This window comes from Mustela erminea, chromosome 10 (assembly GCF_009829155.1).
Source record: "Mustela erminea isolate mMusErm1 chromosome 10, mMusErm1.Pri, whole genome shotgun sequence".
Taxonomy (NCBI): Eukaryota; Metazoa; Chordata; class Mammalia; order Carnivora; family Mustelidae; genus Mustela; species Mustela erminea.
Window position 1 is genome coordinate 25,199,322 of NC_045623.1, and position 144,179 is coordinate 25,343,500.

At 37.9% G+C, this 144,179-nt stretch overlaps 3 long non-coding RNA genes across 3 annotated transcripts; 1 reads left to right on the forward strand and 2 right to left on the reverse strand.

Annotated features, from left to right (window-relative positions):
- Positions 1-8,330: 8,330 nt before the first annotated feature.
- LOC116567829 lies at positions 8,331-13,959 on the reverse strand. The gene is made up of 3 exons (XR_004276368.1): positions 13,777-13,959; positions 12,416-12,554; positions 8,331-8,412 (listed from the first exon to the last, which is right to left on the reverse strand). It is a non-coding gene; the product is annotated as an uncharacterized LOC116567829 (long non-coding RNA).
- A 19,208-nt stretch (positions 13,960-33,167) lies between these two features.
- On the reverse strand, positions 33,168-51,358 carry LOC116567827. The gene is made up of 4 exons (XR_004276366.1): positions 51,221-51,358; positions 41,659-41,841; positions 38,171-38,240; positions 33,168-33,463 (listed from the first exon to the last, which is right to left on the reverse strand). It is a non-coding gene; the product is annotated as an uncharacterized LOC116567827 (long non-coding RNA).
- Positions 51,359-51,463: 105 nt separating this feature from the next.
- Positions 51,464-108,195, forward strand: LOC116568154. The gene is made up of 4 exons (XR_004276523.1): positions 51,464-51,541; positions 67,545-67,643; positions 78,005-78,086; positions 107,683-108,195. It is a non-coding gene; the product is annotated as an uncharacterized LOC116568154 (long non-coding RNA).
- The last annotated feature ends 35,984 nt before the right edge of the window (positions 108,196-144,179 follow it).

A 144,179-nucleotide genomic window follows, 5' to 3' on the forward strand; every position in this document is an offset into this window, starting at 1 on the left:
TAATTTCTGGGCCTCCATATATTATCCCATGAAACAGGGTCACAAGAAGCATCAGCTAATAGTAGCTTAAACAATAGAAGCATTTTTTTTTCTTTCTTGTCTTTGAGAAGTTTGAAGGAGACAGCATAAAGCTAAAATGGTATTTTATAGTATCAGGGAAAAATCTAGGCTTCTGTCTCCTTTGCTACGCATAGTCACTATTCCTATGTTTACTGGATATCCGGTCCAATAAGGCTCCATTCCAGTCAGAAAATAAAAAGGGATGAATCAGGGCAAGCATCCTCTCCTCAAGAATGCTTACTGGAAGATGCCTTATATTACTTTCATATTCACATAGGCCTGCTCCCAGTCACACAGCCACACTTAGGAGCAAACAGAGTTGGAGAATGTCTACATTCTGAGCTGCTGTATGCCTAGCTAAAATTTGGGGCTTTTGGCACTGAAGGAAAAAGGGAGGACAATTTTGGCAAACAACCATTGGTGTCTGGCACATACCACATTGATAAACACATTTCTAAGAAATAACACCGAAGTCAGTCAAATTTGAAACTGAGGATCCCATTTATTTGTACCAGGATAATTCACAAATTCAGTTGCATCCCATTCATGTGTTGGGATGACCAGTGCACCACAATGGTTTTGAATGTAATTCTATTTTAACAGCTCAATATAATTAAAATAAATTCATGACCAGTTTTGATAGAAGCCCAGAATAATTTACTTATAAAAGTGAACATGAAAAATATGCAAGTTCCTGACTAGCAATACATTAATATGTCTCAATGAATTCTTTAACAGTTTCAGTACATGTGTTCATAACTGTTAGATGTATTAACCTTTCATCCCTGCTTGACTTCTTAGTTTTAGGTTCAGTGCTGTTTTTAATCCACTCTAGTACTGAGAGTTAAAAAAAAATTCAGTAATCTGTAAGAGTCAAAAACATCAATAAGAATTTTTTCTTACACAAATTTGGGGCAGCTGGCTGGCTCAGTCATTAAGCGTCTGCCTTCAGGTCAGGTCATGATCTCAGGGTCCTGGGATTGAGCCCTATGTTTGGCTCCCTGTTTGGGGGTGGAGGGGAAGCCTGCTTCTCCTTCTCTCACTCCCTCTTGTTGTGTTCCCCCTCTCTGTCAAATTAAGTAAATAAAATTAAAAAAAGAATTTTTTTCATACACAAATTAAAATATTGAAGGAAATGGTTAATTGAAAATTGTGTGTAATTAGAATTATTAACATGACTCTCTATCCCCAAGGTGAATTGTATGATTCCACAACTTTGTCTTCTTGTTAACAAAATACATGCCAGTTTTAAATATAGCTTTATTCAAGATGAATCCGATAAAAATGAACCCTACATTTTGAAGGAGAATTTTAATTTCTATATAAATTTCGTGCAATTCCTTATGCCAATATACTTGCAGTTAGTTTCTTAGTTTATTAAAAACCTTTCTCCTCACCCTCTTTGCTCTCAAACTACTGACTCTTTTCTTTTTTTTCTCCTTGTAGGGAAAGATGATCTGAACTAGTATTCTGTATTTTATGTCTTCAATTACTCTCCTCCCACTCTCTCTTGAGTCCAATTCCATTAGGTTTCCTCCAGTATTCTACTCAAACTCAATCAATGGTTTCTAGTTTTTTAAAACCAATGGTCACTTTATAGCACTCATCTGACTAAAGCATCTGCAACAGTGGTATGGTTGATCACTCCCTCCTTCCAGAACTTCTTTCTCCTGGCCTCCAGGATGCTGTACTTTTCTGATTTTCCTCTTTTTTTTAAGATAATTTTTTTTAGACTTCATTTATTTATTTGACAGAGATCACAAGTAGGCAGAGAGGCAGGCAGAGAGAGAGGGGGAAGCAAGCTCCCTGCTGAGCAAAGAGCCCCATGCGGGACTCGATCCCAGGACTTTGAAATCATGACCTGGGCCGAAGGCAGAAGCTTAACCGACAGAGCTACCCAGACACCCCTCTGATTTTCCTCTTATCTCAGTTCCTTTTGCTGGTTTTCCCTCATCTTCCAAGAGTAGTAATCTAGAGATTACATGTGAACTTTCCTGTCTTTCTGCACTCTGCCCTGGTTGTCACAAGTCCCATGGTTTTAAGGAACATCTGTGTACTCATGACTAAACAATTTAGAACTATATCCTGGACATTCATTCTAAATCCAGGCTCATATTTCTAACTACCTACTTGAACTTTCACCTTAAAAAAATCTAATAATCAATTTAAATGCAACATATCCTAAGCTGAACACTTGAACTTTGCTCCAAAGCTTCCATAGTTTTCTTGACCTTGATCAATGTATCTCCATTCTTGCTATTGTTATAGCCCAAAGCCTTGGGGCCTTTCTTGAAATTATTTATATAATCATTCAGCATTTCCCCTTAGCGTTACCTCCAAAGAATATCCACACTTTGGCCATTTCTCACCATCTCCGCTGCCATCATATAAACCATGTTACCAGCAGTCTGAGATGATCACAATAGTTTCTGAATTGTCCTCTACTCTTGTTTCCTTTCTACTCTTTGTTTGCTCTTAACAGTTATGCCATTCCTATGCTCAGAACCTGCCAGTAGCTTCCCATTTTTACTCTAAGTGATAGCTGAAGTCACTTTGAGATTCCCATCTCCTAGACTCTTTTTGCCCCTAGTCATGGGGCTCCTGATTTAGTTCTGCAGATGGGGCGAGAGAGAAATGAGCTCCGTTTGCAACTTCCTGCACTGCTGGGGAAGTTGGATTCTCACTTACACATTCTCCATCTCTCTTGCAAGATAAATCACATGCTGAGGAAGATCTTTCTTGGCCCTAAGCCGTACCACCTTGGGAGATGGGTGACACAACTAAAGTAAAACTGTTCTTAACCACTCTAATGCATCCAAATTTGCATTTTGTTTTTGTTTTTGTTTTTGCTTTTTGCTGTGACTGAGTGCTGGAACTTTTCCTCTGGAAATCTGGACCTCCACAGATGCTCTTTTATCCATGAGTAATTGGCTAAGTCACTGTTCTCCAGGGGATCCCAGACTGTGGGCCAAGAGAGACTGGAGCAAGTTCATTGCTGCTGCTGAGTCCACATATGGGACCGAGTTCAATTTGCCCATTGCCTGATACCAGGATAGGCAAGACTCCTCCCGAGTTCCATGGTATATAATGCTGGATCCCACAGCACCCTCAAAGGCACTTTTGTCTGTTGATGGATGCCAGATTTTTGCTGTTGGGAGTGAGGGCAAAAAATGCGGGACATCTTATGTCTCCATGATGTTGACATCACTTCTAACTATAATCTTATAGATTAGAAAACCTACTTCTGTGGTTTTCTTCTTGTCTCCAGTGGTTTTCTTCAAAACCAAATGGATGTAGAAATATTTCCCCTACATCTGAGTTAGAACAGGACACAGCCATAAAAGGGTAATAAAGAAAAGAAAGATTAGCCCCTCCAACTTGAGTTAAAAATAAACAAAACACTGACTCACTAGAAATTATTGGTAAGAGACTTGTGCTTCAAAATGTCTGCTTTAATGAGTCAGAGGGAATTAAAACTGACTGGATGAATTATCTATTACAGAGAAGATGTTTCACTTGACCCAGTTTAGAGTGAATGACCCTAATAGCCTGTTTGAAGGTGGGAAGGGCCCATTGCCAGATAGTGGCTCTTAGTTGTAAATGGATAAATTTTCAATGAGGGAATTGTTAGTTAAGGAAGTCTCCATAATGAGGAAAGATTGAGCTCCAAGTAAGACATGTTCTGACAAAGAATTATATGGGAAAGCGTTCTGAATAGAAGTAAATGGGGTGTGTGTAATTTGGAGGTGAGGCCACAAAGACCATGCATAGGAGGTAGAAGTTACTTTTGTGTGACTACACCAGCATGGCTGAGTGCAAAACCTGTAATGCAAAAAGATAGCAATTGTCTGAAATACTATGACTCAATCAGCAGTTTTATCTTAATCCTGTAAGAATTTCTGAGAAGGTAAGTAAGTTATTATATTGCTAGAGTGAGGAAGGATTGGATGAGTCCTTAGTCCTAGCTCTCCCACTAACTGGCTGGGTTCTTGGGTCATTCAGTTTCCTCATCCATAAAATATAAGAATAATTTTGGAAGTCCCTTTCAGCTTAAAAATATCCTACAAATCAGCAATGAATAGAGTGAGAGTTGCTGCAAAACCTGAGATGTAAGAAATACAATAGAGCCTTTCTTTATGAATAAAAATAAAATCTGATTTATTTATTTTACAAATAATCATTACATGACTATTATAAGCCAGGTATGTGCTCCATTCTGGGGATATTCTTGGAAAAGAAGGTAGACAAGGTCTTGCCCTCTGAGAATTTTTCTTGCTCACATTTTCTAAGGATGAATTCCAATATCACTCCTTTTTCACAGGTCTTGCCCTCTCTCTTGGGTTATTCCAAACCTTGTGATTTGCACAATCCAGGGAAAATAAGAACAATCCCTCGCTTGCTTTCTGATCTACAGCCATCATGATTGCTATTGCTTTTTGTCTGATTCCATAAGATATTTTTCAAAGTGTCTGGCTCTGTGGGTAGCATCTCTTCTCAAGAACTAACTGTTGTTCCAGGAGCTTTTGCCCAGGCTCTATTTGCCTCCATTTCCATAGGAATGCATGTAGCTCTCAACGACTTAGATCCCCGTCCTTTTTATGGTGCTATGAGTAAATAGCCCAGTGCATGCCACTCCACAGAACTCTACCTTCACCTATTCCCCAGTCCTCTGGGAACCAAACCACCATGAGACTTTGAACTAACACCCTACTCAATGCTCAAGGCCACGGCTTCCACTGTGTCCTACTTTGAGCAATGAAGTCCTTATCTTCTTCAAGCGTAAGGCTGAGTACCAGTAAGACAAGGATTGAATCTGACTCAAAGTTGGGCTTGCTTTCTAATTAGCTAAAGTCTCCCTGACTCCCTTTTGTTCCCAACAATAAAACTGAGCATCTGTTTCCTCATTCTTTCCCTGTTGCTTCTCTTACATCTGTGGTTAAGTGCACAACCCCCGGAACCAGATTGTCCAAGTTTGAATCTAAGCTCCACCACTCAATTCTGGATGGCTTGGTCTTGTTCTGTAACCTTTCTGCATTTCAGGCTTTCATCTTTAAATTGCTCCTAAATAAAAGACACCTATCTCATAAGTGTATGTGTTGTACTTAGAACCATAAGTTGTACAGGGTAAGTGCTTTGTAGGTGCTATTATTTTACTTGTCATTACTTATTTTTTTATTATTATAATTTTATTATTACTGGCCTGGCTTTTGAGTAAGATCAGTGGATTAGGTCTTGTTATATAAAAGCCATAGGAGAAGATTTCTTCAAAGTAGTTCTGTACTCAACCATGGCCTATCAACATTTTTGGCCTTTAACAAAACAAAAAATATTTATCTCCTTGACAGTGAACAAAAAGGTCTAATGGACTTTTATTTTTAGGGGGAAGGGCTATATGGAGAATTATCTTTCATTCCTTTGATATTAAATTATTAATATTTTAAAATCACCCTCTCACATTTTAAACAGGACAAAAAACATTTGCCCAATTTATAACTCAGAAGCCTGTACAGATTTTCTCACTCTGTTCCATACTTAAGCATCACCAGGAAGATGTTTCTACTGCATTGAGAAATTGGCTCCATTTTTCCCCCATCTGCTTTCTAGCACTTGTGGCTTTTTATTTCATATCACTTACAACTCAAGGTAATTTGAGTTGCTTCTGAAAGTCTCAGACTTAACTTGTTAGCTTGTCAGTCATCCCTTTATTGTGGTGAATCAAAATATTTTTTACTTGGTGAATATAATATGGATATTTCATTTCATTGAACCATTTCAAGTTTCTAACATTGAATTGTTGATATCTTGAGATTCTTTGCACCTGCTTAATTTTGATACATGACCTTTACATTGCTGTGGAAAGTCAAACTTCTAATGAGGAAAAATGTATAAAATAATGTACATCATTTTAATGTACATATTGGCATGTTTCTTAGGTTCAAAATGCTTTATTTTATGTACAGGCAGTGAAAATAAATGATCTTCTGACAGCCTGTCAGCCAGAGTTTTATCAGCTATGCCTGACCATGTCCCTTGGGTGGAGATGGCAGCCAAGAGCAGCTGGGGTTTTATTTATTGTTAGGGCATTTTGTACATGTTTAAAAGGAACTGTGGTTGTGGATCTGGACAAAGAGTACATGTAGAGGCCAGGAGGCCTAATTTCAGAAACTGCCTCAAGGATCCTGTGATGAAATGTACAGACTATAATCTTGCTGCTTGTTGCTTTATGTACTGGGTAAATAAACCACTGCCTCTACCTGGGGATGAAGAAGAGCCTTTCTCTAAGACTTTGAACTTCACACTCACACCTTTCCTCATATGCTGGTCCTGCAACTCACTTTAGAAATGTGGAGACCTGGGGTGGGGGCGGGGGGTGGCATTGAAGAATTCAGGGAAAGAGGACAATTTTTTTTTAATGTTTCAGATTGTGAACTTCAGTGAAATATATTTGTTATTGTGGTGGTTGTAACTGTTAAGGAGCCAGGCATAGAGACTGAGAAGAACAAAAGAAAAGGAAGGAAAATACTATGTTCTAAGAATTGTATTCAATGCTTTGCAGGTATTGTCTCTTTTTATCCCCCAATAATTCTATGAAATAAGAACACATTTTATGCCCATTTATGGTGAGAACGTTGGTGATCGGACAGGCAAAGTAACTTGTCCAAGGTAACATGTCTAGTAAGAACAGAAACAGAATTAAACAGGTTTGTTTATTACAGAACACATAGCAAGATAACTAAACACCCACTTGTTCTGAGACTTTACTATATTATGGAAAATTTTATTTCATTAATCATTTATGATAGATTTATAGGCCATATAAAGTTGCTGAACTATTTAAAGAGAGATGTTTTGTTTTTTGTTTTGTTTGTTTGTTTGATTTTGGTTAGGGCTGGCTGGATTTCTTATTTTTTATCAGAAAGTTCAAGAAATTCTCTTTTTGTTTTGTTTTATTGAAGTATAACTGACAGGCAACATTATATTAGTTTCAGGTGTACAGCAGGGTGATTCAACATTTACATACATTTACCTTACAAAATGATCACCTGGAAAAGTCTAGTTACCTGCCATCTGTCACCATACAAAGCTATTGTAATGTTATTTACTATACTCCTTATGCTGCACTTTGTATCCCCATGATTTATGTATTTTATAACTTGAAGTCTTCTCTGTTTAATCTCCTCTATTTTTTTTCAATTTATTAATTTTTTTTGAGAGAGAGAGAGAAAGGAAGAGAGTGGGAGGAGGGGTAGAGGGAGAGGGAGAGAATCCTCAAGCAGACTCCCCACTGAACACAGAGACCAATGTGGGGCTTGATCCCACAACCCTGAAAATGAGCCAAACCAAGACTCAAATGCTTAATCGACTGAGCCACCCAAGCTCTCCTCCCCTTTTTTGTCCATCTTCCCACTCCCTTCTTCTCTGACAAACACCAGTTTGTACTTTATATTTATGAACCTCTTTCTGTTTTATTAGTTTTGTTTTTTAGATTACTCATATAAGTAGAATCATATGATATTTATCTTTATTTATTTCACTTAGTATAATACTCTTTGGGTCCATCCTTGTTGTTGTGATTGGCAAGATTTCATTCTTTTATGACATAGTAATATTCTGTTGTGTGTGTGTGTGTGTGTGTGTGTGTGTGTATCTCATCTTTATCCACTCTTCTATTGATGGACACTTAGGTTACTTGCATATCTTGGTTATTGTAAATAATGCTGCATGAACATATAGATGCATATATCTTTTTGAATTAGTGTTATCATTTTTTGGATAAATATTCAGTGGAATTGCTGGGTTGTATGGTCGTTCTACATTAGTTTTTTGAGGACCCTCTATACTGTTTTCTACAGTGGCTGCACCAATTTGTATTCGCAGGGACTGCATAAGGTTTCTTTTTTCCACCTCCTCACCAGCATTTGTTTGATAATAGTCAGTCTGACAGGTGTGAGGTGATATTTCACCGTGGTTTTAATTTCCATTTTTTTGATGGTTAGTGATGTTGAGCATCTTTTTATGTCTGCCATGTATTTAGTGCAAAGAAAAAAGTTCTCCATATTTGTGGTTGAAAATTATGGTAACATTGATGAATGTATTGTTAGGCTCCAGTAAATTGTCTTCTTCAGGTAGTTGAGATTTACTTTAAGAAGTCATGGAGAAAGGAGGAAGCAAAGAAAATGGCTTTCCAAATTTCACAATGCAGTTAGGTCTATGGAACATTGGAACATTTTCCAAGATTCAACAACTATTCCAGGACCCACGTATTAATTCTTGTGATCTGACTATTTTGTCATCTGCTCAGAAGTGGGCATCTGTGAATTCTTGCTGTGGGCATCCTGGTTCAGTTCTGACCTGTAGAGAGAGGTCACATGATAAAAACATGAACAGGCTAATAGAAGACATTACCTGCGATTGTTTCCTTCACAGGGCAGTAGTGGGGGTAGGACATGCTATGTTCTTAGATATTCCCCAATACAGCTCAAATTTACAACACAAATTTACAGCTGTATGTATAACTATATTTACTGTAATAGCTGTAAAATATAGAAATGGCATACAATTTTGCACTAAAATCTTTACAATTTGGATGGTCAAGAAATGATACAGTTTCAACTTCGAGTTGAAAATAGTGATTGAGGTTATTCAAAGGCTTAGGGATTTTTTTTAAACTTAGATCATTTCCAGGTGTACCCACTACTTTTTAAGAATCAAGTGAACCTTCACCTCTGGCTTTAGGATCAAGTATCTATTTAATCTTTAGGTGTTGCCTATAATGGACTAAATGTTTATGTTCTCCCAAATCCGTACAATTAAATCTCAACCCCTAAGATATTAAGGTATTAAGAGGTGGGGACTTTAGGAGGTATTATGTTATGAGAGCAGAACTCGAATGAAATGAGTGCCTGTATAAAAGAGATGAGATCCCTCTTCTCCCTTCCAAGGGAGTTCAAAGTTGGACACTGTTACAAACCAGAAATGAACCAGGAATTGGGTTCTCATCAGACATCAAATCTGCTGGCACCTTTATCTTGGACTGCCTAACCTCCAGAACTGTAAGTAATAAATTCCTATCATTTGTAAACCACTTGGTCTGTGGTATTTTATTAGCCGCCAAATGGACTAAGATATTGCCCTAGCACCAGGCTTTCCCCCAGTACGATGTCTTTACAGTAATAAGAATAGTGGCTTCAGAATGATTTTGTATTACTAGCGTCTTAATAGCATGTAAGTTTACTTAAATTTTCTGAGCCTCAGGTTTCTTACTGTATTTAAAACGAGGTTCGTATTTTTTTTTTTACTTGGTTATAAAGCAATTTTTGGTAAACCTTAATGAAAGAAGCTTGCAAAATCTATTGTATTTGAATCATTTTTCAAGCAGGGTCTTGAACAGAGAAGGCGTTGGTTGAATTATAGTGCAACGACTTTAACTTAAATTACGGTGATTAGAGAATGATTTTTCTTCTTTAATCCTCATATTTTGAGATCTTTAGTCATCAGAGACTCCCCAAAAACTTCATTTTGATGAGACTTAGTTAGGCATGAGGGAGAAGAATTCTCACAAGGAGTGACATATGCCATCCCCCTTTTCTTACCTGATTTATTCAGGTTCTCTTGAGATGGAACTTGTGGCTCTCAATAGATTTCTTGAGTTACCCAGAGTCAACTCTTACTAACAGCTGTGCACAAGGGGATTTGCCATTAGTGACGATGACATTGGCCCTTGAGTCAAAGGAAACCAAAGCAAGCGTGTGGAGGCACATGTTATCTTTTCATTTTGAGCAGTGCCCCCTTCTGATTGAGACAACTTTGCATATATATTGGTTTCTTCTAGAATAAAAAAAAAAAAAAATTTTAAGACCAAAGATATTTTTACACATGAGGGTGGAAATGGAGTGGTACACAGTGTTCTCGGGGTGAGCGCCATACCTCATCTTATTTGATTATTATTTGGGCTGAAGCATGTTAAGGACATAGGATATGCTTCAACATGGGTGTCTCGGGCTGGTAGTCAAACAGGAGTAAATCAACAGCCTGTTGCTAACATATTATTTAAAAATAAATATCTCATGATGTACTGGAAGAAATATAAAACCTAATCTCATAATAAGAGCATGGAATTGGGGCCTTCTTCACTCTCTTAAAGATTTTAATCAACATAGGATTATCTTTCCTTTGTTTCCAGCAGTGGTGGTTCTGCAGCGGCCCAAGCTCCCTGCAGGGGAGATGGTCGAGATGGAGAGAGAGTTGGAAAGGAGAAGCACTTTGAGCTGGAAGGTGTTATTGAACAGATTTAAACGTATTTTAATCATAGGCCTTTCATGCTATTTTAGATCATGTGTGTGACTCCCTAGTTTATCTCCTCCCTTCTACTCCAGCTGCTGGGGAAATAGGCAAATTGCTCTGGGAAAGATGAATACAGTATATCTGTGGGCTCTGAGATTTTGGTTCCAAGTGTTACAAACAAGCAAGTTTACATAAATGTGTGCCTAGCGCAGCACCTCTGTGATTAGAGAGCTCTGTCTCTAGGAGCATTCCTCCCCCTCTTCACATGGACTTAGCTCCAGAAGCCCATGACAAGTACCTACCTATGCAGTTTCCGCTCACTGATTTGTGGCTGCCTTTATTCTCCTGAAATATGGCTTTCTAGTCATGCTCTCCTGGTTTCCCTTCTACCCTGTAATTTGTGCAAAAAGCAAGGTATCTGACATGCCTGCTTAACAGTCTATTGACATTTCACAGAACAGAACAGATTGGAACTCTTTTTTTCTGCAATCAGTTTAAAGTATTTGAACCTTTCTAACAGCTGTGAGACAATATTTATTCTTAGTCAGCAACCGATCTCATGAGTCTGACACCATGTACTGTATGTAGCTGCCTGAGCCATGAGGCAGAACTTCAACGGGTGATCAACTATGCTCTCTGAGGGACGATCTGGGACGGTGGGATGGGTCAGACTCCACTCTAGAAATATCACAGAATGGTTCCAGAGGAGGCCAAGGATTTCCACGTCCAGGGAGGCCAGTCAGACTCACAGGCCAGAGGAGCATTTGTAGACTTTTACCTTGTGGTGGTGTGGTGGTGGGGGCAGAGTTAGTACAATGGGAGAGTTAGTACAACTAGTGGGAACTGATTAGGAAGAGTCATTTGTGTGTGAATTTCACAGGATATTGGATACATTTCCACCAATTCAGCTTGTTTTAAAATTATTAATAAGGAGCCACAGGGAAGGGTTGGTTTGGAAACCTTTGGAGTGTGTGTATAGAATCACTCTGGGAGCTTATTAAAAATGTAGATTTCTGTTTGCCTCTTCTAGACTTTTGGTTCAGAAGGTCAAGGGTGGAGATAAGGAATTTGTATTTTAAATAATCATCGCAGGTAATTTTGACCCATGTAACTTGAGAAAGATCGTTAAAGATTTCAAAAGGAGAATGAAGAATCTAGGACCCTTATTGTCCATGATTAAAACTCATCACTAATCCACAAATATTTAAGAGCAAAAAACGGGGCAAAACTCACTCTAATACATTGCTCTGTAGTTCGATTGTAAGTGATGGGGAAGATAATCAACATTTTTTATTTCTTCATATGTGTCAGATGATTGAAATGAAATAAATTTTATTTAATCTTTATTACAGTCCAGTCTGTCAGTTCACATTACATCATTTTATGGGCAGTAAAACAGGCTTAGAAATGTTGAGTAACTTGCCCAAAATGACATGTATAGTGATTACCAGAGCCCCTTAGGCTTCTCACTCTCCTCATTATGCTCAGGAAAGTTTATCATGACTTCCCTCACAATGTCCACACCAACAAATCCTAAATTCATGTTTGCAGCCTGGATCTCTTTTGGGTGTTCTCTAGTCATCCCTCCGTTGGTTTGTTTGACATCTTTGCCTTGATGTTTCCCAGCCACTGGAGGTTCTATATACTCTCAATTGTACTAGTCATCTTACTCTGTATATTTTTTTCTCCTTTACTATCCTTCAGGTCAGCTAGTAGGACCCACCATCTACCTATTGGTCGAAGCCAAAAATCATGGAGTTCTTTTGACCAAAACACCTACATATCTCCAGGTCCTATACTCTACAGATTGTCACTGCTAGCCTTTCTAGTTAGGCCGGTATCATCTCTTGTCAAGAGTTTCCGTCAGTGTTTGCTACACAACACAAATTTTTCCGTAACCTAGTGGCTTAGAATAGAAATCATTTTACCGAACTCAGAATTATGTTGTCAGCTGGGTAGATTTTGGGTCTGGGCCAGTTTGGCGAAGCTCTGCTAGGCGTTTTCTTGGGTGTGTGATCTGTTGATGAGACAGCTCATGGCTTAATGACCTACCGTGATCTCACTTACATACCAAGTGGTGGGCAGGGATGGCTGTATGGCTTTTGACTAAGAAAAGGTTCTTTGCTTTTTGCTGGGGTTCTTTTCCATGTGTGTTCTCTCATTCTTCAGCAGGTTAGCGTGGGCCCAGCCACATGTCATTGTCCGTATTCCTAGCGCAGTAAAAGAGGACAAGAAGCCCCCATGTACAAGTACTTTGCAGGCCTTTGCACTATTTTTGTTAATGCTATTCAGAGCCTCTGACTTCCTGTGGCAAGACACTACCAAAGATTGTAGATAGAAGGAAAGGAATATTTTATAGCCATTTTTGCAATCTATTACACTGGGACTCTGTAATAGCCTTTTACTGGTTTCCTTAACACCCTTCTTGCTTCCTCCAATCCCCTTTTCATCCAGCAGTCGATGAATTATCTTTCGTGCCTCTCCTCCCCTTAAAACTTCGCTGCCATTCTTTTGTTTTGAATATTCTGAAGTCCTAGCTCCTTAATATGACTTAATGAGGTTCCCTGGAATGTATGTTCTATCTACCTTGTCAGGCTTTGACTTTTTCCCTCTGTTCTTAATTTGTCATGGTTACTCAGACAGCCAGATTTAGTTCTTTCTTAATCAGAAGTAACATGTGACAGTAAGCTTCCATTAGTCTTCTTACCTTTCTCTACCTGAAAAGCTCTTTCTCATTTCCTCATCTTTTTTCCCCTCCCTTGTCTAACAGACATATTTATTTACAAGTCTGAGCTTAAATATTCCTTCCTCAGGCTTCCCTGGACTTTTTTTGAATATTAGCATTTATACTTGATTTCAATTAAATGTCAAAGTCTGGCTTTCCTGTGAGAGTGTAAGCATCATGAGGTCAGGGACCATGTCTATTTTACATAGTGCCGACTCTCTAACATGTATCACAGTGCCTGGTACATAGCAGGTGCTCAATAAATACTGGCTGAAAGAAAAAACACCCCTGTCTTTTCTTACTTCAGAACTCTCCTTACTATGGCACACCTCAACTTAGGCTCAGTTTGCTGACCCTGTTTCTTTTGCTTATATACTTAATTTATTTTGTGTTTATGGACTAGAAACAATTTTAGTAATGTAGGCAGAAGGAAAAACATATCTAAAACATATCTAAAAAATATCTATCTATCAATATATATCTATATATAACAACACACATATATTTAATGTTACATATATTTTATAAGTTTAGTGATTAAATTTATTGTTTCTTGTTCAGAGGTAAGTGTCAATTTATATCAATGTATTTTTCTTGAATCCCAGCATCTTCAGAGAGAAAAATCAGGGAGTGATTTAAGGAGAGGAGGATGAGACAGCTCCAAAGGGAGATTTGACAACATTTCAGTGGTCTGAGAGCAGTCTTACCTGTACTGTCTCAGCTGTGGTCTCTTGCTGCATGGATATTTTCACAGTGGGCTGGCATCACGCACGTTGGCAAGGTCTGCTCTGTGGAAGCCAGTCAACTCTGGAGGCCATTCTCACAATCATGGAAACCCTCTTGGAAAATATAACTTCAAGGCCTGTCTTCCTTGACTTGTGTATCCGTTGTGTCCTGTATAGTCTGTGACAAGTGAAACTGCCAGAGGGAGGCTGGTAGCAAATCTGATAGCTCAGTTACTATAAACCCAAAACAGAAAAAAATTTTTCAGAATTGTTCTCGGGACACTAGAAAAAGTTTCCACATCAAATAGTTCTTCTTAAATCAACATGTTTGTTGCCCTGAAAAACTAAGTCGTGTCTAATTTGTATAAATCTAGTTAGTTAGAAACCTATAGGCTGATTTACAGCCTCTCTCCATACGCTTTATCTTCTGGGATTTCTCAGTTTTTCCATGTATGAAATGGAGACATCCATAACCTTATGCTACATAATATTGCTGTAGAATTAAGATGAGAGAATATATTTGAAATAACTTTGTGTACTATAAAGTATTAATCACTCATCAAGCATTTTTCGAGTATGTATATTCCAGACCTTGTGCTAAGCCCAAGGGAGGAATATAAAAATGAATAAGATACAGTCCTTGCTCTGATTGAGGTCGCAACTGATGGAAGTGACAGATGAGGGTAAAACCATAACACAGAATGAACAAAACTGTGATATCACCAAGGGGGGAGCAGTTCATTCTGGCTAGAGAGTTCACAGAGGAGAAGCTATTTAATGTGGGCTTAGAAGAATAGGTAAGATTTTACCAGAGGGAGAAGACAAAAGGGCGTTCTAGTCAGATATCTACTTATAACCTGTAACAGGAGACTCACTCTGTCTTTAAAACAATGATAAGTGGTGGGAAGATACCCAGAAGGCACATAAAAGAGGTATAATTGTGAATTATATTTATTTATTTTTAGATTAAGAGAAGACAAGCAGAAGTCATAAAACAAAGTAGCTTCAAGGACAATGAAACCAGAACAAGAAGCAGTGAAAAGTCACTGGGGGAAACAAAACCCATTACTTGTTACTTTATATGTAACCTCAAAATGCATGAAAGCTTTGAGGCCACTGGTGCCCCAAAACTTCAGGAATTAGAAGAGGATTCTTTTCTCTTACTTAATAATCAGATGAGTGGGTATGAAAGATGAAAAAACAAATACAAAGTGATTAACAGTGTTTGGTCAAGGATACATTCATATACTTTTACAAAAGTAACTTCAACAATTCATGAACTAAGCGGAAAAATGTGAAAGTCACCAAAATCTAATTAGAATTACTGTCAACACTTTGTATCATGGGTGTAAAGGCCCATTATCCTTTATACTCCCTTACCGTTACTGCCAGGGAACAACTAAGATGGATGATTAATTTTAAAAGTAGAGATCTAAAAAACAAATTCAAGAAAAAAGCAAAAATTTTAAAGGTAAAGAATTCAAAATCTCAGGGGAAACACACCTACGCATGCACACAGATTTACTTTCCACTTTCAGACTTAACTTGTAGATCAGGCATATAATTTAAATTACTCAGAAGGACGTCACTGAAAGTGAAAGGGAGTGCTGTTTATTTTTGTGATTGGGCAACAGGTGCAAACCTGGACCGTCCTGGGCAAGCTAGATGTATGGTAACTTAGTCGTAGAAACTGCACAGTTAAAATTCCATGGAACAGGACAAAACAAATGCTTTTGCTTTCCTCTAAGGAGCTCCTGGGGCTTTTGGTTTTGAAACACTGTAAGTTTTGGTTTAGGCAAAATTTATTATCGAGGTAGGAGTGGAGCAGGATAAGGACCAGTATATTGTCGTCCTTGAGCGCATTGACTGGTTTCAAATCCTGGGTATCTGTGTGACCATGGATAAATGGCTTAACTTCTCTGTGCCCCAACTTCCTCATCTGCAAATTTGGGGTAATAACTGTTATTGTGAGAATTAAATGTTAATTAGAAAGTGCTCACAAGAGTGTTTGGCTCAGCAGCTCTTTCTGCCCATGGGTCCTGTCTCCATGTTTTAATAAAACCACCATTTGCACTGAAAAAAAAAAAAAAAAAAAAAGGAGTGTTTGGCTCTTTGGCTCAAAGGATTATATAAATGTTCGTTATTTTTATAATTATCCTCGCTTTGTCGATTGCTCCCCAAAACAAAACAAAACAAAAGCAAAACCCAAAAGGAATAGATCAACAAATTATGTTCAGGGTTAGCCTGATATTGGGGTTCACTTGAAGATGGAAAGTGATCCAGGACAGATTAAACCAGAAATCTGGGCCTCCTCCAGAAAGAAATATTTCTAAGTTTTCTCTGGAAAGAAGTGAAGGGGAGGAAGAGGTCAGACAAGACCTTATTTTAGTGGTTTGGTTTAAAGTCTCGGAGATGTCCAATGCTGGGTCAACTCTGTACTAGATTTGTTACCCATGTAGTGGTGTTGTCAAAGCAAATGAGGTTTGAAAAAACACTAGAAGCAGCCAGAACTAATAATCATTAGTTCTTATAATAATGAAGAGGAATCAGCTTAATGGGCAAGATTTAACTGGAAACATATAAATATGGACCCACAGGGGGGTTATTTTTATAATTATCCTTGCTTTGCTTGTTTATATTTATAAACATATAAATATCGACCCACAGTGGGGTCCATATTTATATGTTTACAGTTAAATCTTGCCCATTAAGCTGATTCCTCTTCATTATTACAAGAACTAATAATTATAATTTATGACATCATAATTATAATTATAATTAATACAATAATATAAAATAATTATAGCTGTCATTCTTGAGCATTTACGAGATGCCAGGCCCTGCCTTGAGTTCTTCATATATATTAACTCATATAATATGACAAATATTTGATAAGTACTATTGTTATTAACATTTTGCAGGTGAAGATACTGAGGAATAAATAAGTTACAGGTTTACTCAGTTTTGCATTCATCAGTGTCAGATACATACTGGGCACCTAATAAGTATTTATTGAATCAGTCTGCTGGGAGGTGTATTAATATTTTCTAGCAGAACCTATGTATATGGTTGATTCTATTCAGTATGAAGAAATTTCAAGAATCTACTTAGAGGAAAAACATTTACAACCAACTTCTTACCCTTGCATAAATTTGTTCTTGGTATTTTGATTTCTGTAAGACCATAAGAATTCACAGTTATGAACAACATTCCAAATAATCTTTTAAATGCCATCATAGGTAAGAGTAGAAGTGTTAAATGAGATTTTGAATTCTGGAAAATAGCCTGACAAATGAGTATGGGCAATTTTTAATAAATCACCTATGTTTGGCTTTGGAAAGCCTTATTGTGGATACTTTTGCCTTCAGCGATTTGATTTCCTAATTATGTTTCTACCTCAAGACAGTATTATAATTGCTTGCATTTTCCGAGCACATACTGGCTGATAAGGGGAGAGGCGCACTTTTGGGCAGTTCTGTAAATGTCAGGAGGCCAGTCTGGGGTTAATGATGCGCTCTGAATCTTCCACACAATGGAAACCCCACACAGGAAAATTCTCCAGTGGAGAGTATGCTTGTGGTAAAATGTATGAGGCACAGAGCAGAAAAAGAGGCAGCAGGAAAGACATCAACAGGGAGATAGCACAGAGTAGCCATTAGAGGCAATTGATCAGGGAAAGGAATAGAAGATGGTAGTAAATGTTTATTCTCCTCAATGGGCTATTTTGTAATGGTACTTTGTATCCTACGTGATTGGCCACAAAAGCAGGCACCGCATTTTAATGTTCTGGGTCAGTTACGAAAACAATAACAGGGGAGAAATAGTATTCCCAAGGATGTGATGATATCAAAGTGGGTTTATTTGCTACATTTAAAATTTAAAGGGCCAGGCTCATGAAATGAATTCTAATTAGATTAAAAGCTTTCCTAAACTCCAAAGGGATGCAGTGGCTCATCCCTGTTCCTCCCTCATCATGCCTCTGTTTCGGAACTGCCATCTAAGCACTGCCATCATCTTGTCAGCCTTGCTTTCTTTGGTGAAAGCTACTACTCTCAATGATTCATCTGATCAACATTCATGCAACAATAACCAGAGGTGGGCAAATAGTCCAGTAGGGAAGAAAAACACTAAAACGCAATTACAGATCACCCTATAGTTACGATTAATGTTAAATGCCATGAAGAAAAAATTTATGTTTCTTAGTACATTGTATAGAGGGACCTATCCCAGATTAGTGTGTGTGTTGGAGATGGAGGAGGGTTGGGAGAAGGTGTTGCTGCATAAGTTAGCCTTTAGACTTGAAGAATAAACAGGAACTGGCCAGGAAGTGGTGGCAAGAGTCTAGTGGTGGCAAGTCAGGTACATATGACTGATCTTACTCCGTTCTTTATATTAAAAGGGTTTTGTGACTTTGAAGTTAGTCAGTGGACTATCTCTGGGGTAGGCTGATTGGAGGGAACATGATGGAAATTGAAAACATCACATAATAACAGTAGAACACTGGATTGGCACATCTTTCTTCTAAGATGCTTGTCCCCATCTTGAAAAGTAGAGATGTGCAGAAGAATTATGGACATGTAGGTGAACCAGTTACTTTCTGTCTGGTTTTGGAGGTGCTGGAAGAGGGAAAGAAGAGTGTGCGTGGACTCAGCAGAGGTGGAAGGTAGCAGCCAGAAACTGTGAGATTGTTCTCCTCACTATAGTGCAATTAGTGTGGGCTTATAGGGACCTCTGTCTGGACAGACAAGGATTATGGAAAATGCCTCCTAAGAGGCATTAAAAAGATATAAAAAGCCCAGATGGTAGATATAAAAAAAAATCTATCTCCAAAAGCATTCTGAGGGGAATTCAGTGCTGTTCTCCAAGCAAGAATTTGAAATCTATACAACTTAAGACCATTATGTTGCTGATAATTTCAGGTATTTATTTCTGCCGCAACATGGGGGACGGGGGACTTAAACAACTTTTATTGTGCTTCATGCTGGATTCTATAAATCACCTCAGAATCAGGCTGACATTAAAAGCAAAAATGAGTTAAAAATCCCGTGTTTAAAGAGAAAAAAAGCTGTGTGGGAGGCAGGGCTCAGTCTGGGAGATTTGAGAGGAAAGTTCTCACGATGTTCACAGCCCACACGATCACAGGGTGTAAATTCTCAGGGAGGGGATTCTTTGGCAGCAGCGACATAGATAATCACATTTTCCTCAGAGCAGATTTTATGTTCAAGTTTTTAATTCATGTTAAGATTTAAGGAAGTGTCTTTAATTACAAAAATGGCTAAACACTTCTATAGTATCCTTTCAGAAAACAGATTCCTTGAGGAATGATTTAATCCAATGATTAGGCTGATGACAGAAAAGCACAGACTTGTTATGTACTCAGTGAGGAATGTGTGTGTGTGTGTGTGTGTGTGTGTGTTTAAGTGTGAGCCCAAGATAGGAATATGCTTTAAATTATTCCATTTCCCTGCTATCAGGTGGATGATGAGCAAATCGCACAAACATGGTTCTCCTGCAAGGATCATGGTTATTGTTTATTCATTCTCAAGTACAGATTTCTCCACATGAAATCGAAGTAACCAAACATAATTGTTCCTCTGTCAACTCTTGATTATTAGCGTGTAAATTATGCCTGAATGATTTACAGGGTCATTAACATCACTTCATCAAGGAGCCCAGATTATTTGAGTTTTGCTTTATGCCAGCTTAATGCTGAAGGAGCTATGAAAAGTTTCATAGTAATGGTAATGATACACATCACTATTTATTGAGCATTGTCTATGGGTTTAGTGTTTTCCATGTTTTATCTCATATAATCTTCCCTGTAGAATAGATATTATTCTTTTTTTTTACTCTTTTCTTTTAGTTAGTTTAATATTTTTGAGGTTCACCCATATTATAACATGCATTCACACGTCATTCCTTTTTATTGCTGAAAAATATTCTTTTGAATGGATATTTTATTGATCCATTCATCATTGATAAAAGTTTGGGTTGCTTCTACTTTTTTGGCTGTTATGCATAAAGCTATGATTATTTGTGAACATTTGTGTATAACTTCTTTTGCACAGATATACTTTCAATTCTCCTGGTTTATATCTAGGATAGAAATTGCTAGGTCATACAGGAAGTCTAGGTTTAACCTTTTGAGGAACCACCAAACTATTTTCCAAAGCAGCCACACCATTTTTTTCCCGCAACAGTGTGTCAGGGTTCTGACTTCTCTACTTCACCAACACTTGTTATTATCAGTCATTTTTCTTATAGCCATTCTAATGGTGTGAAGTGGTACCATTGTGATTTTGAGTTGGTCACTGATGACCAATGATGTTGAGCATCTTTTCATGTGCTTGTTGGCCATTTGTATATCTTCTTCGGAGGAATACATATTCAGATCCTTTGCTTACTTTTTAACTGGGTTATATATCATTATTGAGCTGTGATAAGGTCTTTTTTTCCATTTTATTTTATTTTATTCTTTTCAGTGTTCCAAAATTCATTGTTTATGCGCCACACCCAGTGTTCCATGCAATACGTGCCCTCCATAATAACCACCACGGGCTCACCCAATCCCCCACTCCCCTCCCCTCCAAAATCCTCAGTTTCTTTCTTAGATATTATCCTTATTTCTGTTTTATAGATCAGAGAGAGGGAAATTGTGAAAATTGGCCAAAATCAGACATCTCATCATGGTGATCAGTCTGGCAATCTGACTTCTCTACAAATTTGTTACAACAAAAGTGAAACATATTTTATTGCTTCTTTTTTTCCTCCAAATATACGGAATAAAAAATTTATCAGAGGGTCACCTGGGTGACTTGGTCAGTTAAAAGTCTGCCTTTGGCTCAGGTCATGATCCCAAGGCCTGAGATCCTCTCCTGGGACGGGGCTCCTTATGCCCCTCCCTGCCATCCTGTTCCTTCTCTGTTCTCTCTCTCTCAAATAAATAAATAAAATCCTAAAAAAAAAAAAGTTATCTGAATTATTCCTTAGCCACATGTTTTATTTTGCTTAATAACACAAATTTAGTGACAGTAGGAGTTAAATATTATTGATCAACACTTGTGGACTAGTTTAAAGTTGCTATTTTTGCTTTCTTGCTTTGGTATTATCAGTTTGTAAGTAAATGATACCTTTCCCCCCTCTTTTCTTATCTCTCAACATGAGAGAATCTTGAATAGATCTTTAAGAAGTTTCCATACAGGTATAAAGTATGTAGCATGTCCACAATGTGTTTGGCTTTGAATCCTTTCCTCTTTTGGGGGAGCATTTGCACAGCAAATATTACCCAACTGTCATAAATGCTCTTCTAATACTTACATATTTTACCTCCTTTTCATCTCTCAAATCACTATGATCTGGATTTTGTCTTCAAGACTTCTATCATTTCAAATCCCATGGCCTCTTCTCAGATCACATCTCATGATTTCCCAGGAAGTGACTTTATAGACAGTTTCTGACTTGTCTTGGAATGTTATCCTTTCTGGGTTTCAGTTCACCATTTCCTTTTGGTGTCCTCTCTTCTCAGTTTTCTTTATTAACTTGCCTTTATCTAATTATTAAGTGTTAGTGTTCCCTAAGGTCCCATCTTCAACTGTCATCTCTTCTGTCTCAATGTTATATTTCCAGTTTCTTCATTTTGACTGACACACGCATTCCTACTTTCTGAATCTTCCCTGAGTTCTTTTATTTTTAATTTATTTTTATTTTTTAGAAGTGTGGGGAGAGAGAGGGAGAGAAAAGGGGCAGAGGAAGAGGGAGAGAGAGAATCTTAGGCAGGCTCTCGGCCCAGTGTGGAGCCTGACGCAGTGCCCCATCCCATGACCCTGAGATCATGACCTGAGCTGAAATCAAGAGTCTGATGCTTAACTGAGGCAACCAGTGCCCCATGAATCTTCCCTGACTTCTTTAGAAACAGTGAATTCCTCTTCCCTTTCCCAGCCAAGAGTACTTTATTTATGCCATAGTACACACTTTCATCATGTCTGCCCTCTGACTAGTCTCTTTTGAGGAAATGATAGGCTCTGTTGTGGTCATCTCAGTAGATTATCAGAACGGAAGTCTATGTCTCACTCACGCGAGAGTCTGCTGCAGATCGCAGATAGGGCAGCGCTCAAGGGCAGTGGGTTGCCACTCCGTTCAGGGACTCAGGGATCCAGGACACTTCAAACCTGAGGCTCTATCTTCTAAGTAAAATGGATATTTTTCTGAATTCCATGGCAGAAAAGAAAGATTAGAAATTTGATTGGGCGTAGCGGCTCATCCTGCTCTGTGCCATTCAGGTTTCATTGGCCATAGCCAATCATGGGTTCTGGACAGCAAGACTGGGAAGCTTAGTCTTCCATGTGCCTGGGAAGAACAGGGGAAGGACCGGTAACCAGCTTAGCACAGGGATTGTATCATAATCATTTTTTCTATGCCCCATACTTGACACAGAATTTGACAATAAACACCAATACATGTTTCTTAAACCGAATCTTATCTAGTTCAAACTTGCATCAAAAGGTGAAGCTTTCCTAAAGGAAAGGGAGCTTCTGCAAATTACTCCAGGAGATATTTCCAGAATTAGGACAAGAATCTAAGTCCATTGCTCCTTTCACTACACTTGCTGTTCCTGAGGGAATTTGTTATAGAAGAATTGTATGATTTTGCTGGGCTGCGCATTAATTTCACTAAGGTGGTGACGTTTGTTTTTGTTCGTTTTCTTGCTTGCTTTAAATCCTGACTTACACAGTTAATAGAGATATGGCATAAAATATATCAGGAAAATGAATCAAAGGCAACAGAATCAACTTAAAATAGATTATCAGTTAGTTGCCAGGCAACATCAATAACTATTTCCAGTTCCTAAATAGCCCATGTCTCTTTTTCTACCCAGTCTTTAGTTGCATAGCACATTCTTCTATTGATAGGGAAAAAGAGAAGTGTGAAAAGTGAACCATAGTATTATAATTACCACCTACCCTTACTTTTTTTTTTTTAAACCATAGTTTCTCAAATAGTAATTCTATGTGTTTGCTTAGCAATTTAGGACCTTCCCCTCAACCCCCATTTTATGTTTACTAACTTTTAAATTAGTACATAGGGATTCTCTAAGTGCTATTTTTTCTATGAAAATATTAAATCTGATGACTACTGTAATATCTTTTTTGGGTGATCTTATTTCTTTCAAAGCTTGGTGATCTCATTTACTTTATATCTCAGGGTTCTCCTCCAAACTCCACCGAGATCCTCTCTTAAGCTTTGCTTTTGCCTATGAAACTCCATTTGAACATATAAACTGATCTTAAATGCAGTGTTTCTAAAATAAACTCATGATCTTCTTCCTTTCTCCCAAACCTCCTCAAACAAACAATCGCAGAGATTGCTGGCTGTGGCATGGGGCTGGTTTCTAGTCAGTGGAATCTGAACAGAAGTTATGGGCACCCCTTCCAAGTCTGGCCCATACCATCTTCCTCACAAACCAACAAACCACGGTCACCAAACACCACCACCAAAACAGGTGAAAGCTCCTCCTTCCTAGTTTTTACTTGGCTGGAGATGGGTATGCCGAAATTGGAAATCATACTGTTAAAAGTGGTGAAGCTCTTATCAACCTGAATTCTCAAATGGTTACAGCAAAGAAGCCCTATCACTTTCCTGGACTGTTCTCATAGCAAGAAATAGACTTTTTTGAATCATTGGTTGAGATTATTGTTACCAGAGAAATAATACAGAACCTTGGTTTGTTTATCTAGGAAATAGGAAAAGTAACTGTTTTGAGGACCAAATGAAATAATATAAAGAAAGCATTTATTTTAATGCCTGATTATTAGAAGATAAGTTTTAGTTTCTTTACTTCCTTCTATCTTCCATTAGATACAAGGAATACAGTCCTTTCTTCTTTCCTTCCTTAACTTTCTTCCTTCCGTCTTTCTTCCTTTTCTTTTCTTTTCTTTCATTCTTTCTTTTTTTTCTTTACTTCTTTCTTTTAGAGAGAGAGAGAGAGAGAGAGAATTGGGAGGAGAAGGAGGAGAGAGAGAGAGAGAGAGAGTCATAAGCAGGTCCCATGCTCAGTTCAGAGCCTGACATGGGGCTCCATCTCATGACCAACCCTGAGATCATGGCGCTGAAATTAAGAGTCGGTGGTCCAACCACTTGAGCCATCTAGGTGCCCCCCTCCCTTTTCTCACTTCTTATATGTCTGATTCCTCTACCATTTTTTCCTGCTTTGTGCTTGGCAAAGAAAATAGTGGTTATGAGACTCAACCTCTTAATTTCCTGTTGCCAAATCTACAAACAGTCATGGATCCAAACCCCCATTTTGCCCTTTCCTCCTGTCCCAATTGCACTCCTTCTGCCATTTAACATTAACCAGTGTTTATTAAGTGACTAGTACATGCCAGGTAATATGGGAAGCTCTGCATGGAATATATCATTAGAGCTCATGAAGAAAGTACTATTTTATATCCTCATATTGCAGATGAAAGAATGGGATCAGAAAAATGTTTGATCACAAAGCAAGTGTGATTGGGACGCCTGGGTGGCTCAGTTGGTTAAGCAGCTGCCTTCGGCTCAGGTCATGATCCCAGGGTCCTGGGATCGAGTCCCACATAGGGCTCCTTGCTCGGCAGGGAGCCTTCTTCTCCCTCTGCCTCTGCCTGCCTCTTTGTCTGCCTGTGCTTGCTCGCTCTCTCTCTCTCTGTCTCTTACAAATAAATAAATAAAATCTTTAAAAACAAAAACAAAAACAAAGCAAGTGTGATTGAACCACTATATATTTTTAGATTCTTTCATTCTATTTTCGCTTTCTAGGTGTATTTGAACATGCTCAAATGTCTACAACCTCCGGAAAACCATTCCCTGAAGCTACTGCTCCCTTCTTCATTATCTTCATCTACTGTCTACCTCCTCACCTCCACTCTGCAAGCTTAGCTCCTCGCGTCTACTCTCTGGCTTGTGTCCTCACCACACAGGTAAAGTGCTTCCTCTGTTTGAGGAACTCACCCAATGGAAACTGCCTAGTTTTTAAACCACTCAACCTTCCTGAATTATGCAGTTCCATTGACTACTCTCTTTCTTTTCTTTTTCCTTCTTTCCATGCTCCCCCCACCCTTTTTTAAACATCCTTTTCACTCCACATTACTTGCCTAGCCACTGTTTCTCAGTTTCATTTTGGGTACTCTTTTCCTTTTTATATGTTGGTGCTCCTTGGGGTTCTATCCAGCTCCCTCCATTTTTTAAACTCTAAATATTCTGCTGATATCATTCACTCCTGTGGTTTCAAGTATCAACTAGATGCCACCCCTCCCCATGTCTTTTATTCACATGCTATGAACATTGCTCTTGAATTCTATAACCATTTAAGTAATTTCTGTGTGACATTCTCAATTTAGATGCCACACGAGCATCTAACTCATTTCTAACTCATTTCTCAAACTCATTTCTAACACTGATTTCATAATCTCTCTCCAAATATCTTTCCTTGTAACAGTTCCTCTGAACTTCCCTGTCTCAGCAATTTGTCCATTTAAGTTGGAAACTGCATATGATTTTTGGATCTGGTCCTTCATTAGTCCCCACACCCAATCAAGTTCTAAGTCTTGTTAATTAACCAGAAACTCTGTTTCTAAAATATAATTCAACCTAAGAGGGTTTTTGTTTTTTGGGTTTTGTTGTTGTTGTTGTTTGTTTGTTTGTTTTCCCTCCATTTCCCGTTTCGTACCAATTTACCCCTAGCCATGCCTCTGGAGCATTGAATGCTGAAGATACATTACTTGCCATTTTGAGAAAATAGCAGGCCCTTCCATACTTCGAAAAAAGCTTACTTATCTTTTTCTCCTTTTTGTGCTTGGAAAAATATTTCAATAATCAGCTATCCTGTCATTGCCCTTGTGAACCTTGTGAAGTTTTCCTTGAGGCAAAGTTGGGTGCTGCCCTCCCGTCCTCCTGTGCTACCGTAGAACTTTGCACCCACCTCCTTTCTAAGTATTTATCAGAAAGTTTACATTATTTGAGTATTTATCTCTCCTGCTAGATTGTGAGACTGAATTGGACACTTCCTAGTTTTTGGTTGTTTTTTTTTTTTTTTTTGACACTTCCTAGTTTTAAAACACCTTTGCTAAAGGACCAGTTCACGGAACGGCCATTTGCCAAATGATTGGATTCATCAACTTTATCAATTTATTCCAAACAGTTGTAGTAGTTAAAGCTCTTTGGATGTTTAAGTTTGCTTCCCAACGAGGACATATGATTTTCTGGATATTAACATTTTATGGTGGATCTATCTTCTGAGAATCTGACAAAAGGGTGAGGTTAACAAAATAGAATCAGTACTAATTTTAAAAAATTTTTTTCAAAGGAAAACCTGTTTTCCAAATCCTCCTTTTTTGTCCATTTTATATGTAATGGGACCACTTGTCTACCTCTGAAATATTTTCAGTTATCTTTGAATGTCATTTTCTATTTTAGTAAATTTTAAGCATTTTCTTAATTCTTTTGCCAATTCCTCAAATGGCATCCCAGCTTTCCTTTTTTATATCTAGCATTTAAAGTTTAAGATTAAATTAAACTTTAATGAAGATTAAACTTTAAATTTAACTCACAGGCACTAAAATAAATCAGAATTTTAAACAAGATTAAAATTTAATGAAATAAAATGTTTAAATTAAGTTAAATTTAGAATTACAATTTAAATTCATCCAAAAGGATCAGAATTAGTTAAAAACATTACATCTCCATGAAACTAAGAATGTGATTCTGTCAAAGAACAATTAGGGTATCTTGACTTGGGTGACTAGCAATTTGCAAAATGATCTAACGCAAAATGCAATGCAAATTGCAAAATGCAAAATTTGATTTGCAAAATCAAAAAAAAATGAAAAAAAAATGACCACAATGGACCAAATCAAAAAGATGTCAAAGAAAAGTAAAAAACAAATTGATTAAAAATATTATAAATGGCAATTGATGAATGCTGAAAGGCTGGCTCATACACAATACACAACGACATTGTTTTTTTTTTTTCAAGATTATTTATTTATTTGACAGAGAGAGATCACAAGTAGGCAGAGAGGCAGTCAGAGAGAGAGAGAGGAGAAAGCAGGCTCCCTGCTGAGCAGAGACCCCAATGCGGGACTAGATCCCAGGACCCTGAGATCATGACCTGAGCTGAAGGCAGCGGCTTAACCCACTGAGCCACCCAGGCACCCACACAACAACATTTTAAAAAGGAGTAAAAACCAGTGTAAACTGAGAGTCCCCATGTGAAAAGTAAAATTCTACTGATGCATGTGAACTATTTCACATTCAGTCATCAAGTCAAATATTCTTCTTAAAATCTATAAGATTATCTTTTGTCAAATCAACATATTTGATGGGTGGGTTGTCAGTGAATCAGACATTTGGTGAATTGAGTTCTAGTGAATTTGCATGTTTGCCATCAGCAAACTTGCCTACACTCTCAACCCCTTCTCCAATTTCCACAACCCTCTTGTAAGTATGGCATCCTTAAGTGATGTCTGTTATTTCTTTTACAATCAACTTACTTATCTGGTCAGAGGTTTCTAATTTCCCCCCTCTTTCTGAGGCCTCTTGCCTCTTATTTGGTTGATAGATTCTGGATTTCCTCAAGGACACTACTATATGCTACTATAAAAGCAGTGTATTACTTTGTTCCCTTAAGCCCTCTTTTCTTAATGTTTATTTTTCAATGTTTATTTATTTGTTTGTTTGTTTTTTAAGAGTTTATTTATTTATTTGACAGACACAGATCACAAGTAGGTAGAGACGCAGGCAGAGAGAGGAAGGGAAAAAGGCACCCCGCCGAGGAGAGAGCCCGATGCGGGTCTCGATCCTAGGACTCTGGGATCATGACCTGAGACAAAGGCAGAGGCTTTAACCCACTGAGCCACTCAGATGCCCCTATTTTTCAATATTTAACATATTTGTAAAATACAAATCAAAATGTGTCATTCCCTGTCTAAAAACTTTTTAACAGCTCTCTGTTATTCTTAAAGATCCAAGTTCAGACTATGGTCCAGAATACAGCCCAGAAAATGTTCCTGCACATTTTGGCCCCTGGATGCCTTTTTTGTGTTTCTTGGAGGACTTGCTCCTTTTTGGGCTCCAGACATTGACTTTTCAGACCTGGGGATGTGCCACACCACTGTCCTGCCTGGAGCCTTTGTCCGTGTATTTTCCTGCGCACGCCTCTTGCTACCTACCTCTGTGCCCTTTGTTATGAAATGCCTCTCTCTCTCTCTCTCTCTCTCTCTCTTTAAACTAGGTTTTATTTTGGAGGGCAGTTTCAGGTTCACAGTAAAACAGAGTATGAAGAACTCAGAGAGTTCTTACATGCTCAGTGCCCCCACGTTCATGGCTCCAGGATGCTCTTCCATTTTTTAGCCTCTCCTCTGCTAGATACATTTCTATTACTGTTGGTTCTCATAGAATCATATTGTTTTTTCAAACATCACTTTGAGACCTTAACTTTTTAGTATGATTCTTTGTTCCTTGTCTTTTTTTTTCCACAAGCATAAACTCCATGAGGGCAAATACTGTTTATTATTGCTTATCATTTGCTTCCCAAAATATAATCCTATGCCTGGCGTACTGTAGATTGTCAAAAAACATCCAACATCGTGGGTGAATGACATAGATCATATAACCCTTTAGAGTCCAGGGGTAAAACACAGCTCTATGTAATTACCAATATGGACTTTGAAAACCTCAAAAAAAATTAACCACAAGTTTGCTATTTCTTTCTAACTCAGACAAATTCAGATTTTGCATTTATAATTATTCTTGTCCAGCAGCTCTTAAAATTAACCACAGATGTTATACTAACAGACATGTTAAGGGAAATAAAATTAGATTGTTATACATTAAATATAACAATTCCTTTCTTCTTTGATTCTTTTCTGTTTTCAAACCTGAAGTTTTTGGTTTCAAACCTGTAAAAATTTGCTTGCTTTACCTAAGAAGCACAGATCACCACAAGGGGGCAGGGGTAGACAAATATTCAGGGTTTTTTTTTGTTTTTTTTTTTGTTTTTTTTTTTACTGTGTTCTGTATCAACAGAGTATTATTCTTTGACAGAGTAAATTTGGGCCATTATTTTTTGTATGAGTTTTTTTTTTTTTTTCCATTTGCCATTCAGTTTAAAATCTATAAGTACTATTACCCTTTCCATACAGTGTATGTCTTTTCAAAAATGAACAGACCTCCACTACACAAATTGTAGGCATGAAATAACTTGTCTTTTCAGTACATTAAGTCATTTTAAAGAATTATGAGAATGATATGCTAGGCATGGTAGTAAATTGTTCATTGGTAATTTTATAGCTAGTTTCTATTCCTTTTTTTCACCTTTAGCACCCCTCCCCCTCCCACCCCTACCTCCCCCTATTCTTTCCCCCATACACACATAGAGTCTGGAAGGGGGAAAAGGGGATTTTGTAGTTTTCTTTTCCAGGGTGGGGGGAGGACAATAATTTAGGGAATATTTGAGTATTTATTACATAGAACAAAGAAACTGAATATTTTCTGGGAATAGGATTTCATAGTATAATTCACCTTATTTTTCTATATTTTGTTCACTAAATACATATCTATCTTCTTCACTTTGGTTAAGAAAAACACAACCTGAGCTCTATGTGGCTAGCTTGACATAGTTCTCAAAACAGTTTGGGTTGAACTTTATGTAGTTATCTAATTACATGACTAACTTTATTTTATTGCTTATTCTGAAATCTAATTCCCTATAAATGAAGAGCTCATCAAATTTAGAGTTGAATTTTAAGAATGTTAAGTTTAATGATAATGAAAACAAGATAATTTGCATGTGAACAGCCTTGGTTAGGAGAAAGTTTAGAAGAGAAAGAGGGCTTTTTAAGTCAAACTAATAGAAAGAAGGAGACTTTGATTCAGACTGGAAACCACCAAAAAGCACACAGGCTGTTTGGAGACAAGTCACTTAACCTGGATACTTTTCTATGCCTCTTTGCCTTCCCTTCCTTGCCTTCTGACTCTGGAACACCTCCTCCAACCACGCCCCTCATTTTTACTCCAGGTAGTACAAGTAACTAGGCATATCTATTATACTATAATCTCTAGCCCATGGAAGATACTGCTAATGTATCACCATACTCCCTCACCCCCACCAATCTAGCCTCAGTATCCTTCTCAATCCAGCTCCTCAAAATAGACTGAATACCAACACCAATTAATTACAGCTGTCCTACGAGGCAAAACACATTTGCTGTCTTGGTGAGTTAGCCCAAACTGGTTACTGGTTGTCACACCAACATTGGATAGCTTTGGAGAAATGTAATTTTGACTTGACTATGATATAAAGATGTTGGGGAACAGAATGTCCTTTCTCCCATTACACATGGTGACAGAATAATACCATTCAGTCTGAGGTGAGAAAATAAAGCAACTAAATAAACTCTTCTAACATTTAATCTTGGTCAGGCTGAATTAGAACATTGATCAATAAACCCCATAAGGGGCGCCTGGGTGGCTCAGTGGGTTAAGCCGCTGCCTTCGGCTCAGGTCATGATCTCAGGGTCCTGGGATCGAGCCCCGTATCAGGCTCTCTGCTCAGTGGGGAGCCTGCTTCCTTCTCTCTCTCTGCCTGCCTCTCTGCCTGCTTGTGATCTCTGTCTGTCAAATAAATAAATAAAATCTTTAAAAAAAAAAAAACCATGAAAGAAGAGACATACCTATTTTGTTCGTCACTGTATCTCCAGCAGTTAGCCAACAGTCTGACACACACCAGATACTCAGTAATATTTGCTGATTGAATGAATGAATAGTGAATAATGGCAGATACCATGTTTTATGGCACATGATTTTCTCCATTAAATGAGGTAGTTTTTCACTCTAAGCTAGTAACTTCCAGAGAAGTAAAAGGGAGAGGTTTTTTCCAGAGGGTAATCCAGAGCTTTTCGGAAGGTAGCAATGGAAAGACATGAGCAGTAAAAGTTGGGAAACCTTCTGTGAGGGCCATGTCTGGTCCATTTCACTTTCAATCACCCAAGAATCATATAATTTAAAGAGTTTAGAACTGGAGATTTCTCATGAGTCAATATGATACTATTAAATTAAACATGAAATACTAAACATTGGTACACTTCTGAGACCCATCTTTGGGAATATTTAATTTAACTCTTACATTTTTGTGGAGAAGTATTATAAAACCTTTCAAGGATATTTAATGTGATCTTTATTTCTAAAGGTCAGTTAAGTCTGAGGTTAATTCCTTGTATTCTAAACCAGTATCCTAAACTAAGAATAGAAGGATCAAAACTGAGAATCTTATTATTCATATGACCACAGTAAGTGTGAACAATTTTCAAGTTTTAAACTTGTGTTGTAGAAGCAGAGGGCCTCCGGGGCATCTGTCATTTGTTGACATGTTGAGGAAAATGTTGCAAAATACTTCAGAGCTCATCAGTGGAATACATTAGCAAGGTCCTTAGGTATTATCTGGGCAGGTACTGCCCAATAGAACTTTTTGCCCCAATGGCGATATTATTTCGATTTTCCAATGGAGTAGCTACTATTTATATGTGGCCATTGTGTTCTCGAAATGTGGTTAGTGCAACTGAGGAATTGAATATTTAATTTTTTTAAAAATTAGTAATTAAAATTTATACTTGAATGCTACATGTGACTAGTGTTCGTTTATTGGGACAGTGAAGCTCTAGAAGGATAAATGCTTAATTCGAGTGCTGTAAGTTTTGAGATGAGATATTAAACATTTTAGCAAATAAGATATCAGACTAAAACTAATGGAAAACTCAAGAACGGTAGTATGGGAATTTTAAAATGCAACAAGTTAAGCATCTACCATGTACTTGATTCTTTGCCAGACAGTTTTATATTTATTATCTTAGTGAATGCTTGTAAAACTCTGGGAACAAAGATTTTATCTTTATTTTATAGGCAAGGGGCCAGATATTAAAACTTCCTTAGTGGAAATAGGATTAGAACTTACACCCATTTGGTTTCAAAAGCCATGCTTTTGTACAATTTGAGTGAGCAGAAGAAAACTACCCAGATGCAGCTGTGAATGTGTGTCCTAGGAGGCAAATCAGGGCTTGAGTGAGTGTCACATCCAAATATTAGCATAGAATTTCTTAAAATCCATGGGAAGGCTAGGATTGGCTTCTGATGATGTCACAGGGCTGAAGATAAGGATGGGTCAGATGGTCTGGGTTGGGAAGAAGAAGGATGTTTAGGTACATAAGCAACAATTGTTGGACTTAATATTCCCATTAGCTCACGCTAACTATCGTAGCATCCTTGGCTCCATTTTGTGGTTGGATACTACTCTGATGTTATTTTTCTCTCTGGTAATGCTCTGTGACTTGATTTTATCCCCATACATCATAGGACTCATGCAATGTGTTATTCACCTGATAAGTGTGAGGGCATTTCCTTATTGTAACCGTGTTGAGAAAGAGCTTCCTTTTGGTGCAGGGGATGCTTTACATCACTAAACCTAATGTCTCTGGGTGCCTATGTCTTCCTTAACACCTAAATCATCCTGTGTCCTGTATTCTCAGAATAAAAGGATAATAGCATTTTTCCTGACTTGTCTCTAGAGTGTGTGTGCCACAAAATAATGATGATAATAATAATAATAATAATAATAATAATAATAATAATTCTGCACTAGCTTACATATTAAATGAAAGTGTCTACTTAAAGAAAGCTTAATATCAATTCCCAGGGAAGGATTGATCTTTATTTGACATTATTAAGTTGGCTTTCCCAGTGATTGAAATAAACTAGATATGAATGATGGCCAGGGTGTGTGTGTGTGTGTGTGTGTGTGTGTGTGTGTGTGTGTAGGCTAGCCCTATACCTTGCAATTCTGGGATTCTTTTAAAACTAGAAGTCCAATATTAGAATTCTTTGATAAAGATTGGGATTATGAGTAAGGTTCACCATATTTCCTTTGAATGGAAACAAGGGCAATTTTGTGATTCCCCTGGGAATTGAACCTAGGATCTTCTGCATTTAAAACAAATGTGCTAACTGCTATACTGTGGAACCTGAAGATGAGCATGGGATTCAGAGACAGGGTGATGTAGGATTGGGGCTGGGGCTCATCAAGTGGGACTCTAAATGACCATGTATATCTTTGAGGTCCAAATATGAATCTGGTGCAAGATGGGGGACTCTTTACAAGGTTATCAGTCCACTGAAATAGTGGGCTTTGGAGGTAGTATGTGAGCCCAGAAATGGGATGTGAAAAGGAGACTAAATTTCTGAAAAAGCAGATGAAATGGTGCATCAGTCTTTGGGGCCAAAGCTGGAGGGGAGCTGGAGGAACAGCACAGGAACAGAAACAAGATTGTCACAAGGCAGTTAGGGAGCAAATTACTTGAATTGCATCCCACTTACATTAGAGCTAATGTGCTTCTGGGACCTTGGGGCTTGTTCTTAAAAGAAAACAGTCCTGTAGGATAGTGCCTTGCCAAAGTCCAGATTGGCTTCAGTGCTGGAGAAACAGACACATTTTGCAAAATCCTAATGTTCATTGCTGAAGGAGAGCTCAATTCCCAGGAAAGGATTGTTCTTTATTTGACATTCTTAAGCATCAGCCATGTATTAGACAATCTGTAGCCAGAGAGTTGAAAGAAATTTCTGCTGGCATAGTCTAGTTGCTGGATGTCTTCTGGAAAAATAAGAAATCCTGTTGAAGAACTATGTCAGAATCCACTCCAATCTCTCCCTCACCCACACCCCCACCCATGTCTGGCCTTTATAAAGAAGGGTAATAAATCTCCTTTCCAAACTTATCTCGGTTATGGCAGAGGGAAGTGGAAATATGTTGTCCACTTGAGGGGGAGATTATTGAAGTACCATGGTACATGATTTATTAGAGCCTGTTTGATTTAAACTCTGATTATACCCCAAACACTCAGTTCTGCTTCACACGCAGAAAAGATCTCCTACAGCCCATGCTACCTAACAATCCTTCTCACTCCTTATCCACTTTGTAGGGGAAGGCAGACTGTTATTAGCCTATGAAAAACACACCCTGGGTTGCATGTATTATGGAGAACTCTCCTATAATACCTCTTCATTTTCCTCTTATTTTACCTGTGGTGATGTCTGCAAGTGCCTAAAGCTGGAGCTGGATGTGGTACTATGATGGGTAGTACAGGGAACAGAAAGGCTACCTCCTTGTTGTCCATAAAAATCGGCTTCCAGGGGCGGCTGGGTGGCTCAGTGGGTTAAGCCGCTGCCTTCGGCTCAGGTCATGATCTCAGGGTCCTGGGATCGAGTCCCGCATCGGGCTCTCTGCTCAGCAGGGAGCCTGCTTCCTTCTCTCTCTCTCTCTCTGCCTGCCTCTCAGTGTACTTGTAATTTCTCTCTGTCAAATAAATAAATAAAATCTTTAAAAAAAAAAATCGGCTTCCATTTCTCTCTCTCTCCCTCTGTACATGTAAACATGTCTGTCGCCACACTCAGACACATACAAAACATATGATAGGATTATGTGATAATTCAAATCCTTTCATTCTTTTAATAAATATATATGTTGAACATCCTGTAGGGACAGGAAGAGTTGCCCTAACGAAATGTCTGTAGACATTATTTTGTGTGTTCTTTCCTTCTTCATTATTCTCTTCAAATCAGATGATTTATGTTTCTTGCTTCAAGCTTTCTTTTAAAGAGCAAGAAATAGAAATTCCTTGAAAGCAACCCTCTTTCGGAAAGACTGTGCTTATAAGAGGGGAGAAATGGGGAGAGAGGAACACTTTCAGTGAAACTGACTGGGAAGGGTGAGAGCAAGGCTGCTGGGTCTCTGAGTAGAATGGTTCTACCCCTTTTCCTTGGCAGCATCCTTGGGCAATGGCAGGACTCAAAGTATATCCAGAGACTCAAGCCTTGACCACAGAATTCCCATTCCCCATAAAGAGTCCTGGATCTCAAGAGAGGCACAAGGCAATCAGGGGCCATGTGCGACAATATCTGAAGGGAAACTAAGCTTTTCCACAGTAATCAGTAACAGGACAGGCCTCTGCAAAGACTTGGGACAGAATAGGAGAACTCAGCTGAATTTTTATAAGACACTAAGGACACGAGGACAAAATGCTATAATAATTATTAGGATTAAAATCTCTCCAGATTGGTGGGATTTGGAATTAAGCTGATTAAGCAGTATTGGGTTTAAGTTAATTTAAAGAAAATAAAGCAATGCTTTATTGCTTGCACATCTGGATTTGTGGATTAAGTCCCTACCTGCTATCACTTAGCAGGGAACACAATTGTAAACAAGTGATTACTGTTGTGAATTGACTGATCTATGAAGGAAGAAGTCAGGGCATTTTGGAAACAACCTGAAGCTTAGTTGGGAGTGTGTTTGTGGGATATGATGGATGAAGGAAGTAATTATTCCTTGAGTGAACATTTTAGCTGTTATTTACAGGATAAATGAGTTACCTTGGTTAAGGGGACATAGGAAGGTTGAAGAATGTTCCAGGAAGTGAACAATATTTGAAAATATCCTGAGGTGAAAAAGAGCGTGGAACAGCCAAATGTGCCCAAGACATGCACGCAAGGCGGGGAAAGGTCAGACACAGAGAACAAAGAGGGGTCAGGTTGCTTGAGGCCTACTAGATTATTAAACACAGATAATATGAGATATGGAAAGTCACTGAAGGATTTTAAGTAGGGGAGTGAAATAAAAGATTCGAGATTTTTCTAAGATTAACTTTGGTTGCAGTTTGGAAAATAAAGGGACAAGAAAGATTTAAAGGGCCAATGAGTAGGCCTTGTGATTATAGTTGGTTGGCCTAGCTTACAAAGGAAGATGCTGAGAAGTCAAAAATAAAGAGAGTTTTGAGAAACTGAATCACTAGATCCTGATGACTAATGTTGAGGTAGGGGCATGAGGTGGAGGGGTAAAGAGTGAGAAAGCTTTCTACATTTCTAGCTTGAGTAATAAAATAGAGGAGGGGAAATAATGGAATTAAGAAACACTGGTTGAAAAACACAATTTAAATTCAGTTTTGAGAAAATGAGTTTGATCTGCTTTGGAGATATCTAAGCTTTCATATACATGTTATAATGACCATAATTACTGAATGTCATAGTAATTTATTATTGGACTAAAGGAGATCATAATGAGTACTATGATAATAAATTAAAAGTAGGTGATTCTATGTTGTTAGATACATTAAAAATATTTTAAAAGGAATTAAAATGGATATGTACAATTACTGACAAAAGTTAACAACCTTGACCAAGAGACCTGCCAAAGACAGATAGTGGACCAAATAAACTTTCCTCAGATTTTTCAGATGACAGGAAGAAGCTGGTGGAAGAAATAGTCGGAAGTGGCTAACAACACACCTTGAAACCCAGGAGATATTAAGTTCTTCAATTTCAGATTGTCAGGCAATGTAATTCATTACTATAAACAACAGACATTCCATCAAGCCACCATGAAGAGCGTTTAGTCTGCACAACCTTTCAAGTGCTGACCCCTCCAAGTGCATTGCCTCTGAGAAACCATGAACCAAATGGAAAAATGTGTGGTTGTTGGTCAGAAAAGTCTCTACATCTTGAAATTATAATGGTAGCGATTGGTTGCTAAGTTTGCTACCCCTCCGCCCATCTGTTAAGAGCTATCATTATGAAACTAGACATTTGGCTTCTGGTGTAAACTTTATCACAAAGCTTGCCACAGATGGAAGAATCCAGGGAGTTTCTAGCCAGTCCTTGCTTTCCTTCCTGCGGGGGATCATGGTAGAGACTGCACGTTCACAGAGCTCTTTTCCTCAAAGAGAATGGAAATGGAAATAGAATTATTGCCTCAGGAAGCAAAAGCAGGAAGATAACCCTTAGATTATTGGGGTTATCAAGGCCTCCTTGCTTAAACTCCTTAAGTGGTTAGTGGAAGACACGGTGAGGAGCCAGGCGTGGGTATCTTGAGGTTCTGAGACGTCTGTTTCCTGAAGCATCCTGTACTTTTCTTAAAGACATTTAACAGATTCTACCTTCTAGTATAGTTAAATGGCAAGTTTTCTTCTTTTTAGATAAGTATAAACTGCAAATAGCAGATAAGAAAACATTAAAGGGTTTCTATGTGCTTATTGGAATAAGCAGCACTTTGGCACAATTTGACTACAAGGCTGGTTGTAACAGTTGGGAAGTATGGCCAGGGCCAGAGGTGGTCGTGGGGGTGGGGTTGAAAAGGGAATAGGAAAAGGAAGTGAAGAAGGAAGACTATTGTTCCCAGCAATATGGTCCTCCTTGTGGCCTGGTGCCTGGAAACTCATAACACTTGTGTAGTCAAAGGCCCCAAATAAGGGATAATGCATAGTAAGGCACAGTCAGAGAAGGCAGTGTGGATCTGTCTGACTGCAAATACGCAACGGCCAGCCAGGAAATGACTGGGTGGGTAGACCACGCATAGGTAGTAGTAGGAACACATGGAAGAACAGTGCTCTAGCCTCGGTGGGAACCAAGAGCTAAGAGTAATTGGTCAACAATATCTACTCCATGGGTGGTTGTGGAGATGAACTGAGACAGCTGGCTCATCGTGACTCAATGACTGGGCTGTGGGCATTGGAAATCAGGCTGGTTAACAGGCCCTGACATGAGATATGACCAACAGGGTCACTGCAACTGTGGCCATCAGAGAATTCATATTTATTACATGGAGCTACTCTGCTGGGCACCTTCCATAAGTTACCCCCTTCACCCCGACATCAAATATATGCACACGTATGAACATCTCTATGTTATAGAGGGAGAAATTCAGACTCAGAGAGGTTAAAACAATTTTCACAAAGACACTCAGATGATCAAGGATGGAGCCAGATTTAAAGTCTACCTGATTTTGTGCTTCGTTGGTGTGTGTCTTCAGAGCACTGGGAGAGATGGGTTAGAGGAAGGTGGGTTCACAAGGAAGAGGTTTGAAATTTGGAAACTAGACAGAGAGGAACTTAAAAATATAAGCATAGGAGTTCTGTATTTAGTGTGCCCAGAACCCACTTGGTGTCCCCTGTGGTCCATTGCATACTGCATTATACTTAGTTCCGTTTGGGTAGCCTGGTCTGCTAGACTGGATGTACCCCATGAATAGGGAGATAACTTTCTTTCTCTCCTCAGTGCCATGCACAATGTTCAGAGAATAGTTGGTGCTTACACATTTATTGAATAAATGAATTCATTAAGTCAAGGCCAGAACTGCAAGTTACAGCACCCAAATGTACAGAAATCGGTAGCAAAACCCAAGCAGAATAATGACATCTATAAACAGAAATCTTTTTTGAAGGAAAGTAAGGTGTACTATAATATATTTGGGTTAACCTGTTAAGCAGAGTGTTACAAGCGTGAACTTGAGGGCAGGTCCCTTGACACTTACCGCGTCTCTCAAAGTCCTCCCAGGCCAATGTCTTTCACACAGGAGACATTCAGTGATATGTTACTGAATTCTAAAAAGAAGATAACGGTTCAAAATCATGTATGATCTTCATATCTTTGGGTAGCTTGTTGGGGCATTCGTGTTTTAAATCTTCATACATGAAACGCATATGCAATTTGTAGTTTTAAGATTTAAGGTCACAACTAAACCATAAAAAGCCTCTGGATAAAAAGTGAAAAGTGGATCGGGGTGCCTGGGTGGCTCAGTGGGTTAAGCCGCTGCCTTCGGCTCGGGTCATGATCTCGGGGTCCTGGGATCGAGCCCCGCATCGGACTCTCTGCTCAGCGGGGAGCCTCTTTCCTCCTCTCTCTCTCTGCCTGCCTCTCTGCCTACTTGTGATCTCTCTCTGTCAAATAAATAAATAAAATCTTTAAAAAAAAAAAAGTGAAAAGTGGAAGTATTTTGTGCTATATAGCGACAGTCTAAAATGTAATACTTCACTTTTGGACCCCAAGTTCAAACCTCCTATCAAGATTACCTCTACCTTAAAAACTGGGCAAAGTCACGCCCCCAACATTCTTCTGATAACCTCAATTAGTTTAGATGTGAGAATACAAATTGAAACGAGAAAGGAAATGCTTGAGCTGCTGGGAAGTGGTATTGACATTACTGAGGCTCTTTGGTCCTTTAATTGTGCTGGTAAAAAATACTGATGGGGTCAAACAATTGAAAACTCAATGAGATGAAAACAACCGGGAACAAGAAGGGAAAGACAGGGGTGTGGGAGGCTGAGAGGTTAATATCAACTTCTGTCTAATTTAGGATTTGGATTAAAGAACAGAGAAGCTCAAACCTGCTCAAATCATGCTGCCATCTGTGACTCCGATGTGGCATTTGGAAGAGTAAAAACACATGCTGGAAAATTACCAAGACAAAGAAAAATTCTGGAATCTCGGCACAGGATTTTCCTTTGTGGCTAAAAGGCTGAGCTACTTTGGAAACATTTGGATTCCTTCTCTGCTTTATCTGAGCCGCCAAGCATCTCTTTTAAAGCATAGACATTGCATTCTCTATAAGGAGGAACCTTTGTGAGTTAATCAGTCATCATTTTCCAGGCTCGTCTAGGAGTCACATCATTAAGAAGTATGTGTTGGTCGTTATTGATTATCTAACAAAAGGGAGAACAAGAGAAATTAAAAATCTTGTTTAACTGGCATGATACTTAATGAGCTCTAAGATGTTCTCTGTAGCCCCAATTCCCATGGAAATTATTTAATGCTAAGAGGGAGTTCAAACTCCTGAAGGAAGCTGCATATTTTCAGAGAACCTAAGCTGAGATGCAAAGCAAGAAAGGTCTGCATTTTCGAATAGAACATTTTGTATTACATGCACATCTGCATTCACTATTTTTTTTAAATAATTTTATTTATTTTAGAGAGAGAGCTCAAGCAGGGTAGGGGCAGAGAGAGAGAGAGAGAGATTCTCAAGCTGACTCCCACGGGGGCTCTACCCAGAGTCTTAAGATCATGACCTGAGCTGAAACCAAGAGTTGGACGTTTCACACTGACTGAGCCACCCACATGCCGCATTTGCTCTTCTTACAAAGGCTTCCAGGAAGCTGGCTGAGGGCAGAAGACAACATCATTGTACTTCCAATTTCAAATTGTCACTCTACTTTGTATCCTTCACGTACTTGAGTCTAACATGAGTTGATATGGACAGAAATCCTTTTTTTTTTTTAATCTGAAAGGGAAATTATGTGATATGAAGTATCCTAACCTCATACCCTTTCTGTGAATTCCCTGGATTATAAAAGGGGCTTCCATTCAATTCAGTGTAAGGGAATTTTTTTAAATTTGAAATTTTGGGACCAGGCTCCTGTGTGCAGGCATGGTCTAGAGTGTGACAGACGTCAAGGACAGCACAGCTGGCCCCTTCTCACAAGCAGCTGTTTTTTTTTTTTTTTTTTAAAGATTTTATTTATTTATTTGAGAGAGAGAGAATGAGAGAGAGAGAGAGAGAGAGAGAGCATGAGAAGTGGGAGGGTCAGAAGGAGAAGCAGACTCCCTGTGGAGCAGGGAACCCAATGCAGAACTCGATCCCGGGACTCCAGGATCATGACCTGAGCTGAAGGCAGTCGCTTAACCAACTGAGCCACCCAGGCGTCCTCACAAGCAGCTTTCTACCTTGGCTGCGTCACCGGCATTCAGTGTGGACAGATCCAATGTTACTGTCATCCAGTTACCTTCCTTCAGTGACAGGACTGTGGGGCCTCACGGTGAGGGATAATAAGGACCTCAGAGCTCAAAGCTCTGGTTCCAGGGCCAGACTTCTCTCTAAACACTTACAGGGTTGTTGGCAAGCGACTAACCATCTCTACACCTCGCTTTTCTCCACTGAAGAACAAGACCAGCATCAGCTAAGACAGAGATTGTGAAAAATTAAATAAGATATCCAATAATGCTAACTCCTCTTAGCCTTTCCCATCAGTTTCTAAACAGGCTGTCCTCTACAAAATACCCCACTCACAATAGAAAGGGTTCTTTAGAGTTGGTGCCCAAATGACGTTGACGTCTACATTCCCCCTTCTGTATGTCTCTGTCTTTTTTAGTAGCAGAACGCTACTCCTGTTGTCGTTTGCCGTCGCAGTTACTGTTGTTTCCTTTGAGGAGATGACCTGTACCTATTGTCATCACGTGGGATGCCTCTAGGCCTACGAACATCACATACGCGGCTCCTGTGGCCACAGTGGTTCAGGTGACCTGGTTGGGTCTTTCAGCCAAAGCTGCAGGCATACTAGATGGTGTAGGCCCAAAGAGCCTCTCTTTTCTGAGGAGTGTGACCATGAAGTCTGTGGAGGAGAGCAGAGCCAAGTGACTTGGCGGGGCTCAGTGACTTTATTTGATTTCCTAAACACAGAGAGCCCAGAGTGAAATCCTGCGTGCCCTGGGTTTTTCATCAAAGGAGCCAAGAAATTATCTTTTTTTCTCTCTCTTTTTTTTCTTTAGCAAGTTTGGATTAGTTTCTCACCTTTTCAGTTGAAAGGGCTTTGTTGTTGTTGTTGTTTTAATTAATTAATTAACTAATTAATTAATTTGCTGGAGAGAGCGAAAGCACTCAGCTGGGAGATAGGCAGGCAGAGGGTGAGGGAGAAGCAGACTTTCTGCTGAGCAGCGAGCCTGATGCGGGACTTGATCCTGGGACCTGAGGATCATGACCTTAGCTAAAGGCAGATGCTTAACTGACTGAGCCACCCAGGGCCCCCTTATTGAACGGGTTTCGATGAACACTTCCAAGGGTGGAAATTGATGGAGGGCAGGGGGAAGTAAAATTTAAATTCGAAGTAAGATTATCTTTTACTTGCAAACTGTTTTATTTAGAGGGTCCATATACTGCCTCAATTCTTTAATGTATTTAAAGCAAAATAATCAAGATGATCGCTCTAAAAATTTCTTGCTTGGAGTTATGTCATAGGAGCCCAAAAACACCTTGCATCATGAGAAGAGCAGCACAGAGATTATCATCTGAAACATGTAGAGAATAATGATGCGTCTCCACCAGAAGAGAGCACTGTAACTGTCTGCATGCGGCATCCACAGGAAGAAGCCAGCATTTTTGGAATCTCAGAAACACCTTTTTTAAAAAATTTCCCTCCACCCCAGCATCTCAACCTTAAGAGACAGACAAAAGAAAGTCCCGTTAAAAGCTGTTTGCAGAAGGAAATGGTTAACAGAAATGAAAATTAAAGTAAGAGTAAGACCATAGAATTCCCACATGGTCTTGTGAAACAATCCAGGCGGTCCTCGCTGCAGAGAACCCTAGCAGCGGGGAAGCGGCAGGCAGAGGTAAAAAGGACATATTGCTGTGCAAAGTGGACAGCCAATTAATGGAATGTGTTATCCCAGGAGTGTTGTAAGCCACATTAGTAAGGTGGAGAGTCTTAGATAAATGTATTCTTATGAGATAAATGGGGGAGCTTTTGAAGGACCGAGGACAACTTGGGGAATGCCCTCTCTTATTTAACGAGCACAGAGTGCTGGGGGTTGGGGGGGTAGTGGAAAAGCCCTCGTGACTCATGGAGTTACAAGTGTGGTTTAGCCTTTTCAAAACCGTGTGATCTTGAGTCCACTTGTCATTATGGGGTCATAATACAGCTATCTGACATCACTGTGGGAAGCTCAAAACAGATCGTTATTTCAGTGCCTTTGAAAGACAACAGATGAAGTTGAAAACAAAGTTCTAACACAAGTAAAGGACTGCTTATATCATGATCACCAGTAACCCCTGGCCAGGCCCCACGGTCCTTCCATCCCTTCATCTCTATCTGGTGTGATGGATCAGCACTGTTTGGCAAGTTACCACTCTCTCCTTGAAACTTCTCATGTCCCCACCACGATGCTGCCTTCACCAGCTTTTTCTCCTTTACTCTTTCTCCTTCTTAGTCTCTTTGCTGTCCCCTTTTATCTCTTCAATCATTAAATGTTGGAGGTGACTCAGAGCTGAGCCCTCTTTTCTTTTCAATCTACTCTCTCCTCCTGGGGGCAATTTCATCCAGACCAGTGGCTTTAAATTCTGTCTATACCCTTCATGACACCCAGTTTATATCTCTAAGTGAGATTTTTTCCCCCCCTGAAACTGGGAATCTCTATTACCAGCTTCCTACCTAGCCTCTTCACTTGGATGCCTAATAGTTGCCTGACATTTACCAAGTCCAAAGTAGGGCTCTTGGAATTTCCCTGCATACTTGTTGCTTCTAAAACTTCCTCATCGGGTCAATGTCTTCTTCTACCTTTTAGCTGCTCAGTCCAAGATCTTGGTGTCATGGTTGACTCATCTCTTTCTCTCCTCTCTCATATCTGGTCTATCCTGTCAACTCTTCAAACTGTATCTGGAATCTGACCACTCTTCTCCACCTTCACTGCCTCCACCTTGGTCCACACCGTCATCATCACTCACAGAGGCTGGATTACTAGAACAGCTTCCTAACCAGTTTCCTAACAGTCTCTGCCCTTGTCATTTAGCAGTCACAACATGTAGCCCAAGTAACCTCATAGAAATCAGCTCCTTCCCCTCCTCTTCTCAGAATTCTTCATGGTTTCCATCTCAGAGTAAAAGATGGTATTCCTGACATTTTATGACCAAACCCCGTTACCTCTAAAAAATAATTTTCATCTACTTATTGTTGTTCACTTTACTCTAGCCATACCAGATTTCTTGTTATCACTCTACTACCATAGACCTATTTTCACCTCAGGATATTTGTATTTCCTGTTTCTGCTGCTTGGAATGCTCTTCCCCCAGATATCTGCATGGTGAGCCCCTTCACTAACCTTAAGTTTTTATAGGAAAGTGGCCCCAGTGAGGTCTTCCCTGGCCTAGCTAACATTCTACCACCCCACATGATACTTCTTATTCCCTTTTCCTTATTTATGTTTTCATTTTTTATTATTTTTGAGGATAAAAACTTTTTTTCCCAAAGAATTCCAGGCTCCAGGACAGTGAAGAAATCAGGTCTCTGGTAACAAGATTTCCAAATGGAGGAGTCACCTGTGTGAACATGAGCATCTGCTTAATTATGCACTGAACAACGCTGTTGTTCGGGGGTCTTGGCTTCTGTCTTTACATCTGCACAGGGCTGTCTGAGGAAAGAAGAGTGTGGCCCTAATGGGGACAAACCAGAACCAGTGGGAGGAAATATAGGAGGCCTAGAGGCTGACTTAGCATATGCAAGAACCTATATATTGACTCCCTTGATAGGAAGACCACACTTCTTCACAGCAAGTCAGTAGAGACTAGATGACCATCTGGCAGGAATTTTATATCACTGATTTGTGCCACTGACTGCTGAAGTCCCTTTTACCCTTGGAAGCTGAAGTGACACCAGCTAGCAAGGATGCCTGGGTTTATCTGAGAGGCAGGCTGGTCAATGGAGTCTTGGCTCAGGACTTCTGGGCTCACAGCATCATTCCACTGGCTCAGCTGCTCTTTGTGTCATTGGCCTTGATACCTTTGATCTTCTAGGTGGACCTGTCCCTCCCGAAGAGCTGAGGAGTTCTTAGAAGCTGTGTGCTCCTGCACATTTTACCAATTGGATCAGGCTCAGGATTTTAAACTGTGGGAATGGTGCCAAGAAGCAGTCAGAGACTGCTCTCATGGATTCCTAACTTTGGAGGGAGTGGCTGCTACCTGAATTTACCTTCCTGGACCAGTGCGGCACTGGTCCAGGGCTTTGGTGGGCCTTAGGAGGCTGTGACAGTGGTCAGCATGTAGACCGTGAGTGCTTGGTGCCCCTGCCAGGAGACAGACAAGAGGGGACCAGCCTCAGTGGGCTCTGTTGTTTGGGGGTACTTTGTTCTCAGCTCTTAGGAACAAGCACGCAAGAAGAGGGCTTGACCCTTTAACAGAGAGCAACCTCATAGAGTCCCCCAGATTCCTGAGCAGCCTCCTCATGATTTTTCCAGTCCTTCCATGGATTAATGTCACTGAAGATTGTCCTTGGCTCCAACAGCCTTGACAGCAAACCTGGCTTCACCACACACATGTGCGCATGTGTGTGTAAACAGTAATTCAGTTGATAGGTATATTGTTTGTATATATGTAATATAATGTATATATGTATGTATAAAAATATTTTTGAGTTTTGATAACTTTATCAAAATTTACCTGTGGTAAACTCTGGCAAGGGCAGAGAAAGAACGAAGGACTGTCATCAATTAATATAATTTACTCCAAAAGGGGTAATATATTCATTAAGGAAGTCAATATTCATTCAGCAGCTAATTAATTCAATTGTTCATGAACTTATTCATCAAACAAGTATTTTTCAAGTGTTTGGAAGGTTCTAGACTGTATGTATTCTAGTCCTGATGGGTTCCTCTTTAACCATTCAACAGGGGAAAAAAAAAAAAAAAGGAAGAAGCGAAATAGAAGCCCCTAACTCATACTGCCTTCTTATTTTTCATGGTGAAGACTAGGTCCTCTCTATTATATCTGCTCTGTGGAACCGGAGAGTTGTTGGAGAGAAAAAGTCAGAATATCTATGAAGGACCATCTTTTTCTCATGCTATTTGGAAAGAATAAGACCTGGCCAAGAATTAACTCATCTCTCTATATTAGGTCTTAGTGTTTCATTCGTTATTCACTTATACATATCTTAGTCCACAGTGATTTGAAACAACTTAAGGAAACACATGAAATACTACAATGATGTAGGATTAAAAGGCAAAAATAGCATAAGGAGACAGACTGAATGGAATGTCAAGATTAGAAAAAAATTAATAAGAAATTCAGGACCTTGGGGTGCCTGGGTGGCTCAGTGGGTTAAGCCTCTGCCTTCAGCTCAGGTCATGATCCCAGGGTCCTGGGATTGAGCCCCGCATCGGGCTCTCTGCTCCGCTGGGAGCCTGTTTCCCCCTCTCTTTCTGCTTGCCTCTCTGCCTACTTGTGATCTCTGTCAAATAAATATATAAAATCTTAAAAAAAAAAAGAAATTCAGGACCTTATAATGAACACAATTATTATAATTGAACAATAACTTTGGCAGTGAGTTGCCTAGTAGCCTAAGTGAAAAGATAATCCATTATAATTTCATATCTTTAGGAATTTAATGATATGTGAGGGAAGCTCAGTGAAAATAAGTTTCCCACAAAGTAGTTCATCTTTTTTTCCCACTTGTATATAGTATAATAATATAAATAAACAAATAAATATCGTGTGTGTGTGTGTGTGTGTGTGTGTGTGTGTGTAACTTTTAGGGAGTCTATCTTGGCTATTGTATATATGAAAAATATGATCTGGAATGATCTGGAAATAAAATTTTAGCCATTATTTTTAACTAAAAACAAAAGCATAAGAAGAAGAGGATGAGAGATATTATGTGGGGTAATGGAATTTTAGGTAGGCCAGCAAAGGCCTCACTGAGGCCATTTTTTTTTTTTTTCTAATTTCTTTTTAGCTTAACAGTATTCATTGTTTTTGCACCACACCCAGTTCTCCATGAAATACCTGCCCTCCCTAATACCCACCACCTGGTACCCCAACCTCCCCACTCCACCCCTTCAAGACCCTCAGGTTGTTTTTCAGAGTCCATAGTCTCTCATGGTTCACCTCCCCTTCCAATTTCCCCCAACTCCCTTCTTCTCTCCATCTCCCTTTGTCCTCCATGTTATTTGTTACGCTCCACAAATAAGTGAAACCATATGATAATTGACTCTCTCTGCTTGACTGAGGCCACTTTTGAGTAAAAACCAAATGTTAGTGAAAGAGCTCACCATGTGGATGTCTGGGGCAGAGCATTCCAGGCAGCAGAAACTGAAAAAGCAAATGTTTTGAGGCAGAAGTATGTCTGTGATAGTGGAGAAAAAACAAGGAGCTATTGTGGCTAGAGTAGAGAGAACAACACAGTAAGAAGAAGATGATTTTTTAGAGGTAACAGATCATAAAATATCAAGGACACTTAAGCTATTTGAATTAAACTATTTAACTATTTACCTTGAAGACACACAGTAATATTAGTTTTTGAATGATTTCAATAATGTATAAATATTTATGCAACACATTTTATTGGTTATTATTTGTAGTAGAGAGAAACATTTTAGTAATCAAATACATGGTCTCTTATTATTTTATTTTATTAAGTCACATTTACACAGTTTTGATATTAGACAAAAATAATTTTATATAAACACAGGCAGTTGGGACTTTTCTCCTTTCTATAAACAATCTTCAATAGTACAATACACCAAAGGGGGGAAAAAAAAAAGAACAAAAAACAGAAAAGAGAAAAAGATACAAGACAGAAATTACTCATCAATAGTTTTTTTCCCCTTAAATTACTCTGTCACTATAACATACATTTTCCCCCCATGAGATGTTTTTTTCTTCAACAGCCTTAATTATTTTGATTTTTATCAGACATGATTTTTATTTTCTGTAGTCTTTATATGTGAGCCATGTCCAGATGGAGAATAGTATAGAATAGTCCCCCTCTATATTTTTTAAAATCAGCCTTTTGGGTAGAAAAAAATGTTTTAGAACGGTACTTTAAAATGACAATGTAAATAAGATGATAAGAAAGAGTTTGCTTTAGCACTATCACAGAAATTGTAGAAACTGAAAAACATTTTAGTGGAAAATATAGACATTTTCAGCTGTTAAGCTAGTTTTTAGAGCTACCTTCAGAACTGTATGTTTCTGCAACTTTGTCACTCTCAACAGCTACCATTTATTCTTTTTTTTTGAACACGTATTTTCAAAATAAACAGAGCTCTGCTATTAGTGCCAGCACTTAGTGAGAGAGGGGAGCGAAAGAAGTGAGAGGAGAGACTTTGTGTCAACTTTTGTTGACTATACCAATTCTTAGTCTGTGGCTAGATCTTTTGTCTGATAGTATCTATTATGGGTTGTGTTGTGTTCCTCTAAAACTTAAGTCAAGTCCTAACTCCTGGTACCTGTGAATGTGGTCTTATTTAGAAATAGGGACTTGGCAGGGATAATCGGGTAGGGAGGTGCAATGGTGTAAGTCCTGTTTGGCATCTGAAAGCCTGAGAACTGAAAGCGCCAAGGTCCCAGGGCAGTAGAAGATGGATGTCTCAGCCCATGCAGAAAGGAGTTTGCCCTTCCTTCACCTTTTTCTATTCAAGACCTGAACCGATTGAATGATTCCCACCTCATTGGTGAGAGCAACTGTTGCTCAGTCTACTGACTTAAATTCTAATTTCTTCCAGAGACACTCTCATAGACATACCCAGAAGTAATGTTTTGCCAGCTATCTGGACACCTAGCCTGGTCAAGCTCATACACAGAAAATTAACTATCATATAAGACATGGGAGAAGGGAAGGATTTTATAATTTTATGATTAAATATCAGTCTTCTAGTGAGCCTGAGTTCCTGGCTATGACTTTATTAAGTGTTTCTCTGCCTTTTTACCACTTACCCCCTTTAGTATGATGGGTAGAGTAGAGGTGTCTGGGGTAGGAGGAATGCCTTGCTCTAGGAAAGCAAATATATTTTTAAGTCAATACTTATTATTTGAATACATATTAAATTCATACTAAAAGTGAATACATTTCCTGATACATACTGAAATGTTTGAAGCTACTCATCTGTATCTGGAATCCATTTTGCAACCTTCTGTCTGTGGTTCTTAACAAAGGGCAGAAGGGAGAGGGGAAATCTTGACACTACTTGGGGTTTGTATTGGTGTTGATGCCTATCCTTGGTTGAGAACCTCAGATATAATAAAAAGATTGAGGGATTGATTTGTGTGGGTCTTAATATTGCCTTACCTTATATTTTAGGATAGGATATGTCAACTGATATGCCCCAAACTATATATTTAATCTGTGGTACAGCAAGACTCCAATCCAGGGTTTTGAATTCCCACTAGAGTGACCAAGCATCCCAGTTTGCATGGGACTGAAAGGTTCTCCAGGATGTGGGGCTTTCAGTGCTCCAACCTGAAGGCCCCAGGCAAATTGGAAGTGTTACTCACTGTCACAGAGAATTTAAAACCCAGAAAAAAAAAGAGAATATAAGATGAGGAAATTTTCCCCTTGACATTTACTATCTGTGTGCTGATTACTTAGAGGATGCTTATGTATGTAACGTGGCAGATTACAGGACGATCAATTTGCTGGCAAACAGTTTATAAATTACTTCATTACTCATATCAGTGTTATCTGAGATTTCTATCTGTCTGACACAAGCAAACAATAAAACAGACTGAAGCTTCTCTTTTCATGGGAACTGTATAAGTGCTAAGTCTATCTGCCTGCTGGCAGCCTACGCTTGGGTGGGAGTTTGATGGCAGCACTCAGTAAATCTTTCTATGCTTTAGATGTTACCATCAGAATCAGGAGTGGGAGGAAACAGGATGGGGCTGGAGGGAAAGCATCTTGGCACAGCCAGACGTGGAAACATCTCATCCTGTCTCTATTTTCACCTCCACAGCTACTGGATTGCTCTTTCTTTAATGTAATCATGGACCATGGTCGCTGACTTATTCTAGCTCCAAACGACCCTGGAGCTATGTGCCTCAATTCTCATTAAAGCCTCAATCCCAGTGCTCTAGTTAGTTGTTATAATCATCTTGCCTCTTACTTCCCTCCAATCTAGGGCTGAGGCTCACTGTTTTTCTAGGTAGTTCTTTCTCCAAAAAGACTGAAGTCTTGTCCCTGACCCTCATCAAATTGCTTGGTATCCTCTGCACAAAGACTAACCCTACCTATCACTTGTGAACAGCAGTTTAAAGACCAACATCTCCTAAGGCCCTGAAGGATGCAGATAATTTGCCTGAAATCTGGCTGAAGGTGGGTCTATTGCTCAGGCACTATATCCGGCCTGCTGTAATTCCAGCATTTGTTTGAAACTCCCCTCTCACTTTCCTAGCCAGAAGGTTAGGCTCATGTTAGGCTTGACCTGAGAGGGTACTGGCTGGGTATGCTGTTGTGGGAAGCTGGAGCCCAGAAGCAGGAAGTGGCATCCTGGAAGTTGGCTGAAGGTCTGTAACTGGGGCATCAATCCAAGGGGCTTAATGGAGAATCAGATCCAATGTAGGGAGGCCAAATGGGATTAGGGGATCAGGAAAGTGGTAGAATTAGGATAGGAGACAGTGGAGGTGCTGTGGAGGATTGGTGGGCAGACACACATAGTAACTCTTATCCTGGGATGTCCCTGACTCTTGAGGCATATTGCATTTGAAGAAGATGTAATGAAATGACTACTGACTTGCCCTAATAGGCCGGTCAGTTGCCCTATCATGTACTTCCTGACAAGTAGTCTTGCTCTGAGGAAACAGCAAAGTCTCCCTAACAATCATAAGCCTATTTCAAATACTTTCTTTTCAACCAGCCAGTATTCTGGCTCCTGTCTCACCTTCATTGAATTCTGTTATTGGCCTTCATCTAGGTTGTGTTTGAATCCTTAAAGAATATCTGTTTAGATGAGTTTTTCCTCTAAAACTAGATCCTGTCTAATTATTTAATGATTGTGCAACTAACAGAGAAATATTCTGAGATGATAATTTCCATGTTAGGGAAAGAAAAATTGAGGCTGATTTAGACCAGACAAAGCAATATTTCATTTTTTTACTTTTTGATGTTGTAAATGACCATGGGAAATTTGCTTGAATATTTTCTATCATTGGAACAGGGGCTTCTAACTTGTTCAGGGGTAATGTAAGACCTCTGCCTCATGGCCATTGGGGTTTAGAGGATATTTGCTGATAGGAAAATTATTTTACCGAAATACCCTATCTTTAGCCACCCCTTTACTTAGCTGCAGTAGCACAGGACTTTGTCCTTAAGGTGAGTGCCAGTCTGGGGAGAATGGTTTTCCCCAGTGAACAGCTGTTCTAGGGACCTCTAGCTCTGCCACTTTAGGGAAAATATTCAGCTTGCACACTCTTTGTTTTTTTGAAAAAATGCCTCCGGAAGTTTCTATTATACAAGAGGATTTGTCCTCTGGTAGAACACCATAGTTCATTGTTCAGAACTTTCTGGAAAGTTCAAAAGCACAGCTTTTCAAGACTCTCTTTTCCAGAAAGCATTTTATCCAAATTAAAAATTAAATTCTGAGACACAGTTAATATGTGTTAGCCTTTGTAGGAGCAGCACAGATCTAAGACTTTTATGTGAAGAGACCTATAGGTCTTAACAATTGACATGTGGAATATGGCAAATATGATTGTGTGTGTTGAAATGCTTTTTATTTGGTGACTTAGGAGTGACAACCATACCTGGCCACTGCTGGAGAATGTTATGATGGCTTAGTACTTAGTACTTTGGCTCTTCTCTCATTTTTACTAATTTTTGTAAATAGGTAAGATAGTTACTAAGAAAAGAACATTTTGAAATAATTTAAATCTTTCATCTTTATATGTATTATGTCAAAACAAAGAGTTAATAGAATGGTTCTAATCAGTGTGTTTAAAAGGAAAATGGTGCCACCTGCAAAGATTAGCTGACATTTGGATGCTGTTTAGTTTGTACCTGCATTGGTATAAGCACGTTACATGTACTTACTCATCTAATTTTTATAAATTAGGTACCTTTATTATTCCAATTTTTATAGATGAAGGAACTAAAGCTTGGAGAAGTTAAGCAAGGTCCAAGGTCATACACACAATGTTGGAGCTGAGACGTCAACCCAACAATCTTTCTCTAGGGCCTACTTAGACAGTGGTAGGAGGCCCAAACTGTCATTTTATCATGATAGGTTCAGAACTTGATGCAGTTCCCTAGGTTACATGAACCAACAATAGGTTTTCTAAGCACATTCCAAGCTATTCTGTCAACCTTGGACATACTGTCCTTGATGGAATCCATACCAATCATTAAGCAAATGACATGACGAGGACTATATTTATTGAGTAGGTGTGCTTGGGGCTTTACTATCTCTAATTTTATTTGGTTCCAGCTGATTACTTGATCATATGGATGTGATTTTACTTACTATTTTTGCAATTATTTCCTCAATAACTCTGATTACCTCTTTTCTTTGTTAATCACCTTCTCTAATTTGGGTGATTTTATCAAAGTGCTGATAGTTGTAGCTCAAAGAACAGAATGCCCCACCTGCTCTTCTGCATTATAACTCTCCCAACATCGAAAGTGTCCAACTACTCTCTTTTTTCTGTCAATTGTTTTGTCTCTTCTGTAGAGGCCCTGATGGTTATTCTTCACTGGCGGATACTCTCCACAACCTGAGCTGTATTTCCTAACTTTCTCCTTCTAACTTTAAAATCTAATTCGTCCTTTTTGTCTGTCCTTTGTGTTGCTCATCCCATGTCTTCCAGTCGCCTTCACGTTTCCTCTGTGAGTCTTGTTCCCCGTCTCTAGGCATCTCAAACTGTGACCTTGCTTCTCTGTGTATTATACCTAAGGATGACGCTTCACTTTTTCTTTTGTAGCAGTAATCCTTAACTTTCTTCATCCCATTCACTAAAAGAAGCTCATGAACATAAATGTTCCAAATGCTTTTCTGGACTTCTCCTTCTCTCCCATTTCTCAGAATATCCAGTCCATTATATTAGAGGCCCCAGCTAACTTTGTCTGTGTCAGACACATTGAGTGGTGATAGTCCTTACAACAGTTCTGTGAAGTGAGCACTATTATCACTCTCAAGTTTGTGGGTGAGGAACTTGAAGAATAGATAGGCAACGTAACTTGCTCAAGACTATACTGATAATGAGTCGTAGAGCTAAGTTCTGAATATGGATAAGGTAATTTCAAAATCTGTGAGTTTTTTTTTAAAGCCATATTTATTTATTTTTAGAGAGAGAGAGTGGATGTAAACAAGGGAGGGGCAGAGGGAGAGAAAGAGAATCTTGGGGAGACTCCCCAGTGATCCTGGAGCCGGACATGGGGCTTGATCTCACAACCCTGAGATCATGACCTGAGCTGAAACAAAGAGTTGGATGATCAATGACTGAGCCACCCAGGTGCCTCTCAAAATCTGTTTTTAACCTGTAGAGATAGGTTGCAGTCCTACTTCCTTTCTAAAGGCAATGATCTGGCTACTTAGCCTCTGTCATCTCATTGCAATAAATATGGTCTCCTTGTCACTTAATAAACAGACTGATCAGTATTGTCAAATACAGAATCTGCTCCTTCCAAAACAGGAAGAGAACTTCTCACACACTGAGTTTTCTATTGATGATGAGAGATACAATAACTTGTTCTTTATTTTGAAGGAGATCCTCTGGCATGCCTCAGGTGCATGGACCCCAAAGAATTTTATGGGTTTAAGAGGCTCCCATATCCTTGTATGGTTTGTCTCCCTCTCTCAGGTCGGAGGGGGAGGGGAGGCATGTTTCTTATTGAGGCTTGGAGAGTTGCTTGCTACTTTTTACTTATCAGGTCTGATTACACTGATTTCATCAACAGAGTGTATTAATGTGATGCGCTGCAGTGTTCAGAAGGTTCAAGTCCCTTCAGATTATATTGTGACAAGGGCAGCAGTAGAGTTAACATAGCCCTGCAGCAAGATTGCTAATGTTTAATTGTTCATATTACGTGAATTTAAAGTCCTTCTCATCTCCTTTCCTGATGGATGTTGAATAGAACATATTCACCAAATCAAAGACACATATGATATACCTAGGGCCATATTAATATGCTCTAGTAAAGATATCAGGGCTGGAAGAGTAGCTGTAACTGGGGCTAATGCTGGTTAATTTGTGTTATTTTGTGTTACTCCACTGTCATCCATCAGGATCCATATGGTCTATGCACAGGCCAGACGAATGAATTAAGTAGGGATAAAGAAATGGGGACCACCATTCTTACATCCTTCAAGTCCGGACTGTGGCAATAGTCCATTCTCCTTCACAAAAAGTCGGATGATTTTTTTTGATTTACTACCTCAACTGGAGTGGGTTCTGATGCCAAACACTTAAAGTCTCTGTATTTTAATAGGAAGTTGCTTAAATCTTAAATTAAGATTTATAGATTGAGGAAGAGATGTTAAGATGATGAAATAACCTTAACACACACACACACATACACAGACATACATATGTATAAAGGAGATATCCATAGAAGTTAGACAAATGGTGAAGATATGGTGAAGAGTCCGTGGGAAGACTCTGAGAAGCATCCAGAAGTTGCTGGAGGTACTTATTAAGGAAATAGAATACTACTAATGAGTATTACTATAGTAAATTGATATTAATGAGCATTTACTGTGTACCAGGCACTTTATTTATATTTCTTCAATTAATTTTTTTGATAAGCCAATGAGTCAAGGGCCATATGGTTCCCATGTTACAACCAAGAACACTGAAGTTTGGAAAAGTGAAGTAACTTGTTTCAATTCTAGTCCCAAGCTGGTAAGTGGTGGAAATGGAATTCAAACGCTCTAGACTGGGGGCTGTAAGCCATGCCTCCTGCATGTCTGTTGGCAGAACATATCCTGTTGGAGGCTGCAGTCTTTGATGACTAGAGTAGAAGTAAAAACTCTTCACCTGCGGAAGAGAGATGCAGAAATGACTCTGAATGTCTGAATGCTTCTGCCTGAATATTGTTAGTGAAGGGAACATCATTAGGTGTTAAACTTGCTGAACATGATGGATACCTAAAGGGAATTTGGTTACTAGAATTCCTTCTCTTACAAATGGTTGTCAACGTAATTAGTGCTCTGTAGATTCTGTAGATCTGGTACAAAGAAATAGAAGAGTTTTATGAAGATGACCTCTTGAGAAGGTAGGGAAGGCTTTATTAGCTTCTTTTGTCTGCCTTAGGATTTTATAATCCCTCTGCCTCCCCAAAACTATGCATTAACCATCTGCTAGCATTTTAACTTACTTCTTACTCATTCAATGCTAACATCACATTCATTTGAAATGGGAATGGTTGGGGTGGTGTTTAAAGGCAAATTCACTGGTTAAAAGCAGTTTTCACCTAACACAAGCTTAACCTATGTTAATGTTTTTCTTCTTTTTTAAAGTACTTTTTAGAAGGCTATATTAAATAATAATAATGAAAATTAAATACATTATCCCCAACCACCATAAAATAGATGGCTTAATATTTTACTTCCTTACAGTTTTTATTAATATGCATGCATCATTTTTACATAATTGTAATCAAAGCAGAGATACACTTTTGTTTTCTTTTTCCCCATTAATGTATGAGCGTTTTCCCATGTAGCTAGTTAGTGTTTTTAAATTAACATGTTAATGGATGTATATTACTGCATGGAGTTACTGTAGCAAAATGCATTTAACCATTTCTACACCATTGAACAGTTAGATTGTTTTTAACCTTTTTACTGGCATAATAAAGAGCAATAAGGAACATAATAAAGAGAAATGAGGGACACCGGGCTGGCTCTTGATCTCAGGGTCATGAATTTGAGCCTCATGCTGGGTGTAGAGCTTACTTAAAAAAACAAAGAGCAATAAGGAAATGGAATATGGGGTCTGGGTGATCTAATTTTGAATCCTGACTTTGCTGTATAAGAAGTATGGAGCCCTGGGCTCCATTCACCCTGGTCTGGGTGAATACTCCTCGTACTCCATAATATGCTGTACTCAGAAATATCTGTTGTTAGAAACTGTGCTTGGTTCTGGGCACACAGAGGAAAACAAGAAAGATGTGGTCCCTTCCCTACACAGCTATGTAGCTAATAGGTCAGTAAAGTGTAAACAGTCACATGACTGTTGTGAGGAGTAAAAGAAATAACAACTGTTAAGTACTTAGCGCAGTGCCTGGCATATCCTATGTGTCCAATATTACTCTTATTACAATCGGTTTTATTATTGCTTGAGTGCTGTTATTACTATTTTTGTTATTGTTATTTAAGCATATATCTTTCTTCAAAGCTACTGGTTTTTAAAGATCATTCACTTACCGATTGCTTTTATTGAGTATAATTTAACATTTCTTGAAGCTGGTCTTAAGGTGATATTAGTTTATAAGTTAAGTGTGGTATTTTAATTAATTATTAATTAATTAATTTTTACAGATTTATTTATTTGAGAGAGAGAGAGAAAGCATGAGCAGTGGGAGGGCAGAGGGAGAGGGAGAAGCAGGCTCCCCACTGAGCAGGGAGCCTGATGCAGGGCTCCATCCCAGGACCCAGAGATCATGATCTGAACCTAAAGTAGACGCTTAACCAACTGAGTCACCAAGGAGCCCTAGTGTGGTATGTTTAAATGACACCTGAAGAGAAGACCAATGTTTTCTTCAGTTGAGCGCCTCTCCCTATTGTCAAACTTTGTGCCAGGGCCAGGAGAGGGAGCAGTTGGGCCTAACATCTGTCCTCAGGGAGCCACAGGCTGGTTTTTCTTTAAGAAAACAATGGGATGATGATGTTCTCTATTGTTTGTGTGTGTGTGTGTGTGTGTGTATACACATATATATATAAACTACATGGTTAATTTTCAATATTCATATTCAAAGAATATGACTTTGTGCAGGAAAAATCCTAAAATCTACATACTAGTATATCACCTTTGTAATAAAACAGATATATTCACTTTCTCAAGTTTATTTAAGTCTACATGACTGATTTATTATCATCTTAATGATGATGGCTCTATTGGATCCATCAGCATAATTAAAACTTTGGTTTTAACTCCTAAATTATGAGTCATTGTTGCCACTATTTAAAGCCCACAAAGAATGCAGCCTATTAATGTGGCCAAGTTCACACTGATTAGAAAAATTTTGCTACAGTATAAATTTTATTCATCAGCTTTGCCTGAGTTTCCTTATGTGAGACCTCGTACAAGAAATTCATAATGAAGATTTTGTAGAATCCATTTTTGCTTATGCATTCATTAACTTTAATAAATTAAACCTGAACATTGATATCTCTATAGTTAGCAGAGACACCTAACCATAAACTCTAGACCTCAGGGGAAAGGTTTCAAGTAGAGCCTGATCCACAGTGCCTCTCAGGGGACAGCATTTCTCTTTTACCCCTCAGCCACAATGGTTTGGCACACATTTAAAGTATTACAATTTGCTAAGTTTTGATTTACGTCTACACCCATGAACCTCTGATGATAGTCAACCCAATGAACATTTCCATCACTCTCAAACGGTTCCTTATACCCTTTTGTAATCCTTCTCCACCCTTTGCATCCCTACCTACCCTGAACTTCAGGCAACCCATGATCTCTTTGTTGCTACAGATTAGTTTTCTGTTTCTAGAATTTTCTAAAAATTGAATCATACAGTATGTATTCTTCTTTGCCTGACATTGCAAAGCTATTCTGAGTTGCATCCAGTTTGTGGATGTATCAATAGTGTGTTCTTTTGATTGCTGAATGTGAGCCCGTTGTGTGGATAAACTAAAATTTGTGCATCCATGTACCTTTTCATGAACATTTGAGTTGTTTCTAGGTTTGGTTAGTGTACATAAAGTCATGGAAAAGACTGTGATTTCACTTTTCTTGGGCAAATACTCAGGATAGGAATGGCTGGGTCACGCACGTGGTAGGAATAGCTTATTCTTTTCATAGCCTGCCAAACTGTTTTCTAGAGCAGTTGCATCCTGTTGCATTCCTACCGGCAGTGTGGAAGTGTTCCAGCCGCCCTACATCCTTACCAACACTGGGTACGGTTAATCTTTTCAATTTCAGCCATTCTAGAGATTATACTGGAAAAGCCAGCAAACTGTGGCTCACAGGCCAAATCTGGCCCACCACTTGTTTTTGCAAACAAAGCTTCATTGGAACATGGTAGTACCCATTCGCTTCTTTTTCTGTGGCTCTTTTTGCTTTACCGCGGCAGAGTTGAGTAGCTTATAAAGCTACGTAAAGGGAGCTTATAAAGCCTAAACTATTTATGATCTGGTCTTTATACAAAAAAATTTGCTGACCCCTGGTGGAGTGGTTTCTCCTCCAGGCTTTACTTTGCATTTTCCTAACGATTAATGAGACTTAAATAGCACACGTAGGTATTTAAGCTGCGGGCTTTTGTACCGAACACCAGGTGGCAGAGTTACACTTTTCCGTTACTGCTTTTCTAATTCCAACTGGAAAGAATCCTCAAGATCATGCATCCAGCTACGTTTCTGAAACTTGACTCACCTTTTTGTTCCCCGCGTTCTTCACTATGTCGTGTTTCATTGTTAGTCATATATCATCTAATTTTTCTATAAGCCTGACTACTTAATTTCTTTTATTTAATTTCTTTTATTCTAATTTTCTGCATAGTTGTAAACATCTTGTTCCTGGAGTAGCATTGATTTCCCAAAAATGCCCCAAAGTTTTTGTTGGTCCTTAGACCAGGGTTGGCTAAAAAGTGGCATTTCTGTCCTTTACCCAGTATAGACTACATGCGTACTCTCTCTGGCATATCTTCTATTATTTGTTATGTTACGTTATTTGACTCTGAAGTATTTTATATATGTAAATATATATGTACATACACAAATACATTTTACACTCAGATGCATGTAAATATGAAACTATACCTTTTAGCATCTTTTTAAAATTATGAAATTGTTAAAACATTGAAAGAGTGTAATGAACTTGTTTCCCAGCTTTCATTTTGGTCCTGTATAGTCAATTCCCAACCTTGCATTCAGGATGATCTTTGAAGATCAGTCACTTATGTAACAAATTCCTCTTTTCAAAATCTGTGATGTTTTTCTCTCTTACCTAAACACGAAGTCCTTTCTCTGATCTTGCTGTGTGCTTTCTCCTCTTGAACTCACCTCCTCCCACTCTTTCCTTTGCCACTCTAGCCTCCTTACTAGCCCAAGGACATAGCAAGTCCATACCCAGGGCTTACTTACGATTGTTTTCTTGACGGGGAAAACACTCCCCTATTTGCTCCTTCATTTCCTTCAGGTGTCTGCTCAAACTATATTTTATCAGAATCTCTCCGTGACTACCCTATAGAAAATGGTCCTTTCGATACCTCCACCCTCATTCTGTTTTCATTTTCTTCACACACTTTTCATCCTTGGCATATTGTATATTTATTTATTTTCTTCTTACCTCTTTCCTTTCATGAGGCGGTGAGCTCCTTGAGACCTCAGATTTGGCCCATTTTCTCCCCAACTGAATGTCTACTACTTGCAACAATCTTTGTATCTGACATATAAAAAATGCTTTACAAATACTTATTGAAAATACTGATTGAATGAATACTACAAGCTGCTTTTTCACTTGAGATTATATTTTTGAGATTTACTCATGTTTTTTGTGTTGATTCATTTTTTTCCACTGCCGTGTAGTAGTATCTTGGATGGCTATATCTCAATTTATCCTTCTTGTTTGGTAGATATTTAGGTTTCTTTCAGTTTTTCACTGATGGAATCCATGCTGAAATATATACTCTTAATTTTTTCTCCTTGCGCACATGCACTGGTTTCTCCGAGGTGTATAACTGAGTGGATTTGCTGAATTGTAGGGTAAGTTTAAATTCAATTTAAACAGGTACCATCAAATTTCTCCCCAAAGTGCTTGGCTAATTTATTCTCCCACTAGTGGTCAGTACATGATTAATGTGAGTTATTTGTCATTTTCTGAGCATTAGTATCGCTGGCTCTTTTGTGTGTTTTCTAACAGGATTCTAATACACAATCTTGGGTTGAATGTTTTCTGTAATTTTTTTCTTTTATTGTGATCTTTCTTTCTTCCATTTATTGTACTCTAGTGAATAGATTTGACCTATAGAAAGGATATGTGTAAAAAGGATATGTAAATAATAGTCCTATCTCTGCTGGAAAAAACAAACAATCAAACCCAAAGTGATTATGCTGTGTTTGGGGGGGATACAGTATGGTCCATCTACTGGGCACTGTGGTAAGTTCTTTTATACATCATCTTATTTTATTCTTGCAATGGCCCTTCGGGTTAGGTATCTCTAGATAGTACTTCGACCCTAACACTTCGTGCCTAGTGTCATACAGCTAAAAATTTATTATTTCATAGTAATATAAAGGAGCATGATATGAAACATAAATGTAATTTTGTGTGGGAATTGAAAAACTTTTTTTCTTCATGTCTCCTTTACTGAAAAAGGAATTATTCCAGACTGACTGTTGAATGAGTAAGTCTAAGTTCTCCTTGCAATGACCCTCATTTTTTCTTGATTTGCATATGGCTCTTCAGAAAGGCTGGGGGGTCAGACAGAAGTTTGCATTGACATCTCTCAGCAGTCCCTGTAGACTCTGCATTGCTGCAGAATGCGATGTTGTTGCTCAGCTGACCAGATGGGTTGATTGAAGAGAGAATGGATAAGAGGCAGCTATCATACTCTATGACACTTTTAGGACAGGGAATGAGTTTTGAAACCAGGAAATGATGGCATCCCTCTTTCAATGATCTTGAGAGTCGTTTGTGAAGGAATTATCCACTGGAACCCATGAGAGTTCTATAAAACTCTGATCAGAGTACATGGCAGTCTTAATAGAAGGTCTCTGGTTTAGAAAATACTATTGTCTAAAATGAGAAACTCAGAATCCCTTCTAAAATCTTCCACCTGCCAAATACACATCAATCTTTTGAGACTTAAACTTGGTGAAATAAAAGTCCAGGCTATTACTGCTCTCCCAACACAACACGAGAAAGCTTTCCTTGATATCTTGATGTTTAGGCTTATGTAAGAATGTTTATAGAAGATCTAACCATGCTTCCTTTTTTAAACTTATTAAAGCAATGAAAAAAAAAAGATTTTCTCATATTTTTTTTCTTTGATACTTCCAGAGGCGTTCCTAAGGGATCCTCAACCTGAAATACATTAAAGTTGAAAATTAGTGTTTTGATCAAGTTGGTATGCCACATCTCATTATTCAATTTACAGCAGATATCTTGGCCTTTGAGTTTTTTCCTACTTTAAGGACCAAAGGATTTTCTTTCATAAGTAATATCCTTACTCAACCAATAAGATGGAATTTATTACGATTGTTAGATAACTCACTTGACAAAGAGGGTCAATGACAGTTAAATGGCACCAACAGCTCATTGAAGACAGTGATTTCATCCCACTCACCATACTTTTTCCCACTACCTAGGAGAGGGCTTTATGTATAATAGGAGTTCAGAGATTAGTTACTGAGTCAATATTATAAATTCATATAGGTCTCTATATCATATTTTCCTCTTCTTTCCATAAAATCATGCTATATCCCTTTTTTTAAACTGGGAACATTTCATTTACAGGTGCATAATTTTTTTAATGCTTAAAAAAAAGAAAGATATCTTTTTTTGAGAGAGAGCCTGTGCACATGTGTGTGCAAGTGGGGATAGGGAGGGACACAGGGAGAAGGAGAGAGAGAATCTTAAGCAGGCTCCACACCCAGTGTGGAGCCTAATGTGGTGCTCAGTGTGGGGCTCAGTCTCATGACCCTGAGATCAGGACCTGAGCTGAAATCAGGAGTTGGATGCTTAACCAGCTAAGCCACCCAGGTGCCTCCAAAATAGAAAGATCTTGATTGATTTTTTGAGATGGAAATATGTAACAAGGTCATTTGAACTTCTCTTGTGAACAATGATTTCATTTTTGCATGTGGGTAGAAGTGATGTGTTTCCTCTTCCTCTGTTATTAAAAAAACTGACAAGCAAAAATGATCACCCAAGTTTTTTTTTTTTTTTCTCCCAAGTTTCTTTTTGAGTATTCACTGACCAAACTGGAAACATCCACAAAGGAACACTTCAGGGTAAAATGTTACTGATGGTTGGCATTTCTAGAATTACCATGAGATAAAGACTGCAATGGAATTCTAAACATAAAGGACAATAAATTTGATTTGCTCTATCCTTTCTTTCTTTTTTTTTTTATAAGCTTTGAACTAGATAACATTTCCCTTGAGGTTTTTTTGTTGTTGTTGTTGTTGTTGTTGTTGTTTTTGTCTCCCCCCTTCTCCAAGCTTTAAAGAGATGACAGAAACAGTAAAGCCTATCATTTGGTCATCCTCACGTATTCAGCACTTTCATATATGCTAAATATTACTGTAGATGCCAAGAAGAACATCTGCATTTGAAAATTACCAACATCTCTAAGATTGCAGAGCATTAAAGTGCAGTTTCCACTCAACAGTGAGCCACCCACATCGTTTTTCAAGCATATGCCTCATAACAAAAATTCTCAGAATATTAGTGTTTATGGGGAGCTTCTGAAATATTCTGAAATAAAACCAATTGAATTATATATTTACATGTGGATTTCTATGTTTTGAGCTTCTATAATATGAATCTATAAATTAAATTCTTGTTCAAAATAGTCCCTCTAGCGTGTATAAGAACAATATTTCAAGCTGCTTCCCTTTCCTCAGCAAAACGTTGGTGGTATAGTGGTGAGCATAGCTGCCTCCTTCCCTTTCCTCAGCAAAAATTTCCATGTCAATTACAAAAGACTCATAGTTCCATCAAGTTCCTTTACATTCTTGTATATTTTGAAAGGATGGTATAAGCATCTATATGTGTGAGATAATAACAGGATGATTTTCCTCTTTAATCTGTTTTTTTTTTTTTCCCCCAGAATGCTAAGTGTTGAAAACTGAAAAGGAAAATGCTTCTTATAGAAATGTCCTTCTTTTGGAAGAGAGAGGATTTAAAAGAGAATAAAAAAATTTAAGCTTGATAAGTTCATGCATTAGTCATTGGCCACTTTCAGTAAATAAATTATGGGAACAATATGAGGAAATATATGAAATGTTTTTGTGGGAATTGATCTTGGACTTATAATAGGAAATGCCCAAAAAACATTTCTGAAATGAGTCTTCAAGTAGAGCCTACAGAACATGTTTTATTTTGTGATGTTTAACTCACTTTAGATTCTACTGTTCAGGCCAAAAAACAAATAAAACAAAACAAAACAACAAAATAAACCCCAAACAAGCAAGCAAACAAACAAACCCTCATTTAAAGATTCACAAAGTCTTGGTAGAACATGGCTGTAACTTTGTTCCATTTGACTCTGAGCCAAAGACAATTCTTTACTTTCTGGTCCAACTGTGTTTGTTGTTAATTAACAAGGAGGTAGAGTACATAAAATATTCTTTAGTGTAAAATATTTGGCGATTTCAGACACAATTAAAATGGGTATTTCAGGGGCACCTGGGTAGCTCAGTGGGTTAAGCCTCTGCTTTCGGCTCAGGTCATGATCTCAGGGTCCTGGGATCGAGTCCCGCATCGGGTTCTCTGCTCAGCAAGGAGCCTGCTTCCTCCTCTCTCTCTCTGCCTGCCTCTCTGCCTGCTTGTGATTTCTCTCTGTTAAATAAATAAATAAAATCTTAAAAAAAAAAGGGTATCTCATTAAGTCAAATAAGATCTCTTTCTTTTTAAATTGATGAAAGCAAATATCTATTTTTATTTGTTTTAAAAGATTAAAAAAAATTTGTCATCCTACCATGTCTTTCCTCTCCTGGCAAAATCATTTCTATTTTTCTTTGAGATTCTTACCATGTGAATCTGGTGAGCCTGTTGCTGGCCCTATTGTGCTATACCAGTCACATGGTGACTGCAGACTACGACACCTATCTCTTTCCAATAGTCATTGGTTCAAAGGGGTAGGCAAGTGATTGGTTGGGTCACACCTAGTCCTTCTCTGGAACAGTTCTAAAGCAGGACAAAAGAGCTTGCATTTTGCTCTGCTTGTAGAAAAGTCCCCATCACCACCTCTTTATTGTACACCCACCAAACAGAAAGGAGGAGAAGAAAAACATAGAGATGTGTTGAGACTAGAGTTGGAGGAGGCACTGATAACATTACTTGTGTTCAGGAAACCAGATGTTCCTAAAGTCAGCACCTATTTTATACTATGCAAGTCAAAAATTCCCCTTTTTAAATGTAATCTTATTTTGGATGAGTTCCTACACTTGCAGTGGGAAGAGTCCTAACAAAGGCATTCATCATGTAGCAAAGATCTTTTAGTGTCCACTCCACTATAACTTTCAGTGGAGTTAAATAATTGTGTATCTACTACAAGAAGGCATATAGTTACACATCACATAATTTGTGGTTTAGTTTGCTATCTTGAAATATGGTGGTTCTGTTCATAAACATTTCAGGTGGGCATATCTTCTGTTACTGTTGAGCAAGATCTCAGAAGCAAGGTCTCAGAACCAGTAGTCAAGCCTCTCCTAATTGTCAGCCAGGTATGCCCTTAAGGAGTAATAAAAGGTCAATTATTAAACTTACTATGAGTTTAACAGCATCCTATTACAACCAAATTCTGACAGGAAAGAACATTAATTGTAACTTGGGGACCGATTCCAGGTTGAATATAAGATGAGAGTTACTGGACCCTATAGTAATATGGAACTAAAGGGTCACTCTCAGCCAAGTCTGGATAACTTCAGTTTCAAGGACTATGCTTCTGACATTTTTGACTGCCCTGCTTTTTCTCTTCCCTTGAGTCCCTGTCCCACTGCCACCTAGACTTGTGTTCAAGTCCCTGGGTGTTTCTTGGCTCCTGATGACCTGCTTTGGAGACCCTAGGCCTGTGTGCAATTATGCTGCCTGCAATCTCCATTCAAGACACACTCGCAACAAAAGCAATTCCTACATCAGTGTAAAAAAAATAAGTTTAGACTTCCTTTTGTGAAAAACTAGAGTAGCAGTGAAGAACATAGGGTTTGGATTAAAACAAACCCACGTTAAAACTCTATGTCTGTCACTCACTAGTGCTGAGATGAGCATCTTTAAAATAGGGGCAATAATAGCAATCTTGTAGAAGTGTCATTAAAGTAAAATAAAATACTGCACTTGAAATGTCCAATATTGTTCTCATAGATTATCAATAAACTATATCATCTATATTTTTATAACACAGTAGGTCCCAAAGGACCCCTTGCCTGAGGGTTTGTTTCCCAACCAAAAGAAATGTCCCTGCAATTTCTTCTTCTAAGTCCAAGGTTCTGGGACTTTTCCTTATGTTGCTGATGTCCCTTTATCATCAGGGGCCTTCAACACATTCATGTCTTTAACCATAGTCAGAAGTCAAAGATTCTGTTATCCATTGAGGAAAGCTAGGCTTAGTACCTATAGCTTGCAATGCACAATATGAAATACTGAGCTTGACTAGTTCCTGGACCATCTTTCTTCTCCTGGATGCAGAGTTCCCATTAGCTGCTCTGACCTGGCCTATACTCTTCCCACATAGAAGATGCAATTCGGCAGAGTAACGATTGCTGGGAAAACTCACCTGAATCATCCTCAGGAAGCCAGAATTATTGTAAAGGGGCAGAATAATGTATATTAAACTATGGAGATTTGGATTCTGGTTTTGTCTTTTTTTTTTTTCTGTGTGACCCCAGACATACTACTTACTCTCTTAGTGCACGTTTTCTTCATTGTAAGGAGGGAAAATAATGATGTTTGTGAAGATGACATGAATTAGAAAGTATGAAGCACTTGGCACCTAGTGATCACTCAATGAATAGTAACTGCTGTGATTTTGCTGAGCCCAGCATGACTGTTATGATTCCTTTAGAAGACCTTGCTTTCCACTTTCATTTCTTGTTTCCGGTAAGTTTTGAAACCATTAGGAAGTACACTACTAGCCTTCAGAGGTAATGAGCCACTGGAAAGGTTCTTGGGATGTCCAAGCAGGTTAATATTATGTAGTATTTCACTTGGGGCAATTACATTGGAGGGAGATTTTCTCATTTCAGGGCTCAAGGGCAGTGTGTTCCCATGTTTAATGAGCAAAGTTTTCAAAACTGCTCTTGTGAACTGCTGGAAATCTGTGGTTTAACTCACAAGTGAGAATAGCCATCGTTAAATGAAGTGGATATGAAGGTATTTCAGGGTATACTTTGGTGCAATTTTTGTGATTTTGTTAAATAATCATCCAGAAGTATTTAATTTAGCTTAATCATTACCACCAAATCTGACAACTTTTTGTTAGTTTGTTCAAAAGCAGCAGAGTTTGCTTTCTTGAGATGTTTCGACTTATAACAATGCCTCATTGCCAGAACATGGTGGGCCTGAAATAGTTTATTTGGGGGATGGAATCCGTTTAAAGGTGGAAGAAAGCAGAACACGGTGTAACTCCATTTTTAGGTATTTCCAGTAAGCAAATCTTTTTTTTTTTTTTTTAGATTGTATTTATTTGACAGACAGACAGAGATGACAAGTAGGCAGAGAGGCAGGCAGCGGGTGGGTGGGGGCGGCTGGAGAGCAGGCTCCCTGCTAAACAGAGAGCCCGATGCGGGGCTCGATCCCAGGACCCTGGGATCATGACCTGAGCCGAAGGCAGAGGCTAACCCACTGAGCCAACCAGGTGCCCCTCAGTAAGCAAATCTTAGGAGACACTGTTTTCAAAATGGCTGCTCTGGGTTTAACTAGTTTGACACCAACCATTCTTCTGGAGGACCTTGCTGAGAGACTCTTATTTTATATTAAAGCGAAAAGATCCAACAGAGGCCTAGGCCGCCACTGCCCCACCCTGGGGCCAAGATGTAGGTCATGGTAAGTTTTGTTCCACTCCAGCTATGTTGAAGTTCAGAATGTATGTGCAGATTAAAAACTAGAGATAAATTTAAATATTTATTTGATAAAATTTTGAAGTTTGAACATAAAATAAAATTTTGAACATAAAATTCCCTTTATGTTCTAAATATTTTATAATGATGACAGCAAAGTATGCAAACATATAAACTACAGGGCAGCTATTAAATCTTGAATATCTTCTTTTTCCACCTTACCACCTCTTGCTATCATTTACCATTTATCTTACCGGAGGAACATTCATAGCAATAGCCTGGACCTTAACAGATGATAACTAGTATACAACAGAAAAACAACTTTGCATCTCAGTTCAGTAGGGATTTCTTTCCTCAAAAAGGTGGTGATTGTGCCTAAATCATCTCAAAACATCAGAGTAGTTTGGCCAATGTGCTCAAATATACTTAAGAAAAAAAAAATGAAGGTACAGAAAGAAAAAAATAAAAAGTATTTAAGCTTTTATATTTATTGACTATCAATACTAAGAAAGTAGATGCCTCATTATTTTCCCATCTGGAGTAGACATAACAATGCTTTGTCTCCCCAAATTTCTATTAAATACCATTAAACATGTTTATACTAGAATTAAACAAAGAAGGAGATTCATACCTCTTTTTCAAGAAGTCATCTCCTTTTCCATTAAGCACAAAATTATGCACTGTTTCCTCTTATTATCCTGTGTTAGTGTCGACGATCAAGTGACCCATGAATTAATTTGGACCTATGTTTAGGATGAGACTACCTTAATGTAATTCTGATTGTGCTGTCTGAGAAAAAAAATATATATATATATACATATATATATATGTTGAAGTTTTAAGAGAAACTGAAGGCTGCTTACTTTTATTTGTTTGTTTATTTATTTATTTATTTACTTTTTACCTCTTCTATCTGGGAATATGTCGTAATAACGACAATTCTGTTCTGTTTCTGTGCACTTAAGCCTAAAACTCACATACTGTCTCCATATTACTAAAAGCTTTTGGTCTGATTCATGAATGTCACAATGCAGAAAGATGGATGCATTTTTCCTGACTCTCATGTACCATTTGACAACCTCCCACTCAGAGAGAACTGGCAGACTGGCTGGGTAGTTATTGTGTTCTGCAAAGAGAATTATTACAAGGAAATATTCATTCAACAGGAAGGGAAAAATGAATCTCACAGATTTCAGCACAATATGAATTGATTTATTTCAGACAGTGAAAATCTCCATGTTAAGGTTATGTAATGAAGATCCTTCTCATTTAAATGCTTTTAAATTTTTTTAAAGAAGTGAATTTTCTTTCATTAAGAAAATTAGAATACTCTCACCACTCTCACTCCTGTATATATAGAACTATTACTTAAATTACGATAATTACGCTTAAGTAATGGCAGCTCTGATTTATCCCCATATGGTGCCCCCCTCCCACTTCCATTTCCACTCACATATTCACTTGGTAAATTGCTTTTTCAGGTACTCTAATGTGAAGCAATTGCATTGAAGGTCACAATTAACAGCTTCCTTGTATCCATGGCCATTGCGGTATGACCTTGCAGATTCTTCCACCAAGAGGTAAATCTATCTCCTCACTCCTTGAGTCTGGTCTAACATTGTGATTTGCTTTAGCCAATAGAACATGGCACAGATGACACTGTGCCACTTCTGTGCTGGGGCTTCAGGAGATCATGCATGCTTCTGCTTTTTCTCTTGAAACCATACCACTGGGTCACTGCTGTGTGAACAACATGGATCACATTGGGGGTTAGGACTTAATAAATGAATTTTGTTGGGGGAGTCACAATTCAGGCTATAGCAGTATCTATGGGGGTCATATAGTTCAGCCTTTCAGTAGGATATGCCTACATCTAGATTTTCCTAACAAAGGAGATAAAAAAAGAACCTATTTAAAATACTCCTGGTGGGGTCCCTGGGTGGCTCAGTCAGTTAAGCGGCTGCCTTCTGCTCAGGTCATGAGACCAGGGTCCCGGGATCAAGTCCTGCATTGGGCTCTCTGCTCAGCAGGGAGCCTGCTTCTCCCTCTCCCTCTGCCTGCCACTCTGCTTACTTGTGTTTCCTACCTCTCTCTCTATCAAATAAATGAATAAAATCTTTAAAAATAAAAGAAAATATTCCTGGAATTGATGATTCAGTAATCATTGTGTTAATAATTTGTCAGTAGATTCTTGCTTATGTCTACTTACAAATTTTCAATTTGTTTAAGTTAAACTCTTTCAATTCGGTTCAACACTTAAACTCTCTTCTGTAGTTAGAAGAAGGAATGATTGGTGTAGTATCAAAATTTTATTTCTTGACTGTGGAATAGTCCTATCATCACTTCTTCTCCTCACTGTTTGTAGATATTCAACTTTATGATTTTCAGGACTAGAGCTAAAACCACCAATACCAACTAGGATCTCTGAAAGTTGTTTCATCTAGGACATATTTGAAATTTTCTTAAATTGGATAACTGGTTACCTAAAGCATGCTGTTTCCATGGAACCCACAAGATAAAACTCAGAAATACGTAAACTTCTTCCATCACAGGAGGACAATCCACATACAAAGAATTTCTTTTAAGACAAGAACCAAAAGTGTATTAACTTTAGTTGATATAACTGATGTTTACTTTAATATAGGACCTGGTCTGTCTTAGTTATCTTTGTATATGGATTTAGTCACTTTCTTAAGAGTACTTTGTACTGATCTCTGCCAGTTTTCTTTTATGATATTCTTGAATTAATTTCATTGTTTCACCTATCTCTGAATTAACAATGAGTGAGATCCTACAATATGTTAAGTATCATTCTAAGTTTTGGGGTTATAATAGTAACCAAATGAGACAGAATTCTAGGAATCTTACTGTCTAGTGGGAGATGACAATACAAAAATGAATATAAAATACACTGTCTAGTAATACTATGTGTTATAAAGAAAAATCAAGATAAGTAGGTAGTGGAGGGAAACTATTTGAATAGAAGGGCCACTTAGATGGTTAGTATATCTGCGGATACATGATTTAAACAGAGATCTAACTGAAGTAACAGAACAGGTTATACAATTATCTGGTAGGAGAAAGTTACAGGCAGAAGAAATAGCAAATGTCAAGACCTGAAATAGTAACAACTTTGAAAACTTTCAGCTCAAGTAATATTTCCTCTCCTTTAATTGTTTTTTAAAAATGGTTAGTTAGTTAGTTTGGTTTTTATTTGTTCAGTTTTTTTTTTTTTTTTCCCTTTCTGGAAATGAGGTTACAGAACGTAGCAAGAGAAAGCCTTATATAAAGATAAAGAGGTTGAAGAGAATTCTCCATGGAGAATTCTAAGATTAGGTTGCTTAAATATTTGAGAGAATTTGTCTGGCTTTGCCAGGCCTATCACATTGTCCCAGAGCTGATACAAGGTTGGAATTTGTAGGCCCAGTGGTTACTGTCTGCCTCTCTGCCTATCGTTAATTCATTAAGCGAATTTACAGGTACCCAAGATATTTCAGGCACTGTGTTAGATGCAGAGGATACTAACAGACAAGTAAATTGTGGTTCCTTCCATCAGAAAGTTATTTATTCCTCCTTGAGATCAGCTGTCATAGTGGTAAGGACAGGGTTCTGGAGTCAGGGTTTATATTCTGGGTCTGCCATTTACAAAATGCAGATGGTGCACAATTTATGCTTATTTATACTTTAAATTTCCAGTTTGCAAAATGAGGATTCGTTCATTCCACAAATACTTACTGGGACATTTCTAGGCAATAGGTGCTTTGGGATAGGATAGTCAGAAAAACAAAAATAAAATAATATTTAGTTGATGGGAATGTTTTAAGAATTATGTAAGATCATATGTACCCTGTCTTAGCACAGTAACTAATAAATGCTAGCTATAGATTTCTTATGTTGTAAAACTCGTGCTTGGTAAATATAAAGCCCTAAATGAAGGTAGTTGAATTGAACTGAGTTATTTTATGGGGAAGCAACCTGTGTTACACTCTGAAAATACAAAGGAGGTTGTTAAAAGTAATGGCTAGTAACATCAAACTAGGTTATGGAAGAGAAATGAAAATGTCTCGTGTTTGGGGTCTGTTCCTCAACTTTGGGGTTGACATTGAGCAGCATTCAAGCCATTCACCATTCTTCTTCCCATCTGTGGCAGAGTTGCAAGTTGCCTTCCCAGTACCCAGCCTCCTGCTTTTCTTATTTCTGCTCCCAGTTTTGTTTTGGTTACCATGCTTCATCTGAACAAAAGTACTACACTTCCCAGCATTCCTGGCAAACAGGGATGGCTGCTCATGTCATTCACACTGTCACTGTTTCAGTAGCACTAGGTGTTGTTTAAATGTGGAATCGTGGCTTTCTCACACCTGGGCATTTACCATTTTCCAGAAGTTTTGTTTATCAAACCAGAAAATAATTTGCATAAATGAGTAGAAGGGTTTTCATCTTCACTAGTTAAAAAAGAAACAATCGAAATGCATTCCTTTTTTACTCATATCTTTATTTTAGTTATTTTTTTAAATGGATCTTTTTATTTATAGCCACATGAAAAAATTCTTTTGTTTGATTTTCTTCAAAGGTTCCCTCTTCCCGTCGCTTGTCCTTTCTTTCATTCCCAAAATGTAACTTGAAAAGTGCATTAGGGCAAAATCTATTTTTACCTACATTTGGTTGGAGATCCAATGCTGAGGGGAAAACCTAGCTATCAGTTGCACAGTCATATTTTAAATTTGGATTAAACTGGAGCATCAGAGATCAGGAGATCAGGAATATACCACTTCATTTAGATTGGCATTTTGTTCACAGGTGGCATTCTTAATTACCCATCACTCCTGGAAAGGATTTGTTGGAAATCATGAGGCATCATCATTTCCCCCAACTCCTGCCAGTTCCTATGCCTCAGAGTGCCACCTTTTCTCCTTTGACTTCTTTACTAGAGCATGTCCCTCAGGCATTTCTTTCCACTTATAGGGTTGAAGTCAGAGCTTTCCCAGAGTGGGGAGCTCAGGATTCCTTCCAAGGAGTTCAGGAAAAGCTGAGGCACTTTGGGCAGAGGATCAGTATATATTTCATTTCTCCAAGTCAGCTGAAAAATTGTCACGGAGCCCTTACATTTCCTTTTGAGCTCATCAGTGAATTTTCTTTCAGAGTTGAAGGCTTGCATATACTGTGGATGTCTGATTTATCCTATCGTAATTATCCATGGGTATCCATTTAAGTGGTGTGTTATAATGGAAATAGCATTGTCTTGGGAACAAAGGCCCTGAGTCCCTGCCAGTTCTTATCAACATGACCTCAAACAAATAGCGCAGTCCCAGGCTCTGGTTCCTCATCTGTGGAATGGAGTTAAGGCCTGCCCTATCTATCTCATAGGATTGTTGGGAGGTTTGATAAGGTGATAATTTGTGGAGGGTTTTGTATGCTCTAAAGCGTACATACTCTAAAGCAGTATGGGTAGGTGATTATAAAATCTCATTACTGAACCAGAACTCATTCCCTGTCTCCAGGCATACCTCATAGGGGGGAAGCAATTTTACTTCTACATCAGGTTTCTATAAATATCCAATCCTACCAGGCCAGGGAAAACGCCAGCACTTTCTACCTTGCCGTCATGAGACTTGGCACAGGGATAAGTAATTAGGCAGTGGGGTTCAAATTTTGACCTGGGGTTTGCTTTCTAATTGGGGGATGCTGCCTTAGTTACTCAACCCTGTCCAAGCCTCAGTTACCACATCTGCAGAATGGGGATAGTGATCATATCCATACTTCCATTTGATTCTGGGTTTATCTGAGACAAGCCCTGTGAAGTAGTTAGTATAGTGCCTGGCATACAGTAAATAGTGACTATTAGCTATTATTCATTTGTTATTAGCAAGGGCACAAGTAGGTCATGTGATACTGAGAAGAGGATGGCTAATGTTTTATTTTTTTCCCCCTAAAAATGGCTAACAGTTTACCACAGAGACTGGGGTACTGTCTCTAAGGCTCATGCTAGTGCTGGCAAGTAGGTAGGTGTGGTTTTGTTTTTGTTTTTGTTTTGTTTTGTTATGTTTTACCTTTTTTACCATTTAGGTGGTGGTCCTTTTAATTTTAATTCGACCTCTTGGCCTCTGCCTTCTTCCATATTCTGACGGAAATGAAGGGTCATCAGTATTTTATATAGACTGTGATTTTATTTTCTGCCCAATGTCTGACATTTTACATTTTTCTTTGTGCATTTATTTATTTATATGACTAATCTTATAAAGGAAAAAATAATAAAAATTACATTTCACTATAAATAAACTTCAATTTTGGGGAATAGGATAAAAAGATGGGAAATATATTCTGTTCTCGAAAATCTTGTCTATATGGTCATAGTACTTATGGATTTGTGATTAAAATTAAGGAAATTATCCTCATTAAGCTTCCAGAAAATATAACTTAAGCACTTTATTTCCTATAATTGCAGCTAGGAAAATAGTTATTAGATCCTAAAGCTCATCTATCATCTGTTTTTGTGGGAATTTCTGAATGTACTTGTTGAAGACCTGTATTAACCTTCTCTTAATCTATGAGTAGGGAGGCTATTGAGGACCTGATGTGGGTAAGGATAATGGGAATGCCAGGACCAAAGAGATTTGGTGAGGGTGAAAGCTAATAAAGAAATGAATATACTTCATTAATAGACTTACTCATACCTAGGACTGGAATGGGCTAATAGGACAGGGCTCACATCCACAAACCTTCATTTTTGTAATACTTGTAAGGACGGACTCTGGTGTGATGTCCAGTGTATCAACTTGTGCCCCATACAGGACTTCCAAGATATGTCATTCAGCTGTCCTTTGTTGATCAGTTAAGAACAAGGATAATTCATAAGAATACCGTATGTTAGCAGCCCAACTGGGTCTCCTGTATCTTTAGGCTTCTATTAATTTTAGTTTTATTCCTTAAACTTAAAATATGTTCAAGACTCTCCTATATAAGTAAAAATAAAAATTACATATATTTATGTATATACGCACACACACACACATATACACGTAATGGCAAAGAAAAAGCCCTCCACCTCTGGGCTCCAGAGCATCATTTTTAGTTATTTTCGGAGTTCTCATTTCCTTGTTTCCTACTCATTGATTAAACTGCTTTCTCCCACTGTTAAGCTCCTCCACATACACTAGCAAATCTGCTCCCTACAAGAGACCTGCTCCCTCTTTAGAGACCTCTCGTATGGCAAATCCCATGGGCAATGTTTGCATTGACTTTTCTGTGGTGTTTGATACTGCTCTTTTAAGTTTGTCACAATTATATTTCTTCCAGGATCCTCTTCTTTCATGTACTTCTTCTTTTTTTTTTTTTTTAAAGATTTTATTTATCTATTTGACAGTCAGAAATCACAAGTAGCCAGAGAAGCAGGCAGAGAGAGGAGGGGAAGCAGGCTCCCCGCTGAACAGGGAGCCTGATGTGGGGCTTGATCCCAGGACCCCGGGATCATGATCTGAGCCGAAGGCAGAGGCTTTAACCCACTGAGCCACCCAGTGCCCCTTTCATGTACTTATTAAATGTTGATATTCTTTATGGTTCTTTCTCTTAACTTCATAAATATTCCTTGGGTCTATCATAGATACCTTCCTGTATGCCTATGGGTCGTACATACGTATCTTTAATCAATGTCCTTGTCCTAATTTTTAAGCCCAGGTTTTTTTTATCACCTATTAAATTGTTCTCTTTGGATATTCAACAGCTAATTTAAACATATTAGTTTCTCCCCTGTAAGGGCCTATTTAGCCAGAGCGATTCCATCTGGTTAAACAGTGATTTTGTTGTTTATGCAGTAAAACTTAAACTGACATTGTCCCCCACCCCCACCCCAGGAAACCTACTTAAAGGAAAGTCCAGGAAACCAGTAAAATATGGTCAACCAGTCCCAGATAACAGAGCCCGGATGCAGGGATGAGTCAGGCCAGGTGGAGACATCCAATCAGTGGGACACGCATACTGTCTCCCTAGCTACCAAGGAGTGTGGACCCTGCCTTTTGGGCGCCTCTTAGGCACCAATTCTGACCAAGGAGATAGGCTAGTTCAAATAGCTACTATGGGGTGAATTGTAATTCAGTTGGCCACCTGTGTGTGACCTAGCATGACTGTGCAGCTTTCTCTGTGTGTTACAATCTCATTGGCCACCTGCATGTGGCCAGGCTCAATCACATGGCCTTTGCTCTATAAAAGTTAGTCTGTAAGGCAGGGAGGGGTCACTCTCTTTGGGTCACCTAGAGAGTTGGCCACAAGGTCATATTTATTTATTTGTCCAGTGATCTCATTATGGTCCAAGACCAGACTCTTAGCCTTGTGTGCTCAGAAACTAGCCTCAGCCATGTCTCACTTAATAAGAATGATAGTACATAAAGATGCTAACTCACACTAAGAGATCTGAATGAGGCTATTTTATGAATTTAAATGAGAAACATCTGTGAAGCCAGCTTCACATTCATATTTGCTTGATAAGTACATTTGGTCCCTGTGGATAAGCTATACTGAAAGCCAGATTATCAGAGAGATGCTTGAGAAACATGGAATCAGAACAAGAGGATTTATATACATTATATAATTTCAATATTTTATGGTATTAGGCTCCCTTCACTGGACATAACAATCTTAGCAACATGAATATATGTTAGGCAGAGGAGATAAATCTGCAAGCCTGATAAAATTCTTTCCTGGATGGTATTTGGATAAGAACTCCCAAACTTTGCCTCTTATTTTCTGTATACAACTCTCATTTTCTCTCTATATTTAAATATACGAACCATCCCTTATCCAATTGGCACACTCTTATTTTATTGCACTTAAATAAGATTATAGTCTAAATTTTAATGACCTGGAGAGAGTCTATTTTTTTTAGTGAAATTTGCAAGTCTCTTTTTTGATAGATTGTGTTGATTTCTGAGGGCAAATTGTTTTTCTTATTCCTGTTTTGTTTCTGAGGTGATGAGGAGACTTTCACATTGTAACTGCTTGTTTATTTTCATGTCTGACCTACCCAGAAACCTCTAATATCCCAGAGATTGGTGACTATGATTTATTAATTTTGGTGTCCTATTACCTAGCCCAGAATTTTATCACAGAAAAATATGTTGTCTAAATAAATATAGGTTAAAATTTTTCTTTGGTAGTAAAGTGATGTTCATTTTCTTTCTTTCTTTCTTTTTGGAATTTATTTATTTATTTGAGGGGGAAACAGGGAGAGGGACAAGCAGATTTGGTGCTGAGTGCAGAATGCAACGTGGGTCTCTATCCTACAACCCTGAGATCGTGACCTGAGCTGAAATCAAGAGTCAGAGGCTTAACTGACTGGGTTACCTCCGCGCCCCATAAAATGATGTTCATTTACATTGACATTTTAAGCTATCTTTAAGTGAAAGTGTTGTTTTCGAATCTGTGGTAATTTTAACATTTTAGAATTTGTGATTTTTGTGTATGTGTGTATTCTGCAATTTATCTTCCTTTTCAGGAAGTGATATTCAAATCAATGAATAATATATTGAAACAGAGAAAAAGAAAAAAGTAGTTAAAAGCAAGGTAACTAGCTTGTAATTCATTACATTAAAATATTCATCTGTTGAAATTATAAAATATATAGTGATAAGTAATATTTAGCTTATCAACAATGTAGCAGCTTTTATCAAATTGCTTAAATTTGAAATACCTAGTGTATATATTAAAAGCTGCTAACTTTGAATTCACCTGGTCACCAAGATTTCATAAGGCCAGAAAAATCTTTCTAACCAAGAATGTATAGTGATTAAACAAAAGCCATCATGTTTATAAAGTTTAAGTAGTTCATTCCAGAATGTTCAGGTACTTAGGACTGTGTCTGTAACCAGCTTATCATGAAGTTTATACCAAAATGCTAGAGCTTGTCAGGTATTCATGAGGCTCCCTGTGTGTTTTATTGAGATCTTGTTTTTATAGTCACTTAACTACAGTTATAATGTAACTTCATTTTGGTGGAACACTGGTATAATCGGCAAAGTTAATAACTGTGTACCGATCCTATGTGCTGGAGGATAAATTTTAAAACTCTACAAGCTGTTCTGCTAATGAAATCTGATTGGCTTGAGAAAGAACAGATTCTGTTAATGATCAATTAACTGTTACATTAAATCAGTCTGTTGATACTTTCCATAAAGTTCATATTTAGCGATAGAAGGAAGTAAGAGTTGTCAATTTGTACGTGGTTATGATTAAGTCCATATTGGAATATGTAGTAAACTGAAATGTTTCTTTAAAGCAATACTTACCCCTTACTGGAAGATACCAATGTTTTGGTGTGCATTTTTCTATTTCTTTAGCTCTGTTTCTTCTGAATGATGCAGAAAGAATGATGATGAGTGGTTTTTAATTTGGAATTACAACTAAGGGTTAGGGGCTTAGACTGGAAGTTTAGGTCTGATGTCCATTGCTGTTTCAACTCTGTGCTTATCTTTGAGACAGCAGGGGCGTGGTCAAACCCGAATGAAATGTGCTTGATACAGATCTGTGCTAGGGTCTGCAGAACATCAGGGGCAACCTTAGAAGTTTATAGGCATTGGTTTTAGAAAATGTACAGATTGAAGGTTTGCACCTGGTTTCAGAATTGTTCTTTGGTTTCTGCTATTGAGACTGGTCATGCAGCCTTGCCGTGGGCTTTTTGATCAGAGGCTCTTAAAAACCTTTCCTCAGATGAGACTGTGATAATCTTGTTGATCCACGATCCGAAGATGAAATGTGTTCTCTGAGACTGAGAAAGGACCCCAGGAGCTATGACTGGAAGGCTCCCTCTCTCTCATGTTGGCCTGGATTTGTTTTCTCGTGCAGCACCACAGTCTTTACTCTTATAAAAGTCTTCTGTGAAGACACTGTGTGATGAGTCCTTTCAATGATCAAATACGGTATAACTGTTACTATATTATTTTTTCCCCTGAACCATTTAAGAGTAAGTTGCACATGATTCCTTTTTGTCTCTGAATATTTTAGTGTCTATTTCCTAAAGAAGGAAAGAATTCTATATAACCACAGTGTAATTATAAAAACCAAGAGATGAACATGAACACAATAGAAATATATTATGTATTATATAAACTGCAGATTTTGTTCAGATTTGTCTTTAAACAGTTTTTATTAAGGCTTTAAACAAGTAATATCCTGTCTAGCACCCCCTCCCCCAAAATCCAAGGTCATACGTTACTTTTGGTGATTGTATATCTTAAATCTTCCTAACTTTTTGGGTCTTTATCTCTCATGATACTAATATTTTTGAAGAGTAGGGTCAGTTATGTAGTAGAATGTTTCTCAGTTTGGGTTAATTTGATGTTTCCTCAGGAGTGACTCACTTTATGATCTGTTGGCAGGAATGCCATAGATCTAACACTGAATTCTTCTCAGTGCCTTATGTTAGGAGGTACGTGCTATCATTTAGTCTCATTATTAGAGATATTAACTTTGATTATTTGGTTAAGGTAGTGTCTGCCAGTTTTTTTCCCCTGCAATGTTTTATTTTACCCTTTGTAATTAATATGTCTTCTGTGGGTAGGTATTTTGACATTATGCAAATATCCTGTTACTTCCCTTAAGTTCTACCTTCTGGTTTTAGCATCCCCTAATAATTCTTGCTTGAGTCAACTGTTATTATGATAGTTGCCAAATGGTAATTTTCTAATGACATCAATCTGTCTACCTTTAATAGCTGGCTTCCTATCGGAAGAAAGGACCTTCATTCTTAACTTTCTTTCCATCAGTGAGAACACACAGACCTCCTATTCCATGTAATACTATCTTTATTTATTTTGATGTTCATATTGTCCCAGATTGGACCAGGGGGAACCAGTTTAAGTTGGCTTTTGTGTCCTTTTGACATGTCCTCACCATTTCTTTGAAATCTTTCAGACTTTTGGCATAACAAGGTTACCTTGTATTTTTCTTGCTTTAGCCCTGGAATCAGCCATTTCTCCAAGGACTCCTGGTACCCTTCAATGGAGAATAGTATTTCGACGACAAGATCTGAATGTCAGGTACACTAATTGCAACTGGGTTGTCTTGTCTTTTAGGTCCTCTCAGCTGATAGAACTAGGAAATTGAATATGCATATGAATATTCTTATCCGTGCATTTAAAATTTTATATCCTACTTTCACTCCTAATTCTCTTTTATATTTGAATTTATTATCTTCTGATATAGTATATATTTTTTATTTATAATATTGGTTAATATAAGATTTGCCCAGTTTTTTTTTTTCTACGAGAATGTAAATTCCACAATGGTGAGAGCTTTTCATTTGCTTTGTTTGTAAATGTGTCCCAGGCAGCAAGAACAGTTTTGAGATCAATAGTTATTTGTAAATGAAAGAATAAATGCATTCCAGGGGAAGAATTGTGCAGGAAAGAAAATACAAGTATATTATATAGTCCCATTGTAATTAATATTTCCATAGTTATAAACAATATTAAATAAATACTGAATATTGGTATAAATAAAATCCTGATAGAAGTATATTGTGAAAATGGAGGGAAGAGAAGGGTGTATATTTGTGTGATATGAAAGAAAGCTAAATCTTTTTTTTTTAGACAAAGTCAGTAGATAATGCCTAACATTGAAAAGTTTTTTGTTTTTTGTTGTTGTTGTTGTTTTGATACTACATAGTTGAGTGTCAAAAGAAACAGAGAAGTTGAAAATGGTTGTGAGAAATCAGGAAGTGGGTGATGGAAGGGTATAGAAAACTACATTTTTATAATAAGCAGGACAAAACTACTTGATGCATTAAATTAGATGTCTTTGGTATAAGTAATATTTAATATTTTCTAACCATTTAATATTTTTTAACCATTTAATATTTTCTAACCATTTCCCTCCATATATAAACATACACCTTTGATAATAAAAGAAAAGCTTTTGAAAACAATGACATATATGAATGACTATATGAATATATGTAAGTTAGTTTTTCTAGAATCTTCTCTAAAATGAATCTTTTCTCTCAGGCAAGTCAGCAAAAAATTGCGTCAGTGGACAAGGGTTCTTTTTATGCTAGACTGTACATCAGCATAGAGCTATCTGCCTATATTGATGAAATTTTTGTATTGTTTAAGTGTTGTTGATACTGTTGCTTGTAATATTATGCAGGAGAATTTTTTTTGTCTTCTTAGTATCAGATATTGTATATTTCTCCAAAGCAAGCAATTTGCTTTATTTTAAGAAATGGCAAGCCAAAAAACTGACATTATTTCTCTGCAGGATATTAGAAAATTCAGAGACTCAATTCTGACATCTGTAACAAATGCACAGGATCTCTGGAGTATACAACTTGTCCACTAATTTGTGTCCTGCATGTCCTCATTGCCTGCCTACCCCAATTTTCTCCTTTTCCTGATTTCAACACATATTTTGTCGTAAGTTGTATTAAGCTTTGCGAACTTTATTAAATCTGTTCAAAATAAGGAAAGGTATAAATTAGTAAATAATAACTGACTACACATATTTTTATCCACTGAAACAGGGGATTTTGTCCCAGATTTGACAAAATTTGACAAGCTTTGTCCCAGATTTCTGAGCTTTTCCTAATCCCTAGAGATAAAAGATGTATAAACTTTTAAAATTGCTTGCTTATTTGGAACTTTATTTTTTGCTTTCCTCAACTTAGTTAATGTTTTCCTAATCTTGCTTATAATTAAATTTTGAGGGAGACTTTTAAGATAATTTGAAATCAATATGCTTCCTCTTTATTTAAAAACAATAGGACAATAGATTTTTGGGTTAGAAATGGTTGTAGTGATTTTCTGATATAAAATTCTATAATGAGCTACTCATTTCATTCCAGTTTTCTTTCTCTTGTTTTGCTGTAAAGGCCGTTCTTTAAGCTGAAGTACACACACATACACACACACACACCACACACACATACACACAATCTTTTTTAGTACTTTCTCTGTGGTATACAAGGTGCTCAGCAGCAGGAAAGCTCAAGCGAATAAAACAACCTCCTTCAGCAAGTTACTCTCTGAAACCTGTGTCCTCATGTGTAAAATGGAGATAATAGCAGCACCTATCACATAGAATTTTGGTCTGGGCATTGAAGGAATTAATGCATATAAAGTACCACCACTAGTTAAGTGCTCAATAAGTGTTTGCCGCTGCCATATAATTTACAGGCTTGTTGCTAACGTCAAATAAAAGCACTTCGCAAAGTGCATGGCACTGTTAAAATGTAAGGTGGTAACAATAAATTAAATCTTAGTAGTGTTAGGTTAAAACCGCAGTTAGTTAAATAGTTCTTTTATATATGATTCTACTTGGAAGCATATTAATTTTTTATGCAATCATTTTTTTGGAAACCGAAATAGTTTTGAACATTTATGTCATTAAATTTCATATTTAACCCATCATTTCAGTGAATACCTTACTGACTCTTCCCCTTGACATTGAATGTGTTAGTTCTTGTTTTCCTGCTTTGTGTTTTATAAATGTTTTGTGTATATATATATGTGTGTGTGTGTGTGTGTGTGTATGTATATGTATACACACACACACACACACACATATATACATATATACTTAAAGTACTTATAGTCTACATGCTAATATGTGTGTGTGTGTGTGTGTGTGTGTGTGTGTGTGTGTATATCTCCGATAATCCTATTGATTTATACAAACATTATGTTGCTTCATATTATCACCAAACAATTATGTAATTGATTGTTTTGGGCAATTTACTTTTTTTTTTTTTTAAGTAGGACAGTCTCTCCATTTGTCTGGAAAGGAATTTTGTTTCCTTATGTTCCTCAGACACTTGGGAGCAAAACACTGGCTGAAAGCTACGGGAAGCCCTGTGTTGTGTTGATTTATTTTTTTTTTTAATTTTTAAAAAATTCTTAAAATTTATTTTCAGCGTAACAGTTTCATTGTTTTTGTACCATACCCAGTGCTCCATGCAATATGTGCCCTCTCCAATACCCACCACCTGGTTCCCCCAACCTCCCACCCTCCGCCCCTTCAAAACCTTCAGATTGTTTTTCAGAGCCCATAGTCTCTCATGGTTCACCTCCCCTTCCAATTTCCCTCAACTCCCTTCTCCTCTCTATCTCCCCATGTCCTCCATGCTATTTGTTATGCTCCACAAATAAGTGAATCCATATGATAACTGACTCTCTCTGCTTGACTTATTTCACTCAGCATAATCTCTTCCAGTCCCGTCCATGTTGCTACAAAAGTTGGGTATTCATCCTATCTGACGGAGGCATAATACTCCACGGTGTATCTGGACCACATCTTCCTTATCCATTCGTCCGTTGAAGGGTATCTTGGTTCTTTCCACAGTTTGGTGACCGTGGCCATTGCTGCTATAAACATTGGGGTACAGATGGCCCTTCTTTTCACTACATCTGTATCTTTGGGGTAAATACCCGGTAGTGCAATTGCAGGGTCATAGGGAAGCTCTATTTTTAATTTCTTGAGGAATCTCCACACTGTTTTCCAAAGTGGCTGCTCCAACTTGCATTCCCACCAACAGTGTAAGAGAATTCCCCTTTCTCCACATCCCCACCAACACATGTTGTTTCCTGTCTTGCTAATTTTGGCCATTCTAACTGGTGTAAGGTGGTATCTCAATGTGGTTTTAATTTGAATCTCCCTGATGGCTAGTGATGATGAACATTTTTTCATGTGTCTGATAGCCATTTGTATGTCTTCATTGGAGAAGTGTCTGTTCATATCTTCTACCCATTTTTTTGGATATGATTGTCTGTTTTGTGTGTGTTGAGTTTGAGGAGTTCTTTATAGATCCTGGATATCAACCTTTTGTCTGTACTGCCATTTGCAAATATCTTCTCCCATTCCATGGGTTGCCAGCATTGCCTTGATCCCCAAACCAGGCAAAGACCCTACCAAAAAGGAGAGTTTCAGACCAATATCCCTGATGAATATGGATGCTAAGATTCTCATCAAGATCCTAGAAAACAGGATCCAACAGCACATTAAAAAGATTATCCACCATGACCAGGTGGGATTCATTCCTGGGCTACAAGGATGGTTTAACATTCGTAAATCAATCAATGTGATAGAACAAATTAATAAGAGAAGAGAGAAGAACCACATGGTCCTCTCAATTGATGCAGAAAAAGCATTTGACAAAATCCAGCATCCATTCCTGATTAAAACACTTCAAATTATAGGGATAGAGGGAACATTCCTGAACTTCATAAAATCTACCTATGAAAGACCCACAGCAAATATCATTCTCAATGGGAAAAAGCTTGCAGCCTTCCGGTTGAGATCAGGAACACGACAAGGATGCCCACTCTCACCACTCTTGTTCAACATAGTATTAGAAGTCCTAGCAACAGCAATCAGTTAACAAAGAGAAATAAAAGGTATCCAAATTGGCAATGAAGAAGTCAAACTCTCTCTCTTCGCAGATGACATGATTCTTTATATGGAAAACCCAAAAGACTCCACCCCCAAACTACTAGAACTCATACAGCAATTCAGTAATGTGGCAGGATACAAAGTCAATGTACAGAAATCAGTGGCTTGCTTATACACTAACAATGAAAATACAGAAAGGGAAATTAGAGAATTGATTCCATTTACTATAGCACCAAGAACCATAAGATACCTGGGAATAAACCTAACCAAAGAGGTAAAGGATCTGTGTTGATTAAGTAAAGGTTGTCTCCACGTGGGTTGTTCTGGCCAGACTCTGCGGTGTAGGAGACTGAGCCTGCCTTTGAGTCTGAGGAAGGTGCTGGCCTCTTGAATATCTGAGTCATTGTCAAACTTAGACCACAGATGACTTGTGTCGCTGCGTTCAGTTTTCTTGCCCACATTTACTGAGCAGTTTGGTATTAATTGGAGGGGAAAACCTGCACAAAAACCATAATCCCTCAATTTGCACTTATCATGGTGTTAGGCATTTGGTATCGAGAAAGTCGTCTTCTCCAAAGCTGTGTCATATTGTTACGAGAGGTAATTCAGGGAGTGAGAAATAGTTCCTATTTAATTTGAAGTTACTGAAATTCCTATTACACTGAAAGGCATACACCTATATCTTGGAGCATTGGGCTTTGGACATTTGCTCCTCCCACCCTCATACTCACAAATATCCCTAGCCCATCCAGGCGAACTTATTGCTCTAAGGTGTACCCTTTGCTCCAATTCATGCAGAAGCCCCCTAATTCCCACATATACTTACTCCTGCCTACCTCTGAATCTTTGCTGATTTTCTTCTTTCTGACTAGAATCCATTTCTTAGGCCCTGTCTACCTATACTAATCTTACCCAAGGAGTTTCCCTAGGTAAATCTCTTCTAAAATGATCTTTTTACTTTCTTATTTCCATTGCATCATGATGGATTAAATATACATTTTATAACATATGAATTGTTTCATATACATAAATGTTCACTTCCAAAGTAATATATTGTTAATCCGATATTAATAAAACGAAGAGGGGGCACTTGGGTGTCTCAGTTGGTTAAGCATCTGTCTTTGGCTCAGTTCATGATCCCAGAGTCCTCGGATCGAGCCCTATATTGGGCTTCCTGCTCAGCAGGGAGTCTGCTTCTCCTTCTCCCACTCCACCTGCTCATGCTCTGTCTCTCACTCTCTGTCTCAAGTAAATAAATAAAATCTTTTTTAAAAAACCCCAAAACCCAAAGATTTATTTGACTTACCTAACTTGATAAAATAACTGAAATAGCCATTTTGATATATGAATTTTTTTTGTTTGTTTTTACTATTAAACATTTTATTTTGAGATAACTATAGATTCACATGAAATTATAAGAAATAATGCAGAGATATCACACTTACATTTACCCAGTTTCTCCAAGAATATCAATTTGCAAAACTTTATTACAATATAGAGTGAAAATAGAGTATTTCCATCATCACAAGAATTCTTCGTGTGCCTTTTAAAAGTTACATCAACTTCCCTCCTGCTCCAACCCTCCCTAATCACTATCAACCAATAATCTGATCTCCATTTCTATAAATTTATAGTAGCTTTATTGATATATGAATTTTTTAAAACTTTAATTTTTTTAAAAGAGTTTACAAAAGATGTTACATACTTCCATAATTAAACATCTCTATCAAAATAATTTAGCCTTGTCTTGGTGGTTTAGGATCATAAACATTTGTTTTTCCCTGCTATAAATTACCTGAAGACTATTATTAAGTATTATTATTCAAAGCATAAGCACCAAAAAAGACTCCTTATTTCCCACTCAAACCTCTGCTTCTAAGATTCAATCAATCATTTACTTATTCAGTTAGTGTTTATTGATCACTGTACTTCAGTATTATGTTACTTAGGGAAATAGTAAAGCAGACGTTAATCTCATAGTACTTTTGGTCTAGAGTACTTATAGTTCACATACTAAACAAAAATCACATAAATAAAAATATAAGTTCAGGCTGAATATGCTCCAAGAAGAAAAAAAATACAGGGGTGTTATGAGGGAGGAGGTACAAAGGTAACTGACTTAGACAGGTGTTTCAGGGAAGATCTCTGTGGAGAAGTGAGATGTGAGCTGAAACCCGAAGAATAAATAAGTCTTAGCCAGATAAAGAGTGTGGAAAGAGCATCTCAGGCACCAGGAATAGCTGCTCTAAATTCCTGAGTGTGCAAAGGAGCTTGGTCCCTTTAGGAACTCAAGGTAAACCACATAGCAGGGGGAGCTGGGAGCACGGGTGTGATGTGGAATTGTGGCGGGGGAGGGGGCAGATAGAATAAAGTCTCTTTGGCTATTTTATAGATTTAGATTTTTACTAAGTGTACGTGAAAATAGGTTTGAACAGTGAAGTAAGATGTTACACATATGTTAAGATCTCTAGTTGCTTGTGTCAGATGGGTAAGGGAGAAAGTACCACAAACAGGTAGATTAGAAGGTCCAGGTAGAGGTGCCACAGAATAGCCGTGGCAGTAGAGGTGCTGAAAAGTGGACAGATGCAGATGTGACTTTGGAGGCCTGATAAAGGATTAGTTGATGGTTCTGATATGGGGGTGGGGACGGAGAGGTCAATGCAACCTTAGATTTCAGGGCATGCATTGGCTCACAAGTTCTTCAGGAGCTTCTGAAGTGCTTTTTGTTGTACTCTGAAACTGGCCCGCATACATGGAGGGCATGGAAAGAATGAAGAAAGTGGCAGATCACTCCACATTGGTGGATGACAAGTTTAAGAACGCAACTTACCACTGGCCTGGTGGTGGGTATTATGGAGGGCATGTATTGCACTGGGTGTGGTGCATGAACAATGAATTCTGGAACACGGAAAAGAAATAAGATAAAATAAAATGGAAAACACACACACACACACACACACACACAAAAAGAAGAAGCAACGCAACTTATACACAAGGCTTGTCTCCTGCAGCCAGATGGTGAGTAGATCTCTACACTGTCCCATCAGAATCTTAGAAGTGTATGGAGACTCTTATGGTTTGTCTCCCTCTCTGGTTTTATCCCATTTCATTTTTTCCTCTCTTCCCCCATGACCCTCTGCTCTGTTCTCAAATCCCATATCAGCGAGATCATATGACAATTGTCTTTCTCGGATTGGCTTAATTCACTTAGTATAACACCCTCTAGTTCCATCTATGTCATTGCAAATGGCACGATTTCATTTCTTTTGATGGTTTCATAGTATTTCATTATATATATATATACTACATCTTCTTTATCCATTCATCTGTTGATGGACATCTAGGCTCTTTCCATGGTTTGGATATTGTGGACATTGCTGCTGTAAACATCAGGAAACAAACTGAGGTTTGCTGGAGTGGAGGCGGGTGGGAGGGTTGGGGTGGCTGCGTGATGGACATTGGGAGTGTATGTGTTGTGGTGAGTGTTGTGAATTATGTAAGACCAATGAATCACAGACCTGTACCCCTGAAACAAATAATACATTATATGTTAACAAAAAAAAAGTGTTTGGAGAGGTCTTAACTGGATTCAGTCATGTATCCTTTTCAGATGGTCTCAACACCACATCATTATCTCAAAGCTATGTCCTTGGGCCAGACTCTGGGAGCAAGGAAGTTGAGCAGAATGTGCATTCCAAGAAAAAGGGAGGGAGGGAGGAGCCTCCGATTGCTGGGGTCCGGCTCAGGGGAATCCCCAGTCATGTCTTCTCCATGGCCTTTCCCAACAACTTGTGTAAGTATGCTTATAGACAATGTATAATCAGCAGGCACGGCATTTTTTTGATATAACCATTACCTATCACCTGAAGCCTCACTTTACTTACTTTCACATCCTTGGTATAAAGCAAGATTTGAGGCTCCTGGAAGTCTGAATTCTGGAATAGGAGTGTCAAACTTCAGAGCTTAAGCTCTTTGACACCAGGGACCAAGTCTCACACTTTTGAATCATCCTACAGTGCTGTTCTCAGCACAGAGTAGGTGCTTACTAAGTTGGCTTTAGGTTAACCAAGTACAGTTTAATTAATGCCAGTTGCTTCCTTGAAGATTTCCTTGATCATAAGGATTATGTCTTACAACTGTTTTCCACTTTTCTTAATGGTGGGCACCATTAAGTCTTTGTCCTAATTGAATAATAAAGGTGGGACAGAAGGAAGAACATTCATGAATCTCGACGTTCATCAGAACAAGAATTAGACATGCACTGGGGCACCTGGGTGGCTGAGACAGGTAAACGTCTGCCTTCGGCTCAGGTCATGATACCAGGATCCTGGGATCTAGTCCCACATCAGGCTCCTTGCTCCTTGGGGAGCTCACTTCTCCCTCTCCCTCTGCCTGAAGGTCCCCCTGCTTATGCGCGCTCTCTCTCTCTCTCTCTGTGTCAAATAAATAAATAAAATCTTAAAAAAAAAAAAAAGAATTAGACATGCATGCACATTATGGCTGCTCCTGGCTGTGCTTTTGGGTTCTACCTTACCGTGGAGAAATTATATTCTCTTCTTTCTCTGCCATTCTGTAAACTGAGTGGGGCACTGTGAAAGAAAAAAATTAGTCCAATACTTTTTAAACAGTAAGGGTGGCTTTATTCAGGATTGTTGTGTTAGGTGTCAAGACTATCACAATAGGAGATTTCGGACTCAACTCAGAATGCAACAAGAACAAATGAAGGTTTATTGCCAAGGAGCCAGTAAGGGGAGTCAGCAGATGGAAAATTTCTAAGGGGAGACATTAATGTTAGGGGGAATTCTTGCTAAACCTGTTAGTTTCTGTGAGTGTTCCTGTTAGATTCTCATAGAAGACAGGCCAGTGGGGTCATATATCAAGTGCAGGATGGTGGAGGATGAGGAACTGGGTCAGAGTCTCTCTAAACTGACTCAACAGAATTCTTGTTTAAACAGCAATGCAGGCCTAGCAAGGAAGGGGCTTAGGTCAAGACCTCACTGAGAAGGGCGCTGCCAGGAGCCTGACTCAGATTTTGCCAAGGAGATTTTTTGTCAGCAGGCTCTGGCCCTGGGGTCCTGTGGTTACCATCCACAGCTGCCAGACTGGGGAAGGAAGTCTTGCATGCAGGTCTGAGCCATTCTCCAAGCAACATTCTCCATAATTAAATGGACACCGTTACCTCCAACGGTTAGACTGTCAAGTCTGTTTCTCCAATGGCTCAGAACTCAGGTGGAGAACAGAGACGTTATTGGTAGTTCATCGGCCCTCGAAGAACCCTAACACAGGTGTCTGGATATGCCAATGCACTTGTAACTGTGATTTCCTATAGTGTGGGAAAAGAGATTAACTACAGAATGACATTACTATTCTATCGCACCAGGCCCTGTGTTAGGTTCTTTAGACATGCTATTTCATCTATTCTTACAGTGATATGAAGAAGTCAACAGCACCATCAATATCCATAGAGGTACCAGGAATTTTATTCCAGGTTTTTAAAAAATTTCAATTCAGTTAATTAACATAGCATGTATTATTAGTTTGAGACGTAAAGTTTGTTTTTGTTGTTTTTTAAAAATACGTCAGCTGGTCCCAGGTATAAGAAGGAGGACCCAGAAATTTCCATACATTCTATTGTTGAACTCACTTCTGTCATATTGTGCAAATGAATGTCAGTTTGGAATTTTATATACTACTCGACATCTCAGATGGAGTTTTGCTAGAGTGTCATGCTAGGTAAATGTAAATTATAAACTTTGTGCAACAACAGTTCATTTCACTTATTCTGGAAAAAAACCTCAGTAACCCTCTGTAGACTAACTGCTCTGATTATCCCCTTTAAGGTATATTACAGTTTTCTTAAAAATAACTTCTCTGAAAATTATGTCACGAAGATGAGGTTTCCTGGAATATAATATTGAGAGGATTCAACACATGACCGAATTAAAATACAGCAAATGAATGGACAAACTCCTGTCTTAGAGAAAACAATTAGCCATGATTTGGACTTTTAAAATCATTGGAGCTTCTTTTCCTACAACTGTATGTTTTCTCTGAGAACTGTTTCCTTCCCTTACATAATTGAAAATGACTGGTTTCCCACTTTTGTGCTTCCTTTCTGTCATATTTTTTTTGCTGACTTAAGAAGCTACACTTCCCTCACAGGTACTTTTGGGTTCTTAAAGTGGCATTAGAGATAAATCATTGTTATGTATTAAAAGTATTAAAATGAGCTTAGTTTTTATTTGGTAGATTCATGTCTAGGAATAAAGTCAATTCTAATACAATTGTGCTCCTAAGAAACTTCGCATTATTAAGAATTATGTGTAAGAATGATTGTAGGAAGGGAAGTTAGAGCCTAAACAATTTAAGAATCACAATTAAAGATTATGTTTCCTACAGGAATTTTAATACAGGTATTTGAAAATGCTGATAATTTGTGTTTATAATATAAAAATTGAAGATTAATCAACAGAAACAGAAAAAATTAAATCAAACATTCCAAGTGAGCCCTGTGCATTTTGAATGATAAAAATTAAGGAACTTTTAGGTTACCATTGTGTAAATAATTTTTATAACCCATGTGATGCTAAAAACTAGATTAAAACTAGATGTTTTAAAAATGCATTGACAAAGTGAATTATAGCATTCGTAATTGGCAATGGTTTTTAATAAGTAAAAAGGGTAGGAAAGGGGGGACCTAAGAGCTGTATGTAACATGCTTAACATTAAAAAAAAAAACTTAATCTGTGATACTATTTCCAAGGCCCAAGCTTCTTATAATTAATAGCAGTTCATATATTGAAAATTAGGGTCATTATGGAAATTGCAATAAAAATGAGATGCCGGCATAGCTCAAATAAATTAAAACAAATATTGCTTAGATATATATACAGGGACATTCATTGCAGAACTTTTTTATGATAGAAAAAACCAGAAAATAACCTAAAATTTTGATAATAAGGAATTGGTTAACTATATATTTTGTAAATCTCTATAATGTTACCTGTATATGTAAGTAAATATTTGTGGTATATTATTAAGTGACAAAGCTTGTTATAGAAGGGTATGTATATCATAATGCTATTTTTGAAAATTTATGTTAATTTTCCATTGAAAGTGTCTAGAAAGATATGTAAGAGAATATTCAGATTAGTTAACTTTTCATTTTGCTTGACTCTTGTTTTCTATAAAAAATATGGATTCTTTGGCTAAGATATTTAATAATTAGAATAATTATTAGAATTAATTATTGCTTAATAAGTAATTGTGAAAGAAATCATGTTCCCTACAGTACTGCAGAAATTGATGCAGAGCTTTTGGAAAGTGGAAAAAAAACCCCATAGGCAGGTGCCTGGGTGGCTCAGTAGGTTAAGCATCTGCCTTGAGCTCAGGTTCTAATCCCAGGACCCTGGGCTTGAGCCCGCTCAGCAGGAAGCCTTCTTCTTCCTTTTCCTCTGCCTGATGGTCCCCTTGCTTATGCTTTCTCTCTCTGTCAAATAAATAAATAAAATCTTAAAGACAAAAAACCGACAGCCATAATGAAAAAATTGTTTTTAAGTACATGCTATCCTATCTTAATAACTGATTCAGCATAACATTATTATAGAAAATCTCTGAAGGACAGAATGCTATATAAAACTAATAAGTACATAGTTTATAGACTGTATCTAAGTGTAACTACATAAGTTCTATTTTTTCTTAAGGGAAATTAAAGAAATATTATGTAAATAGAAAACTATGTGGTTAATATTCTCTAACCCGAAAAGCCCAGCTAGGGAAAAGGGGTAAAAAAAAAAATGTGGTGTGGTGTGATAGCTTTACATGTAAGCATGAACTTTTTATTTTTTTTAAAGATTTTATTTTTAAGTAATATCTACACCCAGTGTGAGGCTCGAACTCACAACCCCGAGATCAAGAGTTACATGCTCTACTGACTGAGCCGGCCAGGCACCCCATGCATGAAATTTTTTTTTTAAGATTTTATTTATTTATTTGATAGACAGAGATCACAAGAAGTCAGAGAGGCAGGCAGAGAGAGAGGAGGAAGCAGGCTCCCCACTTAGCAGAGAGCCTGATGCGGGGCTCGATCCCAGGACTCTGAGACCATGACCTGAGCCAAAAGCAGAGGCTTTAACCCACTGAGCCACCCAGGTGCCCCCCATGCATGAATTTTTAAAAAAGCAATACGACACTCATTTACTTAGCTTTTACCGTGTTCTAGTTTTGATGCTATGAGAGCAAGACAGGGTGCCTCACCTGTAACATCTCACCATCTAGCCAGAGAGAAAGAAACATCTAGAACTTGATGATGCGTTACATGCGGTACCACAGGTTGAGACTAAGGGTTGTGGGAGCACAGAGCCAGCAGCGATAAATTCAGCCTGCTGTGGGAGATTTCACCAAGAAGGTGCAATCTGAGTTCCTTAAAGAATGAGTAAGACTTACTAGGTGAAGATTGCTAAAAGAGCTTTCCAGACCCACGGAATGGTGAGAGCCAAAGAACAGGCAGAGTGTGAGATGTGTCATGGGAACACCAGTCATTCAGAGGTGTGGGTAGTTTGTATCACAGGGCGCAGATGAGGGGGTGTGGAAGGAGGGAAGTCAGTCAGTGCAAATATTTAGCTATGTAAGTACAAAATGTAAGAGCCTAAAAAAAGAGACATGAAATTTGAAAATCGCAATTCTGAACATAAAGGTAGATCATTTCTGTCTTTTAAAATCTGTAGCAGTAGGTGCGTCCTTAGCTGAATAGGCAGCACGTCAGTCTCATAAAATCTGTAGCAGAAAGAAAAGCAGCATTTATTGAGTTTCTGTTGTATGCCTTTGTATCTATTGTTGCATTTAACCCTGGTATCTACCCTAAAAGGCGGATTACTCTCAATGTACACCTGGGAAGGGGGGAAGCTACAGAAATCACCTAGTTTCCGGAAAGATGAAGTGTAGCAGCATGGTTCAAGCAAAGTTCACACAGCTCCCCAGGCTGGTATCGTTCATGTCACACCCCTCAGTCTTTCTGAAACACCCAGCTGATTCTCATACTACAGCAAACAGCGGGGCTCCTTGCCACACAGATCACCACCACCACCATCACCTGCACCAAATAACTTGGTATATATGGAGTTAAAAACAAATGAAGAGAAATAAAATATGCATGTGAAAACTTTATAAATCATTTCTTCCCTATTCAGCATCCCTTATGGGATGGTTACTGTGATGTGAATGTAGAAATTTCCTGCTTTGAAAGCCTTGATGTTTCCCTATTGTGGCCCACAGCTGTATGAATACAGCAGTATTTCTTGAACAGGCAAAAAAAAAAAAAAAAAAAGGCTCATTTTCTGCAGTACGTGAATCCACACAAAGGTATTTATCCCAAACAGCTACTTTCTCCTTTACAAAGGACTGATCTGGAATTCAGTTTGGTTGCGATGCCACAGGTGCTTTGGATTTGGATGGCAGCTTCTAAGTGTGGGTGTGATGAGCTCTCTGTGTTGCCTGCCTGGCTGAACCTTTGCCAGGCTGAGTAAGCTCGTTCACCCAGGAGATGGCCCTGAAGCTGGAAAAGATGTGAGGCACGATGCCTTGTCGCTTGAGTTTGCCTGTTTTCCTTCTCTCTGCTATGCTCCCTGCCATGAGTCTCCACATTGTCGTACTTCATAAGGAGAGATGAATGCCAGCATCTGCCAAGGCATTAAGATACAGATCCTGCCTCTTCAGTGGACTAGATTAACATATTAAACAGCCGGTTCTGTTAAGATGTTTCCAGCTAAAATTAGTATTTCCTTTCTTGTTATGCTAGTTGTGATTTCATGGGGTTGTTTATCTCCTGGCGGAGCTCCCTCCCATCTTTCTCGGCTCTTGTCATCTTCCACACTGCTGACAGACTGATCTGTTGTAAAGGAAAATCTCCTCATTTTATCCCCTTTGCTTAAAATTGGTGTGAAGTAAACTCATCCTTCAACAATCAGCCATGCTGGGCTCCCATCGGGAGAGGGTCACTTTCTGGTCTAGCCGAAGTCTGGGCATACCTCTCAGATGGTGCTTTGCACAGTATTTGCATTCTGTGTTCATTATCTCTTTCTCTTTCTAGTTGATGCTTGAGGGATCGTCTTTTTAGCTATTTTAGCATCAGAATCTCATGTGTGCTAGCTCATCAAATGTACAAAGAAAACATAAGCTGGAGATATTAATGAGTTAAATTCCTAATAAATGAATTAGTAGGGGTGCCTGGGTGGCTCAGTGGGTTAAAGTCTCTGCCTTCGGCAGGGGACATGATCCCAGAGTCCTGGGATCAAGCCCCACATCGTGCTCTTTGCTCAGCGGGGAGCCTGTTTCCTCCTCTCTCTCTGCCTACTTGTGATCTCTGTCAAATAAATAAATAAAATCTTAAAAAAAATGAATTAGTAAATAGTAAATGAATGATTGGTAGTTGTGAGACCTCACCAGAAGGTGAAAGCAGAGGAGCCGCGGAGGGGAGGGGACAGAGTATCTTTTGCCATCTGTAACATCTAATAAGGGGCAATGGAAATTCCTGGAATTTCCTTAAATTGACATGTTTAGGTAGTAGCCTTTGAAGAAACTTTTTTTTTAAATTTTTTAAATTTATTTTCAGCATAACAGTATTCATTGTTTTTGCACCACATCCAGTGCTCCATGCAATCCGTGCCCTCTCCAATACCTACCACCTGGTACCCCGACCTCCCACCTCCTGCCCCTTCAAAACCCTCAGATTGTTTTTCAGAGTCCATAGTCTCTCATGGTTCACCTCCCCTTCCAATTTCCCTCAACTTGTTTTTACACAATCTTGGTGGTTATTTGAATTCGTGGACTAGCTCAGAGGTTGTCAGCTTATAAGTGTGTAAAGAATGCTTTTTGGTGATAACAATCTGTATAAGATGAGACCTAAGAAAATGTGTGATTAATAGAGAACATGGTTTGTGTTTAATCTCCCTTCACCCTAAAGCTCTGCGGAAGGATCATCTGATTTTATGGATGATACTTGGGATTTTTTAAAAAATCCATTTTTCTTAAGATAGCCCAAATAGCTAAAACTGCCTTTCTTCTGAGGCTCTTACAGTTAGTGAAAACTCTAGATAAACCAAAATTATTCATTCATATTTTATGGATCTCTCTGAATTGCCTTTTCCTTCCTCTAGAGAGTGTCTAAGAGAAAATTTTCCATTTTTCTACACAAAGTCTGCTCCATTTGAATAATAGAGAAAATGATAGGGTTTAATTTAAAACATTAATACAGATGGGAGACAGCATTTCCAAATTAATAATCTCAAAAGTTAATTTTATCAATGTGATATGTATTTATATATGTAACATATATACATTATACATATATACATATTCAAATATATATGTGAAAAACAATTAGAAAGCTGCACAATAGATATTCAAAGGTAAAAGAGTGTCATACAGCTCAATCATTTTAAAAGACATGAATTATCTTTGAGTAATAATATTTTATATTGATGGTAACTATGAGTTAAGACCTGAAGTTATTCCAACATTCCTGAAGTAAGAGAGAGAAACACGGTATTGGATGATTGATACCTCAGCTTGAAAGTCTTCTTTAACCATAATTTAAATGATTACTGTTTAATTTAAAGAAATTATTTCATGTCTTGTTAGTACCGTAACAAAGAGAGTTGAGCTTTTATAAGTTAAAGTTAACATGGACTCTAAGGAGAGAGTTTATTCTTAAGGCAATAGAGACGACTGAATGGAAAGAGATGTGAGACCTGAACCAAATGCATCCCCAAAGTCCATCAATGAAATCAACTTGAAAATAATCAAATTAGTTTTACATCAGATACATGAACAAATGCTCTTGACATAAATGCCTTGTTTCCAGAAAACATGCAAAAACGTCAGAATTCTAGCTTTGCATCCTTTTCCCAAGAAATCATGGCTCACTTACTTGATTTTCCTTTGAGATGAGGATTCTTATGTCCATGTGGCCCACTTGACCTCTCATCGAAGTCTCAATCTGCACACCAAAAACTAACTCCTTAAATGATCTTCTTCCAGTTCCTCTACCTTAGAAGGAACAACCTTCACTCATCTCTTAGGCCCCAAAACTTATGAGTTCACCTTGATACTTTCTGCTTTCTTACCTCCATATCCCATATCCCTCCAGCACCTCCTAAATACCTACTAAACATCTCTTAAATATTTTATCCTTCTACTCTCACCACCACCTTAGTAGCAGCTACCATGACTTACGGTCTAGGAGAGGGTACTAAACAGAATGGTCTTCCTACTGGCAGCCTGCTTTATCTTTGGACCTTCCTGGATTTCTTGTGCATACTCTACCTGAGCTCTCTTTCTGAAATGCAAACCGAATTATGCCATTCTCTCTGAAAATCCTCTAACGTTTTAAAGATTAGTTTTAGGTTTAAAAATAAATTATTAAACATGCATCAAAGCCCCAGCGGTCTGGCCCATCCCCCTTTCCAATAGGCCCTCATCCCATCTCAGCTGGTAAGCATGATTAGCCTTCTTTCAGTCTTTCACACCTATCAACCTCTCTCCTTCTCAGTCTGGACCTTTGCTCTTCTCCCATCAGGAAAACTCTTCTGTCCCCTTGTCATCCAATAAACTTTTATTTTTCCTTCAAATCCCAGCCCAGAGCACCTAGGTGGCTCAGTGGGTTAAGCCTCTGCCTTCGGCTCATGTCATGGTCCCAGGGTCGTAGGATGGAGCCCCACATCGGGCTCTCTGCTCGGCGGGGATCCTGCTTCTCCGCCCCCTCCAATGCCTGCCTCTCTGCCTACTTGTGATCTCTCTCTCTGTGTCAAATAAATAAAGTCTTTAAAAAAAACAAAAACAAAAACAAAAACAAAAAAACAAATTCCAACCCAGCTACCCATGACCATGAATTACCTCTTACCTACTCTTGTAGCACTGTGCAACTCTCTCTAATGACACTAATCATAATTATAACTTTATTTGTTACCTTGACTGGGCTCTAAGCTTTTTGAGGACAGGTGTTACATCTGCTTCTGTTCTCTAATGAGTCTTCAGAGCTTAGCCCAATACTCAGCATGTACTGTACTGTCAATATTTATTGAATAATCATGGGCATATTAACCAGTACTGACATTAAAGATAATCATTTGCTGAGTAATGATAAATATTCAAAGGAAGACAGTTTTTTTTTAACTTTTTAAAAAGATTTTATTTATTTATTTGACACAGAGAGAGGGTACACAATTTGGGGGGAGACAGAGGGAGAAGCAGGCTCCCAGCTGAGCAGGAAGCCTGATGTAGGGCTCCATCCCAGGACCCTGAGATCATGACCTGAGCCACCCAGGCACCCTGAAAGACAGTTTTTAACATAAGTGCACTGAATATATCTGTCTTTACTTTTATTGCCCATATATGAGGTTATCAATGTATTTCTTGCATTCTTACTCATTCAGCAGACCTTACACATTTGGATTATTTGGCTTATGTTAAGACATGTAAGACTTGAAATATGTTTTTGTCTGCCTCAAACTATTATACATTTTAGTTTCTCAGAACTGAAAGATAATTTTCAGAAGTATCAATCACTGGGCACAGTGGATTCATTAAATGACATTAATGACATGGGGTTGAGATTTAGAACCAGACCTATTTGGCTTTGAGTCCTAGCCCTGCTATCTATGACATGTGTAAACTTGGGCACTTGACTTCATCTCTTTGAGCATTAGGTATATCATCTGTAAAATGGGTTTTATAACACCTACCTCATGAGATTATATAATTACAGTTCTTCCCATTTAATAGGTACTAAATAAAAGGTCTTTACTGTTCTTGCTGCTGTAAATTCCTCCCAGATAATCTGCACAGTTCAAAAGACCTACCAATTAGATCATCAGCCCTACTGCAAGTTCCATCCAGATGGAGTATATGCTTTAAAACTGAACTTTACCTGAATTGGAGCTAGGAAAAAAGGATGGAAGGAGGACAAATACGCCAATCACTACCCGTGGGCACCCAGCTTAATGCCTTAATGAACAGAAAGAAAAACGTGTCATTTATTTCTTTGATGTAGTGATTACCCGATCTCAATTTGCTTTTAATTTGCTTAAGTTATTCATAAAATCTCATCTTTCAGAGTAATTAGTTGTATTTATCTGCTTTTTAGAGGGAAGGTGTTGGAGGAGTTTGTCAAGGAGATGTGACCTCTGGTTGACCGGTGAGCTAATTCAGCCACCAGAGGGTCCTCATAGCCTCCCCTCTTCTTGGAATGTATGGCATTCTGCCCACTGTTCCCACCAGGGGAACCTGTTTTCAAGGATACAGCCTTGTGAGAGCAATGTGTTGTTGGGACCATCTGGACTGAAAAAATGAGTGAACCTAGATTCTATGCACAGTTTTAGGATTCTGGTGGGCAGGTGTGGAAATCCACCCATCTCGTTGCTGCCCAAGACAAGCTTTGCATGTAAGTTCCCTCGCTTATTAATAAACCTGCCACCTACCTGTGTGGCGTGGTCTGCCTCTTTGTTCCTTCCTTGTCAGGATGGGGGTCAGTTTCAGATTTCATCCAAGAAGCTCCTGCATTTGCAGACCAACAGAAGGATGCCTTCATGTTTTGTGCTATAATTCCTTTCAGTATGCTCTTTTAACTACTTAGTTTAGACAGAAATGGTAAAGTAGACACTGCAAACATAGTAATCAAGTTAACTCACACTTTGGTTTAAAATGACAAATGCCTTTATGAGGATGCTCTTAGATGGTGTGGAGATGGAGGTATTCTTGAGATACCTAATTTTTATTAACAGACTATGCTGCTAACATAATGTACTCAGTCATTTTGCTATTCTTACCTTTAAGGAAGTCTGTGCCTAGACCATCTCAGCAGAAAGATAATCTGGCTTGTTACTTCCAAAATACTGTATGTCAAAGACATATTCGTGGATCAAAGCCTGGGGAAATTTGCTCTTCTTGTGTTCTTTTTCTTCCAGAAATAACCATTGTCTTTTTACGCCTATTGTTTAGCAAGTGACTATGAAATATTGTAGATGTATGTTAGTAGAGGTAGCATAAGATTATTCACCAACCAATCAAGAATATTATAAGAAATGATGAAGTAGTTTACCTCGGTCCACAGACAAGAAATAATTAATAAGTATGAAATCAATGTATGATAAAGGCATTAGCCTTTGACTTGATGTTACCCAGTATATTATTTTATTTTTACACATAAATAAGATATGGGTATAGTTTCCACAATCAAATAATATATATGTGCTTTAAAGATGTATCAATGGGTTGTAAAACTGTCTCTTCACAGGCATTAATCTCTACAAATTCTTCTTTACTTTGTATGCTACAGTAATCATAATCTATGTGGGTTAACAATTATTTAGTGCTCATCCTGTGCCAGATACTATGGTAATCATTTTACACCCCTAACTCTAGCGACGTTTTGCTGAGGTAGGTGTGTATAAGCTGTGTTTCCTGGATAAGGGAAACGAAACTCAGAGAGGTCAGGTAAGGGTCTGAAGATCTCTGCAGCTTGGTTTGTGGTGGAGGTGTGTTTCTGAGTTCAAGTTCACGTGATTCTGAAGCCTCTGAATTTGGCAACTGGTGAGAAATAAGCTACAGGCAAGCTGATGGGAGTCCAGTGCATGAATGTTTCAAATAATGCTATTCTTTTATGTATTTCTCTGAGCATTTGATTAACATAAGCAACATGGATTTAGCAAGCTTTTTCCCTCTGTGTTTCCTCCGAAAGCTTTTACGCATGACCCTTTCTGCTAGTGAGTGTTACTGGGAGTGAGTAATAGCCTCTGAGGTTACTTAAGCCCTTTGTTGCCATGGAATCAGTAAGAATACCCAGATTCAGAGAACTGGGGACGTGGGAAAATTGTTGCTGCTACATAGATTAAATCACTCAGTCATTCATTAATTCAACAAAGCATCAGTCACTCATTAAAGCAACAAAGCCCTTTACATTCCAAGTAAGACTTGAGATGTAAAAAAAACAAAAACAAAAACCACAAAATAACAACATATGTTCTCTGTCCTTTACATACTCATACTCTAGTGTGTATGGCAGGAGAATTGATAGGTATGTTAAATAATAATTGTAATAATAATATACATCCCATAAAACATGGAAACATGGAAAAAGTACTCTACACATATAGAAGAGAGTGTTTCACTGGTTTCAAGGAATTATTCTGGAGAAGGTTATAGATGAGTGTGAGATGGAGTCCTTCGGCTGACATGGAAAAGTGTGAGCTGACGGGCATTCCAGAAAGAGGAAAGGTATGTAAAGGAATCCGGAGCCAGTTAGTTTGGTGTGGCTGAAATGTAAGGATCCAAATACCCACTCATGCACACCTCGGACAGTTCTAGCCCAAACACCCCATGTCTCCCTGTCTTTGTCTCTGTGTCTCTCCGTTTACTTATGGAATTGGCTCATGTAACTAACCGTGGGATGGTAGAAGCTGGCAGTTCTGAAATCAGTTAAGTTAGGTCAGCAGTCCAGAAATTCAGGCAGGATTTAATGTTGCCGTATTAAACTGAAATCTGCAAAACAGGCCAGCAGGTGGGTGGGTCTCTATGTTGCAGTCTCGATGGCAAAATGCTTCTTTCATGAGAAGCCCTAGTCTTTGCTTTGAAGGCCTTCAGCTGGTTGGACGAAGCTGAGCCACACTGTGGAGAATAGTCTGTGTCACTCAAAGGCTGAGGGTCATAAATCTTAACCACATCTAAAAACTAGCCTGGCCAAGCTGACACATAAATGAATCATCACACGGGCTAAAGAAGAACAAACTTTTTCTTCCTTCATGGGCTGATGCTTTTTTTCTTGCTGATACTAACCCCGAATCTTATACAGATACAGAACGCAGATCACTTACTGGACGCCCAGATGGACAGGAATCTAGGAAATACAATCTTTAGTTTCCCAGTCTTTAGAGAACCAGGAAGGCAAACCAGAAGGAAGTTGGAATGGGTGTTGAATGAGTCAACTAAGCACACTGTCTGCTACTCAATATCCATTCAAACGTTTCCCACACCCAGACTTTTAAACAAGAACAAGAATGGCATGAAGGCAAGAGCTATATCCTTAATATAGTTCAACTTTTTTTTTTTTTTTTTTTTTTTTTTTTTTTTTTGAGAAAGAGAGAGAGTGTGGGAGAGATAGAGGGAGAGGGAGAAAGAACTCAGGCAGACTCTGCGCTGAGCACTAAGCTTGAAGCTGGGCCAGGGGGCTGGCTCCATCTCACCAACCTGAGATCATGACTTGAGCTGAAATCAAGAGTCAGACACTGAACCAACCGAGCCAGTCAGGTGTCCCAACTATCCTTTGTTCAAATGAAAACTTACTTATTCTGTCTTCAAAAGGAAAGCCCCAACTCTCGTCTGTGTCTGCATCTTCTTTCTTTCTTTCTTTCTTTCTTTCTTTCTTTCTTTCTTTCTAAAGGTTTTTATTTATGTATTTGACAGACAGAGATCACAAGTAGGCAGAGAGGCCAGCAGAGCGGGGTGGGGGAGAGCAGGCTCTCCACTTAGTGGTTTTCTGATGTTTTGCCTTCTTAATATCTGTTCTACATTCCTATGTAACTTCTTTCTTTTGGGGAATCCATTCTTCCTAGACCACCATTCTCAGGGCTGACTTGCATTTTTTCCTATATTCTTAAAGTTTTTTTTTTCTGTACTTTTAAGAATTTAGTTTATTTTTGTAATGCATTTATTTCTCTGTGGTTATTATTTTGGTCTTTAATTGGTTTTCTCAGATCTACAGTCTTACTAATTCCTTTGTTTCTTCATCTCATCGTTGAAGTCTCTTATTGGATTCCTGCTGTTTTTTATATTTTTCTGTTGTAGCAGGCACTTGTAGGGAAAGTTCTTTTCTCTGGCTATGATTGCTTCCTTATGAGGCTCTATATTCATCCTTTAAATAATATGTTTCTTTTATTCTACTTTTTCATTTCTGTGTGTGCTGATATTTTTTTAAAATTGAGGCTTTGCCATGTATTTTTTATTCTGCCTACTCATTTATAACACAATAGTTTTACTAAGATATTCCTTCAGATTTGATGTAAAGTGAATGTTGGTCCCTCTTCCTATCATTATCTGTGCCAATTTGGGGCTCATATCTATGCTCTCTGGAAGAAAGTTTCAAGCTGCCTACTTTTCCCAATGCAGAATGCAGCCCTAAACTTTAACTTCAACAGTATGTTGGGACCAAGTCTGTATTTTTTGTATTTGCATCTTCCTTCCTTAAGCTCTATTTCACCCCCTTACAATTCAGAGAGGAGCAAATATTAGTTAAGTGATACGTATTTGTTCTATTCCTGGAGTAACTGGAGAGTGGGATGGAGCAGAGAGACACCTTACTTGGCACCTTTGTAGCCTGGTGTCCTATTCCTCATAATCCTCAGTTCATCCACCAGAATTTAGCTTTTCTCATACTTACTTTTCCTTTTGCTTTGTTAATTAATTGCCTCTTATCTTGAACTTTCCCCCTTAATAAGGTCACTATGACAGCCCCTGATAGATGTTTGCCTTATTAAGGAAATACTTAATAAAATTATATTATAGATGACTGCAAGAAAAATTCTCAAGTGTTGCCTTGGCCATTTGTCTGGATTTTTCACATACACTTTCCCTTTCCTACGAATTGGCTGGAGGTGTGTTTTAAATGAGTTTCTTAGGGTGTGGTCTATTGGTTCTCTTTCTTTGCATATAATTTTTTCTCTGAGGGGAGGTAAGGTTAGGAGCCTGTTGAGTCATATTGGTCTTTCTGGCTTTACTTTTCAAAGATTTTCACCTGAGTCGGTATTCTTTTTTTAAATGGTTGGAGCTGACAGGCCGGTTGCCTTTTTGCAAGGTTCGTTGTTGTTAGCAGTTCCCTAAGATTTGGAAGAAATAGTAAAATTGTTATCCAACCTTACTTTCCTTCTTACTTTGATATTGTTCAGGATTTTTAAACATGAGGTAGCTTTGAGATTTATCCCAATCAGAAAATATTATCAATCTGCCTCAGCAGCAAGTGGTCATTTATCTGAAATATGCAAGTTGCAGCTCCATTTGGTGGCACAGTGGAGAGGAGCCGGGGGTAGTGATGTGTGACTATGTTTTCCCAGAACACTATGATGTTACTGGGAACAAACTGCAGTCTGAGTAAAAAGACAATTTATTAACAACCAACATTAACCTTTGCTTTAAGAGAAATACACATATATTTATCATGTCCTTTCAACTAACACCAAGTAACCAGAAGAAAAAAGTTACATTATTATATCAGAATATCAGAAAAAAAAATGTAATCTGAGGATTTTAAGTGATGTAAGTGGCTACAGAGATTTTTCACACATGCCAAGAACAGTCAGGTTTTCATCAAATTATACATAATAGCACTGAGAGCAATGAAGCGTACGTGAACTCTTGAGAAGATTCCAAATAGAAAATCTAGCGTTGGTTTTCTCCTAGATGCTAAATTTGTTGTTCTTAAGTTGCTGTTCTACTTGTGAGTAATCTATTTTTTAATCCTTGTCCATATATGTACTATACTTCTCTTATCCAAGCCAGCGAACAGCTTTATACAATTCCACTCACTCTATTTGAAGTGAGAAATGGAAACATAGAAAAGATGAGTTGAAGAGCCCAAGAAATATGAAATAAATAGTTATAAGGAATTCAGTAAGGTTTCAGGTCTAAGTACAATTCCTTTTTTGTATTTTAAAAGTAAAGTTTTAAAGGACAGAATACACATGGAAAATTCAAATGGATAAATATTAGCAGTAAAAGAAAATGGGTCAAAATCACTGGGAATATTGAAGTTTATATTCTTATATTCTCTTGGTTATTAAATGTCTATTTCCCAACTCCTTGCCTCATCCTCCCCATTCTTAGAAAAGGTAGGTGGACAAGGGAAAAAATACAAGTGATGCCTTTTCTGCCTTAATTGTAGCTGCCTTTTATCCTTCAGTCTCTACCTTTAGAATGCTACATGCTCCTGCCTCATAAGGAATTCAGTCTCCTTTAGACTCTTTCCTTCTAATCTAAATACAAACATATTCTAAATTCTCAGTGCCATCTGGGACCCTTGCTGTATCACATTGTGTATCATATTTCTGTCTCTACTATTTTTGCCCAAATTTATTTAAACTATAAAATATAATAAGTAAACATTAAAGGCAGCCTGGAAGTGACCAAGTAAGGAATATAATGTCATATAATATAAACATTCTTTATATTCTTGTGGACCATATTCAAAAGAAGAGGCTCAGACTTTCTAGAACCGTTTTTTTTTTTCCCTGTAACTCTGTTCATCTTAAGGCTCTTAGTTCTACCCCTCCCAACCCCAGCCTTTCCGTTCCCTGAGGACACTGTTTCCCACAGACTTCCCACTTGGTGACCATTTTCTCCTATACTGGCACTGGCTAGAGGCAGGGTACTTATTCTTGTTTATCTACTTCCAGCCCACCTAAAGACCCCTGACCTCTTTAAATGCATACCAACAAACAATGAACACTTCACTTGGCTTTTTCAACTTCTGTCTCAGATCTCTGTTTTTGTTTGTTTTTTTTTTAACTGGAAATTTCTTGGAAACTTTCTATTTCCTGCTCCCACTAGTTCACATCTCACTCTCTAAGAAAGTCATGACACAGGCTTTCATAGCTGGCATGAAGCTGGTCTCATCAAAGTCAGCCTCTCTCTGACTTTCTGTAGCCAAATCAATAGTCAAGTCTAATTTCTCATCTTGCTCTACTTTCTGTTTTATTCAACATGGTTGACCTCTCCCGCCTTCTTAAAACCTTTTCTTAGCTTGCAGGACACTCAACCTAGCTCACCAGTATTTTCCAATCTTCTTTTCCAGCTCCCATTCTCTTCCCAAATTCTAGGTGAAGAATTTTTCTTCTTTCTAAGTTAATTACCTAGTGGATTACATGCAGACACCTAAATTTGAATACCATCCACCTGCTAGCCACTCCCGTCTTCATGTTTCCAGACAGTCCCTTCTCCTAAATTTCTGACTCGTGTGTTTAACTGTCTACTCCACAGCACACACTCCTCTCAAAACAGACTTCACAGAGGGTTGGTAGAGAATGTACTTAATGCATCAATGTGGAGCAGTCTTAACCTTGACATTCATTGTAAAGAAATGTAGATATTACAGGAGGTTTACATTCAGATTGGGTTTAGTAGGTTGTCATTTTTCTAATGTGCCCGTATATAAAATATGAAAAAATCAAGGTCTTTTATTTCCTGGTAAAACTCAACTTCTATAATCAATCCACTGACTAGTTAATTAACAAGAGTGAAATTAAGCTCCCAGGCCATGAAGCATTTAATTTGCCTTAGAATCCTAGTCTAGTTAAATGCCGAGTCTCTGGGGGAAAGACACTGTCTTGATGCCCTTTACTCTTGGTAAACCGGAATTAGGAAGAACAAGGGACGCCCAGACAAAATAAGCAGATTTTGGCCCAAGCAGCCCTTTGACAAGATTGAGCTGTATGCCTGCATTTGACAATCTCAGTTAATTACTAAGAAAAAGAAAGAGTTAGGAAAAAATAATTTATATATTTGAAAGTCCTCATCTGTGGAATGTAAGGCAAACCAAATTAGTAAAAACACCAAAACAGGTTTCTCTTGATATTTTCCTGTGGCCTTATTGTAATGAATGGAAAGAAATAATAGAAAGCTGTTGTCTTTTCAATAAATCTGTCTTAAGATCACAAACTACTTCAATATATAAGAAAAAAGCAAAAACACTTTTCATTTTGAAATGAAGTGCCAAGATTTTATGGCTCCAGGGTCATCATCCTGAAGAAAGTCACAAAAAGGGCAGATAAATTACAGTCTATAATTAGGACTCTTCCCTTTACTTTTGGCTTTTTCCGATTCCAGGTGGCCCACGGTTAACCAGGCCAGATCTCACATCAGAGATTAGAGTCAAGGCTAGTGTTCTGTGCGGTACCAACAGTAGCTTCCATTAAATTTCTTTTGGGACGCCAGCTTTAAATGTTGCTGAACTTGACACCAATTCAGTGATATTTGAAAGGCTTACTTTGTTTCAATACATTTCGTTTTCTTTGGCTCACAGTGAAGGATGATATATTTGCTTTCCAGGTGAAGGTGAATGGCAATTCATGTCAATTAGAAATTTATTTTGAGAATTTAAGGTCTTTCCAAATCTACCATTCTTTGCTTTAAGTGGCAGAAATCACGAATGCAATCAATTATTGAGAAGAGAAAGTAGCATGTTGCTGAAAATGTACAGAGAAATAATAAAATACAGGAGTGCAGTGATAAGGTAAAGGATTGCTCCCGGGCCCAGACCCAGCACCATGAGCATGAGGTAAGGGCAAAGGCTTCTTGCTCACAGTCTGGCAGAAACAGACAAAGATGGGACGAGAGAAACAGGGAAGGCGATGGTGGATTAGAATTAGTGAGGGCAACATGTAGATGAATATTAAACCACATGCTTATTTGTGCAGAAAGTAAAGCACAAATACAAACCATGGAAATAAACACTACTTTGCCACAAACAGTAACTGAATGTTAAATTTATCCTTAGCCAATTGTAAGATAGCAAAAGGACAGCTCACGAACAGACTGAAACCTATAATTTGATTTTAAGAAGTGAACACAGGTCTCTTTCTTTGAGCTTACATTCTACACATGCCAAGGAAAATGATCTCCCAAATTTCAAGCTTCACACGGAAAAGGACTAGAGGGTTGTATTTATAGGTTAGCTTTGATTCTGCAAAAGAAAGTGTCCTTTAAGTAAAGAATAAACAAACTTTCTATCCAAGAGCATTTTGTTTGCTTCCCTAAAGATCCCAAATTTGGAATTTTATCCTTTCACCCTGAAGATAACCAAAAAGGTTGGGTTATCTTTGTTCCCTTTAAAAAATCAGAACAGCTTCATCAGTTTTTGCATGTGGGTCTTTGAAGTAGGCAACGATCATATGATATTCTTTCCGTCTTTCACACGGGAAAGCTCTGGCCATACGAGTTAGTGGGCCTCTGAACCTCAACAATAGTCTAATGTTTATGCCACTACCAGGATCTACTGATATAAAAAGCTCTAGATTAGAATCTTTAACTCAAGGATTTTGTTGGCTTGGCACACTGCACTTCAAATGCTATTTAAAGATGCCGTGGATGAAAGCGTTTGGGTCTTTTGTTGGACATATGTCTTGAAAGCCTGAAATTGGAATTAATTTCAATATTTCAAAGATGACTTAATTTTATCTGGGCTTTCCCCCAAACAACTTCTAGCATGAGTGCTATAAATGTGCACAGTCTTCAGCATGAATAAAAGATTATCATCTTTTGGCTCATGGGAAAAGTAAGAACTTTAAGAGTATATTGACGTGTATTCTAGAAGCCTAAGAGTATACTCTAAAGAAAGAATACATTAAGATGTAATAAGGTGTCTTTAAGGACATTAGATTGGTGTTGAAGAAGGGGGAACTATACCATATCCACAAACTGTTAAAAGTCCTAGCCAATTCTTGCTTTGAATACTCTCCTGGTTAGTGATTTTGGTGACACTAACACTAGAGAGATGGAATCTGTCTTGGCCCCCCTTCAAACAAGTTATACATTTTACCATTGCTAACTGTGTTGTTTTAGACAAGTGAACGTGTCTGGCCTTCCTTATTCCCAAACAAAGATGATATCAGTTATCCAGAGTGTTGTTTGAGGATTAAATGAGAAAATAGGTATGTAGCAGGATCTGAAGCTAAGACTTGCACGGGATTTTATGTGCTCAGGTAACCCTACTTTGTCACTCCACCTCAGTTGGATTACCGGTCTGAAAATGTTCCAGGCTTGGTTATATCCTATCCTTTGCTTAGGACTCCTCAGACTGTTGAGACCGAATTTAAAGCTTGCCCATTGCTACAATTTATTCTAGGCATATGTAGACACACATGATTTACATAAGGGAGTGGAGATAAAAGTCTTGTGACTAAATAGCAGACCATTATAAACAAGGCCCTTTAGAAAATGTCCCGATGAATGAGGTAGACATCTTAGGGTTTAGATTGGATCTCTACCTTCTGGGGTGCCCTGCATGTGTACTGAGCAGGCTCCACCTTGGTTCCAGAGAGAGATGAAGGGCAGGGACCAGAAAAATGTGGATATTTGAGGTAGAACAAGAGTACAGTAGATTCAGCAGTAAGCAAGTATCAACTTCAACTTCTAGAGGCAGATTTGGTTGCAGGCAATGGGGCAGAGGTTGACAAAGACAGCAGGGAGTGCAGAGCCGTAAGCATTGCTTACATGCCCTCCTAAGAGGCTTGGAAAAGGGTACAAAAATGGGGAGAGGCAGAAGGAATGTATCATCAAGTGGCGGCAGGAGAGTAACTAGGCTTAGTATTCTATGGTAAGCCACATTTGGACCACTTGTGGAAGGGCCCCTGGGAATTCCTGGTAATAATTATGGAAAGACCACTTGGAAAAAGAGCTACAATTTTTTTTTTTTTTTTGGTATCATGATATGGCATTTCCTTATAAATGTGACCTTATTTGTTTCACTAACCAGTGAAGCTTACGACATGCAGGTTAGAGGCATATAAAAAACATAGCAGGGAGAATGGCACATGGCAAGCAGTTAAGAAACAGATGTTGCTGTTGGGGTCCATTATCAAAGGAACGATACTGAGACAAAGTGAAAGTTATGCAAAGCCTTATTCTATGCCAAGCATTAGAAGTCAGACTGACCGGTTAGGGCCACCTCTGAAGAGAGTGACCCCCTCCCGATCTCACAGGCTGGTTTTATAGGGCCTAACCGCAGACCCAAGGTACGTGGCTTCTATTGTTAAGGCGTTTACTCCCGGAATGGATACCTGCAACCATACCAAGAACTATCGGGGCGTTTATTCCTGGAATGAAGTCCGTGGATGTAAACAACAATATGGCTACCTAGGCAATATGGAGTTGCTCTGGCTAAGCAGGCCCTAATAGTTAAACATGTTTTAACATTAAATTGTCCCTAACAGTTGCTATTATTATTGTTGTTGTTATCAGTTCTTTAACCCTAGCACAGTCCATTAGCTATGATTTCTGTCAACAGAACTCAATTAAAATGCGTCAAATAAAAGTTCAAAAAAAATGTGTCCTAGATCACTCCTGAGATCTGTAGGGTTCTTCTATAGAAATCTGAAATTATAAAGTTATGGCACAGAAAGTATTCTCTAGAAAATGAATTCTGAGTCAATGAAAGAGGCAAACATGGGTACATGCAATACTTATCATTTTATTACATGTTCGTTCCCTCTGCAGCATCTGTATGGCCAACAACATTCTCTGACTATGATCATCAAAGCCACGATGCCGGTGCTTCTGTACTGGGACAGGAAGATTTGCTGAGTTGCTGAGGCACTGCAGAATGAGGAGTGGTCCCTCTCCCCATCATTCCTAACATCTCATTTGCAGAATTTGTGCTTCCTCTCTGCTCTGAGTAATTAGAAGTTCTGGTTTCCAGAGGACTGAGGGTGATACTTCTTACCAGGGTCATAAGAAAATGTCCCTTAGGCTCCAGGCTATGGTTTATGCCCATTTGTTTAGGGCCCCTCATCCCAAAAATATCATGCAAAGAAATTAAATACTCCACTGGCAGATAATGGGAGTCACTATGAAGTCTCTTGATGATTTAATGCTCAGTGAAAACAGCAAATGGGCTATTCCAGCAACCGAAGCCCTGACAAAGACTTCATAGCTAGGGGTTTAGACCCCTTAGTTGTGAAGCAGGTTGGCATCACCCCACAGGGGCAGCAGACCTAGACCAGTTGAAGTGCTGTCAGAGCTTGAACATAACCTAGAACAGGTGGTGGACGAGAGAGGTAACCTGTGTAAGTCACAGCCTCAACAAATACATCCATAAAACTGGGACTATAATCTGCACCACTAGTCTCCCTATTGTCTTTCTCTTTTTTTCAAGAGAAATTGTGAAGGTTATCCATTTTAAATGTCTGTGGTAGGACTGAGGATGGAGTACATTTAATTTGGATCATGAGTGTTTCCAGTACTGAGCTGTAGCAAAAGCTGTCAGTCGACGTTTATGTCTTCCTGGCACTAACTCTATATGCATCAATGGCTGCAAACGTCTGTCAGGAATCTGCCCGAGTACTTTCACTGGTTGTAGGAATGCTTGGCTTGTGTGTGGAATAGGCTGGAAATCACTGGAAGTTAACATTGCTGGGAGTAGTCCTCAACCAATGATGGATGGAGTTGGTAGCAAAACTTCCCAGTTTCCTCACCTCTCAGGTAGAATAACTCTGAGAGGTGATCTGTAGAGTCTTCCAGAGGACCTTAAAAGAGTTCGATTCAATTCCTCACAATGGCAAACTCTTCAGGAATGTATCCTCTCTTGTCTTAGTCCTTGCCCTATCTTACTTTCTCACTCCCTATTGGTGCTTCCTGGAATCTTTCCCCCAGCAAATTATTTTCATATAGTTCTTTGTCTCAAGGAACTCAACCCAAGACAAGTCATGAAGCAAGTCAGAGTTCTGAACATCCTACTACTTATAGTGTTGTAGAGGAGAAGGACATTACTCAAGTAATTACATAATGATTGTAAAATTGCAATTGTGACAGTACTGCACATTATGATAATTTGATTGAGAGTGTGTGTGTGTGTGTGTGTGTGTGTGTGTATGTGTGTGTACTGAACTTAGGAAAAGTCTTCCCTGAGGAAGAGATCTTGGAGCTGTTAGGTGCTACAGTTAAATCATCTGTGAAATACTTATAACTATATTTTACAATAGTGATTAGAATAGTGTCTGACTCATGGTAAGCATGGTAAAAGTGTCAGGTATTATTAACATTATTATGACTTTCTAACATATTATTGTCCAGTGGCTTTCATTTTGTTTGGATATATACAGTATAGAGCTGCTGCTTTTTTTTTTTTTTTTTTAAGAGAAAGGGAGAGGGAGAAAAGGAGCAGAGAGAGGAGGAGAGAGAGAATCAAAAACAGACTCCATACTCAGCATGGAGCCCGGCGTGGGGCTCGATCTCATGAGCTTGGCATCATGACCTTGAGATCATGACCTGAACTGAAATCAAGAGTTGGACACTCAACCGACTGAGCCACCCAGGTGCCCCGGGTCTATACAGCTGCTGCTTTAACAGCTAGCGTAGTGGAAGGCAGAAGGTCTGCAATCAAACACAGGCATCAGTGCTTGCCTCTAAGTGACCCGGAGCAAGTTTCTTTACTCCTGTTTTCTCTTCTCTATAATAGCACCTACTTCACAGGCTTATTTTAGGAGAAATCAACTACTATCCATCAAATACAGGTAGGTAGGTAACATATAGTATGTTTTGTAGCAGCTGGAACTTCTACGATAAGCACTTCTAGCCCTCATTCTCATGAGCTTATCTTTCTTCCATTGTGATCCTGTTATAATATTTTCATATTATAACAGCATCTAGGATAATACATTGGAATGACTTACCTTTGGAAGAGCCCTGAGCATAGAAAGCCCTGCAGAAATGACTTACCTTTTATATTTCCTACGACTAATGTCTTTAGATTAGGGACGTCACACTGCTACTGTTGCATTATTCCTTCAATAAGGTCCTCATCAAAATGAGTCTTATCCTGTATCTCTATGAGTGACACAATCACTCTCAAGCAACTGGTATTGTCACATTGCTAAGAACCTCTCAGGTATTTTATGCTTGTCTTTTTGGTTTCAATGATTTTATCATAATTATTTTAACAAAATACCACATCTTTTGCTCATGAGTGTAAAACCTTCTGTTCTTACACAAGAGAGATCTTGTTCTTACTTCAAGGACAGATTCTGACGTTTCATGAGATAGAATAAAAACATTTTTTTAACCTATATTTAAAAAAGGAATTATGAGTACACCTATAAAAATTTTTTTTGGAGCACATTAAATTTTTGGCAAGCATTGTTTATTTATTGCAAGTGGCCTTTTAAAAAAAAACTCTAGCATAATATTGAGATATTGGTAAATAATTCAATTCCTCTTTTAGGTCAGTTCTTACTGTTTTATGCTTTTAGTGCATTTCTATACTCTTATTTTCTACATAGGTTTTTTAAGTTTTTTTAACAATCAAATAAAAATTTTTCATTTTAATTTTGTTTAATTATTTATTTATTTTAAGATTTTATTTATTTATTTCAGAGAGAGAGAGAGAGAGAGATAGGTAGGTGGGGGAGGGGCAGAGAGAAGCAGGCTCCCGGCTGAGCAGGGAACCTAATGTGGGACTCTATCCCAAGACCTTGGGATCATGACCTGAGCTGAAGGCAGATGCTTAACTGAGTGAGCCACCCAGGTGCCTCAGTTTCTCACTTTCAGATAAAGTGATATATGAAACTGAAGATTGTTTCCTAATTGAGATTTGCTCTGCAAAACAACAAGGCATATATAATTGTTATATTATCTTAAAATCTGGATTATAACAGATACATTATTAATATACTCTAACATGTTTTCTTTCATGTTACAAAAATATTCTTCATATAATTTGTTCAAGAAAATTTCCCATTATTTTTGTCTCAATTTTCCAGCTTCAGAAGGAGATTCTAAAATCAATTGATTTTACTTTTGATATTTTGATAGTTTCTGCAACCTCTTTTAGTTCTGATACCTATCTATGACACTTAACTGAAAATACTTTGAAAAGAGCCTGGTTGAATGTTTTATACTAACTTGTGTGCATTGTGCTGACTTTAATTTTCTTGCACTGTATCTGATACGTTACCCCACATCTTTAATGGTTTGATTCTTTTTTTTAATATTTTATTTATTTATTTAACAGAGAGAGAAACAGTGAGAGGAAGAACAGAAGCAGGAGTAGGGGTAGCGGGAGAAGCAGGCTCCCCACTGAGTAGGGAGCCTGGTGTGGGGCTCCATCCCAAGACCCCAGGATCATGATCTGAGCTAAGGAGACACTTAACTGCCTGAGCCACCCATATGCCCCTAATGGTTTGATTCTTATGAAATGTATGGTAACAATTCCTGGACACAACTAATGCTTCTTTGGCATTATATTATGTCTTGAGTGAGCAGGAGGTATGGCAATCAGTCACTGTGGGGACTGTCATAGAGTCTATCTTGAAGTACTGAGAAGGGCAGAAACTGTCCCCTTTACTGTGAGGTTTCTCTCATTTGTCTATTCAATATACATGACTGGATACATTTTTTATAAAGATTTTATTTATTTATTTATTTGACAGACAGAGAGAGAGAAAGATCGCACGTGCATAAGCAGTGGGGAGCAGCAGAGAGGGAAAAACAGACTCCCTGCTGAGCAAGAAGCCGGATTTGGGGCTTGATCCCACGAGCCTGGGATCCTGACCTGAGCCAAAGGCAGATGCTTAATGGACTGAGCCACACAGGCACCTCCACATGCTCATATATCAAAAGAAGAAAAATCCGTGTGTCTTTTAAGTAAACTTTAAGCTTCAATATATGTAAATTCATTGGGTAGCCATTTCAGTATTAATTTTTGTGAAAAGACATTTTCAAAGACGAAATATGAAATTCTATTTCATATCAGCTTTCACAAATGAACATTTGCCTTCAGTTTTGATGGTAGAGAACACTACCTTGAATCCCAATGAAGAAAATGTTATTCCCTCAAAATAATTGCTTTCCTTTTGTTAGTATACCTGTATTATAGGAAAACTGTGCTCAATTATTATAGCTTGAACCTGTCAGCAAAAATTTTGTGAAAATTTGTCTTTTCTCTTTCTATGAGTGCCTACACAATATCCTTGATTTCGCCTTTTGTCCTACAAAACTTAAAATATTTACTATCTGAACATTTATAGGAAAAAACGTTCTGACCTCTGCTTTAAGAAAATCTTCATGGTTCTAGGAGGCAGAACAGACTGGAGGTTGGTGAGGGGACAGGTTAAGGTGCTACAGCGGCAATCCAGGAGAGAGAGGATGGTCACAAATAAGCAGGAGAGTCAGAGTGGTCCACTGCCTAGAAAAAGAGTCCTGAATTTTTTCCATGTCTCTTTGGCAGGAGTGGGGTGGGATGAGAATCATATTCCCCTGATCTTAAAAAAAAAGGGATTTTAAAACAACCCCTAATAAAAATTGGGGGTTAATAATGGACAATGCATACATAGTAAATGGTTCTTTTTATCAGGTATTATTATAAGAGTATAAGAGTATGACATATATTAACTTATTCAATCTTCATAATAACCCTGTGTGGTAGGAACTATTTTATCTTCATTTGTAGATGAGGTGTCTGAGGTACAGAGAAATTGAAAACTTGCCGGGTGTCATAGGAGCAGTAAATGGAGGCACTGGGATTTGAATACAGTGCAAGAAAATTAAAGTCAGCGCAATGCACACCCGTTGGTATAAAACATTCAACCAGGCTCTTTTCAAAGTATTTTCAATTAAGTGTCATAGATAGGTATGGTACTTGTACTTCTTATACTTCTGGTACAAGAAGTAATCTCTTAGTCATTACTACACTCCCTCGTCCATAAACGAGGGAGGCAGCTAACTCAAGTCCTAGATGGCTATCTGTTGAATCATATGTTTGTTTTTCTGGTCCCTGTACCTAGTAGAACAGGGAGAGAGGAGGAGGGAAGAGATGGCAGAGAAGATAGAGAAAAGAAGTGTGAAAAGCATTGTCAATGCTTCGTGTGACAGGGATGGGGGGTTAGGTAGACTCTGTGGAAAGAAGTTGGGCTGTAGTTATCTTCTGAATACTCGATGGCAGAAATGCCCACTGAGAGATCCAAAAAGCAAAAGGTGAAGAGACAGAACTGGGGAGATTATGCTGGAGAATATCTTTTATATCTGCAAAGAGCGCACAACAGAGACCACTATACATTCTCCTGAAGAACCCACACATGCGCCCTTGGGGGAGTAGCCTTAGGACACCTGCCACACTAGAGGATGTGACAACTAAGAAAGGTGTTTAGGAACAAGGGGTTTGGGGTTTCTTTTTTTAAGAGAGGGAAAAGGGGAGGGGCAGAGAGAGAGAGAGAGAATCTTTTTTTTTTTTTTTTAAGATTTTATTTATTTATTTGAGAGAGAGAGCATGAGAAGAGGGAGGGTCAGAGGGAGAAGCAGACTCCCTGCTGAGCAGGGAGCCTGATGTGGGACTCGATCCTGGGACTCCAGGATCATAACCTGAGCTGAAGGCAGTCACTTAACCAACTGAGACACCCAGGCGCCTGAGAGAGAGAATCTTAAGCAAATCCACGCCCCCAGGTTGGAGCCCTATGTGGGAGATCATAATCTGAGCCAAAATCAAGAGTCAGGTGCCCCAACAGGAGGTACTTTTTTTTTTGAACATATTTCCTTTCCACCCCACCTCGAACAGTGAAAGAAATGTAATGGAAGCAAGACGGGGTTGTTGGGGGCAGCTGGGACTGCAAACTGGTGGTGTTGGGGGGAAGCAGAAACAGAATGAGGGCAAGAGAGGTAAGAAAGAGAAGACCAGCCTCCTTCTCATTTTAGCTCCTTCACATTGTCACTGAGGCGCTCAAGCTGAGAGAGAGTCCAGATTTCTTTCTTCCAAAGGCATCAAGTACAATGAGAGAATGAGAATCAATTTTCCTGTGGAATAATGCCAATAAATAGTTCTGGTTATACAGCGCTGCTGCAAAAGCATTTCATAAAACAAGTTGGAGCAGAGCATCTTTTATGGTAGTATTGACTATACGTCAAGTTATATAAATTTTCTTTGCAAATAAATTTACCATGATTTTGAAAACTTTTCAATGAAAACTGGTGCCTCTATTCACTGTGTGCAATGTTGTTACCCGCCTCTACCTTCAATTTCAACCTGTGATGACCCCAAAGTAATGTAAACAAAGGTCAAGGGAAGCGAAACAGCCTGAGCTGCACTAAAGAGCTGGTCACCAGGGGCACCTGGGTGGCTCAGTTGTCAAGCGTGTACCTTTGGGACAGGTCATGATCCCAGGGTCCTGGGACTGAGCCCCACCCTCGTTCCCCTTACTTGTGCTCTGTCTCTGACTCAAATAAATAAATAAAATCTTAAAAAAAAATTAAAAAGCTGTTCACCCTAGAATGTGGGAGAACTGTGTGTAAGACTTGAAGAATTATTGCCATGACTGCTATGCTGCTGATTTATTTACCAAAGCAATAACATCATCAATAAAACTGGCGAAATTAGGGGCGCCTTGGTGGCTCAGTCGTTAAGCATCTGCTTTGGCTGGGGTCGTGATCCTAGGGTCCTGGGATTGAGCCCCACACCAGACCCCCAGCTCAGACCCCCAGCAGAGGCCTGTTTCTCCCTCTCCTACTCTCCCTGCTGGTGTTCCTTCCCTCACAGTGTCTCTCTCTGTTAAATAAATAAAATCTTGAAAAAAAAAAAAACCTGGGAAAATTGGAAGTGTCCTTTTAGTATACAAAAGAACAAAACCCAAAAAACAAACTTTCTCATCTTCAAATTTCATCCATTCAAGCAATGTAAAAATATTGTAAAGACTGCATCCATTCATTTATTTAACAAAATTTTATTAAACATTTATTATGTATTATGTTTTAAACAGTGGGGTTTCAGAAGTGAAAAAATTAAAATTCCTTTTTCTCATAGAGCTTGTACTCAGTGTATATGGGTGTGGGTGGTTGGGGGTAAGGAGACAGAGAAGAGATAGACAATAAACAAAACATGTAAAGAAATGATATAAGATGCCAGAAGATGATCTGTATTATGGGAGAAAAAGAAAGCAAAGTTGGGAGATGAAGATTATAGAAAGAAGTAGTTTGCAATTTTAAATAAGGTTTTTCTAGCTAATACATGCATATAGCAAGATTGCACATAGCAAAATATCACACAAAATCTACTTGTTTTCGTTGGTTGGGGAATCTCAGTATAGGCACCTGTTTTTTAGGGTAGGAACATATAATGTAATGAAAAATGTGCAAAGGGACAGAATAACCTAGCTGAACATTGTATGCTCATCAAACATCTCTGCACCTTGGTCCCTAACATATTCCAGGGAAGCAGAAAAACCATTTCATTGAAAGTGGATGTCCTCATAGTGCTTGTAAAGGATTTGAGACAAGGTTTAGAATGGAAGACTAAGGGCAGATACATTTATCTCCATACTGGTTTCTAAAGCATCCATCCACCCTTACCAAATTATTGATTATCCCAAGTACATTGAATGAGCGCTGGAACAATTATAGAAGTTTTCATGTTCTAGGGTGAGAAAGGAGCTAATAGGAATAATTAGGGATTATATTCTAGAGACTTCATTTGGTGCTGACTCTACTATTTAAGGAAAACATCTGAAAATTTCATTTGACATCACAACAACAACAACAAAAAGAACCCTTGAAAAGTGGATCCCTTGAAATGTATATAAAAGTATATATCTTCTTATATAGTGTGTGCAAAAGCTCTTTAGTTTAATAGTAAAAGTGATAAGCCAGTACAGACGTCCATGGAAAATTTCATAGTGTGAGAAGTATTGTAAAAATAAAACTTAAATGGAAAATAAGAAGAGTTAGCAGTTGAAGTATCCTCTAAATATTACTTATAGGGAAAAGAATTCTAATTATTGATATAATAAAATCCATGTTTGAATAGAAATAGCTTTATCTCATTTAGTGGAATTTTCAAGATGGCCCTGACACCTCCATATTAATATACCACTTTCAAATTCCTGTTACTTATAATCAATGTAATCTCTCTAAAAGTAAATATTATAATTATAGAAATATTAAATAAATACATTCTCATATACATTCCAAAAATTCAGATACAATAATAGTTTCGTTTGCCATCATTAGTTTAGATTTCTATTATCTGTTACCTATATGTGCACAGGAATAGATAGTTTGGGTAACTAGTTTGTAAAGTGAGATTTTCATGTTCTAGGGTGAGTTTTACCTTGGAAATCTTTTCACGTTGTCTAAATATTAATATTTCTTATTTTATTCAAGTGCTGCTTTGTATGACTTTACATAATCTTTTTTTTTTTTTTTGTAGATGGAGATTTAGATTGTTTTCGATTTTCAGTGTCATAGACAATGTCACAAAGAATGTCACTGTATATGCATTTGTCCTCACACAGATAGGTATTTCTTCAGGGAAGATATTAAACAGTACTACTGCTGGGCGATAGGGTGGTTGTATTTTAACTTGCAGTGGTACTCATGAATTATTCTCTAAAAGGACTGTGCCAATTTACACTTCTACCTATACTGTCTGACAATATCAAATACCCCACAAGCCCAACATATTAATAGTATCAAACTTTAAAGTGATTTTCTAATTTCTATGGCTTTTAAATTGATTTTTATGAGCTCCATATTTGCTGTGGGAGATCATCTTTGTCCCATTATAAAGATTGAAAAATACACTCCTCATTGTAGCTTATCTATTCTGGATATTAATTCCTTCTCTGTTACATACGTTGAGAATATACTTTCCCAGTCTGTAGCTTTGTTTCCTAATTTTTACATTTTTTTCAAAGTTGCGTAATCACTTAATGCTTCTAAAGAATATAAAATAAAAAAATATTATACAAATAATATAAAAAGTTTATGATATAATGTTAAGTGAAAAAGTAGGATATAAAAACATATGTCCTTTTAAAAATTTGTTTTATTTTTTATTTTATTTTGATTTTTAAAAAGTTTAAATTCTAATCAGCCAGTGCCTTTCACAAGTGCACTCCTTAATTCCCATCGCCGTTTCGCCCATCCCACCCCCCAACCATCAGTTTGTTCTCCGTGGTTCACAGTCTGTCTCTTGGCTTGACTCTCCCTCTCTCTTTTTCCCTTGGTTGTTTGTTTTGTTTCTTAAATCTCACATATGAGTCAAATCATATGGTATTTGTCTTTCTCCGACTGACTTGTTTTATTTAAAGTTTTAAATTTTGGTGTAGTCAAAATTAGGAATTTTTCTTTATGGCTTCTGTGTTTTATATAATGTTGTTAAATCATCTTCTATTCCAAAGTTATGAACACGGATTTCTATTTTTCTTATAATGTGTTTGAGGCTTTGATTTTTACCTTTATATTTTTAATCAAATGGATTTATTTTTTTGTAAATGGCATAAAATATTTGACTTAATTTTTCTCTCTCAATTTACTGAGAAAAAATTCAGTACATGACTAATCTTTCCCTGGGATTATTTTATTGCCACTATCAATTATTGCACAATTATCTATACGTGGATCTATTTCTGAACTCTATTCTGTTACAATCCATTTGTCTCTTCCTGAATCAATACCATAATGTTTTAATTTCTACTTCCTTTTGACTTTACAGTGCCTGCCACTTGCATGTTAATATTAGCAAACTAAATATCATGTTTCCCAGAAAGGATCCTGGCATAGAGTAGGAGTTAAATTGACATTTATTGAATTTTTTCTTTAAATTCTGGGCTGCTCTTGGCAGTCTAAAAAAGTAATGTATTTGGATGGTGAGATAAATTGGCTACTTTACTCTTTTTTCCTGCATCTATCTTAAAAATTTTGGATTGAACTAAACCGATTTTATGACTCTCCTCTTGGGGAGATGCTAGCAGGTCATGACTTCTGCATTTACAAACAGCTGTTGTCTACAGAAGGCTACAACAGTCTGGAACCTCCAATAGCCTTTTTTAGTTAAGGGTTTAAAGAAACCCCAGTTCTTCCTTTTGATTGTTGTCACATACCGTTAAAGAAAACATGATTTTGACATGTTCACTAACTGAGAAAAATCTATTCCACAAGCATTGCTTTCAAATGTTTTATTGATGATTTAAAAATTTAAGTAAATATCAACAAAAGAGCAGAATACATGACATGAAGTAATCAAAATTAAAATAATTTTAAACTTTTGCTAAAAAGGTATAGATTTTGCTAAAAAGGTATATATTCTTATATTAATAAGAATATTGTGAAAAGATGCCTTGAATATGCTAGAAAAGAAAAATAAATCTATGGAGAGTATGGGCCAAATCAAAATAAGGAGAGATCATTACCTTGTTAGGCAATTAAGTCATTTCTCATTGTTGGGAGAAAAGTAATTTTATTTATTTATTTTTTTATTCACTGTAATTGCTCTACAAAGCCATTTGGGTTTAAGTAAGGATAAAAAGCAATACACTTTTTCTAAAAAGCACATTAGAATAACTTACTGCTTAAGTGAACTAATTAATGCATAATAATATTTCCCCTCTTGCATTCTTATAAACTTTTACTCTTATACTAGTCATCATAGCACTGTTTTGCCTTTATGTTCTATGTACTTTTTGAATGATTGTGGTAAAGAAATAAATTTGATATGGTTGATACTGTTACCATGAGAAACAATGGCTACATGTAAATACATCATTGGTCGTTGTAATTCATCAAGCTTTATAGACAGTAGGAATTAGATTATGAGTAGCTTGAGAAAGCCCAGGGTCCCTGTGGGCTGGGGCTTTGGAAAAAGAAAAGCAGGACTTATTCTTTCCCCTACTAAAATCTTTTGCTAATCTAAGGGACATGATTCTTAATTATGTTCCAGACCTAACTAGAAGGAACACATTGTAAGCACTTGGAAATCCAAAAGTGAATATGTATGGCATTGATAAGCCACATTTTCTTTGGTCCTGCTTAGTCTCACTCATATTCTGTAAGATGTCACCCAGCTATTGCTGGATTTTTTTTTTTTAATGAGAAGACTTTTAAATGGAATTTATTTCTTAGTAATAAAAATTACTTTTTGGAAATCAAATAGTTTCAAAATATGTTCATACCTTAAATTGATCTTATTTAGTGTTTAGAGGTAGAGGGAAAACCCATTTTATTTGCATATGCTGATGTGTGGGACTGTATTTATTTTGTTTTTATGTTTTAATTAAATTCCACTTAACATACAGTGTCATATTAGCTTTAGTGTACAATTTAGTGATTCAACAGCTTACATACAACACCCAGTACACAACTGCACTCCTTAATCCCCATCAGTTGTTTAACCCACTCCACCCCAACCTACCTCCCCTCTTGTAACCATCAATTCATTATCTATAGTCAAGAGTCTGTTTCTTGGTTTTCCTCTCCTTTTCCCCCCATGATCATTTTGTTTCTTACATTCCACAAATTCCATAAGGTATTTGTCTTTGTTTGACTGACTTATTTTGCTTAGCCTAATACACTCCAGCTCCATCCATATCATTGCAAATGGCAAATTTTCATTCTTTTTTTTATAGCCGAGTAATATTCCATTGTATGTAAATACCACATCTTCTTTATCCATTTATCAGTTGATAGGAAATTGGGTTCTTTCCATAATTTGGCTATTGTAGATAATGTTTCTATAAACACTGGGGTTATGCTACTATCATTTAAATCATTTCAACTCCATAGTGCTTAGCATTGCTAATAGAAATTATTAAAGCTTTTAGAAATTCATCATCAAATTTTATCTTAAGTATTGATTAAAGGTAGAATATGACAAGGATATACCTTCTTAGTCCTAGTTACAAATGCTTTTTCTTATCTGAGTTTTTTATATAAATTTGATAAAATTAATGACTCATCAAAGTGTATCCAAGAAATTAAAGCTAAGAAAATATTTTTAGACTTGTCACATTAAACTTATTAAGGAATTATCCAATAATTGGAATTAAAGGGTCCATTACAGAAGGGGATAGTGGATAAATAATCTCTTTCAACTTCTAGTTGATTGTTGGTCTGAGAAATCCTTTGATCTTCTTTATTTAGTAGCTCAGACTCATATTAAAACTTCAGTTAAATAACTTCCTAACACTCCTATAAAGAGAAATGTAAAAATAAAAGAATAAATATCTTTAAAGTTTGTACATTTATTCCTGGGAATTCCTACCCCAGTGATCAATATATTAGAAATAATACCTTCACCATACTTGATGCGTTTAGCCACTTAATAATATGGTCCTTTTGGAGATAGCTTATACTTACTGATTGTGCTTAATGTAACCACATTTCTTCATTTCAAATGAACAAATGATTATGAAATGTAGTTCTTTATACATTAGTCTAAGTATCTGTAGGAACAAATTCAAAGTATAGTGTAAAGCCTTGTCTCCATGAAGACATTCACTCAAATATTTGAGTTGAAGTATTTTTAGTATTCACTTACCCATTGGAGAAATCCACATTTTCAAAGAAAAGAAAAACTTCTCTATGGGTTTTTCTGAGAACAGGGTAAAAGGGTTTGACTTCAGTAACAAACTTCCGTTGCTGATTATGCACTAACTGGATGACAGAATGAGCAGTACTGGGGGTAGATTTTTAAATAATTTTTTTAAAAGTTTGATTTTGGAAAGTTCCCCTTAAATAAATACACAACTCTAGATGGGGCTAAGCAGGCTGACCACTGAAATCTTGGGGTAATTGATTTGATTTATACTCATTCCTAGAACCCACTGATCAGAAAGAACACAAATCCTAGTCCACACCGAGTAGATGTACTTTGTGGTAAGTTATGCGTTTATAATTATAGTTTACCAATCAGTCACTTGTGAGATTGTTTTGCATCCATTCCACAAATCCTGGTCACTTTTAAATGAGTTGATTAAGTCAAGTTTCTGAGCTTTCAAATGGCGGATTCTTTCCTGGACTGTGCTGTTCAGTGGTGAGACCTTCCCTGAATGATAAACCATCTGTTTACTGAATTCATCCTCTCTAAACCTGAAATGAGATACTATTCATTTATTCATTTGTTGAGCATGTTTTACCAAATGCTGTTCATATAGGATACAGCAATGAACAAAATCAACAGGTTCTTATATTTATGAAACTACACTCTAAAGTGATAATATTGTGAAATAATAGTGTAAAGGTCCTTGAAAATCTTTTAGTTAATTCCCTTATTTCAATAATCAGAAAATGAATGCAGCTAGCTAATAGTATAGCTGACACTTAAAGTTCAGGTTTTCTCACTGGCTGTCAAGGAGAAGAGGAAGATGATAAAAGAACCACAGTGGGGTTTCCACTGACTGCTGAGTAGTTCTGGTAAGGAGAGATGAGGGTCATTGTGGCTTACACAAAATATCAGTTTATTCATAAGAAAAGGAGGGCTCAAAAGATAGACTCAACTAATTCAGTTATTGTGACACTAAGAAAACTAATCTCCTGATTATCTGACTTAAGAAACAATACCATAAATCATGTGTCCACGGGACTATAAACCTAACACAATTTCTTCTGTGTTTTCCTACCAGCCCCTGGCAAAATAGCAAAAAACATGACTTTGAAGTTCAGATCCTCAGATTTATCTGCTTCTATCTACTGCTTGATACCAGAGTGACTTTGGCCAAGACAACCAACTTGTCTGAGCCTCTGTTTTCTCTCCCTTACAGAGTGGTAAATATTTACTTCTGGGGAAATTTTGTGCTTTTAGAATGGGTTCAAACTTAAGCAAGCATCAACTTAATATAGATTGGCATATGTACAAGATGTTATACATAAACCTAATAATGTAACCACAAACCCAAACCTAGTAATATATATGCAAAAAATAAAAAGAAAGGAATCCAAGTACATTACTGAAGAAAGCCAACAAATTATGAGAAGAAACAGGAAAGAACTACAAAAACAAATGCAAAATAAGTAACAAAATGGCAGTAAGTACATACATACCAACAATTACTTTGAATGTAAGTAGACTAAATGTTCCAATCAAAAGACATAGGGTGATGGAATGGATGAAATAGCAAGACCTATCTTATTTTTTTCTTTAAGATTTTATTTATTTGACAGAGAGGGAGATCACAAGTAGGCAGAGAGGCAGGGGTATTCAGGCTTTCCACTGAGCACAGAGCCCAATGCAGGGGTCAATCCCAGAAGCCTGAGACCATGACCTGAACCGAAAGCAGAGGCTTAACCAACTGAGCCATCCAGGTGCCCCAAGCAAGACCCATCTATATGCTGCCCACAAGAGACTCATTTCAGACCTAAAGACACATGCAGATTGAAAGTGAAAGTATGGAAAAGTATTTATAATGCAAATGGAAATGACAAGAAAGCTGGGATAGCAATACTTGTATTAGAGAAAATACACTTTAAAGCAAGAAACAAAGAAGGACACTACATCATCATGAAGGGAACAATCCAGTATGTAAATATTTATGCAGCTAACATGGGATCACCCAAATACATAGAGCAGCTAATAAACTTAAAGGAAGTAATTAGTATCAATACAAAAGTAGGAAACTTTAACACTGCATTTACATCAATGGATAACTCACCCAAGTGGAAAATCAACAAGGAAACAGTGGCTTTGAAGGCTACATTGGACCGATGGATCCAACATATATATTCAGTACATTCCACTTAGAAAAATGGAATGCACATTTTTTTCAAGTGCACATGGAACATTTTCCATAATAGATCACATTAGGCCACAAAACAAATCTCAACAAATCAAAAAGACTGAAGTCATATTGCGCATCTTTTTTGACTACAACACTATGAAAGTAGAAATCAACCACAAGAAAAAAATCTGGAAAGAACACCAAATAAGTGGAGGTTAAATAAAATGCTTTTAATAATGAATGGGTCAACCAAGATGTCAGAGGAAATAAAAAAATATACATGGAGATAAATGAAAATGAAAACCCAGTAGTCCAAAATCTTTGGGATGCAGCAAAAGCTGTTCTAAGAGGGCAGTTTATAGTAATACAGGTCTACCTCAAGAAGCAAGAAAAATCTCAAGAAAAATAAGAACATATAACAAAATCAGTAGAAGGAAGGAAATAATAAAGATTATAGCATAAATAAATGATATATAAATAATAACAATAATTTTAAAAAGGCAATACAACAGATCAGTGAAATCAGGAGCTGGTTTTATTTGTTTGTTTGTTTGTTTGTTCCCAAAGATTTTATTTATTTGAGAGAGAGCATAAGCGGGCAAAGGGGCCGAAGGAGAGGGAGAAGCAGACTCCCCACTGAGCAGGGAGCCTGAGGTGGGGCTCCATCCCAGGACCCTGGGATCAGGACCCGAGCAGAAGCCAGACACTTAACCAGCTGAGCCATCCATGCACCCACAGGAGCTGATTTTTTGAAAGGGTCAACAAAATTGATAAACCTTTAACCAGACTTATTTAAAAAAGAAGGAGAACTCAAACAAAATCATAAATGAAAGAGGAGAAATAACAATTGACATTACAGAAATACAAAGGATTATAAGATATTATTATGAAAAACTATATGCCAGCAAATTGGACAACCTAGAAGAAATGGGTAAATTCCTAGAAACATATAATTTACTATAACTGAAGCAGGAAGAAATAGAAAATTTGAACAGACCAATTACCAGCAATGAAACTGAATTAGTAATAAAAAAAAAACTCCCAACAAACAAAAGTCCAGGACCAGATGGCTTGACAGGTAAATTCCACCAAGCATTTAAAGAAGAGTAATACCTATTCATCTCAAATTATTCCAAGAAAATAGAAGATAAAGAAAAGCTTCCAAAGGAGGAGTCAAGATGGCGGAGAAGTAGCAGGCTGAGACTGCTTCAGCTAGCCGGAGATCAGCTAGATAGCTTATCTAAAGATTGCAAACACCTGAAAATCCATCGGCAGATCGAAGAGAAGAAGAACAGCAATTCTGGAAACAGAAAAACAACCACTTTCTGAAAGGTAGGACCGGCGGAGAAGTGACTCCAAAGCGACGGGAAGATAGACCCCGGGGGGAGGGGCCGGCTCCCGGCAAGCGGCGGAGCAACCGCGCACAAAATCGGGACTTTTAAAAGTCTGTTCCGCTGAGGGACATCGCTCCAGAGGCTAAACCGGGGCGAAGCCCACGCGGGTTCAGCGTGGCCTCAGGTCCCGCAGGGTCACAGAAGGATCAGGGGTGTCTGAGTGTCGCAGACCTTGCGGGTATTGGAACGGGAAAGCCGGCTACAGAGACAGAGCCGACAGTAAGCTCACAGCTCGGTGTTACCTTGAACTGGTCGCAGGCTCGGTGAGCTCGGAGCGCGGCCGGAGGTCAGGCAGTCGGGAGTAACTGGCGCTGTTCTCTGAGGGCGCACTGAGGAGTGGGGCCCTGGGCTCTCGGCTCCTCCGGGCCGGGCCGGAGACCAGGAGGCCGCCATTTGTATTCCCGTCCTCCGGAACTCTACGGAAAGCGCTCAGGGAACAAAAGCTCCTGAAAGCAAACCCGAGCGGATTACTCACCCAGGCCGGGTAAGGGCGGTGTAATTCCACCTGGGGCAAAGACACTTGAGAATCACTACAACAGGCCCCTCCCCCAGAAGATCAACAAGAAATCCAGCCGAGACCAAGTTCACCTACCAAGGAGTGCGGTTTCAATACCAAGGAGAGCAGCAGAATTCCAGAGGAGAAGAAAGCCAAGCACGGAACTCATGGCTTTTTCCCTGTGATTTTTTTTTAGTCTTGCAGTTAATTTAATTATTTTTTTCATTTTTTTTTTTTTCTCGCCTTCGGGTAAAATTTTTTTTTTTTTAACTGTTACCTTTTTCTTTTTTAACGATTTTTTACTAGTTTATCTAATATATATATTTTTTCTTTTTTACATTTTTCTTAGGTGTTTTCTTTTTTTTTTAAATTCTTTTCTTTTCCTTTTTTTTTTCTTTTTTCTTTTTTTTTCTTTCTTCCTTTTTGAACCTCTTTTTATCCCCTTTCTCCCCCGTCACGATTTTGGATCTCTTCTAATTTGGTTAAAGCATTTTTTCCTGGGGTTGTTGCCACCCTTTTAGTATTTTACTTGCCCCTTCATATACTCTTATCTGGACAAAATGACAAGACGGAAAAATTCAACACAAAAAAAAGAACAAGAGGCAGTACCGAAGGCTAGGGACCTAATCAATACAGACATTGGTAATATGTCAGATCTAGAGTTCAGAATGACAATTCTCAAGGTTCTAGCCGGGCTCGAAAAAGGCATGGAAGATATTAGAGAAACCCTCTCAAGAGATATAAAAGCCCTTTCTGGAGAAATAAAAGAACTAAAATCTAACCAAGTTGAAATCAAAAAAGCTATTAATGAGGTGCAATCAAAAATGGAGGCTCTCACTGCTAGGATAAATGAGGCAGAAGAAAGAATTAGTGATATAGAAGACCAAATGACAGAGAATAAAGAAGCTGAGCAAAAGAGGGACAAACAGCTACTGGACCACGAGGGGAGAATTCGAGAGATAAGTGACACCATAAGACGAAACAACATTAGAATAATTGGGATTCCAGAAGAAGAAGAAAGAGAGAGGGGAGCAGAAGGTATACTGGAGAGAATTATTGGGGAGAATTTCCCCAATATGGCAAAGGGAACGAGCATCAAAATTCAGGAGGTTCAGAGAACGCCCCTCCAAATCAATAGGAATAGGCCCACACCCCGTCACCTAATAGTAAAATTTACAAGTCTCAGTGACAAAGAGAAAATCCTGAAAGCAGCCCGGGAAAAGAAGTCTGTAACATATAATGGTAAAAATATTAGATTGGCAGCTGACTTATCCACAGAGACCTGGCAGGCCAGAAAGAGCTGGCATGATATTTTCAGAGCACTAAACGAGAAAAACATGCAGCCAAGAATACTATATCCAGCTAGGCTATCATTGAAAATAGAAGGAGAGATTAAAAGCTTCCAGGACAAACAAAAACTGAAAGAATTTGCAAATACCAAACCACCTCTACAGGAAATCTTGAAAGGGGTCCTCTAAGCAAAGAGAGAGCCTACAAGTGGTAGATCAGAAAGGAACAGAGACCATATACAGTAACAGTCAACTTACAGGCAATACAATGGCACTAAATTCATATCTCTCAATAGTTACCCTGAATGTTAATGGGCTAAATGCCCCTGTCAAAAGACACAGGGTATCAGAATGGATAAAAAAACAAAACCCATCTATATGTTGCCTCCAAGAAACTCATTTTAAGCCCGAAGACACCTCCAGATTTAAAGTGAGGGGGTGGAAAAGAATTTACCATGCTAATGGACATCAGAAGAAAGCAGGAGTGGCAATCCTTATATCAGATCAATTAGATTTTAAGCCAAAGACTATAATAAGAGATGAGGAAAGACACTATATCATACTCAAAGGGTCTGTCCAACAAGAAGATTTAACGATTTTAAATATCTATGCCCCCAACGTGGGAGCAGCCAACTATATAAACCAATTAATAACAAAATCAAAGAAACACATCAACAATAATACCATAATAGTAGGGGACTTTAACACTCCCCTCACTGAAATGGACAGATCATCCAAGCAAAAGATCAGCAAGGAAATAAAGGCCTTAAACGACACACTGGACCAGATGGACATCACAGATATATTTAGAATATTTCATCCCAAAGCAACAGAATACACATTCTTCTCTAGTGCACATGGAACATTCTCCAGAATAGATCACATCCTCGGTCCTAAATCAGGACTCAACCGGTATCAAAAGATTGGAATCATTCCCTGCATATTTTCAGACCACAATGCTCTAAAGCTAGAACTCAACCACAAAAGGAAGTTTGGAAAGAACCCAAATACATGGAGACTAAACAGCATCCTTCTAAAGAATGAATGGGTCAACCAGGAAATTAAAGAAGAATTGAAAAAAATCATGGAAACAAATGATAATGAAAATACAACGGTTCAAAACCTGTGGGACACAACAAAGGCAGTCCTGAGAGGAAAATATATAGCGGTACAAGCCTTTCTCAAGAAACAAGAAAGGTCTCAGGTACACAACCTAACCCTACACCTAAAGGAGTTGGAGAAAGAACAAGAAAGAAACCCTAAGCCCAGCAGGAGAAGAGAAATCATAAAGATTAGAGCAGAAATCAATGAAATAGAAACAAAAAAAAACAATAGAACAAATCAACGAAACTAGGAGCTGGTTCTTTGAAAGAATTAATAAAATTGATAAACCCCTGGCCCGACTTATCAAAAAGAAAAGAGAAAGGACCCAAATAAATAAAATCATGAATGAAAGAGGAGAGATCACAACTAACACCAAAGAAATACAAACTATTATAAGAACATAGTATGAGCAACTCTACGCCAATAAATTTGACAATCTGGAAGAAATGGATGCATTCCTAGAAACATATAAACTACCACAACTGAACCAGGAAGAAATAGAAAGCCTGAACAGACCCATAACCAATAAGGAGATTGAAACAGTCATTAAAAATCTCCAAACAAACAAAAGCCCAGGGCCAGACGGCTTCCCGGGGGAATTCTACCAAACATTTAAAGAAGAACTAATTCCTATTCTCCTGAAACTGTTCCAAAAAATAGAAATGGAAGGAAAACTTCCAAACTCATTTTATGAGGCCAGCATCACCTTGATCCCAAAACCAGACAAGGATCCCACCAAAAAAGAGAGCTATAGACCGATATCCTTGATGAACACAGATGCGAAAATACTCAACAAAATACTAGCCAATAGGATTCAACAGTACATTAAAAAGATTATTCACCACGACCAAGTGGGATTTATTCCAGGGCTGCAAGGTTGGTTCAACATCCGCAAATCAGTCAATGTGATACAACACATCAATAAAAGAAAGAACAAGAACCATATGATACTCTCAATAGATGCTGAAAAGCATTTGACAAAGTACAGCATCCCTTCCTGATCAAAACTCTTCAAAGTGTAGGGATAGAGGGCACATACCTCAATATCATCAAAGCCATCTATGAAAAACCCACCGCAAATATCATTCTCAATGGAGAAAAACTGAAAGCTTTTCCGCTAAGGTCAGGAACACGGCAGGGATGTCCATTATCACCACTGCTATTCAACATAGTACTAGAGGTCCTAGCCTCAGCAATCAGACAACAAAAGGAAATTAAAGGCATCCAAATCGGCAAAGAAGAAGTCAAATTATCACTCTTCGCAGATGATATGATACTATATGTGGAAAACCCAAAAGACTCCACTCCAAAACTGCTAGAACTTATACAGGAATTCAGTAAAGTGTCAGGATATAAAATCAATGCACAGAAATCAGTTGCATTTCTCTACACCAACAGCAAGACAGAAGAAAGAGAAATTAAGGAGTCAATCCCATTTACAATTGCACCCAAAACCATAAGATACCTAGGAATAAACCTAACCAAAGAGGCACAGCATCTATACTCAGAAAACTATAAAGTACTCATGAAAGAAATTGAGGAAGACACAAAGAAATGGAAAAATGTTCCATGCTCCTGGATTGGAAGAATAAATATTGTGAAAATGTCTATGCTACCTAAAGCAATCTACACATTTAATGCAATTCCTATCAAAGTACCATCCATCTTTTTCAAAGAAATGTAACAAATAATGCTAAAATTTATATGGAACCAGAAAAGACCTCAAATAGCCAAAGGGATATTGAAAAAGAAAGCCAACGTTGGTGGCATCACAATTCCGGACTTCAAGCTCTATTACAAAGCTGTCGTCATCAAGACAGCATGGTACTGGCACAAAAACAGACACATAGATCAATGGAACAGAATAGAGATCCCAGAAATAGACCCTCAACTCTATGGTCAACTAATCTTCGACAAAGCAGGAAAGAATGTCCAATGGAAAAAAGACAGCCTCTTCAATAAATGGTGCTGGGAAAATTGGACAGCCACATGCAGAAAAATGAAATTGGACCATTTCCTTACACCACACACAAAAATAGACTCAAAATGGATGAAGGACCTCAATGTGAGAAAGGAATCCCTCAAAATCCTTGAGGAGAACACAGGCAGCAACCTCTTTGACCTCTGCCGCAGCAACATCTTCCTAGGAACAACGCAAAAGGCAAGGGAAGCAAGGGCAAAAATGAACTATTGGGATTTCATCAAGATCAAAAGCTTTTGCACAGCAAAGGAAACAGTTAACAAAATCAAAAGACAACTGACAGAATGGGAGAAGATATTTGCAAACGACATATCAGATAAAGGACTAGTGTCCAGAATCTATAAAGAACTTAGCAAACTCAACACCCAAAGAACAAATAATCCAATCAAGAAATGGGCAGAGGACATGAACAGACATTTCTGCAAAGAAGACATCCAGATGGCCAACAGACACATGAAAAAGTGCTCCATATCACTCGGCATCAGGGAAATACAAATCAAAACCACAATGAGATATCACCTCACACCAGTCAGAATGGCTAAAATCATCAAGTCAGGAAATGACAGATGCTGGCGAGGATGCGGAGAAAGGGGAACCCTCCTACATTGTTGGTGGGAATGCAAGCTGGTGCAGCCACTCTGGAAAACAGCATGGAGGTTCCTCAAAGTGTTGAAAATAGAACTGCCCTATGACCCAGCAATTGCACTATTGGGTATTTACCCTAAAGATACAAACGTAGTGATCCAAAGGGGCACATGCACCCGAATGTTTATAGCAGCAATGTCCACAATAGCCAAACTATGGAAAGAACCTAGATGTCCATCAACAGATGAATGGATCAAGAAGATGTGGTATATATACACAATGGAATACTATGCAGCCATCAAAAGAAATGAAATCTTGCCATTTGCGACAACATGGATGGAACTAGAGCGTATCATGCTTAGCAAAATAAGTCAAGCAGAGAAAGACAACTATCATATGATGTCCCTGATATGAGGAAGTGGTGATGCAACATGGGGGCTTAAGTGGGTAGGAGAAGAATCAATGAAACAAGATGGGATTGGGAGGGAGACAAACCATAAGTGACTCTTAATCTCACAAAACAAACTGAGGGTTGCTGGGGGGAGGGGGTTTGGGAGAAGGGGGTGGGATTATGGACATTGGGGAGGGTATGTGCTTTGGTGAGTGCTGTGAAGTGTGTAAACCTGGTGATTCACAGACCTGTACCCCTGGGGATAAAAATATATGTTTATAAAAAAAATAAAAAATTTAATTTAAAAAAAAAAAAAAGAAAAGCTTCCAAATTCATCTTATGAGGCCAACATTACTCTGATACAAAAACCAAATAAAGACATGACATAAAAAGAGAACTACAAAGAGAACTACAGCCCAATATCTCTGATGAAAATAAAAGAAAAATCCTCAACAAAAAATTAGCAAAAATCCAACAATACATTAAAAAATCATAAATGAAAGAGGAGAAATAACAACTGATACTACAGAATACAAAGTATTATAAAAGAATATATAACCAAAGCCCTCTTGAAAAAGAAGAACAAAACTAGAGGTATCATAATTTCAGATTTCAAGATATACTACAAAGGTAGCAATCAAAATAGTATAGTACTGGTACAAAATAGGTGCACAGATGAATAGAACAGCATAAAGAACCCAGAAATAAACCCACAATTATTTGGTCGATTAATCCATAACAAAGCAGGAAAGAATATACAATAAGAAAAAGACAGTCTTCAACAAATGGTGTTGGGAAAACCAGACAATTACATGCAAATGAATGAAACTGGACCAGTTATGTTCACCATACATCCAAATAAACACAAAATGGATTCACAATCTAAATGTGAGACCTGAAACCATAAAAACCCTAGAAGAGAGCATAGGCAGTAGTTTCTCTGGTATCGACCATAGCAACATTTTTCTAGATATGTCTCCTGAGGCAAAGGAAACAAACAACAACAAATAAGTAAATTATCGGGACTACATCAAAATAAAATCTTCTGCACAGTGAAGGAAATAATCAACAGAACAAGGAGGCAACCAATGATTAGGAGAAGACATTTGTAAATGATATATCTGATAAGGAGTTAGTATCCAAAATATATCAAGAAATTTATACAACGCAACACAAAAAGCCAAATCAATTAAGAAAGGGGCAGAAGACATGAACATATTATTTCTCCAAAGAAGACATCCAGATGGCCAACAGAAACATGAAAAGATGCTCAACATCACTCATCATCAGGGAAGTGCAAATCAAAACCACAATGATATAACATCTCACGCCTGTCTGAATGTCTAAAATCAAAAATACTAGAAACAACAGAGTTGGCAAGAATGTGAAGAAAAAGCAGCCCTCATGCACTGTTGGTGGGAATGCAAACTGGTGCAGCCACTGTGGGAAACAGTATGGAGGTTCCTCAAAAAATTAAAAATAGAATACCCTATGAATCAGTGATTCCACTACTGGATATTTATGCAGAGAATATAAAAATATTAATTCAAAAACATATGTGCATTCCTATGTTAATTGCTGCATCTACAATAGCCAAACTATGGAAGCAGCCCATGACCATAGAAAGATGAATGGATAAAGGAGATGTGATATATGTATATATAAAAAGGAATTTTACTCAGCTTTAAAAAAAGTGAAATATTGCCATTTACAATGACATGGAAGGATCTGGAGGGTATGATGCTAAGTGAAGTAAATCAGTCAGAGAAAGGCAAATACCATATGATTTCACGTATGTGTGGAACTTAAGAAACACAACAAACAAACAAAGAAAAAAAGGAGACAAGCAAAAACCAGACTCTTAATTACTGAGAACAGACTTATGATTACCAGAGGAGAGGTGGATGGGAGAATGGGTGAAATTGGTGAAGCAGATTAAAAGTCCACTTATCATGATGAGCACTGAGTAATGTGCGGAATTCTTGAATCACTAGCGTGTACACCTGAAACTAATGTAACACTGTATGTTAATCATACAGGAATTTAAAAATTAAAAGGAAAAAGGGGATGGACCAAAAAAAGTGAATAATTCCTTCCTTATGGGCTTATTGAGATCGATGAAATAGATCTGTGCATAAAAACACATTGTAAACTAAGGAGTGTATATTAAACTCGTTACGCAAATATTAAGCAATCATTATGCTTAAGTATCTATAAAGTCTATTTAGAAGTTCCCTTAGTTCAAAGCATCCTCTAATCTATATTAGCATTTTACTTGCTTAGTAGATTCCTACCAAAGACTTCCCTGTAATTATTTTACAGTTTGGCAACCCCTGGTTACCACTGTGGGGCAGAAAAGTTTATCTCCATTCTCCTTCAAATCCTTTGCTGTGTAATTTTTCCTTTTCAGATCCTATAAGATGGACACAGAACTCAGGACAGAGGACGATCTGTTAAAATTCTCGTAAGAATGTCATGAGAAATACGAAGCTTTTTTAAAAAAGTGCTTCAGATATGGAAGGATAGAAAATTACCCTTTATTTTAAATTCTATATTTAATAGAAGACCTCTGCACCTATATTTAATAAGTGCACAGTAATTTAAGATTGTCTCATACCTCTAGCCTGATGAGGGTTGGAAACAGATTTGTTTTATTTTGTCTACTTGTTTGTGAACCTCTTACCTGGTAGGCTTTCCATATTGTCTTTGGATTGTAATTTGTATTGTTTTTGATCCTCCTGTGGTTTTTACAAATTATTATTATTACTAGAAGTTTCTTATGCAAGCAGTTTCTAATTTTCCTTTATATATAATTTATCTCAGTGCTCTCAGAAGCTTATATAATATGCAGATTCAGATTAAGCAGCAGCTCAAAATGAAGATAAATTTTAAATATTAAATTTATAGACAAAGTTTGCATTTAAAGTTCTCCTTATTTCATGCAACCTAAGAATAGTTTATTGAAATTCTCCTCCAGAACATGAATGTTTACTAATCTCAAGTACATGATAATAATACTTAAAAACAATGAGAATTGTTGTTTCACATCTCTCTGTTCCCTTCTCTCTTATTCTGATCCTTCAAACCTGCATAAATTGGACTTCAGAGTGTTTTGAAGAAAATATGAGCTTTGAAGAGTCAGTTTCTTGGGCCAGCACTCATGTCTTTTTATTAAGTATATTCCAGGTACATAGCTGCTCAGTAAATTCTTGGTGATTTTAAGTAAGTAGGAAAAAAATGGGAAAATACTTTGGTAATTGGGAGTGGGAGGGCATACCAGAAGTAAAAGTAAGGCACGGTCTGAAAGTAAATCTTAAAAAGCAGAGATATATGAGTCATGTGAAAAAGTTCAAGAACTCAAAATGAGGGAAAGTATAAATTATTTAATCACTCTTACATTCCATAGGGAAATTGGGATCTGAAATATATGCTCAGCAAAGCTAGTCGGGTCCACATGTTGACAGATGCAGATGCCAGGGTTCCCAAGCCCAGCTAGAAGACCCTCTTTTAGAGAAGGCTGAGAACATCCTGAAAGAAAGGAGTGGTCAGGGAGCTCTAGCTACAAAGACAGTGGATGATTGAGAAGTCAGTATTGTAACAGAAATAAGTAATGCAGAGCAGAAAGAAACATGATGGTCAGCTGTATGTGTCAGGGTGAAGGGTGGAGACTGACATTGTAGCCCCTCTTCTACATTTTCTACTTGGTTATCTAAAAGGTCAAAGGCATATGTATTGTAAGATGGATTCTGATGGTCAGGATGGGAAAACTGTTCTGTAAGGGAGCACTGCCAAAGCAGGGGGAGAGAAACAAGACAATGATTGGAATACAAATTAGGGAACTGAAGTTTGGCCTTAGGACAGACACAACTAGGATAAGGCATATAAGGGCTATTCAGGAAAGGTGTTCCAAGTTTTCCAAGACCTCTAAGCCTTAGTAGAGGCAAATAGTTCAACATTAGATAAAACCTCACAGGACATATATTTTTTTTAAGATTATTTATTTATTTGATAGAGATCACAAGTAGGCAGAGAGGCAGACAGAGAGAGGAAGGGAAGCAGGCTCCCCGCTGAGCAGAGAGCTCGATGTGGGGCTCGATTCCAGGACCCTGGGATCTTGACCTGAGCTGAAGGCAGAGGCTTTAACCCACTGAGCCACCCAGGCACCCTAGGACGTATGTTTTTCAAGAACATTCCCATAGTAAGTGATATACTTTTGGACCAGTGAAGATACTGCTGTTTTCACTGACAATGTAGTATTTCAGTATGGTGAATGATGAGGTCCGTTATCAAAAGAACAAGACTGAGACAAAGTGAAAGTTAGGCAAAGCTTTACTCTATGCCAAACATTAGAAGTCAGACTGACCGGCCAGGGCCTCCTCTGAAGAGAGCGAACCCTCTTGGTCTTTCAGGCTAGTTTTGTAGGGCACAACTGCAAATCTCTACATATGTGGCTTTGGCTGATTGGATGTTTCTTACCTGTCCGGACTTATTTTAGGTACGTGTTTTAGCAATGATTATCCGGAACCTATATCAGTTAGGTGTGTGTTTTAACAACGGTTACCCGGAACCGATATCAGTAACTGCTGAGGGGTTTATTAAATAACAAAATTGCTACCTAGGCAACATGGAGTCACTATGGCTAAGCAGACCCAGGCAGGCCCTAGGGGTTTAACAGGGTTTAACGTGGAATTGGCCCCAACACTGAAACACTCAGAGATAGAGCATTGGACCACATACAGAGAAGAGTACATCTACCTTCAAAAGAAGTACTAGCAATTCACTGTTACTGAAAGGCTATACTTACTGGCATATGCACAGACCAAGAAGCTGGGCATAATCCGTCAAAAAATGAATTGGATAGAAAGCAAATGGGAGACTTTTGATCTACTTAGAAGTTTACAACATTGCAAATATGGCATCAGAGATAATGTTTACCTAACCACAGTGTAAGGGAAATAATCTAATTTATAGTAGTGACATGTCTTGTGATTTCTAGTTTCTAGAACTACTCACTTCCTCACAGATATTAAGGTCTGTTTTTCAGCATCAACCACAACGTATTCTTTTAGTTATTGTTTTTCTGATAATTATTCAAACGAAATACATTTGTGTGGAAATAAATGGAATAAGTTCTGCTGTAGTGATCTACCACCTGTCAGAACAGATCAAGAAATGGATGGCATTGCTAATATTTGATCCTTGATACTATGTTTTCTTCCTCGTACTTTTAACAACCATACATTTTAAAAGCCTTATTGTAGGTATTCCAAATATTATTTATTTATTTTTAAAGATTTTATTTATTTATTTGACAGACAGAGATCACAAGTAGGCAGAGAGGCAGGCAGAGAGAGAGAGGGGAGAAGCAGGCTTCCTGCTGAGCAGAGAGCCCAATGCGGGGCTCGATCCCAGGACCCTGGGATCATGACCCAAGCCTAAGGCAGAGGCTTTAACCCACTGAGCCACTCAGGCGCCCCTCCAAATATTATTGTTTGAAGAAATGTCTGGGTTTCTTTGGAACCAGAAATATATATTTAAGTATAAACTACTGTCATCAGAAATAATATCTTTATGATGTAACTGAATCTTATTTTTGTTATAGTGGAAGATTTTTTGATTGGTAGAAGGTACAATTACTTTAGTTATTAGGCATCTAATAAGGTCAACTTGTGCTTTTAAATACAAAGGACATGAAATGTCTAACAGACATTAAATGTCTAACATGCATTTTATTACACAATCTATCCTGGAATGAAGGCAAAATTCATCCATCAATGGAACATTGCATTGAATATCATAAAAAGGAGTAGCTTTGTTGCATTTTCTTTCTACGATTACCATCATTCTCTGCAGAAACCTCAAAAGAAGTGATTCATGTAAATCTGAACTGTTAGGAGTAATTTATATCTGTCTATGCTAATACACTGTGAGGAACATGAAACTTATATTTGTTATATTAAAAGAGAACAGGCCATACAACTTATTGATTTGTATCACGAAACTATCCAGAAAGTATAATGCTACTGATAGGTACAATCAAATTCCAGAAGAAAAGGAAAATTTGACAAGTATTCGGATGGTATTAGTATTTCATTTCAAATATTCTTCTCTGGGAAAAGACATTTTCGAGCATAATCATTTTTTATTTTTCTGGGCCTTTATGTGCAAGACACCTACAGGTGGCCTGATTCTGATTAAAATGAAAAAGGTCCCGTCTGTTGAATGCACAATCATCTTGTATATAAAGAGCATTGAACAATGAGACCAAATGTGGTATAAAATTATAATATTTTCAAAAGCAGAGCAAAATTTCATAGGCTTCAATCACACTGTGGGATTTCTTTGCTGACTCAAATTAATTAAGGCGTAAGGATTGGTTGATTAATGATCCAACAACACTGAATTTCACTGGGGGGACCTGCTGACCCAGAGATGAACAAGGTGTCTCCACGGAATTTAAGGAGCTCATAACCCAATGGAGGTTGGATTGAAACTTATAATACTTAGAATACATCCTAAATTTAGGAAAAAGTTGAAGTTAGTAAGTTTTATTTTAAAAATGTTAATGTGTTGGGGCACCTGGGTGGCTCAGTGGGTTAAAGCCTCTGCCTTCAGCTCAGGTCATGATCTCAGGGTCCTGAGATCGAGCCCCACATCAGGCTTTCTGCTCGGCTGGGAGCCTGCTTCCCCCCCACCCCTCTGCCTGCCTCTCTGCCTCCTTGTGATTTGTCTTTCAAATGAATGAATGAAATCTTTGAAAAAAAATGTTAATGTGTTACTTATTTTGTAAACTTACAGTCCCCACTCTGTCTCTAGATATTAATGTATTAACCGGGACAGCTATGAACAGATTCATACACATTTATTGTCTTTCCTAAGAATTTGTTTCATAATTAGATTATTCCCTAAAGTAGACAAAACTATATTTATAAGATTTATAAGATATGTGGGTAGAAAATGAAATATTAGCATGCTTTTATATATACATATAAAAGAACTGAAAAGCCAATAGAACTCATACAATAGTGCAGTTAGGGGGTGAAATAGTAGATAAATACGCTAGTGTTAGTAGAATTAATAACAATAAGTATATAGAAAAATAACAGAAAAAATATCCCTCATACAATAACACAAAATTCTAGAATTTTTCTGAGTCGGGAATAAAGTATGACTTTACTGTTGAACATAAAACTGAGCAGAGCAAATGTAGATACTTCATAGGTTTCTAAATGGGAAGACTAAATGTTATATAGATGTACATTGTTCCTGAATTAAATAATAAAGTAAATGGAAGCACTAATGGGGATTTTATGGAACTTCAAGCTGATTCTGAAGTTCATACAGAAGAGTAAAGAAGCAGAATACTAACACACATTTGAAATATACTACTGTATATTAATTAAAACATGCTAGTTAGCAGATACCAGTGTGGGAATAAAAAAATAAATGAAGGGGGACAACTGGGTGGCTCAGTGGGTTAAAGCCTCTGCCTTCAGCTCAGGTCATGATCTTAGGGTCCTGGAATCGAGCCCCACACTGGGCTCTCTGCTCAGCAGGGAGCCTGCTTCCCCCTCTCTCTGCCTGCTTCTCTGCCCACTTGTGATCTCTCTCTTTCTCTGTTAAATAAATAAAAAAATAAAATCTTTAAAAAAAATAAATGAAGTTGCCATAATACAGGGTCCATGTATAAAATAGATCCATCTATATTTGAAATTTAATATATGATAAATAGAGCACTTAAAATCATCAGGGAGCACTGGGTGTGGTGCGAAAACAATGAATACTGTTACGCTGAATAGAAATAAAAAAAAATCATCAGAGAAATGATAGCTACTGATAATCCAATTAACATTCTATAAAAAGTAGAATCTTACCCCACAATAAACACAAAAATAAATTCTAGATAGATTAATAACATAGTATACTTTTAAAACTATTTAAGAATAAACGAGAAATACGGGGGAATGTTTTATAATCTTGCAGTAGGAAAGGTTTCCTAACTGAGGCACAGATTCAAAATCCACAGAAGAAAACTGATGTATTTAAAAAATTTTTTGAAAACTAACCTTTTTTTAATTTAAATTCAATTTGCCAACATATAGTACATCATTAGGAAAACATATTTGGTGACATAAATTAAAATACCTGTATGGCAAATGAAACCATAATATAAAGAACATTAAAAGATTAAAGAATAGAGTGGAAGTTTATGTGTGTTTGTGTATAAATTTCATATGTAATACATATACATATAAAACCAAAGGATAATATCCATAGATAAGAATTTCTACAAAATCATGTTGAAGAGTACTATGAGATTCCAATGAAAGGAATGCAGTCTGGAGAGTTTGTATGTGGTTAATCAATGTTATTAAAAAAAAAAAAAGATATCCTGAATTTTTCAATGGGGACTAAAATGAAAAATATATCCCAACTGTACATTTTTCTCTTTAAATATTTGAGTATTCTGTCTTTTCGCCATGTGCTTGCCAACATGCGTCTAACTGAACTTTCCAATTTTAGTCATCTATTTTTACACCCTGACAAATATATCTGTTTTCCTAAATCTGGATTTATATGTTATTATTCTGGCGATTCTCCTTATTGCAGAAGGAGAAGGGTATTCAAAAATTGAACTTTCATAAGCCTGCTATTATAAAATGTCTATTTATAGGTAGGCAACTGGCAGAGTTACCATAGAAACTGAAACAGCAAATCAATTCAGAAACCATGAAAGTGTAAGTAAAGATGTGAGTATTATGAATAGAAAGCAATAAAACACAAAATCTCTGGTAATTATTAGGAAAAAAATGCAAAATAGGATATGTTTCAAAAGGTGATAATGGAAGGAAAAATAATTTACAATTATATTTTATCCACTAGTATAAATCTGTGCAACTGTAATGGAACTAGGCAAGTTCACATTTTAAGATGCTGTCAAAAATCAGTTATTTTAAGAAAACTGGATAAATATAAAACTCGTGCATGTACTTTGAGAAGCCCATACCTTAAGGCAAACAACTAGTATTCTCTAAATTTTCAATATTAAACCTACTTCAAATACAATGTCCAAATCATTTTGATTGGGCAGATGGACATCTTGACCCAGATCCACATCTTCTACAACCAGCACTGCACAAACTTTGTATACTGCTGGGTGAAAACTGCAGAGGAGGCCAGGACTCATATTACATAACCATCAAGGTGGTAAAATCCTTTGACAATTAATTGCATAGTTATTTTCAGCAGGCACATTTGGTGCACTAACACAGTTATGCCTGAATTTATGATTGTGGCTCTCTGAGAAGATTACAGTAAGAATTACAGCTAATTCAGGTGGGAATGGAATTCAGTTTTCTGTCTTTTAAAAAAAATATGTATTTTATATTATAAAAGGTAAAGCAAAAGAAAACAAATGTTCCATTCGTAAATGTTTTAACGAACGGACTTTCCTCAGCTGTGGTTATCCAGACTTTAAAATGGAGGTGTATAAAAGGAATGTCAGAAAGTTAAGATCCTTGGGGCGCCTGGGTGCCTCAGTTGGTTAACTGCCTGCCTTTGGCTCTGATCATGATCCCAGGGTCCTGGGGTGGAGCCCCGTGTTGGGCTCTCTGCTGAGTGGGGAGCCTGCTTCTCTCTCTCTTCCCCATTTCCCTCTCTCTTCCCCATTTCCCTCTCTCACTGTCTCTGTCTCTCTCTCTCTAGTAAATAAATAAACCTTTTAAAAAAATTAAGATCCTTTATTCATTAAATCATTATCAGTTATGCCCTAAATTGCAAAGCCATTTGTAATTTAACTTCAAATAAACCAATGTGAGAAAATGGATATTTTCCTAAACAACAAAAAGAATTTATCATTTACTAAGGAACACAAAATAATCATATTTCTATGAATATTCATTTAATTAAAGGCTTCTCCAAAGTTTACTTGGAAAAATCAGTGACTATGTGATTGTTTTCCCATATGTCTACTAAAGGGAAAAGAAAATGATTAGAGTGCAGGAAGTAGGTATTAAATTATGCCAGATATCTCCAATGGTCCAGAGTAGGAGGATTATGATTCAATATAGATTTGTTCAGCTTCAGAAAGCAATACATTCCATTCCCAAGGGGACATAGCTCAAGTAGCACTCTCAAGGAGCTATAAACCTCACTACCCTGATTCAAAAAGGATTACATAGGGCAAGAGGGAGATTATATTGTCAATTATTAACCTTAAAAATAATTCTACTAATGAAATATTAAACTTATTATTTGACTTTGAAAACATTAAAGGCCTCCCATTCGTTTGAACATCCAAGGAGTACATAGTAAGTGTCAGAACAAACAGAATAGTCCAAGCCATTTTAATTAAATTTAAGGAGAAAAAGAACTGTGGTTGGCAATCGCAAGTATGAGAAATCCTGATAATGAATATACTTTGGTGATGAGTTTCATGAATCAAATTAAAAACAAAGGGAAATATTTCTTCTGTTTTTTTTTTTAAGATTTTATTTATTTATTTGACAGACACAGATCACAAGTAGGCAGAAGAGGCAGGCAGAGAGAGGGGAGGAAGCAGACTCCCTGCTGAGCAGAGAGCCCGAAGTGGGGCTCGATCCCAGGACTCTGAGATCATGACCCGAGCCGAAGGCAGAGGCTTTAAGCCACTGAGCCACCAGGCGCCCCTTCTGTATTTTTTTAAATTAACATATATTGTATTCTTTGTTTCAGGGTACAGGTCTGTGATTCATCAGTCTTACACAGTTCACTCACCAGAGCACATACCCTCCCCAATGCCAATGGCTCCACCACCTCATGCCTCCCATCCTCCTCCACTCCAGCAACACCAGTTTGTTTCCTGACACCAAAAGTCCCTTAAGGTTTGTCTCCCTCTCTGGTTTCATCTTGTTTTATTTTTCCCTCCTTTCTCCTATGATCCTCTGTTTTGTGTCTCAAATTCCTCAAATCAGTGAGATCATATGATAATTGTCCCTCTCTGACGTATTTTGCTTAGCATAATACCCTCTAGTTCCATCCATGTCATTGCAAATGACAAGATTTCAGGTTTTCTGATGGCTGCATAATATTCCCTTGTAATATATACCACATCTTCTTTATCCAGTCATCTGTTGATGGACAACTAGGCTCATCCATAGTTTGGCTATTGTGGACATTGCTGCTATAAACATTGGGGTGCACATGCCCCTTCAGATCACTACATTTGTATCTTTAGGGTAAATACCCAGTAGTGTTATTGCTGGGTCATAGGGTAGCTCTATTTTCAACTTTTTGAGGAACCTCCATGCTGTTTTCCAGAGTGGCTGCACCAGCTTGCATTCCCACCAACAGTGTAAGAGGGTTCCTCTTTCTCTGCATCCTTGCCAACACCTGTTGATTCCTGACTGGTTAATTTTAGCCATTCTGACTGGAGTGAGGTGGTATCTCACTGTGGTTTTGATTTGTAGTTCCCTGATGCCAAGTGATGTTGAACAATTTTTCATGAGTCTATTGGCCATTTGGATGTCTTCTTTGCAGAAATGTTTGTTCATGTCTTCTGCCTATTTCTTGATTGGATTATTTTTTCTTTGGGTGTTGAGTTTGATAAGATCTTTATAGATTTTGGATACTAGCTCATTATCTAATATGTCATTTGCAAATATCTTCTCCCATTCTGTTAGTTGTCTTTTGTATTTCTTCTGTTTTTATTTGAGCTTTTAACTGAAATGAAATAGATAAGTTGTGTGAACAAATTCTGCATGTACAGCCCAGTGAACTTTTACCCCATGTGAACCTTCAAATGTCAGTAGCACACACAAGTCAAGGACTAGAACACTGCTGGCCTCCCGCAAGCTAGTTTCATGTCCCTTACCAGTCACTCTCCACTCTGCACTCTTCCATAAACCATGATTCTGACTTCAACTCCCATGGAATAGTTTTGTCTGCTGTTGAAATTTATATGAATAGAATCATTCTGCATATACCATTTCATCAATACTGCTCTTTTTATTCAATGTTACGTTTATGATATTCATCCAAATTTTGCATATATTTGTACTTATTTCTTATTTAAAGTCATGCAATATCTAATTATGTGGCTATGTCACTATTTTAAAAATCTGTTTAAAATGACAGACATTTAGGTAGTGTTTATTTGTCTTTATTTACAATAGTTTGTTCCAAATATGATTGTACATGGTTTTAGGTCAACATATGTAAGCATTTTTGTAGGGTGTATACCAAGGAAAGAAATTGATGAGTCATGGAGTTTCTACACATTCAGCTTTAGCCATTACTGCCAAATGATTCTCCAAAGTAGTTTTACCCACTTAAATTCTCAGTAACAGTGGGTGAGAATTCTGGTTGTTCCAAATCTTTGCAGCATTTGGCATTTTCTGTCCTTTTCATTTAGTGATTCTGGTGGGTGTGTAGTGAATTCTCATTGTTTCCAATTAACACTTCAAATATGTAATGAAATTGGATTTCTTTGTATCTTTGTATGTTTGTTAGCCACATGGAGCTCCTCATTGTGAAGGGCATATTAAAACAGTGATTCCTGGGGTGCCTGGGTGGCTCAGTGGGTTAAAGCCTCTGCCTTCAGCTCAGGTCATGATCCCAGGGTCCTGGGATCGAGCCCCACATCGGGCTCTCTGCTCAGTGAGGAGCCTGCTTCCTCCTCTCTCTGTCTCTGCCTGCCTCTCTGCCTACTTGTCTGTCAAATAAGTAAAAAAAAAATCTTAACAAAACAAAACAAAACAGTGATTGCTTCATAAGGGAAAACTGTAATTTGATCTATATTCTAATGGCTCTACATTTTAATAAATACTCCTAATGATGATTATTCATGTAGTATATGGCAACCGTTGCACTAGGTTATATTCAACATCAGGGCATGGACTGTGTTTTAGTTACCATTGAATTTCTAGTGTCTAGCCCAGTGCCTTGTTTTGGAGCATTGGCTCTACCTTTCTGTCTTTCTTTCTTTCTTTTTTTTTTTTAAATATGAACATTTAAAACTATAAATTTCCTTCTAAGTACAGCATCAGCACTATTTTAGCTACATCTTGCTAGTTTGGGTATGCTGTGTTTTAATGATCATCAAGTAAGAAATATTTTCTGATTTTCCCAGTGATTTCTTCTTTACTCCACCAGTGATTTAGAAATAAGTTGATTAAATTCCAGGTATTTGGAGGTTTTCTAGGTATCTTTTGATTTTTTTAATTAAAAGCAGTTTATTATGGAAACATAATGTCAAGTCTTTTTAAACTTATTGAGACTTGTTTTATGGCACAACATATCTGCTTAATGAGTGTTTCAGGGCACTTAAGAAAAATGTATAATTCTTCAATTGCGTGTAAAGTATAAATATTAGGTCAAGTGACCTAATTTTTGCTTTATATATCTTGGAGTTCTGTTAATAGGTGCATTCACACTTAGGACTATTATACCTGCCTGTTTCTTTGACCTCTGTGCTGGTTAATCTAGTTGGGCTGCTATCAGTGTCTTTCATTCTTTTCTCTTAATCAGTCAAGTTCTCTGAAATGAATTTTTCTACAGTTGACCCAGAGATTATTATCCTGTCATCATTCTGAGGCCTAAATAGGCAAAAGGATTGGATTTTCAAAATTCAGTATGTGACTGATAGATTTCCACTGAACTTTGAGGTTTTCATATTGATTCCTACCCTGCTCTGTGGTGTATGTTTCTAAGACACAGTCCTCTTACCCTCTCAAATAAGTCTCTGTCTCACTATTTCAAGGACATATCTTCAGTTTTCTGCAGAAGTAGGGAAGGGACAGTGAAGAAGAAAATCTGGAGGCTCTTGTGATTCAAACATCCTCTTGTTCTTAACTTCACCCTTATATCCATTTTCAAGGTAACTGGTACTGCAAATTACAAACTGTGGGACAACTGATAAAGAACAAATCAGGTAACTTCTAAATTTCCAACATTTTGTTACAGAGCTGATGGCTATATGTGAAGGAATTAGTTGTCAAAATTACATAAATTAAGAGTCACTTGGGATCAATAGCTGTGTTACTGCTGAAATTCTAACATTATAGATTCATTCTTCCTTTGAGTATTCAGTTGTTAAATTAAAAGAGAGTTTCTTCTCATTTCCAAAGGATTTGAATGAACAAATTAATTCTAGGGGATAATAAATTTCTCTTTCGAACGCACACCTGGCAAGTACAATACACTGGCATTTCCATCAGCTATTTACATTATATTTCAAAATAATTTAATCAGACTTTTCTGGCAAACCTATGAGAAACCTGGCCCTTAGGAATAAGAATGTGGACAAG